The 144,179-nt window shown below is 36.1% G+C and overlaps 4 protein-coding genes and 5 long non-coding RNA genes across 15 annotated transcripts; 2 read left to right on the forward strand and 7 right to left on the reverse strand.

The window, feature by feature from the left end:
• Positions 1–8,762: 8,762 nt before the first annotated feature.
• Positions 8,763–93,508, reverse strand: LOC120331618 (uncharacterized). 3 transcript variants are annotated; one of them, XM_078114002.1, is made up of 4 exons: positions 93,379–93,508; positions 93,049–93,175; positions 92,002–92,234; positions 8,763–9,130 (listed from the first exon to the last, which is right to left on the reverse strand). In XM_078114002.1, exons 2-4 carry the CDS (start codon positions 93,101–93,103, stop codon positions 8,933–8,935), a joined length of 486 nt encoding a protein of 161 aa, XP_077970128.1. In that variant the 5' UTR covers positions 93,104–93,175; positions 93,379–93,508; the 3' UTR covers positions 8,763–8,932. The 3 variants fall into 3 exon arrangements, with proteins under 3 accessions (XP_077970128.1, XP_077970129.1, XP_039254650.2); XM_039398716.2 differs by lacking the exon at positions 8,763–9,130 and adding an exon at positions 91,294–91,721; XM_078114003.1 differs by lacking the exons at positions 92,002–92,234; positions 93,049–93,175; positions 93,379–93,508 and adding exons at positions 9,407–9,522; positions 9,936–10,024.
• On the reverse strand, positions 25,341–26,694 carry LOC120331385 (uncharacterized). The gene is made up of 4 exons (XR_005567958.2): positions 26,630–26,694; positions 26,362–26,556; positions 25,647–25,861; positions 25,341–25,373 (listed from the first exon to the last, which is right to left on the reverse strand). It is a non-coding gene; the product is annotated as an uncharacterized LOC120331385 (long non-coding RNA).
• LOC120331384 (uncharacterized) lies at positions 30,267–50,692 on the reverse strand. Of its 3 annotated transcripts, XR_013476862.1 has the most exons (5): positions 50,554–50,692; positions 50,382–50,438; positions 50,184–50,263; positions 30,480–30,653; positions 30,267–30,403 (listed from the first exon to the last, which is right to left on the reverse strand). It is a non-coding gene; the product is annotated as an uncharacterized LOC120331384 (long non-coding RNA). The 3 variants fall into 3 exon arrangements; XR_013476863.1 differs by lacking the exons at positions 30,267–30,403; positions 30,480–30,653 and adding an exon at positions 33,864–34,088; XR_005567957.2 differs by lacking the exons at positions 30,267–30,403; positions 30,480–30,653 and having other exon boundaries at positions 49,946–50,263.
• Positions 89,346–89,913, reverse strand: LOC120330855 (uncharacterized). The gene is made up of 3 exons (XR_005567897.2): positions 89,815–89,913; positions 89,636–89,698; positions 89,346–89,514 (listed from the first exon to the last, which is right to left on the reverse strand). It is a non-coding gene; the product is annotated as an uncharacterized LOC120330855 (long non-coding RNA).
• A 22,209-nt stretch (positions 93,509–115,717) lies between the features above and the next one.
• Positions 115,718–119,932, forward strand: LOC120331522 (uncharacterized). Its single transcript, XR_005567973.2, has 3 exons — positions 115,718–115,788; positions 115,904–115,966; positions 116,089–119,932. It is a non-coding gene; the product is annotated as an uncharacterized LOC120331522 (long non-coding RNA).
• Positions 119,933–120,062: 130 nt separating this feature from the next.
• On the reverse strand, positions 120,063–123,276 carry LOC120335214 (uncharacterized). Of its 3 annotated transcripts, none has more exons than XM_078114059.1 (2): positions 120,951–123,276; positions 120,063–120,515 (listed from the first exon to the last, which is right to left on the reverse strand). In XM_078114059.1, the coding sequence occupies exon 1, from the start codon at positions 123,073–123,075 to the stop codon at positions 121,792–121,794; it is 1,284 nt and encodes a 427-aa protein (XP_077970185.1). In that variant the 5' UTR covers positions 123,076–123,276; the 3' UTR covers positions 120,063–120,515; positions 120,951–121,791. The 3 variants fall into 3 exon arrangements, with proteins under 3 accessions (XP_077970185.1, XP_077970184.1, XP_077970183.1); XM_078114058.1 differs by having other exon boundaries at positions 120,063–120,735; XM_078114057.1 differs by having other exon boundaries at positions 120,592–123,276.
• Positions 123,277–129,093: 5,817 nt separating this feature from the next.
• On the reverse strand, positions 129,094–129,705 carry LOC144424565 (uncharacterized). Its single transcript, XR_013476783.1, has 2 exons — positions 129,600–129,705; positions 129,094–129,523 (listed from the first exon to the last, which is right to left on the reverse strand). It is a non-coding gene; the product is annotated as an uncharacterized LOC144424565 (long non-coding RNA).
• Positions 129,706–129,900: 195 nt separating this feature from the next.
• Positions 129,901–130,988, reverse strand: LOC144424266 (uncharacterized). Its single transcript, XM_078113394.1, has 2 exons — positions 130,782–130,988; positions 129,901–130,737 (listed from the first exon to the last, which is right to left on the reverse strand). Exons 1-2 carry the CDS (start codon positions 130,986–130,988, stop codon positions 130,174–130,176), a joined length of 771 nt encoding a protein of 256 aa, XP_077969520.1. The 3' UTR covers positions 129,901–130,173.
• A 9,801-nt stretch (positions 130,989–140,789) lies between these two features.
• LOC144424267 (zinc finger MYM-type protein 1-like) lies at positions 140,790–142,505 on the forward strand. Its single transcript, XM_078113395.1, has one exon. It carries the CDS (start codon positions 140,790–140,792, stop codon positions 142,503–142,505), a length of 1,716 nt encoding a protein of 571 aa, XP_077969521.1.
• The last annotated feature ends 1,674 nt before the right edge of the window (positions 142,506–144,179 follow it).

Here is a 144,179-nt window from a genome sequence, read left to right on the forward strand (position 1 = left end):
TCAACTAGAGACCATGGCCCACAGACATTATCGGGTGGGTGGGTAACGAACCTATTTAATATACACTAGTAACTAGTACATCTGGCGGTCAACTCTGAAATTATTGTTCAATTCATCAGAAAAATCCGAAATATATTGTAACAGTGTACAATGTGTCATAAGTGTTTGTTATTAGGGTATATATTGGGCAAAATAAAGTGATCGTTATACGCATCTACGCTGTAGAAACTCATCAAGAATATAAGAATGTCATCAACGATTTAACGAGAAAAAATGCCAAAGCTTGGTTTCAGCCAGCACACTCCTAAGCAATCAGGCAAAGAAATATACATGGAAAGCTTTTTTCTGATGGCAAATCGAAAGTTGCTCAATTCGGCGGAGCAGGATATGGCAAAATCGAAATGACAAAAACATACCCCGTTGATGTGTTCGATCAAAAGATACCAGAACTTGGGGGGTTGAAATTGTTCGTCATACGACCTCGAAGGTCGGTGGAGTCAGATATGGCAAAATCGAAATGGCGGAAACTTACTTCCTTGATGTGCTCATTTTTTCCTTAATGTGCTTGATAATAAGTAATCAAAGCTTAGCGGGGTTGAAATTGTTCGTCATACGACATAGAAAAAAATCGACCGTGGGAAATTATTGGGTACGGATTAGCCCTAATCCAAGAAAGTGTATATTCGGAGTCGATAACTTAATATTTTTAGGTTCCCATGTTAATTGAGATGGTACAAAACCAGGACTTTACGACAACTCCCTCAGCCCAAATGGCAGTTATAATCATGTTCGGGCGCCTTCGCTTACTATCAACGTTTTTACTCCACCATGCTTCGATTCTATCTCCATTACACAAACTGGAAGCACAAGAATCAATCTGTTGATTGGACTACAAAAACCAAATTTGAGTGATTTCATATGGCCTATTTATCTGAAACCTGATGCTTAACTTTAAAATATATCATATATACAATTTCATACCGGTAAAAAAACGCTTAGCCGGAAATGGGCCAAGCTAGCAGGGTAACGAGTGAATCACCTGATAACTCCCATTTGAGTATCAGAAATATCATTTGTATGTAAACAATTTTAATTTGATCCAGAGCTGTTCACTACAATTTGAATCGTAAGTCAAAAGCGTGGTATAGACGTGTATTTTTGTACTTTCTAAAAATATGTATGCACAATGCAGGAGTTGTGTGTGAATCCACATCTGGTCGGAAATGGAACGGGTAGAATTTAGGCAATTACTTAGTAGTGAACGATCTAGGTCGAAATGTCAGAGCAAAGATAAAACCATCACGAAGATTCCGCGGGGACCCCGGCAAAACTTGCTTCGAGGACTATCACAAGGAAGTTGAATATTGGCGATAAACGCTCTGGTATACTGTTATGTATATATGTCTGTTTGCTTACGTCTAGTTATTGATGTTATTCTAGCTTCTCATATCAGAACTATGCAGATTGAAGGTGAGAAAAAATACACCAAAAACAAATCTACAATACACATAAATATTCATACAGATTTGAATAATCTGGGGTTTTGGACCACCTTGACTTACAGTCTCCGTAATATTCCTTCGATGCTACTGCCCAATCAGAAAATATTGTTTTCTGTGTCTGATGAAATTTGAGGTGAAGATAGAAACGGCATACTACTACGAAGAATGCCATACATGCCCTGCTTCCGAATTTGCCACACAGAAAACTATCTATACCACTGGTTCTCAACTAGAGACCATGGCCCACAGACATTATCGGGTGGGTGGGTAACGAACCTATTTAATATACACTAGTAACTAGTCCATCTGGCGGTCAACTCTGAAATTATTGTTCAATTCATCAGAAAAATCCGAAATATATTATAACAGTGTACAATGTGTCATAAGTGTTTGTTATTAGGGTATATATTGGACGAAATAAAGTGATCGTTATACGCATCTACGCTGTAGAAACTCATCAAGAATATAAGAATGTCATCAACGATTTAACGAGAAAAAATGCCAAAGCTTGGTTTCAGCCAGCACACTCCTAAGCAATCAGGCAAAGAAATATACATGGAAAGCTTTTTTCTGATGGCAAATCGAGAGTTGCTCAATTCGGCGGAGCAGGATATGGCAAAATCGAAATGACAAAAACATACCCCGTTGACGTGTTCGATCAAAAGATACCAGAACTTGGGGGGTTGAAATTGTTCGTCATACGATCTCGAAGGTCGGTGGAGTCAGATATGGCAAAATCGAAATGGCAGCCAAATTGTTATTCAACTCGGACCAAATTGTAAAGGCGATTCCAAAAAAAAAAGCCAACGACAACATACAAAACGAAGAAGGAACGATCACAATTGGATGTGTGTCGAATCGTGACCCTAGGATCGCCAGTAAAATGGCCAGAAGGACTGCTGATCAGGCGAACAAGCTAAGTGCAGAGGGTAAAAGGAAAGAAAATAATAAAATATTGAGTCCAACGTATTCTCCACTATACAATGATTCTCCACAATCGATAGGAGGTAACGAAGAACTGTCGAATGAACTGACAGTGGAGAAAAACTAAACGACAGTGAAATTGACGATGTATGACGTAGAATCTGTGGAAACGATAATTAATGCTGACGATGCACGAAGGCAATTCCCCAATGACGACTCTGGTGACAAAAAAAGGAAACAGGCGAAATGACAATGGAAGGCGAATTTAGTTGTCGAGATGCTATCTCCCCAGTCAATCTTATAACAATTGAATCGACCAAACATGACAAGGACAAAGAAAACTCGCTGTTAGAACCTTTTGTGAAAGACCCATTCGTACATAGCCTACCCAAAGCAAGGCAGCGCGCACCCAACCTGAAAAACGAATTATACTTAGAAAATGGACTTATAGTGCCTAACAACAATCCTGCTCCGGCGACCGTTACAGGCAACCCGATGCCACGGAAAATCGACGGGGAAAACCGCCTAAAGAAATTAAAAAAGAAGATATATGGCTACATAGTGGCTGGTAATTGCAACGAGAAACTGCGAAATTTATGGTAAGGTCGAATAAAATCCAATGGACTTGTTCGCTTCAACATGGAGTTCAGCAGTAAAACAAGTGGGCGATCCTGCGAATCGACAAACGTGAGACTATTTTTTGATGAAAATGAAGACCAGGAAAGTGTGTTGAAATATTTGAAACAATGTATCGAGTCGTTTACCCAGCAAGATGGAGCCCATCTTGCATGGTCTTTTGAACTTCGTCCCACGCAAGGCCGACGAAAATCATCGCAAAGATATCGCCCGTACTTGCAAGGTTATACCCAAACGTTGTCGGAACGAACAAGCAATCCCATGTGGTCGCTTATAAATTACGCGGTGGAAACAGATGTATTACTCCCGGAAAGCATGTTATATGCTCTACAAAACATACAATTAAACCCCATCGAGGCTGAAGAGTTATACGTACAGCCGCTCGAGGCCAGCTCCTATTGAAAGTTGTTGAAGCTAGATATGGTGTAACAATAATAAAAAGACACCAAGTGGTGAATAATTAAGAATTTTTGAACTTTGTTTTATCGTCTATTGTTAAGTAAAAGAGAATAAAATAAAAACAATAATTAAGACACAAATGCCATGAACAAATCAAGTTCCGATTCCGCCCGAATGGTGTACATTTTTAATTCTAATAATAAGCGTAGTTGGGTTAGTTTTGCACAGGGCCTATGTTTTGTGTTGGCTTTGCAAGAAAAGAAAGTCGCTGGAGCCGTGGGAGATCTAATCTCATTGTATATATATATATATATATATACATTTTTCGATGCAATTTTTCCGACACTGTTTTAGTCTATTTGTATATACTGTTTTGACGGATAAAACTGTTTTCCAAAAGCACCCTTTTTATTTTATGCATTGTATATGTATATATACTCTCACTGTTTAGTTAATTTCTTTCATTTGAGTTGGTTGCTTTTCAAACGAGACGACAAAAAAATCATAATTTCTGTTGCAAGTAATTCAGTACAATAATGCGCGAAATAACGATCAAAATTTCACAGGTGTCCTCTGGCGAGAAAGCATATACTGACCGAACGTTTACTTTTAGAATCAGTATACTGTAATCCGATCAGTGAACTATACTCCGTGCACTAGCAAATGCCAGCTTCAATTTGAGCTATGCATGAACCAATGAACTTTGAACGTTGAATTGTCAACGCTACTTCACGATGAAAATCGCGGAAATGAGAATATTGTGCTTCTTTCAGTGTCGCACACAAACCTGATTAAAAGAACGTTTTACTAATGATTTTCGATTCCACTCTTGGTACTCGGGAAGCGAGTCTGTTATCAACCTGACCGGTGAACGGAGATAGGTGAAGAGGAGTCGATGGGTCGATTGCTGATATACAACTCGCAAAAAGGACTACAAACCACGGGGCCAGCATAGTATGTTTAACGATAAAAGATGGATATACATATAATCCAATTTCCATTTGAATCTATTCAGGTGATGAGGATTTCAAATCAAACCTCTTCACAATGTGAACATGTGAGAAAAGAGAAAAACTCAGACATTTGCTCTGTCATCTACTCCATCTAGCGATCAACTAAGAAATTATTGGTTGATTCATCAGATAAATCTGAAATATATTGTAGCAGTGTAAAATGTGTTTGTTATTATTAGAGTATATAATAGGCAGTTTACAAAATGAAGCGACCGTGAAATTAATTTTTTGTTTGTTATCTACGTCGCAGAATTCAAGAAAGCCATCAACGATTTAAGGAGAAGAAATGCACAGCTGCATTTATCGGATGTCTTACAAATCCGAATATCAAGATTCATCTCCATACAATACATGTCGATTTATGAGGAAGCAACCAAGGATGCTGAGTATAAGCCAGAATTCGGTTGTAAACTCTATTTAATACTGGAAAACAGTTGTAAAGATAAGGGTGTAAAAAACATAAGAGATTAGTAATCTTGACAAACGTTTTTGTAAGCTTAGAAAAAATAAGAATGTTATTAAGAAAATTTTTCAGTTGGCAACTAAAAATGCTTGGATCGATGAAAATCCAGACAGTAAATAATATTTTAAACCCAAATTAATAAAGATAATGGAATCGATAGCACTATTTTAATTAATGGTTTCTAGATTGAAACCGTATACAATCCTTTAAAAATTGATTGAAAATATGAGGATTTGTTTAGGACAGATGCATCAAAACCGTATAATTACCTCGAATAGGCAGTGTTAATAAATTTTGCATTTAGCGAAAATGAAATGCTTCCAGCGTTTCTAATCTCCAGTAATATAGGAGATCCTACTCCGTGCGATTTATTGAAAAATGAAAAAATACTGTTTAGAAACAAATTCTTGATACAATTTGAGGACAAAAAATTTAGCTATGATACCTATCAATATTCGGCAACAATAAATCAATAATTCATACAAATCTTCATCATTTTATTGCCTTATTAGATACAGAAGTGAAAGGTTACTCCGAAAGATTTCTCATAAACCCAGAACTCTTTTTTCATTTCAGTTGTTCCACCTACAAATGAAAACAGCTGCCTCAGACGTAGCCAGCGAACACGCGTGAATCAGCTGAAATCTGGCGAGAACAATATACTTGGTATGTTCTTGTTCTACAAAGTATTGATTATACATTGATGATCTACATATTCATCCCGAAGAAGAGGCCGTAACGTAGAAATGCTTTTAGTCAAAATATTTTGTTATATTAAAAACTAGTGAATCGATTTATTTGAACTACGCATCGGAAACTAGAATTGATTCATTTGGGTCTATTGAAACAGTGGCATTAGAATAACGAAAGGATTCAGTGACGAAATTGCTAGGGAATTTCAGGACCGTGCGTGTGCCACCACGGCGCTCTAGAGACTTCAAAATGTAGAGGTGCATTTACCATTATTCACTAATGACGTGGGAGACTGTAAGGTTTGCTCTGTGAAATAATCGCATAAAAAGAAGCGGCCCTGAATAAGTTACAAGAACGCGTATAATTTTAGCGAATGTAGCGTAAATCGTTGCGCAGCTCAAGATAATAATTGCTTCACGCAATGGCATACAAAGAAAGAATTGTATAGATTGATTGACATCATCGCTCTTTCATTCCTATACGTGTGTGTATGTTGTTATGTATGTGTTGTGATGTTTCTACTATTGATCAATTGAATACAAACTATGAAAAACCTGCCCAAGACAAAATACCTTAAAAATCGGACCGATTTACGAATCTATTTAGAACTGAAAAGCTAGAGAATTGTATAATAGGACAGTAAAATAAAGATCGTACAAATCAATTCAAATATCCTAGACGATTACCGGTAAATTAAAGAAAAATTATGATAGAAATTGGAAATAGTTCTGAGCAATAGTTTAATTTAACAAGACTACGCTAACCCGAAAATAAAAAGATGCTTTATCTAAGAAATATTAGATGTAGTTTATCTGCAATAGAAAAGAGAACACAGCCATAAGCCGATTAAATCTTTCTTGCGCGTAAATCTATCAATACTATCATTCATACAACACACTTGTTACACAAAATAATAGTTCACATCTGTAATACGCGACATATTCGTGAAACTAAGACCACGATACAAGCGGTGGGTGGATGCTGAGACTTACTAAACTACAGTCAATAAAAAAAAACAATGCTAGAATTATAATTTTGCTTACAGCAAACAAATACCTGTTTCCTTCTCTCTGTATAATCTTGACAAAAGACGCGCGGTTAATAAGCAACGAGGTCGGTCGAAACTGATTAAGCATCCATAGCTAATCAGTACTAAAAGATTTCTAGGTTAAATTACTAATTCTTAAAATCTGATCTAATTCAAACGTGTACTTATCTTGTATGTACAATCTTCAAGATCCATTGTTGTATCTGAAATTCAGCCGTTGGTTATTCTCTCTATCATTTCCAATTCCTCCTAAAGTGGAAAACAAAGGCTATATTTTGTTATATTGCTATGTCAAATTCAACAGCAAAACGGAGTAGTTGAGCAAAAATAACATAGGATAGTCAGTATGAAGTAATAGACATAATTATAATTACCTTTGCATCCTGTATGCCAAATATTGTAAAGCACAAGAATATCTGCATAATTTCCATTTCTTTCTGAAATAGAGAAACGAGTCGAATATGATATTACAATGTGAAATTGGACGGCCAATCGCAAAGAAAATTAGTGAAAATATTATATACATCACACATAAATCGGCAATAGACATAACTACCTTTGAATGTTGCACGCAAACGACCAGGAAAAGCTGATAAAAAGTATTGAAGCTACAAACGACCGAAGCGAGGGTCCACCCAATCCAACTGAATGTGGGCGGCAAGGTCGAAGCTGAAACAGACACGACACGTGTAACGGTGGCATTGTGGGTAATGGTAGCCGGAGTCTATGAAGGAGGATTGATATATTCTGGACGCAAAAATGAATCTTTATATATTCCCAATATCCAAATGATGAGCAATATCAAATATTTTAAAAATAGTATAGCATAGGTTTAATATTATCTGAGTAGGATTATCCAAACTTACCAATTTCGCAAGTCAAGTCAATTATCACGAAAGGAATTGATTACTTTTACACGGGACATATAAATTTAAGCTGTGCGTTATTGTCACAAGCAACATCTTTTTGTTTGCAAGCTTAAATTTATCAGTAAAAGTATAGCCTACCCTAGACAGATTACGTAAGCTGTATTGAAGCCGGGTAGCATCTGTCCATCTTTTTATTTCAGAACTTAATCTTCGATTGCTGTCACTGTCCGAATGACGGCCATACTTCCCTGAATGATAAAGAAGACATCAAGAACAAGTTGCCAAATTTATAAATAATTATTCAGTTATAGTATAATTACAATCTCAATTAAAGTGCGTCGTTTCATCCTATTTTTCACCAAATACTGGATGATCCATTTAGTGAGATTTGTGTTTTTGGTTATGTTTATCGCTACAAAATGTCTGATAGATTGGCGACCAGAATCTCAATTTTGATGATATTATGAGTCAACCAATATCCTCTTACTCAGTTTAGTCAATTGTGAGGTATTAACTTACCAACGATTATGTCACAATATTTCAATTCCCTACTGTTGTATCACATTTCCACACCGAAATACGTCAGCCCGGGATGAATGGTTAATAATCTATTCTGATAAATGGTGATAAGAATATCGAACATATGAACCAGAGTGCCAGCGTCACTACTATGTTTCCAATGGATTGGAAAATCATCATTACCAGCCCTCATCTTTGGTAGAATCTAAATTTGACCTTCAATGGAGACTCTTCAGTCGCAGATCAATGACCATGACCAGCGACCTTAGATCCAATGCCAGCTACTACTGCAAATGACGATCATCACCACATACATTTTCATTTGTTCATGATTAAAACTTAAGGGTTAGCCCGATCCGTCTTTGATCATTAGTTACGACACTTGTTTAGTGGAAAAGCTATAGCATTAGGTTCAAAAATGCCAAAGCTGAAAATGTTTTTTCAATAATAATATTAAAATTCGGACTCCGTGGTAATCGGTCGAAACGAGCGAAAAGACATATATATGGTGTTAACTCGAGCTCTAAACTTCTACAGTTTTGCTGAATTCAAAATTTCGATAATCGAATCAAACACAATCTGTATTTTGAATAAACTATTCACCTGACCAAAAATTGCACAAGTAGCAAATCAGTGACTTCAATTTGTTTTTTTGTAATTTTTTTATTACTGTTTTAAAGATTGATGATACAAATAGAAAAATTATTCAAAATCTCGTATATTCTCTATGTTAAAACGTAAAATATTGTAGACACATTTTTCCAAAACTGCCCTGATTACTATTGAATTCCTGGAAGCATTTTATCAAACTAATTGAAAGGATTTTAACATTGAAATGGCGATTAAAATACAATACTGCGAGCGCTTTAGTTCAACTTCATCTCACAAAGAACTCCATAAGTCTGAGCTATCGGTTCCCCGTTACTCATCCCTTGGGCAGCAGCATCGGGATCGTTGAAAACAGTGAGCCAAACGTTTGTAAAATCTTCAAACAGATATTTTCCTGTGAGCAGATAGCCTGGAAACCATTCTGCAAATGAACCCGGAGATGTAATTCGAACATTCTAAAGAAAACATATTGAGAAGTATTAAATAAAAGTATGCGAACAAAAAGAAAATATTCTATTCCGAATTTTGGTTAGCAAAAGAGTCAATTTATTTAGTATATTTTTTTCTAACCATGTTGCATTATAAATGAATTTTCTGTTATGCATAGTGAAATGGCTACAACTCGCTATACAAGGCCGTAAAAAAGATTTAAAATTCGGTTTGAAACAACTGACTACCGACGTTGCTTTACTTTGTAATAAAAATAACAAAGTCGTATATTTAATACTCACAACTGGGTCAATATCCTCGTTGCGATCTTTGCAAATGTTGACTGCTTTGTTGTAATTGATGTCACTGGTAGTATGTACCACAGAAGTATAGCATATATCTCTTATCCTCCTGCAATCTATCAAGTAACAAAAGTTGGAACGATATATTGAAAACCGTGCGAGATTGACCAGTTCCAATGGAAAAACAATTCAGTTCGTAGTAATTTTTAAATGTTAAGCAACAAATTTCTGTTGGATGAGTATTTTAGGGACCAAAAGGCACACAGTCAATAAATTGCGTAGATTGGGTTTTATTCATACACAAGACGCATCACGTTATAAGGCGCGAAACCGGTATTGGTTTTGAGTGTAGGCAATATAAAGGCTACGCCGTCTTATAAAGCGCACAATCGATTTTTGATAAAAATGAAAAATGAAGTTTTTGAATTTCTTCCTATGGTCCGTCAAATACGACAACTTTTCCAATTATAAATCATTAATCTAATAATTATCTTGTTAGAAAGAACCTCAAAGCCTAGTTCACGTTCACCTTCACAGAAGGATGGAGCAACGAGGTAGATAACAAGAATGAGTAGAACTTTCATTTTGTTGATTCCGTGTATAGAAGATGTGCTAGTGAAACAATAACATACGATATCGAAAAGCAATGCTTTTGGTTGCCAAAAAGTTCTTTAATATGTGTTTGTATTGATTTCTTCAATATTTCTTACATGGAATACATCTCTGAAACAACAAAAACATCCAAATATTACAACTATTTTTCTATGTTATAATAAAGTATATGTTATGATAAAAGTTTTATACAGTAGGGAGCAACTGGAGTGTTGTGCGTTACTTGACAACTAAAAAAAGGTCACTTTACAAATAGTCCCTTCGTTCCGCACGGATAAAATTTAACTATCTTTTAAATATAAGACGAATATGTAACGCAATTTGTATGTCTTACATTTGTTGATACATTGCTTCTATCGTCTATGGGGCTTCACTTACACTACAATTGTAAATGGGTTTATTTTCATCTGAGTAAGCTTGTAGCAAAATGTGATTAAATTTTTTTTTGAAAAAATGAAAAAAATACTAAATGACTACAATTGCATTCTCGCAACATTTTTGGACCCTAGACATAACAATTTCGACGATTGTCATATTGTTGGATGCACTCGAGAAACGCGAAGTGGATGCCACAATGTATACAGGCGAAAGAGAAAGTTAATGCCCCAGTGGAAAGTCGATTTTAGTGATTTAGTTTAATATCATGGTAGTCTTGTGATAGAAACTGAACCAACCGTGGTTGAAGATCGTGCTACGAATAGAAGGTTGAATGTTCGTGAAGTTTTTCACCAGCATGAATTCGCACATGATAAAGTTAAATGAATCGTGAGGTTTTTCACCAGTATGAATTCGCATATGATCGAGTTAAATGAATCGTGAGGTTTTTCACCAATATGAATTCGCACATGATAAGGTTAAATGAATCATGAGGTTTTTCACCAGTATGAAATCAATCGCACATGATAAGGTTAAATGAATCGTGAGGTTTTTCATCAGTATGAATTCGCACATGATAAGGGTAAATGAATCGTGAGGTTTTTCATCAGTATGAATTCGCACATGATAAGGTTAAATGAATCGTGAGGTTTTTCATCAGTATGAATTCGCATATGATAAGGTTAAATGAATCGTGAGGTTTTTCACCAGTATGAATTCGCATATGATAAGGTTAAATGAATCGTGAGGTTTTTCACCGGTATGAATTCGCACATGATAAGGTTAAATGAATCGTGAGGTTTTTCACCAATATGAATTCGCATATGATAAGGCTAAATGAATCGTGCGGTTTTCCACCAGTATGAATTCACTAATGATAAGCTTAAATTATGAGAGTATGTCATGTATAAAAAGGATTTTGAAAAATAATACAAGCAGAACCTTGTTTGTTTTGAACATTTCAAATTGGCTTCACAGTTCTCAATATTACAATTATATTCGCGGCCAACACATCCAGTACGAAAGCAGCAATATATGCTTAAGCAGATAGAAAATTTCTTCCTGCGCGGAATTATGCGCAGTTGAAGTTAATCATGATGATCCCCAAAGAGAGCTCAAGAGCTCACGAAAGAAAGATGTTGAAACAAAAAACCATAAAACCCTTACCAGAAGTAAGTCATAAATACTTTTATTTATTAATATATTGGTTGGTATTGAGTTCAGTCATGCAATACATGCTAGATTAACGGAATTTAATTGTGCTTTATTTTCAAGTGCTATGTTTAGGTGATTCAAAATCGTCCCCGTCTTTAGTTTTACATAATATGATGTCTTTTTAGACTTGTTCTAGGAAACATATTTTTGTTTTATATTAGGAAAGCAATACCTCATAAAAAATGTCAATTCTGTATCTGTATTTTCGAGAATTTGCTTTGAACGGAGAAATTGCTTGCCCACGCAAATAGTAGAGGAGCATATTCCCAAAATTATAAGTACAAAGGGTCAAGATAATTATTCCAGTTGTAAACAAATATGATTACAAAAATAACAAGTCAGTAGTGCCCTATACACTTTGGCTAGAAGTTGTTTCGAAAGACTGCAGAATCGTGGTGAGGTCAGTAAGAATATTCTGTCCATGTAAAGAGGTCAGTAGACCCGCATAGTTATATTTTGTGGATTGAATTAACGCTGCGGACTGAACATTCAGACACTTAGAACAACTTTTGCACCGTGGGTCATATTTAACCAGATAATTATAAAATCATGTTTCGGAGAATATTTTGCTTGCGTGAAAATGTTTGTGTACGGGATGCTGAGTCACACTTAAATGAATACAATTTGAAACAACCTTTGCATATTGCTCATATCAAGCAATTAGAAAAATATCGATGGATTTATATTTCGTGAATTGAACAATAAATCGCAATCTCAGCATCCAGACCTGGAACAACATTTGCATTGTTGCTCATGTGACGTAATTAGAAAAAAATTAATGTTATGTTATGGAACGTTATGGAGAGATCAACATTGTAAACAGCTGCCTAGCAAGTTTAAGACGACCCGTGACAACTACGTACGCTACATGTACAAGAGATGTGCTCTTACAGAAGTACCAGTACGAATGTGAGCAGGGATTGGGGGCGATCATTCACGGTTGCAACAAATGGAACGTTAATTGACAGAAATGTCAGTTGATTCAATCCCAAGGCGACAAAATGGACATGGCCGCCTGATAAGATTTGTGCATCAAAAAACTTTCAGCATTTGCGGAATTACGACAATGCGATTAAACGTTCGAGAAAAAAGATGGGGTGCCGAACAATAACAAGAAAATAAAGAACCTGGTGAAGCTGAAGAAACAAGTAATGATTGGTTTTTAGGCACACAAATACTAAGGAAACATTAAATATTATAAAAGTAGCAGAAGTTTTTCGAAGACTACCTATTATTTGCTGCGCCAGTAGCGAGGCAAGGACATTCAGATCAGACCTCACTACTGACTAGAAGGCACTACTAACCACATAATATTAAACACGACATCATTTATCATCTGGCCATTCTGCACACTACAATTTCATAAAGATTCTGGTCTGACAACAAGCACCTGGAAATAATGTATTGCAAAAATTTGCCAGGAAAATTAGAAACTGCGAAACTCGGCAATTTTGGGGATTTGATTTCGACTACCTTTGCTGTCAGGGTTCTGTAAATCTTCCAGCATTTATCGGTATAATTTCGCTGTCAATGGTTTACTATGAAACTATCAATGTAGAACAATCTAATGCACATTTTCAACACAGGCTGTAGGTTTGTTCATTTCAAGAGATCAAAAAGGTAGTTTAACCTCAAATCGGAGTTTAACTTTGGATCGGCGGTTTAAGTCCGGATCAAAAAGGTGGTTCAACTTTCTGTGACGTAAATCTCGACTTGAAATCGGCGCATTTTTAAACCTGGCCTGGAGGTGGTTTAACTCGATTTGTCGAGTGCATTTGGATTGCGGCGCATGTCGTGTTGGATGTTATCGCTTACCGTACAATATATTTTGTATTGAGACGACCACGTCTATAACTCTGTTTTATTCTGTATGCCCATATTTATTCTCACCACTTATTTATTCGCTATTTGATTAAGATGTTATTGTAATCTTTGATTAGACTGAAAGTACGATAGCCTACTACCTACTGTACTATTATTGTACGTGGATCTTACTGGATATACCATCTGCATACCTACCTAATTCCACCTTGCAATCAATCAATCACACTACTGCACTAACGTTACTTCAAGATGAACAAGGAAGTCCAAACCCAGATTCTTGCAGCTATCTCATCTCTCCAGGCCAAGCAAGAAGAGCTAATGTCACATGCAACTCTATTGTCTGCCTCTAAAGACCATGGCAACCAGTCCCAGGACATCATTAGGTTCCAGAATGACGTGGCTCAAATCTCCTTCAAGATCCAGGAGATTATTAGCAGGCTGGAGACTTGTGAAAAGCAACAGGACGATTTAGAACAATACAGCCGAAGAAACTGTGTGATTCTCCATGGCTGTAGTTCTGTGCCAGAAACTGAATACCATAAGTTCGAAGACTTCGTAGTGAAAACTCTCAACGACAGCCTTAAACCCAACCATCCTATTGTGAACACTGACATTGATATTACTCACAAATTAAAATCAAGATCTCCGAAGAACCCCATCATCATCAAACTCGTCAGAAGATCAACGAAGAATATGGTGTATGGTAGAAAAAAAGAACTCAAAGGCAGCGGATTGTCCATCACCGAGTCCTTGACCCGTAGCAGGCTCAAGCTACTCAACGCTGCCAAGGAAGCCTTCGGAAAACAAAAAGTGAGCACGCTTACCTAGATAAAAGGCAAGTAATATCTTCTTTAAATGATATCACTACTCTCTCTCGTCCCCTCTACTCCAAGGCTGCTGCCCGTTCAGTGGGACCAACCTCAAGACGTAGCGGTCGCCTATGATCAGAGGGGAACGATTAACTCATTTCTAATCTCCATTTTTCTTCTGTAAATAGGCTAGTGCTGTCTAATCAATGGTTCTCCATCTTTTAAACATCTGGAAACCTATACAGCCAGACTAGATATTTGACCTATTTTCTTCATTTTTATTTTTTACTTTTATTTTGTTGTGCCACTGCCATGAAAACTAATTTAAAATACCCATGTAGATATTGCCACAAATCAGTTCGAATCAATCAAAAAGCTCTTTATTGTGACATTTGTTCTTCTTGGATACATTTAAAATGTACCAATATTTCTGGACAACAATATGAAAATCTTGAATCTGAAGCTGATGAAATACTTTGGTGCTGTTTCCTTTGTGAAATAGACTGCATGCCATTCTCTTGTCTCTCTGATTCTGAAATATCTGACTTATTTGTTCCCCTTCATACAGAAAAAGCTGAAGCCCAGGCACTTGCCAAAATTCTTGATCCTGAATACCTCAAGAAAATGTTTCTTGAATCAGTCAATACTGATACTGATGAATTCAACAACATTGACAGTGTTTTCTTGTACAATTGCTCAAATCAATATATCTGCTCCAGTGATGTCAATGCCCTTAAATTCAACGATAGCCTTAAACTAAGTGATTTCATGACTCTTTCCATCAATATCAGATCTTTAGCCTCTTTCAAAAACTCCACAAAATTTGAAGCACTAGTTAATTCACTGAATTGTAAGCTTGCTGTAAATGAAACATGGATTGTATCTGGTACAAATGGCCATTTCAATGCACTGGATGGCTATGTTTTTATCTCTAATAGTAGATCTCATCACCGAGGTGGTGGTGTTGGTCTCTACATTCGAAGTGATTTGAAATACATTGTCCGCAAAGATATTACTATAATGTGCTAAAAGGTTTTTGAATCTATATTTATTGACATATCATTGGAAAATAAAACAATAACCTGCGGTACTATTTATAGATCACCACTAACTGATGAATTGAACAATGCTAATTTTCGGAATCTCTTGTCCCAAGTTCTCTCAAAGATGAACAGGTTGAATTACAATTATATAATGGGCGACTTCAACTATAATCTTATTGATGAGTCCAATATGAATACCAGCCTATTTGTTGATACTATGCGCAACCTGGCCTATTATTCTCTGATAAACTGCTCCATCAGGATAACTTCAAGTTCTGCTACCAGACCACATCTGGACAAACGTATATGATAAAAAAATTAACAGTGCTGTTTTAGCAGAATGTGTTTCTGATTATCTGCCGATTGTACAATGCTCCCTTCTAGAAAAGCAAATTCAGACCAGAATTGAAACGCTTTATCGCCAGTTTACTTCGTCCAACTTGAATACTTTTATGAATGAACTGAATTCTATTGGTATTGATGACTTCAGCAGCATTCAGGATCCCAACACTTGCTTTGAAAATTTTTTTAAAATTCTCCACTGCTTACTCTCAATCTTTTCCTTACAAAAAACAGACAAACAGATCCAACAAACCTTGATATGATACTGAGTTACGCAAACTCAACAAAGTCAAACAAAAACTTTATTAGAAATTAATAAACAATAAAAACATAAATGACAAGCACAAATTACAGTTCAATGAATGCAGGAACCTTCATACTCAGTTGCTCCACAATAAGAAATCAAATTATTACAAATCTAAATTTGCTTCTCACAAAGGCAACATCAAGGCGGTGTGGAAAACAATAAATGAACTTATTGGTAAAAATAAAACACATTCTTGTCCTTTGATTGGAATTGATTGCAGTAATACACAAACTGCAAATAAATTTAATGAACACTTTTTCCAAGTGGCACAAAGCCTGCTCGACTGTATGCCACAACCAGCTGGCTGTGACAAAAATTACATTTCATATCTTGGGAAGCAAGAATCCTCATCCATGTTCTTGAGGCCAACTACATCATTAGAAATAAAAAATATTATACGCGATATAGAGCCGAAGTCAAGTTTTGGAATCGATGGTATTCCATTCAAAATATTGAAATATGTTCCAGAACATATTAATTCATATCCTGACATATATATTTAATCTTTCACTATCTAGTGGATTATTCATTGAAAGCTTCAAGACATCCAAAGTTCATCCTCTCTTTAAAAAGGGTAGTGTTTCAGATTTTGGAAACTATAGACCTATTAGTCTTTTACCATCATTTTCTAAGATTCTTGAAAAAATAATGTATACTAGAATGTCAAACTACTTTGAAACTAACAATGTTTTCCACTCTCAACAATTTGGTTTCCGCAACCATCACTCCACTGCTATGGCTGCTAATGTTTTGGTACACAAACTGACCAATGCGTTTGAATGCAAACAACATGCAATTGGAATATTTCTTGATATCTCAAAAGCTTTTGACACCATTGACCATTCCATCCTCTTAAGTAAGCTCTATCACTATGGAATTAAGAGGCGTTCCATTCATTTGGATCAAGAGCTACCTTCAAGACAGGAAGCAAATTGTGCAATATGACAACTCATTCTCTACAAATATTTGTGTCATGAAGCACGGAGTTCCACAAGGATCTTTACTTGGCCCATTATTTTTTCTAGCTTACATTAATGACATGTCCAGGTGTCTGAAATCCTCTGAGTCGATCATGTTTGCTGATGACACTAACTTGATTCTTCATGGGGAAAACCTTGAAGATCTATTCACAGTTGCAAACCAAGAACTAACCAACACTCATAGCTGGATGTTAGTTAATAAATTATCTCTGAATGCTAACAAAACTAAATTTGTATTATTCCATCCAAGCAAGCATAAAAGTGTGAGTTGTTCAAAAAAACTACTGCTCAATGGCAATGAAATTGAAAGAGTGAAAGAAATGAAATTTCTAGGAGTTATCTCTAGGAGAAAATCTGTCATGAAAATCACAAATAATGCATGTTATTGGTAAAACAAAAAGAAACCCAGCAGTTTCTGCCAAAGTATCCCAGTGTGTTGATCAATCAGCTCTACTAGTAATGTTTCAATCATTACTACTCAGCCATATTCGATATTGTTGTTCAGTCTGGTTTCATGGTAATAAAACACTTGTCTCAAAACTGCATGAGTATTTGTAATAATTTTTTAAGAATAGTTTTTGGTAAAAGAAAACGTGAAAGTGTAGACTTTTACTTCAAATCACTAAATATACTTAAGGTTGAAGATATGATGAAATTTGAAATATTATCTCTAGCTCACAACTCACAATTGCTTCAATGACATACTTGTCAAAAATACCTCCAACCGAAAAAGTAGTTCTGATTTATTCGTACCTTTCATGAGTAAATCCGTGAGTCAGCATTCCTTGTCTTTTACTGGACCCAAACTTTGGAATTCTTTTCCCTCAAATTTGAAGACATTAAAGTCCAAAAAATCTTTTCAAAAACAAGTCAAGTCTCATTTAGTTTCCAAATATTAAAAATTACTACTGGTGGTATTCGATGACAAAAACTTGGGACACTCCACACTTGCACATTATTGTTTTAATGAAAATGTTGAACAGCTATAATAATATTGTTATGCCAGAACTAGTCCAGCACCAAAGAAATGGTGTTGTAACATGCATGAGTATATTTTTTTAAATATATAGGTAGCTAATGTAACCGGATGATATTTTCTTTAAATACCTGCACACATTCTATCACTTCACGCTCGTGTTTTTATCGTTTTCTAGCTGTGATGTCCTTATCATACACGCTTGGTCTTATGTTTGAGTGGTGGTATAAGGGTTGTAGATAGTACAATATTGTTCCTGCAAGGTTACTAATTATTGCAACTAGGCAAGCAGTAGAGCTATGTTGGATTCTCCCCTTCAGATTTTAATTTGCTGTGGGTCATTGTAATTGGATGTGGTTTTTATATCATTTATGTATGCATGCATTTTATGTTAAGGCATGGTGTTTGAGTTGACTTGTTGGCCAAGGTATAGATAGTAGTTATTTTTTTGCCTGTAATAAATAGTTCAGAGCGTTCCCCTTCACCCAATCATTGAAACACCTACTCGCGGTTTTATTTTTTGTTTTTCAGGTTACTTCAAAGTGATTAAATGAAGTAAAACACATAAGGAAAAAATCAAAAAAAGACTCCATATCCTGTGAAATAACAACCTTATTCCTATATCTTTGTCTAAAATCAATACCCAAGAATGAAAAACCTCACACCCTTTGTAACCAATTTATTTCCATATCCTACTTTACTTAATTATAGTAATTTTACTGTTACCGGTAACTTTAATTACTTATTACAATCTGGACTATAATTTGGCAATAATAGGCTCTAATTTGGGGAATGAAATGGTCTGGCCCACCTCTTCATGCACCCAATTCTGGCAACTTTGGTTGGGCAACTTGGCATTTGACTCCAACTATAATCAGCTTGGCAATATGTTTTCAATAGAATCTTCCTTTTATATTTTAATTAACGATTAGAAGATCGATCAATTTGGCAATGGCAACAATTACAAAAATATCAATGTGGTGTGGCAAATAATTTTTTTTCTTTTTTAGTATTTATTTATTTATTTTCTTGTTTACTGTATAGTATACCCTAAATTTATCGCGTTTTATTTTTACTTAAATAACTTCTCAGTGGTTGTGTGTGTGTGTGGCTGGTGGGTGCGTGTTAGCGTGTGTGAAATAACTTAATAATTTGAGGTGAGTAAACACGTACCACTTCCTCTTGGCAAAACCTTCCATCTTATATTTTGTACGTTGTAAACCTTATCATCTAAGGTCTTGTTTGCTCCCCTGATTTCATAATCAGTTTTTATTTATTTGTTTTTATCTGTCAAATGTATTGTTATGTTGATTATGGAGTCGAAATAAACTTATACTTATATACTTGAGTCACTAGTGAGCAGATGTGTAACTTTCTCTTTCAGCTGGTTTGTCAGACTGCCGGCAGTGTAGATATTTCCTCTGTTTATTAGGTTATTATTATAGTGTTTTAATGCCGTAAATCTATGTAATTCTTGTTGTAAAATGATATTAGTAGTACAGGTTTACTATTTCTCCAGTTTGGCATAGCTCTGTTCACTAGTTAGCTTGTATTTAACACTTCCGTAACTAGTTTATTTCCTGTGTGATTTCCGTATTTCCATGTATATTACGTGTTTGTCGATAAGATAGGATTTGTGTTGTATCTTTAGTGTCATACTAGTTATTCTTATGTATATCTAGGTATGTTTTATCCGGTTTTTAGTATCCCATTATAAGTAAATAGTTCGTGACTGTGACGTCATAGACCAATTCCGTATCTTGTGTTACGTATGTATCCTACGGTATTTGTACTGTGTTTTTCATGTTTTTATTTGTTCATTGTATTTCTTATTGGAGTAGTTGGTTGTATTAAGGTGTATAATTAATCTAATTAGTTAACTTAGTTACTCTGCTGTATTTGGAACCGCAAGCAGATTATTTTGTGATCGACATTTATAGCAATTACAGCGTGCAAGAAGCTGGCAGAAAGAACCCGAGTGGTGATATCAATTTTGGTACGCCACAGTATTCTGGAGCGACAGAAGAAGTACCAAGAAGCTCTGTGCAAGCGTCACAACGGATAAATATTTGTATACCTGTACCACGAGGCTGCGATATGTAGCATTCGCGGTGTTACCGGTATCTGTACCTATCTACGTCCAAACAAAATTATTTACAACGTGAAATTGGGCTATACCGGTAATATAATAAATCCAGTAAGGTACATACGTATCTGGCGTATTGATATATTTCTGTTTTTGCGTTTTTTTCAATTTTATTAGCAGTTTTTGTGAAGATTTATTTTGGCTTAGATTGTAGACTACAGTTGTACCAGTATTGCTATATGGGTTTTTGTCATAAACAGACATGGGGCCCAGTATTTTACTATGGTTTTGTTGGTAAGCAGTTGCGCAGTGGTACCGTCGAACAGATACTCTACTCCTAATAGTCTACAGTAAAATAAATTTCAAAATGTTTTAACAAAAATGATATATTTAGATCTACCAGAGACTTTGATATATTTAGATCTAACTGAGATTTACATACGATATCCATTTATCACTGCTGCACTGTGCCCCGGTGTATGTATCTTGTCATCAGCTAATTCACAAGTTCCCTAAGTTGGATCAAAATAATAGGCAAGGAGCGAATATATAGCAGAAGGAAGGTTGGATGGATATTTTTGATATACACCAATGCAAAATCGTATTAAATGTTATTGGTATGCACAGATGTACGATATTTATGGTATCAATGTGTTACGGTAGCCAAAGTCCAACTTAGTTCAATAGCCCCGCAAATAGTCTATGACTGCAATGCATTTATACGCGCTCCCAAAACCTGTCTTGCTGTCTATGATACACTGGAAATATGCAGCTCTGATATTGTTGTTTGAAATGATATTTTAATCCAAGTAAATCCACAGTTCAACAGAGTATTCAGTTATTAAATGTAATCCAATAAAGCAACTATACAGGAATTGATTGCGGTAAATGACAATTGTGTCTATCCAACCAATAGTTCTACGATAGACAGATAAAGTAGATAAGCAAATTTACTATGTGCGCTCCCGGTTTCAGGTTCTTGCCGAAGAGGCCTTGCGGTAACTAAGTATACACATCAGTGAACCACTGCCCACTAGCGGTAATACACAGGAGCTAACTTTGAAAGGGGGTACACACAATACAAAAACTAACTATTGGCCCCAGTAACACAATGATTCTGACTAGTGTTATATAAAATGAAACTAGAATATTGTAGTACCATGCCCATGAATTTCACCAAGTGCTAGAATGAGTATATTGATAACTATAAATTGCCAATAACTCATCCTGAATGCAATGGTTCATGCTATCATAACTATTTTTTTAATGTAACATAAACTGTCTGAGGGAGTGCCATGATGATGATGATCAATTTCATCAGCTCTATTGGAAGAGCAAATTTGTGAGTTTGTCAATATTTGAATGCTATATTATTTGTATGTAAACTGTCCTAAATTTATGTTCACAGTTTTCAGTCAAAATAGAAATATCAGTTTCTCTAGTATCAGCTGTTAAATGAAAGTTATTTGTAGTTTGTGTGTATAATCTGTATTATTCGTATAATGTGAGGATACTTTTACGAACCAAATGCCTAAGGTAAATTTCTTATTGGTATTGTCACAGATCTGTTCAAGAAACCAAGATGTGAAAAACAATTCCCATTAGTCATTTCTTGTTACATGCAGGCAAAACTAGTGTCACATGATTTTAGAGTAGAGCAAAGTTGTTCGACATGCAATCACAATCGAGGTTTTGCAGTATAGTCAAAAGAGCCTTCAATATCTGAAAGCTAAAAATACTCTACTGTTTTACTTTTCCAAATTCAAATAATTAAATATACATTGGATTTCATGTAATTCAAAAATATCATTTTAGAATACAGAAAAATTTGTACAAATTCGAATACAACTTATTCGGTTTTAGTCATTGCTTAGGTCGATATTGCTTTTTCAATATCTAGCGCACTTCATCAATATGCTATCTTTAACCTGTATTTTTATTTATATTGTTCAGGTCATGAAGACAAACAACTGTTATGGATATGATTATAGTAAAAGTTTTGTCAAGTCAAGGTTGCAGCAGCGCTTTATTCTACGCCTTTGTATCCAACAAATATGTAGAACCCAGTTAACTTAAGCTTAACAAACAAATAATACTTGCATGCTAAAACATTTGAGGGAAACGTAGTAATGTCACTTTTTTGTCACTTGGCGAGTCTTCCGCAGAAGAAATAAATAAAACTTTCAAATAGCAACGAAAGCAACGACTATGATTGCACCTGTGTCTGTGTGCATTACGTTGACACATTCCTGTCTCAAAGCTGTAGAGCCAGGATAAAATTTAGCACCTCTTCCGAATTAATTCTATATCTTTTCCATTTCTTGAATGTCAATACATTTTAGCAGTCATTTGAACAAATGAATATTTGTTATTTCTGCAATACGAATTTTCAAAATAATAAAATGTTAAATATGTAGGAGAAGCCTGTGGCCCAGGCCTTGTTGCCAGGAACAGGTTTCCAACTGAAGTGTGTTCATTTCGTCTGTTTTCACTCCAAGTAGGATGTGGGTCCTATGAATTAAGTCTTTTTGTTGTTACGCTGAGGTTTTAGCAGAAAAATATTAGATTCAATTGGTCTTGTGGACTAGTGGGAAGAATTCTATGATATTTAATAATATGTGGGTTCTGTAGTTCATGTCCGTTTGTTGTTACCGCTGTGGTTTTAGGAGAGAAATATTAGATTAAACTGGTCTTGTAGAGTAGACTGTACCAGTAGTGGGGAGAATTCTATTTATGATAAATTGTTATTATTTTGATATTTCGGGTAATGCGCGTCAGCTCTTCGTAGTTCTACTGCCCAGCTTGTTTTCGGGAAATTCAACGAAATAGGCTACATCAAAAACCCACTTTGCAAAGATAGCAAATTACAATAAAATTGTGTTCGCGTTGTCATCGCCATGGGAATACGGGGTCAAAGAGCAACATGCCACACCGTTTTGATTAAATGCCTCATGGCGTCGGACTTCAACCAGAATTAGGCCGTAGGTTAGTTCATTCGCATATGTAACAGATTCTCATGTGTTAACTAATGTTTATAATTATAATATAAAAATAATAATGTTAATAATTAACGGCTTATGTTGAAAATGAGCATTGGATTGCTCTACATTGCTAGTTTCATGGCAAACCATTGACAGCGAGAGCGACAAATTTACCGCGTTGTTGTGTTGGTCTAATAACACGATAGATGGTGGAAGTTTTATTTATAGTTTTTCAGAAGTCTGACAGAAATGGTAGTCGAAATCAAATTCCCAAGATCGCAGAGTTTTGTAGTTGATTCTTCTGGCATACTTTGGCATTACATCATTTCCAGGTGCTTGTTATCAGATCAGAATTTTTATGAAATATTGGTGTCACGTAGAATGGTGTCGTGGTCGATATGATAGTATAGTAAGATGATGTATTGGAAATGAAGAAATATTATATAAAAGTAAAAGTGTAGCCTATGTTAAAATAAGTTTTCGAGTTGTTTTACATTGTTCCATTGCATACTACTCACCTTTCATGTGTTGTGCTGGCCAAAGCCTAGGTCGGTGGAAGTCTTATCATTTTTCAAAAGTTTGACTGATATGGTATGTCAAAAAAAATTTCGAATTTTCTCCAGGTTCGCAGCGTCTACTTTTTTCAATACTTTTGCATTAGCCTACATCATTCCCAACTATTTTTGAAATGTTGGTGTCACGTATAGGCCGCGAGCCGAGGCCCTGAAAAACGCCTGGAAATTGAGTTTCGTAGCGTATATCAGGTAACTACCTAAAAATGATTTTATGTTCCTTAAAAATTCAGTAACAAATATTGCCTTGTTCCCACTTCCAAACGTTGCACGTTTTACGGACAAGACGCTTTTACTACAAGAAATATGTGCTACGATCTGTCCTATATTCTCTACATTTCCGGCAATGAACAATGACATCTGCATGACGTAACAATTGAATCGAATTAGCTGTTAGCGAGCGGATGAATCTTAGTTATTACTGCTCGATCTTGCGTTGAGTTGTGTAAGCCCTGTTTGGTTATTATTAGTTAAGTTATGCTAAGACGTTGTTAAAAAGTATAAGTAAGTTATTAAACACTTGTAGATCCTTACCACGGATATGGGCCGTGAGACGAAGCCTTGAAAACGCCCAGAAAATGAGTTTCGTAGCGCACATCCGGTAACTAAATAAATTCTTTCGTTTTGTGTGAAAATGAACATACTGAACGCATTACAGCTCGTTCCACAATCCTGATGCGAAATTGAATATAAGAGGTTCCCGGAAATTCAATAACCATAAGTTTACAACACATACATAATAACTATGCAATTCGAGAGCCCTACAGCACACTAACACAAATGTATTCCTGTAACGTTTTGCCTGACCAAAATCAGACTTCCTCAGTCAATCATAATTTATTAGGTAGATTACGAAAAATATGGCATACATGTAACCAACAACAAAAATACTTTAATTGTGTGACAGGAGTCGCGAGTGACCTCGAAAAGGCGAATAAATTTTATGTAATAACCACAAGCAGTTTACAAAAAGAACAGCATAAAAATCTACATCCATTTTATTGAAGCTATCAAATGTATTCATTTTTAAGCTATGAAGTAACAAATTAACATCGTGAGCACAAAAACACAAATAAATCAGTTATTTCTCAGTTCTCACTTAGAAATTTACCGGAAAAGTCAAGAACATCAAATGAATGTACAGTATGTACATAACATATTGAACAGAAATGTTACAGTTAGTCTTTTTTTAGTTTATGTGGTTATCTATTATATGTAGAAACAGGACTACGACACTAACAATGCCCGAAAAAACAAACAAATAAATGATACTTATTAAATCAACTGCAATATCTAATTCACTTTCTTCTGAATTGTTTTCGAAATCCACTATCTCGAAAATAGACTTTTCCTCTATAAGTGTACTGTGATTTTTGCAGTCAATACAAAAACAAAAATCTGTGCAATTTAAGTTGATTTTGCCACATGTTTCTTCAGTGAATCATTGTTGGGTGGAGAGTTTAATCCTTGTTTGCCAGTGTTAAATAGACGTGCCCTGGTATCATTTACATTCTTCATATACTCATACAGTGAACAAACAAATTCCTCAGCTTTATTTATTAATGCCTCGTTAACCTCAAAAGATCTTCATAGTCGAGAAAAAAAATGAATTGAAAACCTCAATGAAGTCTCTACCATGAGTTTGATGGGCAGTTCCAATTGCAGAAAAGTGCTAAAGTATTTCAGTATGAAAACCCCTCTAAGCTGTTTGCAACTATTAGGATTCTCATATACCTTTACGCTTCAAGACTTCTTGTTTAATCCATTTTATAGCACTGATAGCAGCAGGGATTAGAGCCTGCGTTAGGTCGGATTGGTGGAACATTGCCGTTTGTAGTACAGTATCTAAAATGAGAAAAATCCTATTTTGAACAGAATGAGTGTAAAAATACCACTAAATACTAACTAATACCTTGAATACATAATGCATTTTATTTGATGTACTCAATGAGGGTATGTACTACAGTCCAGCAGTGTTTGCATACCATTACTAGATTATATCTACACTAAATTTTGATATTTCACAGTCTGAAATGCCCTATGACAGTATGAGTATGGACTATAGGCCTAGACTATATTTTAAAACATCAACTGTCTGTCTACAACTTGATTTCTCACCTCCCAATCGTTTCCAATGCTACTTTCTTTCCACTCCGGCATAACTTATCGTATCATTGCTTCCCAGGTTCTTGTCAACTATGAATTCAGATTTAGACCAACCGACATTGGTAAAATTGATTATTTTCTTCTCTTTCACACAACCGTGCATTACAGAAACAGCCATTAATTTCTATTTCCAAATATGCTGTGGCCTATATAGTAGTATAGGTCTGCTGAATAGTCAAGAAGAGTCATTAAATTAATCATAAACATTTCATGCAAGCCAGAAAATATCGTTGTGACATATTATTCTAGTTCTAGCCTTTCTTGGAGTTACCGCACCGTACCTATTTAACAACGTCTTATGAGCTAGTGCTCAATTTAAGGATATACAAGTGTTTATTATCTTACTTATACTTTTCAACACCTCCTTAGAATAACTGAAAAACTATGAAAAGGCTACTCAACGCAAAAGCGAGCAGTAGTAGTACATCTGATATTCATCAGACTACTGGGGATTCACCTACAGCTGACTAATTTGATTGTTCCGTCATGCACATGCCGTCTGCGTTCATTGGCCCATGATACCGAAAAAGCAGAGAAAATGGTAACACATATTCATTGTAGTAAAAGTGTATTTTCTGTAAAACCTGCAACTTTTGTAAGTGGGAACAAGGCAATATTTGTTACTGAATTTCTAAGGAACATTTTAAAATCATTTTCAGGTAGTTACCTTATGTGCGCTACGAAACTGAAAGATAAATGGCCTCGACTCGCGGCCTATAATGATCTCGAAAGACGTTCCTCGTCAATAACATTTGAAGTTGAACCGTATATAGCCAGTTGCCACGAAAAAAGCTGTGGAATAATATCATACTTTCGTACCAGTTTGTTATCGACAATCCACCAATGCATTGTGTGATTCCACCTAAAATAGTAATAAAGCATTTAGGTATAAAGAATTAAACTTAAAAAAAGTAATATATAGCTCATCATCCCACCTAAAAGCGTGACCGTGCCTGGAAGACAATAACATTAGAAGGTGCCTTCCAATGAAATGGAGAGGTGTATCATTTTGTCATCTTCTAATTGTACAGAAGGTGAATGACCAAAATCGTCTGTGACGCAGATCACGCAATTGTTAACAATTAGTGACAAAATGTTGATTATTGTTTTCAACGTATCGCATGAATGCTAAATGAATATATGCCTGCAGTGAATAATTACGAATAATATTAATCCTGATGGTGATCACGTATTTCCACTGCTATTATGCATTGATAAGTTTATTCATTTATTGAAATTAATGACGATGTACATCATATGCAAGCAGGTACGGTTCCGCATCTCTACGTCTATTTAGATCTTTGAAAAGTCTTTTTCTGATATCGTTTTGTTGACCTACTATTAAAGTATTTAGCATATGCTGGTCAGGCGAAATGGTTATTTTCGAAGGATTAGGATTTAGTGAACATGATGACATTCCAAAGTGTCCGCCACGTACGTCTATAACGTGCCCCGATGAATTCCATTTTTTTATTTGGCCCAAGCGTTTCACATGGGGAACAAGAATGCATGAAGCTAAAATATTCCATCCTTGTTCAGCATTTGGTCGAAGAACGGAATTCGTGGGTGGGTGAAGTGTTGGACGTTTGAGAGAATCATGTTTGTTTTTGCACCATAAGATACTAAGTCCATGTTGATTCGTAACTGCTATTCCAGCAGCACACAAGTAGCTTTCCAAATACTTTGTTGGTAAAGGCGGCCAGTCGGGTCGTTCCACGGAATGTGTCGGGATCAGCTCCCGATAAGTTCAGATCCGTTATACCTGTTAAATAATGCAGAAATGGAATGTAGTCGCAATCTTCCAAAAATTGCCAGCAACCTAAAAGACAAATGACGTCAGCAACTGAAAATGTATTGAAAGCCTCTTTAATGTACCCTATGCCATAGGTTCTCAAAGTGCTCCGTACGGAGCCCCAGGGCTCCGCGAGAGAAACCCAGGGGCTCCGCGAGCTATTCGATGACTTTTCACAATAATGACTTGACTAATTTTGTAACTGCTCAAAGAAGCAATAACAGCTTTGATAAAATTTGACAACAATATAGCCTCGAAAAATGGCAAAGATGCGGAATTAAAAAATGACGTTATTTATAAGCTGGAGCGCAGCCAGGATTTTTAAGAGGTGGGGATTTGAATCGGAAATTTCCGCGCAACATTCTTTGCGATTATAAAAAAACGGATAACCAGATTTCTGTTGCGTAAAATATTCAATGCATGGCCGTTAAAGTGTCTTGTCGTAATATTTCAATTGTACTCATAGTTACTAACGTTTCATTCGAGATTACTATCAGGATTACTGAAATGAAAGAATACTATTCTAAAATAACATAAAATACGTGATAAACTGCCAACTATAAATAAATTGGAGTCGTGTTTTTGCGATATTGGAATTTGTCAAACTTGATTTGTTCTTTCGCACTTGAGATTATAATTAAGCAAGATATCGCCGTTCAAAAACTCACAAGATCTGGGCAAAATACGAACGAATAAAATTTATTTTAATGCATGCGGCTCCGTCGGTAGAATAAAAATAGATAAATCGCGCACACAATTGACTGTGTTTCGATTTCGCAGTAACTATACGATGAATAACCGAAGAAAACATAACATAACACCAAATTTTGTGATTTACAATGCCTATAAAAGCGTTTTTAATCTGACGTGAGTCTGCTAAAACCAAACATATAGTGTGATCTTTTATTTTAAGTTTTAATATTTTAGAATGCCGTTTTTCAATCAAGAAATTTGGGTTGCGGATTTACCTCTTTATTATTAATTATTATTTTTAGCACTTCGTCGCCGTTGACTATATGGTAACATGTTTTTCACATAAAACTCATAATTCCCCACGAGAACAAAAAAGCAATTATCGTCGTCATTGTGGAACAATACATGTACATGCCAAAGAAAATTTTTGATTTAGGGAGAGTAAAGATGTTTAAAAACATGCCATGCTGACGAAAACTATCGGTGATTGTGACAAAATGCAATCGCGCACGTTATTAGCGGCCTTCCGAAAATGTCAAAAGGGAAAAGATTCGACCCCTAGTTTAATATGTTTGTCAAGTGTCAAATTTACAGCTTTAGTAAGAGTATATATAATTTATCTTTGAAATTGAGATTTATTTATGACTTGCATTAACCCTATTAAAAAAGGTTCAGCATTTAAATTGGGTAAAGTACTTTTAACTTGCTCAGGAATATTAATCTGAAAGTAACAATTTTAACATTTATTTTGGGGCTCCGTGAATAATAGTCAACCTTTTCAAGGGCTCCGCAACACCAAAAGTTTGAGAACCCCTGCCCTATGCCATAGATTTCCACGAGAGAGTTGAAGTTATGAATATCATGAGTACGATCTAGGAATCTGCATGCTGTGTGAATGAACTCTATTACGCGCCACATATCCCTAATTGGAGTTGGCAAGACTGACCAAACTTTATGAGAAATGTTACGATCGTGGCCGGTAATGACAAGATAGACCAAACAACACTTGGCCAAGAACAAAACCAGGAGTTACGTGGTAAATTAAATTGTGATGTTAAACACTTATAACAAAGATCGCACAGTAATACCTGTGGTGGAGTTGAGTCACAACGTTTAATAAATCCATATTTTTTAAATGATACCAGAGGCCTCGTACGTAAATTAATATTATACTTAGCTGTACTGTTTCTGCAGCAGTTGGCACATTTCCCTGTGTCATATATATTTCCTTGAAGATTCAAAGGATATTGCGGTTTATCTGGTCGTTGCGTTCGCTTTGGTATACGTTTGGTCGATGTCATTTGCAAAGTAGAAGTTTGTAGAATATCGGTGGCCGCTTTAATGTTCGACTCTGCTTCTAACGGTGCTAATGAACTGAAACTGAAATTTTTTCGCGGAATTGTTTGCTCCATTCCTAAACAACAACTTGGTGTATCATTAGCCGGTGCATTGTCAGCAGATCTTTAAGACGGGAGAAGAGCTACGTAATGTAAGTCATTAGATAAGTAACCAATATTAACCACTTGAGAAAAAGTGCCGAACGAACCAAAATGTTTCGTCCTGTCATCCCACAAACAAATTGTTATTGGATACAATGAAGCTATAGCATAAAAACAACACGTTTGAGCCCATTCACGAGCATTTCGTGTTAAAGAAACAAAGGTGGTAAATTCCGAATCGCGATCATCAGAATCGGTTTCTAATAAATCTCTATAAATATGTGGACGACTACCTAGTTCATCTGCTACGATTGACCTAAATTGCTCGATATTATTTGGTATATTAGATAAGCCCAAAGATCGCATACCATCTAGAATTTAAATGTAGGCACAGTGGCCTTCTCCAGTATTGTTTGATAAATGAAAATTGTTTAAACGACAGACCTGTTGAAGCCATACCATACCACCTGGATTATGAATTGGCCAATCGCGAAGTCCGTCAGTGCAAGGCGAATGAGCGGTTGTCGGCAACAAATCCCAAACTGTTTCTCCAAAAACTGGATAACGAGTCGATACTCGATATCGTTCTGTAAAAGTCCCAGTTTCCTCTACGTTCTCGTAAGTCGGTTCGGTGGAATTGTCTTCATTGCCAGTTGCCAACCATTGAAGCAATTTCCTTTCACCATTGCCTTCAACCAATGCTTTTACTCCACATGTTCTCACGTTGTGATTACGAGCGTTGCAGTAAGAGCATGGACGTCTAACGCGTTTACGTCCAACAATACCTGATAAATGTTGTATGTTAATAAATATTGAGGCAATATTGCAAAGTCTAACGCGAATGATATTGTATTTACATACCTTAAATCGTAGATTATCTTCAAAATATATAAAACACCCGAATGAATGCACTGCAATGCCGGCTAACTGCTTGAACTTCGTGATGCATTGTCAGTTATAAATGTATAACATAAAGGGGAAGTTTGAATAATAGCTCAAGGAGATCAATAGATTTAATGATATTAAGATATCACTCTGTAAAATGATGATATTGTAATGAGTACAAATTGGTAACAATATGAGCATTATTAAGGTATCGGTCAGATCGAATATGTCATTTAGCAAGATTACCGAACCGCCAAGGCACGAACGATGCTAGTTTCGGAAATGTTTGTCATTGTCCGGGTAAAGTACTTAACGCAATCTGTGGTTACCATATACAACTACATAAATGAAATGTTGTGGGCACCAGGGAAAAGTGATCTATCAGCAAGTTCGGATAAATAAAAGAAAAATCAAGTTGAAATAGAAAACATTACGAAATAATATATAGTTCAAAATTCTAATTATGATTTAAGATGCAATAAAATCAACATTTGACGCTATTTCTCAATACATCTGCATTGCCTATTGAAATATATGTAAACGGTCCGTTATTAGACAAAGAGAAATTTTTAAAAACTCCAGTAACAATGAAGTGAGAAATTCATTCACAAAACAATGAATATGGCAAACTTGAATCATAAAAATGCTGACTGACTATGAGATATTAAAAAATAAAAATTAAATCTAATAATTAAACAAATGATGTGGAGCTAAAACGATTTGATACAGCACGAATTTTATACCTTCAGAAACATGATAGCAACATTTGTTAACTGGTACGACGCTAGCATTACAAGTGTCCAAAATGTTTTCCAAAAGTATTTCTGAAAAAACCTGTAATTCCAACTTTTGTACCTCGCGTATACAAGTAAAATACTCTAATGCTACATGAATACTAAATGTAAATATTATTTTAATTTAAGTTAAAGCACACGCTTGCAAAATATCAAGTTAGATTTTGCTCGAAAGAATTAAAATATCAGCAAACACTTACCACATCATAATGGGTAACGCAAAAATAGCGATTTAAAACTCGATCACCTCGATCGTGAGAACATCAATAAAAACTTCAATTTGCACTAAGTTGAATTTAATCTTTAAAATGTAACTAAATACAGAATAAATTTTCAGTAGTAAAATTCACTGATTCATGTACGCAAAGAAATGTAATGTAAGCTAACTACAATCGCAATAAATAAAAATTTCAATTTGCACTAAGTTGAATTTAATCTTTAAAAGATAACTAAATACAGAAACAATTTTCAGTAGTAAAATTCACTGAATCATGTACGCAAAAAAATGTAATGAAGTACACCTATTAAATGATCCCATTATGTTCTACTATGCATACACATACTATGGCAAAATGTACTTGTATAAAAGATTGGTAACTCGAAATATTGACCGATATTACGCTTTTAAATAAGTCGGTTCTAAGTTATAATAACAATTTTTATCTAAGTATTGCTATGATCTGATCTGAGCACCTGTTTTCAATATAACAACTACAATCGCACAAACGTAAAATGAAACAGAAGATTAAAAAAATGCTATACGATTGAGCTATGCAAAAGCTATGTAACTGCAAAAGCCTAACGAATATATAATGTTACAGAGTGATGGAAATACATACTACATAATGATCAAAAAGCTAACAACTGAATTGCAAATACCTATATTCCGTTTGCGAATTTAGATATCTATATCCCTATTGATGGATCACACCTTCATTGCCTGACTAATATGTAATTCGTAAATTTTGAAGGTTGTCTATGTCTTGTCACATATGAAATATATAAGACTGTCGGATAGCGTTAAGAAGAATGATAGAACAATGAAAAACTTGGTAAAATATCGCGCGCGCACAAAAGAATTATTTAAAATAAACACATTGCGGGTGAAATGACGCCACGGAGATAAATTGAAGTAATCTGTAACCATGTATACAGGATTAACTGATTGTTAGACCATAGGTTCTCAAAGTGCTCCGTACGGAGCCCCAGGGCTCCGCGAGATAAACCCAGGGGCTCCGCGAGCTATTCTATTACTTTTTAAAATACCGACTTGGCTAATTTAAAACTATTCCTAGAAGCAGTAACAGCTTTAATAAAATTTGACAACAATATAGCCTAGAAATATGGCAAAGTTGCGAAATTAAAAAATGACATTATTTATAAGCAGGAGCGCAGCCAGGATTCTTAAGAGGGAGGAGGTTAAAAATTGGAATCGGAAATTTACGCGTAACATTCTTGGCGATTCAAAAAAAACGGATAACGAGATTTCTGTTGCGTAAAATATTCAATTCATGTCCGATGCGAGTATTTGAAGTATCTTATCGTAATAATTTAATTGTGCTCATCGTTATTCACGTTCGATTCGAGATTACTGTTAGTGTTAAGATTACTAAAATGAAAAAATACTATTCTAAAATAACATAAACTGCCAACTACAATTAAATTGGAGTCGTATTTTTGTGATCTTGGGATTTGTTAAACTTGATTTTTTCTTTCGCACTCGATATTATTTTTAAGCAACATATCGCCGTTTGAAAAATCACAAGGTCTTGGAAAAATACGAACGATTGAAATTTATTTTAGCGCATGCGGCTCCGTCGGTAGTTTCAGAATGGAAAAATGGTACATCGCGCGCATAATTAATTGACTGTGTTTCAATTTCGCAGTTACTACGATGCATAACCGAAGAAAACCTAACATAACACCAAATTTTGTGATTTACAATGTCTATAAGAGCGTTTTTTTCTCACGTGAGTCTGCTGAAACAAAACTTATAGTGCTATCTTCCATTTTGAGTTTGGTTCTAATATTTTAGAATGCCGCTTTTGAATCAAGAAATTTGAATTGCCGATTTACCTCTTTATTAACTATTATTTTTAGCATTTGGTCGGCGATGATTATAATATGGTTACATGTTTTTCACATTGAACTCATAATTCCCCACGAGAACGAAAATGCAATTATCGTCGTCATTGTGGAACAATACATGTATATGACGAAGGAAATTTTGATTCAGGGAGAATAAACACCTGCGTAAAGATGTTTGAGGTTTAAGTCTTTTGAGTCTTCCAAAAATGTCAAGAGGGGAAAAGATTCAACCCCTAATTTATTAATATGTTTGTCATGTGCCAAATTTACAGCTTCAGTATATTGAAATTTAGATTTATTTATGACTTGTATAACCTTATTAAAGGGTTTAGTATATAAATTGAGTAAAGTACGTTTAACTTACTCAGGAATATTAATCGGAAAGTAACAATTTTAACATTATTCTGGGGCTCCGTGAATAATAGTCAACCTTTTTAAGGGCTCCGCAACACCAAAAGTTTGGGAACCCCTGTGTTAGACAACTTTAGCGGAAAAGGTAACATCGACTTAGCGTAGTCTTTGCAACCCACTATGAATTTAATTCAACTTACAATGTGAATGACATATTACGTCATTGTCATGTAATATTGCTTGTAATATTTCAGTTAACCAGTCTTACCAAGGAATCTGAATGCAACGTCCTACAGTTCTAAATTAATATTACAGCGGTTCAAAGTGTGTTTTCATCTCAGAAAATGACGACCTGTAAAAAATTCATTATCTTTAAACTTGCCTGTTGTAGTTAGTGATTCAGTGTAATAATTCTATTTTTTAATTTAATTTTAAAATTGGTTTCGAATGCAATATGCACATATACAAAATAAAATGTCATTAAAAATTTTCACCAAAACGCCATAAAACGACTTCAATTGACGTTCTTATCAAATGATGTAGATAACTGCATATACTCCTTATTGTAATGGGTTATACCATGCGAGTATCAAATATTATTGTTTGTTGCATTCCATTGATATGGACCATTAATTTATATCACGGAGTTGAGATTAAAAATCGTATAAAACAATCGTATAATAACTTAGACGGCTAGAAAATGTACCCAATTTGTATACTAGCGTAACTATATACAACTGAATGAAAGCATTGTTCATTCATTTTAAGTAACATAAAATATAATACCGTTAAAAGGGAGTGAACATAACATATAATTAACGTCATACATATTTAGGTACACTGCGCAAATTTTCATAAAACCGAACGTGAATAAATACCTAATAATAAATACCTAATTCCTACCTAATTCAAAATATAAAACAGCATTCAAACATGCGAGTATTATTAGACTGTGAAATCTGTTGAAGCGTTCTCAAATAAGTTTTGTATCTCATGAAAGCTACTGAGAAGTTGTCTTTCAGATTAAAGAATCTATTCTGGAAGCGTGCAGGCTTTTATTTAAATATTAATGCGTTTTGTGTAATATATTGCCAGTCTGAGAGGTTGTTTTATTAAATTTTGCGGTTGAAAGTTCGAGGGAAATAACATTGAATTTAATAGAAATAATTGACTGTTAATTTTTTTACATACGCGGAACAATATTCGTATGAATCAATTGAAGAATGTCAGATACAAGAAGCATTGCTTCATTGACTGTTCAAATTATGTTCGTGAAACTCTTCAAGTTTCAGAATAACGACAGCTTTGCCATGAGCTGCTATGTTGTACAATGGTCTGGAATAGGCCGTATACGGGGTAAACGGAGCTCACGAATAAGCCGGTGTGATTTTAGGTTTCCGATTATTTCAGTAAGTAATAGATCCAAACTACTTGAGATTATATTAGAGAGAGATGAAGGACGCGACACGAACGCGTTTATACATTGTACTAAAACAGAGCTATAAAGTGTTGTAATTCATATACTTTAATTGAATAAAAATAATTAACTAACTGGCAATTATTTAGGCGAACAAATGTAAATAACAACTTGTGCTTGAGTACTATTATTTATCAATTTGGATCACACTTGGAATTCAGCTCGTACAAAGCTGTAATTGTCGTAAAACTGAAACAACTTCAAGTACGGTAAGCTTCCTAAATGTAGTTGAGTTACGACGTAAATATGTAAAGTAAAGTATATTAGAAAATCATTCCGTGATTATTACGTTGAGGTTTTTAGGGAAGTCATGTTGAAAAGTTTTAATAAAAGACATTTTCTAATAGCTTCTGATCGAAGCAACATGCGTATGAATCGATTGGAGAATTACAGTTTTAAATTCTGTAAGACTTTTCCTAACATATAAAATTATGTTTATAGATTGTTTGTAACACTCCAAATACTTACCTAGCTACGTCTGTTTTAATTATGGAGATGGATTTTCACGGCTATGAGCATTTGCAGAATGTGGTTGATTCTGAGTTCAAAGAAAAATCGATTGAGGAAATCGATAAGTTTCAAAAGCCAATGGAAGAGGGTTTCAAGATGGTAGGACAAATTCTCCATGCCAAGAAGCCAAATAAAGCGTTACTAGCAACGACCGTTCAATCGAAGAATCATTCCAAGAGATATAGCCACTCTAATTAACGGTAAACTAATATCGAATGCTTTATCTCAGATTCGGAATAAAAATGGCCGTTATGATGGTTAAAGCAAATTTGGAATCTATAGTCCTACGCTTAGAAGAAAAGCTCCAAATAGGTCAACATATCATTGTAATTGACCCGACATGTGATAGCGAATGGAGAGGTTTGCCAGTCATCAAAACCGCACACCCCCTTCTTCCTGCAACAACTCCACGGGTTCCAATCCTTGTGAAACTGCCAGTCGGGCTATTAGACACGACAAGCATGAAATCGTATTGTTTTGAAGTTGAACATATCAGAATAATTAAAGCCACTTTTGTGGAAAGCTGCGCCCACACTTACTGCGATGGTCGTTGTGGGACTGATTGTCCAGACAGTTTTGTTGAAAAACGAATGCTCGTTGCCAAAATTTGGATTGATATTCCGGGAATAGATGTTGATTGGCAACTATATAGTAGCAGGGCAATGACTATGAATTTTTTTGATCTGTCGTTGCTATCAGTGTCCGCTGCAGGAAAATATAAATATCGCACAATGCTGCGTTTTCTTAAAACTGCATTGAAAAGCCACAAAAGCTTCCGCATACTTGGTTGGTTCAGGCCGGAACAAAGTTCTTCTGATACGGTAACCAGCAAATTCAAATTGCACATCATTGATTTAAAGATACTGGGTGAGAAATTACCACAGTTTCAAAATGAGGCACCTGTGTCGGAAATTGTAAATATGTGTTTGTAGTCTTTTTTTGTGAAATAAAAATAGTTATCATGCTTTAATGGTTATTTCAATTAAGAATGAAAGTATATTAATTTAGTTGGGGTTACGGGGAGCTAAGCAAGACTTTTGAATTGAATGGAATGTTCGCAAATAAAGAGCGGTTTTTCCATATCACACCATACCATATGTTTTGAAGTGCGTGTTATATATACCTTTGCGAAAAGTTGGGGGTCATCAATAATAACAATAAGATCGGCACCGCATAAGCTTTGCGGATAACAACAAGATTTTAAGTTTCCTCAATTTTGATAAAAACAAATAACATCCCTAAATATCCTAAAGTACAGGGTGTTCGCTACAAAAATAACAAAAATTTGACACCCAGAACTGCAAATGGGTATTGTGAACGTCCATACCTTTTTATCAATTATTGATAGCGTGCTGACGGACGATTCAAACGAAAGCAATTTAAATCGTGGAGTTCATGAAATTGTTTGAAATATAATTTTGTCGGAAAGTGCAAAATTGATCTTAATTTGACTATTTTTTTTCTGCATCTAGGCGAGTTATGATTAACTCATGAAACACCGACGACTGGGAGCGAAGTTACTCTCGCGCCCTGAAGGTTCGCGGTGCCTAATCGATAGAACAAAAATGAAAAAAAAAAGTTATGGGTTTAACGTCTATAATTTTTAAACAACTATGGGTGGCCAATCGACAGAGATTTAAAACGGAAGCAGATGAAATCGTGAATTTATAAAAAATGTTTGAAATATGTTGTCAAAAAGTTCAAAATTTAATTCAATCTAATGATTTTTAATGTTTTTGTCTGCCTTGAAATGAGTTACAAACTTGAATTTTTTATTTTTTAGGGAATAATATATTTCCGATATTTATTGTTACCGAAGATATCCTTATGTTTTTTGATGAGACTTGAGATAATTGTAGTGGATATTTCATAGCCAAAGTTACAACTTCGTATTCCTGAGTTTAGTGATCGGATTTGGTAAGCGGCAATGACGTATTGATTAAGTAGCCTCGCAAATAGCGATCACATGACTGACGTTGCTAATCTGTTGTTACGCACAGCCGGTACTTATTGCGTGGCCATGTGCGTAAAATAACAAATACGGAAACGCGAGTGATCACTTTCTCAGCAGTAAGTAAGTCGAGAAGATAAGGTACTGCGAAAACTGTTGTAACGCAAGACGGGACTTTTAATTCACAAACTTGATTTGCAAAATTTATAATCATTAAACAAGTTGTTAATGTGAATAATAGGAATCTTATATAAAACACATCGACATAGAAAGCAACTAACCCGCAATGTCTTTGTTTTACGTCAAGTTATATTGTTTATTTTAGAACGACTTAATGGGCACCTTCGACAATGGGTCCAAATCACACTTATTTTTTCCACAAATTCACTAGTATATACCGCGGATTCTCAGTTTCACATTGTAGCATATGAGAAGTGCGCTCTATAACTACCTTTACATGAAGATGAAGGCTCGCAATCATATTTGTTTAGATCAGAACTATAGTAAATGTTAGGTAAAAAGTAAAATACGCTCTACTGGCACGAGTTGTAGTATTTCGTCACTCTAATAACCGAATTGCGTAAGTCATTTTTGGGCGATTTTGAGTTTTTTATAAAATAGGTGTTTATGTAATGCTGCGCACCTGTCTGTTCCGAAGTATGCGAACCAAGATGGCGGACATCGGGACGTAACATTGGTAACAGGTTAGGGTTAGGCGATAATTTTTTTTCAATTTTCCTTATTTTAGTCCTATTATCAGTTCGAAGACTAGCCAAGAGCCTCCCGTAGTATTTATACCTAAAATTATGGCCTAACCCTAACCTAGTACACATATTACATTCCGATGTCCGCCATCTTGGTTCGCATACTTAGGGAGCCCCGAGATTTTATTTTAAGAATTCCGAAACTCATAAAAATGGAGATTTAGTATGACATGTACATTTGTGCAATTGTTTCGTCATAATCAATTATCATTGTTACCGCAGGACTATTGTGACGTCACAAAGGCAAAATAACCTAAGCGAAGTACGGGTTCTAGCTTAGCGCGTATTATTTTGAATTTATACTACAGTATAGGCAGACATGCGCTTGTGATATTAACTGTCCGAGTCCAATTCACCTTGGCTGGTTTTTATATTTGGTGCATTGCTGCTTTATTCTTTATATTTAATCTTAGTCTTATTTCGGTGGATGTGCAGAACGTGTTATATCAATGAAATATATATTATAAAAAATAATGTAATTGAAACTGATTAGCTATTTTGGGGATTAGACATTGTAGATACTGAGAATTACATTCGTTTTTGGAATGTTTAATTTTCAAAGATCCAACGACATTCCGATGTCCGCCATCTTGGTTCGCATAATTCGGGAGCCCCGAGATTTTATTTTAAGAATTCCGAAACTCATTAAAATGGAGATTTAGTATGACATGTACATTTGTGCAATTGTTTCGTCATAATCAATTATCATTGTTACCTCAGGACTATTGTGACGTCACAAAGGCAAAATAGCCTAGGCGAAGTATTTTCCAGGTTTTGCATCTCGGATTCTAGCTTAGCGCGTATTATTTTGAATTTATACTACAGTATAGGAAGACATGCGCTTGTGATATTCACTGTCCGAGTCCAATTCACCTTGGCTGGTTTTTATATTTGGTGCATTGCTGCTTTATTCTTTATATTTAATCTTAGTCTTATTTCGGTGGGTGTGCAAAACGTGTTATATTAATGAAATATATATTATAAAAAATAATGTAATTGAAACTGATTGGCTATTTTGGGGATTAGACATTGTAGATACTGAGAATTACATTCGGTTTTGGAATGTTTAATTTTCAGGACTGGTACATATGGCAAAGTTGCAAAATTGCGTATTGCGTATTGCCAAGTCATAGACACATTTCTGCGTAAGTCACAGTGCGCCATTATGACGTCACTTAACTGCGTCATACAAATTAACTTGAATCCGGCTACGATCAAAAAATTGAACCATGGCAAATTATTGACTCTCAATGGCATAACAATATCATCAGGAAGTTTTTTACGTTTTTCTCAGAACTGCTAAAAATGACTTACGCAATTCGGTTATTAGCGTGACGATTTTTAATAGTCAGTGCTCATTAGTTTCATGTCGGCACCCTCAGTTGTCTGAAGGTTGTTGCCTGATGAAGTTAGCTATCACCATTAACGAAATACATTTACGTTATGTATCATCGCGAACACACGCCCTACATAGGCGTCGGAAAGTAGTAAAATTGCAATTTTTATCAGGAAGGTACTCAAATAATAAAAACATCACATGAACACAATATTTTAAATTTTACAGGGACTAATAAAAGATGTCCGTAATATTGAATGATTTGAATCGAAAAGGTTTAGCACACGTTAAAAGTATAGTACGCGATGGCTACGCAGAGGTTAGTTTGGACGACATCAAATTGTTAGATGAAGAAGACAAGAAACTCAATATCAAAATTATCGGTGATATTCTGCATGTTTCAGTTCCTGCGCAAAGTTTAAAGTCGGAAAGCCAACGGAAATTTGGGGGATCAGCGAACATCAAATGGGATGATGAAGACTATCATCGTTTAAATTACATCAAATTTGGTCATGACATCGCATGTGTCGTCGCGCAAACTTCGATGAAGTCTGTTGTTACCTTACGACTTGAAGAAACGCTTTCAATTGGGAAGGCATGTATTGTTCTTGAACCAATTTGTGTACGGTTTTGGGGTTATGTTCCCGTTCTTCGAACAAGACATCCAATTCTACCAGCACCAGTAGAATCAAACAGTTCTATATGTGTGAACTTACCAGTTGGCAGATTGCTGCGAGGAGCGATGAAACCTTTTTGCATATACCAGGAACGTCTCAAAGTTCTGAGTGTTTGGTTAGTTGAGATTTGTTTACACGAGTTATGCGATGGCCGTTACGGCAAAAACTGTCCAAGCAGCAATTCTGGTTGTGAGCTTGCTCCCGCGGTTACACTAACATTGGGTGGCACGTACAACACCGTTACTGCTTATATAAGTGGTCAGTTAGGACTGCTAGTATTCGACAGAGAATATTTATTAAATAGTTCTTATCGAAATTACTTTGCCATGGGTAAATTTCTGAAGTTGGTTTTGACGCAGCATTGTGGTTATGAATTAATTGGATGGATCAAAGCCGAAGACTTAAAAAATTCCGGAATGCTTTGCCAGGTTACTATTAGTCTACTTTCTGTCATCGGCTGCGACCTTCCTCGTTATAATATACAAGAAGAGGCAACTTAATATTGCGCACACACGGGATCGATATGATCTTTTAAATTTACGAACCAAGTAACGGGTCCTAGATTTTAAAAAACATAGCTGCAGAAGGTTGTTTTGATAACAGGTCATTACCGCATTATAATCAAAATGAGAATATTATGTAGCTATTTGTTAATATGTGAAGTTTTTCTTAGAACTGCTAAAAATGACTTACGAAATTCGGTTATTAGCGTGACGATTTTTAATAGTCAGTGCTCATTAGTTTCACGTCGGCACCCTCAGTTGTCTGAAGGTTGTTGCCTGATGAAGTTCGCCATCAACATTAACGAAATACATTTACGCTATGTATCATCGCGAACACACACCCTACATAGGCGTCGGAAAGTAGTAAAATTGCAATTTTCATCAGGAAGGTACTCAAATAATAAAAACGTCACATGAACACAATATTTTAAATAGATGTCCGTAATATTGAATGATTTGAATCGAAAAGGTTTAGCACACGTTAAAAGTATAGTACGCGATGGCTACGCAGAGGTTAGTTTGGACGACATCAAGTTGTTAGATGAAGAAGACAAGACACTCAACATCAAAATTATCGGTGATATTCTGCATGTGGCAGTTCCTGCGCAAAGTTGCTAAAAGTATAGTACGCGATGGCTACGCAGAGGTTAGTTTGGACGACATCAAGTTGTTAGATGAAGAAGACAAAGAAACTCAATATCAAAATTATCGGTGATATTCTGCATGTGGCAGTTCCTGCGCAAAGTTTAAAGTCGGAAAGCCAACGGAAATTTGGGGGATCAGCGAACATCAATTAGGATGATGAAGACTGTCACCGTTTAATTTACATCAAATTTGGTCATGACATCGCATGTGTCGTCGCGCAAACTTCGATGAAGTCTGTTACCTTACGACTTGAAGAAACGCTTTCAATTGGGAAGGCATGTATTGTTCTTGAACCAATTTGTGTACGGTTTTGGGGTTATGTTCCCGTTCTTCGAACAAGACATCCAATTCTACCAGCACCAGTAGAATCAAACAGTTCTATATGTGTGAACTTACCAGTTGGCAGATTGCTGCGAGGAGCGATGAAATCTTTTTGGATATACCAGGAACGTCTCAAAGTTTTCCGAGTGTTTGGTTAGTTGAGATTTGTTTACACGAGTTATGCGATGGCCGTTACGGCAAAAACTGTCCAAGCAGCAATTCTGGTTGTGAGCTTGCTCCCGCGGTTACACTAACATTGGGTGGCACGTACAACACCGTTACGGATTATATAAGTGGACAGTTAGGACTGCTAGTATTCGACAGAGAATATTTATTAAATAGTTCTTATCTAAATTACTTTGCCATGGGTAAATTTCTGAAGTCGGTTTTGACGCAGCATTGTGGTTATGAATTAATTGGATGGATCAAAGCCGAAGGCGATGACTTAAACAATTCCGGAATGCTGTGTCAGGTTACTATTAGTCGACTAGCTTTTTTGCTCCGTAACGGCGCAGTCTATTCCGCCGGCGAATCAGTTGATGATCAGTTAATCGCTACGATGACAAACAAACGAATCGAAGATTTTATGCGATCAGAGGTGTTTATTCGGCCCATGTACTATTGTGATAACTAGGCACTGGGCGAACGATTGTGCCATTGGGCGATTTGAATTTCAATCTCGCAAATTCGGCCGCATTTAAATAATTACATCATAGTCGAAAATCACATGTTCACTTTTGATCCAAATATTAACTTCCAGTAGAATTATATATCACTGTAATATTTGTTTCTAGACGAGGTGCATGCTCTGGCGCCTTTGTTTGATACCCCAACAAAAAGATGTTCTCCAACATAGTCATCCACCCCGCGCCGTTTCAGAAGTTTGCTTGGAAGGGCCTCCTCAAAAAAGCTCTACATGGAAAACGTGCCACGGAGAAATCACAAGGCGTTATATCGAAGTGTATTATCTATGACATCATCTTCAACAGTAAAGAGGATGAAGTATATGCGAGAGAAAATGGTGCAAGGCCAACCACTTGGGTGGGTTGCGATAGGAACGGGTGCGACATTTTCGTTTGGTTATTAACGTCTTTGCTACCGACGTTTCTCCGTGCCATTCTCCTCAACGCCAATTTTTTAGGTAATATTAATTTGAATCAAAATATTTACATTGAATGCTTAACGAGGACACCAAAAACGTAATTATCCAAAACGTATCTATATTTGAAAAATGCTTAAAAAAGTGCTACAAATTTTTATTACCTATCGATATTTATTTCCATATTAATATATTTAGGTGAAGAGTATTCCAAATCAAATCTTTTTACAATGGCAACATGTGAGAAAAACTCTTAAATTGATCTTCAATGATAAAAATTTTTTGAAAAAAAAAATTAGGAGAAATTGATTTTGCGTATCTTGTTATTTTTTTTTATTTTTTAAGCAGAGATTTGCTCTGTCACCAACTCCATCTAGCGATCAACCTATAAAATAGTGGTTGATTCATCAGATAAATCTGATTGGTAATAGTGTAAAACATGTCATAAGTGTTTATTAGGGTATATATCAGGCCAGGGTGGTCCAAGGTTGTGGGCTCCGCTCCGCAATAGTATCAACAGTGCAGTACAGAACAAGCACTTCTATTGTGTAAACACATAGTTATCAGGCATTGTCAACCTAGGCTAATGGAATCCGCATTTGATTTAGTTTTCTATCATGCCTATATTGTTAGCATATATTCCCAACCAAAACAATAGAAATCCAGGTAAGAATTTAGACTGCCAAGCACATCATTCAACTCTGCTAGATGCTTCAGCTAGCCATCGTACTAGTCAATTCGGTCACAGTAGCGATATACCAACAATTTTTCTGATTTATTTTATGAGATGCAATTTAAAATACGATATTTTGATTACTCTCCGAATGCGACGCGGGCCACAGATAATGAAGCGGCGGGCCACATGTGGCCTACTGGCCTGGGTTCGGACCACCCTGTATTAGGCAGTATACAAAATTTATTTTTTTGTTATCGACGTCGTAGAATTCAAGAAAGCCATTAACGATTTAACGCGAAAAAATGCACAGCCAGATTCAACTATCGGATGTCTTACAACTCCAAATATCAATGATCTATTTTTTATCTACTGTCGTACAACATTCAACCCTTGTATATCGTTTATAAGTATAAGAAAGTAGTCTTATCTGGTAGGGAAGCAAGCTGGTAAGAAAGAGCCCGTTCCCTGACTTAAGCTCTATTTAGTTCAAGACATCATCCTCAATAAATAAGTGACGATTCGACTATTGAATGCAGCCTTCTTTATTAGAGTCAGACCATCGAGCAACTCAACCGACACAATCAAACAATCGAATCCGAGCGATCAAAGACGACAAAGAGAACGCATAAACTAACGATCAAATTTCATATCCTATAAAGTCGCAGAAGAGATTCATACTAGTCTAACATTACTCCTACCCCTCAGGTACATACATCAAACACGTCCAACCTGTACATTGGAAAATAGACCTGCTACAAAAGCTATCCACAAATCCGTCCAATCATTTAAGACCACTGCGCCAACATTGTTTAGTAAAAAGCTGCATTAGATAAATCAGTGATTGAAAATATGAGAGATTTGATTAATACAGATGCATTATAACCGTATTATTACCTCGAATAGGCAGTGTTATTAAATTTTGCATCTAGCGAAAATGAAATGCTTTCAGCGTCAAGGATATTCTTGATCGTTAGGTCATATGATAGGATTTACATATTTATCCCAGAGGAGCGGATATAACATAGAAATGCTTTTAGTCAAAATATTTTATAGTTAAATTGAAGACTAGTGAATTTATTTGAACTATGCATCAAAAGCTAGAATTCAATAATTTGGGTCTATTAGAACAGTGCCATTAGAATGGCAAAAGGATTTAGTGACAAAATCGCTGGGGGATTTCAGGACTGTGCGTTTGCCACCACGGCGCTCGAGAGAAATCTCAAAATGTAGAGGTGTGTTTATCATTATTCAGTAATGACGTACGAAACTGCAAGGTTTGCTTTGTGAAATAATTGCATGAAAAAGGGGCTCTGAATAAGTCACAAAAACGCGTATATTTTGCCAAGAATGTATTGTAAATCTTTGTGCAACTCGAGATAAAAATTTCCACACGCAATTGCATATAAAGGAAGAATTTGAGTTTAACATATTCGCTCTTTCATTTTTAAGCATGTATGTGTCGTAATGTTTTTACTATCAATTAATTGAGTACAAATTGAAGGGGCCCTGAATAAGTTACAAAAACGCATATAATTTGCCAAGAATGTAGCGTAAATCTTTGTGCAACTCGAGATAAAAATTGCCACACGCAATGGCATATAAAAGAAGAATTTGAGTTTGATTAATATAATCGCTTTTTCATTTTAGAACAAAAAAGACTTTCTCTTTATAACAAGCGAATTTTTGTGTCCATATCATTATTTCACTTCTCTGTGGATCACGAAAAGTTATGGCAGGAAGGCGACAATGTACCGAATTTGATGCTGATGAAGCTTTGTTTCGTATTTTGGAAGAGTCGGACGTGGACGACGATAATTATGAAGACAGTGATATGTCATCATCAGAAGAGGAAATGATAGATCGAGACTCAGGTTTGAAAGCTTTTTTTTGTACATACACATTTGTGACTATTTATTTAACCTAAATTTGACATGTCGTTTTTCAATTTTCAGACTCTGAATCAGATCAAACTACACCGATGGCCGATATTCCATCGACTTCAACGAGCGTGCCACTACCAAAGCGTGCAAGAAAACGTGGGAGACCTGTTGTTGTTTCTCCTCCACAACCAGAGTTCAACTGGGGGAAAACCCCACCCAAAACAACAATACCCCAATTCGGAGAAGCAGCCGGTATTCGAAGTCGGGGTATTTCTCCCACCTCCTCTCCTTTAGATTGCTTCATGCAGTTTTTTACTGTCCAAGTAATCAACCTCATCGTGGATATGACAAACCTGAACGCCGAAAAAAAGCTTCAAGGTATGTAAAATTTTCAAGCAATAAAGTATTTGTTCCTGACTAGTATTCACCTCTAATATTTAATTTACGTTTTCAGACATCAACGCTCTTCGTGTAGCCAGACAACTTTCTCCTCAACAATTCAATCCGACATCGTTTGAGGAGATGAAAGCATTTTTGGGTCTCACTATAGCGATGGGAATCGTGAAGCTGCCGCGTCTTTCTATGTATTGGCAGCAGAAACACTGGATTTTCAGTGTCCCGTCGTTTGCCAGGATCATGTCGAGAGATCGATTTTTGTCTATTTCACGATTTTTGCATTTCTGTAACGAAATTGATGCCCCATCGCGCGATGATCCTGCCCCAGAGACAAACTCTACAAATTGAGACCTCTTTTGAGTATTATTGAACCAAGACTGCTTTCTGTTTACACACCTCGCCGAGAAATTTTTATCGATGAATCCCTTATTTCATTCAAAGGGAGAATCGGCTTTCGCCAATTCATAAAATCAAAGAGGGCGCGATTTGGAATGAAAGTTTGGGTCCTGGCCGAATCCAAAACCGGATACGTCTCCCGTATACAATTGTATACTGGGAAAGACCCCAACGCTCCGGCGGAGGTGGGCCAAGCTAGCAGAGTCGTGAATCACCTCATCGCTCCATTTGAGCATCAAAATTATCACCTATACGTAAACAATTTTTACTCTAGTCCCGAGCTGTTTACTTCATTATTAGAGCGGGGGGTATTCGCTTGCGGGACAATACGGTCCAACCGGAAAAGTTTTCCAAAAGAGCTCATAATCAAACGCATTACCAAACAAATTCCTAGAGGCTTCACTGAATGGAAAAGCATTAGGCCAATTACTCGCCCAATCGATAATAAAGCGGTTTATTTCCTCTCAACAATACATAGTCCAGATTATCCGTCATCTTACGACGGTTCAAAATCTGTCAAAAGAAGAGGTGGAAGAGCCGGTTCTTCCGCGGGGTTAGATGTTCTATGTCCACCTCTTCTGAACGACTACAATTCTCATATGGGTGGGGTAGACCTATCTGATCAGATGCGGAAATACCACAATTTGACTCGAAAGTCAAAAGCGTGGTATAGGAGGGTATTTTCGTACCTGTTGGAGATATCCATGCATAACGCAAGAGTTGTGTGTGAATCCGCATCTGGTCAGAGATGGCAGGGCTTGGAATTTAGGCAAATACTAGTAAATGAACTAGTTGGAAATGTTCGGACAAAAATGAAACCAGCACGTAGATCTGAAGAATCCGCGGGGACCCCCCGACTACAGCTAGGCCATCACTTACCTAGGAGTACTGGTACGCGATGAATTTGCTTTGTCTGCAGTAAGCGCAACCAGAAAGCCCCAAGCGACCAAAAGTAGAAAATGTAACCCGAACAATAGTAATCTGTTCAGAATGTGATGTGTATCCAACGGCAAAACCTGTTTTGAGGATTATCACAAAAAGGTCGAATATTGGCGGTAAACTCTCCACGTTTTATTGCTCTGTAAATATATGTGTACATATGTGTGTGTGTTTGTGTTATCCTACTATTGTGATATTTTGTGAATGTAAATGTGTAAATAAATGTCTACTATATACAACGAATTTGTGTTTACCTGGCAAGAAAAAAATTTGAGAGAGCAAATCAATCATTATCACAGAAAACACAAAGAAACAAGCCAAGACGGTTTAGTACTACAGATGAGTAATCGACAAGCGATGCGATTTACTTCAATATATCGCGTCTGGAATGTGTCATGTGGTTCAGTCATGTCTCATTTGAATACTGACGTAATGCGCTTTACGATAAAAAAGAGATATTGATAGTTTCTTCTTTGAGGTTACTATAGGTCGCAGACTTAGAAAACTTCTTCGACAAAAATTTTTGAATTTCTCTCTTTTTCATGTCACGCGCCGAAAGCATGATAGGCAAGACGTAGCGAGCGTTGTTATTCAAATGGCCATGATAAAGCCGCTTTCAAGGACACATTAAATGATGTTTTTGGCATTTTTGGTTAGTGAAATATTGAAAAAATTATAGAAGGGTGTCAAAATGACCCAGGAACACCCGAGATCATTAGGTTAAGCGTGTATGTGTCGTGATGTTTTTACTATCAATTAATTGAGCACAAATTAATAAATACCTTCCCGTCTTTTTCATTAGAAGCGTGAATATATTTCAGAATAACGAGTTAATTACAGTTACTGCATGTTGGATGTTTTGTCACATTTAATCGGGTTTAAACAAACTTTAAATAATTGTGAAGCATTTTGTGCATTCATCTGGGTATTATTTTGAACATGGGTTTGGTTCCACAACCCGGCATTCCAGATTATTCGACGGAACTATACAACCGTAAGGAACTATACAACCGTAAGACGGGCTATTACTCCCAAACTATGACTCGGGGTCGATTCCAGATGACATATCACACCATGCTCCATGTTTGAGATGTCGACGAGAATTACCGGTTCAATGGTGACAAGATAGAGCCGATAATACAAAATCTTGTGTGGTCTTTCCAAAGGCATTCGCTCCATATCAAGAGCTTTCATCCGACGAATCGATGATGGGTTTTAAGAGAGAGTGTCTTTCAGACAATATGTGCCCCAGAAGCCAACAAAATGGGAATTATTAGCGAGAACATTGGCTGATCCATATACAGGGTATATGTTGAATGTAGCACATTATTATGGACGAGATGAAAAGAATGAACCGATAGCGCATCTTACTAAGACTGCAACTACTGTTGTAAATTTGCTCCAGCCGTATTTGGACGAAGGTCATCACATGTTTTGTGATAGATTCTATACATCACTACCACATGCGGAAAACTTATTCCGTAGAGAAATCTGCATCACCGCGACATTGCATGCAAACAGAAAAGGTATTCCACCAACAATGAGAGCCAAGCAAGAGAATTTCAGAGCCATGAAGTCGGGCAAAATAGTACTTCACATCTGGACTGACAAACATCTCTTTCAACATTTCACAGAGGTGACAGTATGATTAGCAAGAGAGTTCGAGGTCGGAATGAAGTGATAGAAAAGCCTCTTTAGATCGAATCTTACAACAGACACATGGCAGGCGTTGACCTTGCTGATCAGTTTGCTTCATATTATATCTTCACCCGTAAATCAAATTGGGGAAAAAGATGTTTTTCTGGATTTTAGATGTAGTATGATCAGTGGTGCAAAACTTTTAAGTGGTCCGACACCACTTGAGTGGTGCCAAGTGATGAATCTATCACTCACACCAGGCAACTGTATCAGTGTAGGCAATATTAATCATTTGGACGACATTTTTTACAATAAAGTTCTGAATAATTGAAAGGAACGCAACATCGATAAACAACCAAATTTGCCTTCAGGCAAGATTAGTTTTAAAATAGTTTTAATGGTCGTCAGATGACGATTTTAATAATATAATTTGGCCTTCTGGCGTTCACATATATAACCGGAATAATTAGCTTATGTCTTATGGAATTTTTTATAAACATATCCCCATGAAACTATTCCGCAGGGCATAATTTACCTTTCACAAAATGTATATAAGCCTGTGAAACATCTACTTAAAAAAAACCAACGGTGTTCTTCCATTGTTTGGTTCAACAACTGAACTGAACCAGAATAAACAAATATACACCCACAGTAGTATTGTATTGTATCCTACAATACTAAGATAAAAATCAGGCCGACTTGGGAATCTAACTATAACTGGAAGCTAAACAAATGTAAAAAAGGCAGTGAAAAAATCGTACAAATCACTTCAAATATCTAAGTCAGCCGAATTTTTCCAATGAAGGAATTGGAAATACGCAAGTCGTGGACTCGTAGTCAACCGAACCACGCTACCCAGAAAGAGTACACAGCCATACGCCGATTGAATTTTCTCACGCGGAAGACTAACATACTGTCTGTCATTCATGCAACATGCTGGTTACATAGAAGAATAGTAAACTTCATTTATAAGTGACATAGCCGTGAAACTACGGCCACAATACAGGCGGTGCGTAGATTTTGAGATTTACTAAACTACAGTCAAACAATTACTGCCTACAGCAAACAAATACCAGTTTTTTCATGACATAATCTTGAAAAAAGACGCGCAATAAGCAAAGAGCGGGATCGAAACTGAATAGGCATCCATCGCTAAGCAGTGCAAAAACATTTTCTGAGTTAAACTACTTGTGCTTGAAATCTGATCTATTAAACAACGTATACTTATCTTGTACGTACAATCTTCCAGATTCATTGTATCTCGCTGAAATCCAGTCATTTACCATTCTGTAGCACGAAAGATATCCTTGCCATTCCTCCTGAAATCGATAACGAAGGCATTTATGTTACATTGCAATGTTAAATTCATCAGCAAAGTGGAGAAATTTAAGCAAAAATACTAAAGACTACTCATTATGAAAAAATGCAAATAATTACCTATCACATGCGAAATACTGTAAATCACAAGAATGGCTTTATATTTTCCATTTCTTCCTGAAAAAAGACGCCAGAATTATGTTATATTACAATATGAAATTGGGCGGCAAATCTCAAGAAATTGAACCAAGGTATTATATATTACTTAGAAACAGATAATAGACATAATTACCTTTGCATCTTGCAGGTAAACTATCGACAAAAGCTGATAAGAATGCCGAAGCTACAAGCGTCCAAGGCGAGACTCCACCTGATCTAACTGGATGTGAACGCAAGGTCGAAGCTGAACAGAACACGTGTAACGATTGCATTATGGGTAATTGCGCTTGGAGTCTTATGGATGACTGATATATTCGGAACGCAAATATTCAAGGATTTAACACGGGGTTTCTCTACAAACATTCAAATTTTGCTTTGGTAACTAGACAGAATCAACCTTCAATTGCACAATTTTTGATCCATGTTTTGTCCAATCTACCCCTATCTTTCTACTTTTCCGAAGCTTCTTAAAGTATTCCAACCACACGACTAGATTCGGAGGTAGAACAAGAACTTGTTCTCAAGATTTCTAAGAAGTGTTTTCCACCCGCGACCGATCAAAAATACACCCAGTCGGTAGTTCTGGGATCAAATACTCTTGCATCGAAGAGGCGGTTGCAATACACTAATGCAAGCACCTGATCTGTGTCTGCCAGTGGTCTCCAAAATTAGGACCTAGCCTGAAAATAAGACTCCCTCCCCTTAGAATAAGACCTAGTCGAAAGTGAATAACGTGTTATATAAAAGTAAACAGATATCGATTCTCATATTCTGTATCTTTGAAAATCTCGTATTTCTCTACTTTGTAATTTTGTTTCAGATAAATGATGAAGAAATATAAATAACGTAGTGTTATTTTTCGAAAGAAAATTGAAATAGGATCCTGTCCTTTTTTCAGGGAATCAATTAGCCATTACCGAGCTATATTGTATTTCAATAAAGAAAGCTACTTTCTGTTATATTCAATTCGTTAGCATTGTATAAATCTACTTCGAAATCTTCATTTAATGAGTGGCATAAACTGTATGAATATACCATTGATTTACATGAATTTTCACAATATTGGATCCTTTTTTAATAAAGTTAATGAATCAGACACTTACAGTATTTGACTTCGCAGTAATTTGAGTTGTTTGTCGCTATCAAATTTGGGTTTTACTGTTAACAAGGAAACTGTGATGAACAGAAGAATCTGCCTTACCCATCAGTCGGACATGCCGACACGTTATTTTCCATATTTGCCTGAAATAGCTACGATCAGAAAGAAGTGAAATACCATGAGTGTCCAATGATATAAATTCTATTAAATAATGTGCAAATCTAGTAAAATGAATGTAAAAAAAAAACGAGTAAATTAAATGTTTTAATGAAGATTACGCATCGGATCAATGCAAATTTACAATCTATTATAAATGTTGCAAACCACATCTGACCGAAAACATAAAAATAATGGCTTTTTATTTTTTTAGAATATCGATACTTTTGCGCTATCAAATCGCAATTATATAAGTAAATTTATTTACAAATTAAAAAAGACGATTTTGTTTCAATAAAAAAAAAATTGATTTATTCTGATTCATGCCATAAAACATTATTACGTAATTTTCAGGTTCGTGTCTTGGTCTGTCAGACTTGTCTAAGTTCAAATCCTTATCTAAAGGCATGTCACCATTTAGTTTTATCTGGAATGCAAAGCCTGAAGACGCGTTGATTGCGCAGTAAGTGAAAAAGAGATTCGGTAAAAATACGTAACCTATTTTTAAATATTACAATTAGTTAATTATGCTTGTTGTCAATGTCTCAAAATTCATATATTTGAAGCAAGTTTGTGACGAGAACAATTTTCGGTACTTCTGATGTATGCGTACCAACATGAACCCTAACCTGGTACACAACCGGAGTTCGGGTTGTGCGCCATCTTGGTGCGTATACTACAGGAGGTCCCAATTTTCTCATTCTGCATTGTCATCAGGGCGATGTTTATAAGTGCATGCTGATGTGATACGCAAACGTAAATCATGATCGCAAGCTTTTGTAAAGACATTGGTTTCCACGTTGTACATTTCAATTTGTCTATAAAATCACTTACGAGCTATTACGTATACTCGGTTGCCAACAACACATGCAATGCAGTTGTACAAATTCTCCATCGACGTTGTTGTAAAGTCTGTCCATGAATTGTATTTTGGGTCGTACCGTGAAACTACATTACAATGCTGTATGCTAGATGTTCCAAGCGCGTAAAATTTGTTTTCAAACGCCGTATATACTCCTACAACATCCAATAGAGATAAGGATTCCCACGTTCCATTATCTGGGTCGTACTTCGTCGCTGGGCTATTCGTTCGATATTCAATAGCATAAATGTATTTATCGGTTGCCGCCGTACAAAGTTCCCAACCCACATCCAGGCAAACTTTTTTGCAAAATATTTTTCTGATGCCATAACGAACCATTCCGTGAGACTCAATGATGTAGACTTGATTCAGAAAATTCAACACTTGAGCAGCTGAGCCTGGCTCTGTTTTCATTTCCGCAATTTCAATCCAGTCTTTACCTTCTTGGTATCGAAAGATCTTTATATCTCTCACCATGAACAATTCACCATCAACAATCTGAATATTAATTCCTTTCTCCCACTCTCGCTTTGTTTAATCCAATCCATCGCAAATTCAATTCTTTATTCCTCACTGCAAAATTTTGTTTCGGGATGTTCAAAAAACACAAAGTTTACTTCAAAAAGCAACTGTCCAAAGTCTAAAGCAGGGGTTCCTAATTTTTTTTAGTGGCGCCCCCCTTGAAAGTTTAATGAAAACTCACGCCCCCTCCTAAAAAAAGTCAAGAAATGTTAAATGAACGTTTAATTTCCTGTTGTCATCAATGGGAAGGATGTAGCCGTTTTTCGGAAACCAGGAGTTTGATTCTGGGTTTCGTTGTGGACAATGCACATCGAAGGTCGGCTTCACAGTCGAGTTTGTTACGAGCTTTTGTTTTGACACTCACGTGTGCAGAGAAGCCACTTTCACATATATGAGAGGCAGAAGTGGTGTTAGAGTACGCAACGTCATATTACCAACATTTTTATACACGCCCACGTATTTCACCCAAAAATCGTTGAAAGGCATTAGCTCGAAGTCATCTTTTGTAGTGGAGTTGCACTTCCTACCCTCGACGCATTCTGTCCGACGCTTTGCAGCCAAAGCCACAGCTCAAGTTTCGCTATGAACGTGTATGCATGGCATCGTAGTGATCTATGCGGCTCGTATTATCCGCTTTGGTGGTGGTGTCATGGGGTCTTAGCTTTTTACTTATTGATTTTAATCGGTAAGTATGTTGATGGTATTTGTCTGTCTGTATGTATATCTGTATGTCTGTTAGATGCACGCGATATCTCACAAAAGCGAGATTGAATCTGCTCCAGATTTTGCATGTGCATTCATCTTATCTCGGACCAGAAGCCTATTGATTTTGCGCAAATGTCGTATAATTAGCGAGTAATTAATTAATTAGTGATGGGACACAAAGTGTCACTATGGAGTAAGAGCGCTGTTTTGGGGATCCCCTAACTTTCGATCGATAAGTCTTCGGTCTCTGACCGATATTCTCGTTTTTCATTTGACGGTCCACGTTTAAGAATCACTGTTCTAAAGTATCCGAGACTTGATTAAAATGTTTCCTGATATATTTATCTGCTGCTTCATTTATCTCTGCCATGTTAGTTGGAGAATACTCTCGGACAAGATCCTTTATAGAAATGCAATTCTGCGTAGAGATGAGTTTTGAAAGTTTTTTGGCATCTTTAAAAACGGCGTCAGCCACCATCTTGTGCACCTGTTTACAAGACTGTACCAGGGAATCCTTTAACACCTTATCCAAGAGAAAACCCACTGGGTACTGAGACACATCCATGAGATCTTTCAAGTGAGTTTGAATTGTTTCTTCATTTTCAGCGTTTCCTTTAATCCACAGTTTGACTACTTTCCACTTCCTGTAATAATATATCTTTGATGCTTCTAAATATCGCTTTAAGTCCGACTTACTAATAATCCGCAATTTCCCGGGGTAACGGTATAACACATTGTCGAGTTCTTTAACTATAAATTCTTGGATATACTTGTCAAATTCGCAATCGTACTTTTGGGTGATTGCACGGAATTGAATGCAGTTTTCAACATTCACATTTTCTCGCAAAAATATGGAACAGAGCGATCTTAGTCGAGTAAGTTCCATCAAGGTCGCTTCATGTAGAATGCTTTCCACATTTTCCAACGTTATATTAGCTTCGCCAGTGTACATGAAGTCAATGCATTGCTTTACCGCATCGGGATCTGATTCTTTCATATCAATATATTCTTTTCGCGTTTCAATCATTTCGCTTTTGAACAAGGCCTTGAAATAGTTGGAACAGGAAACTAAAACGTTACGATGAACAGGGAAAGCTTCATCGGAAACGTTGATTTTGAAATCGCTGGCAAATTGTTCTTCGCGAGTTAATTTAAGTCCGGACATGAGGTCATGCGCATGCTCGGACTTTGTTCTTTCGATAGCTGACTTCATTGCAAAATCCTTACTATTCTTTCACTATCGCGGGATTTTCTCGAATGCCACTTGGCGCTTGTGCACCTGATACTATTTGAGTAATTGCACCTGTTGCGTATTTTGTTATTAACACAATATTTGAATCCAAATATGATTTGTATGTCGACTGTTCATACCGTCATACTTTCATACATGACTGAGAAATATTCTATGTCTATGTAACTGTATTATATGCCTATTTTTTTGCTAAAACATCAGAAATTGGTTTTAGTTTGGTCTGTAGAAATTGTCAAAACATATTTAAGAGGAGTATCTGTCAATTGAGATCTGTGTTTAGATTCGCTGAAATTCATCAGACTGAAGATCTGTTCACCCACTCATGTAGAAAAAGTTAGTCTTCAATAATTTACCTATAAATCTTCAGGAATTAAGAATGCAGAAAAGGGAAGGCGGGATGAACACGAGTAGTAGATCATGTATCGAAGACGGTCCTACGTACCACACCTTTCGCCGCAAAACTAAAGTGGTCCTCTGTCACCCCATGTGGTGACGGTCCTCATAACTGATTTTTGCGTCACTGGTCATACTCCTCAGAAAAGTTTTTATTTGACACTGTTACGTGAAGAGTTTGTTAAAAACGAAAGAAACTGCTCGGGGTACGCTCGATCAGTGTTCTCTTTCAATAACAATCAGCCTGACTGAGTGAAGATTTCGATATACTGAAATATCGTTACGTTCACAAAATGAATATGAACGGGTTTGTTGTATTTTATTGCGATTGCAAATTTATAAAATTATTAATATAAACAGTTATATTACAAATGTCTGAAATAAGTATTGATAATAAATAAATTGAAACACACAATCCAAAAAGATGGTGAAAAATATGTCCTTTTACAAGCTTGGCAAAAACTAGACCATGGGATACGCGTTTGCATAGAACAATCGACCAAGGTCTGTTTTCACAGTACCCTTCTTGTTCCGCTGCCTGCGATGAAAAATGATAATAATTTCACAACAATAACCCTCGTTATTAAATTAGGCACATTTGCTGCACACTTCGTGGTGCTAGTAAAGTTTTGCTACAAAATTTCGCGTCTTTTGAGTTACATAGATAGTTTGATCCAGCATGATGGCGAGACAACAACATCCAAATATTTATGAATGTATAAAATGAATTTTTGTGAAGGATGTGTAACTGGGATTGTTTCACTCTTCTGCATAGTCCGCGGATCGCAAATGATATGGACACGAAATGATCCCGCAATCGTATCGCAATCGTACCCGCAGTCCGTCGGTCAATTCGTAAAACTGCAACGCCTGTAGAAAAGAACATTGATTGAAAGAAATTGTAAATTAAGTTTTATATCTATATATACATATTTATTATAAATAAAACTTACTTTCAGTATGTATTTCAGTGTATGTGGGAATTTGTGACTAGTAGTTATTTCTTATTGGGGTGATTTAAAAAACTAAATGTTAATATATGGCCCGTAAAAATAACAGAACATGTGTTTAGAAGAAAATACATTATTACGTAAATGTAATAAAAAAGATAACACACTGAAACAGTAAATTCAATAGGAATGAAAATGCTGGGTTAAGGAAAACGTAATTCAAATATAAAGCAGAAAACAAATTTAAAAAAATAGGCAGAAAAAGAATAACGCGTGGTATATACTTTAACGTGCCGGTAGAAACTCGAATTTAAAGGTACATCCCCCTGACAATAAATGTGTTTTTGCACTAAGTCCCACGGACGTGTCTCCAGAAAACTAAACTTTGAGGTTTATTGAACTTAATCGTTTTGTACAACATTCACGTGTATCGTTGAGTGTTTTTGTTTACGTAATGGGAATTATAGTGCGAGACAAACTCAGAGTTGTCACGGCAAGGCAACTACGGTATACTAAAGGGCATTCATTGTGTGCATATTATTGTCAATAGTACTCATATCAAAGCAGCAAAAAATATACCAATTGTAAGGTAACAAAATAATGATACTTTTATGGCAGGAAAAAACTTGTAGTGTTAAAAACATGTTACCCTGTACTCACAAGTGATTTGATGCTGGAGTCAAGAATTTACATACAGGAATTGTATAACCGTGAGATATATATGTAGGAATATTCAACAAAATTCATACAACAAAAACAAAGGTAGTATTAAATATCATTCTAAATTAGCCACTTTATGTAAAACATAGAGTAGACTAAGGTAAATTTGAGCAAAAATTTGATTAGCAAAATAATAAAAAAGTAGGCATTATTGCCTGGTTCGAAAAAAAAAGGAAGATTCCAATGAATTGCTACTAAGTTAAGTTTGGAACCAAGATTTTAGCGGGGCAGGGTCAAATATTATATCATGATACATAATGCGAGTTGGGACTTGTATTACATGTGAAAACTATATAAATGGGACAAGTATGTAGAAATCGGGTGAATGCAGTTAGGACGTGTCACAATGACATGGTGACAATGAAATGTATACACTGAACTTTAAGCATGTATCGGAAGTTAACAGAATACATATTGAGTAAATGTGAACTAAATAAATAAGTGACCAAGACCATTGTGGAGCGGGCTAGGTGATTGCTACATAGCACCTGATTTTTAATTATTCCAATGGGTAGCTTAACCTCAACGCATTATGTGTTGGAGAAGCCATTATAACAGAAGTACTTGAATGACTTGTGCCCATCGGTATGAAATACACAAGTAAAATTAGGGGCTAAAATACAATAACGATATTTACACAAAACATTATTTTATTACAGGTAATGTGGATGTAGACAACTGAAGAGCTGGCAATGTCATAAGATGGTGCTTGCTGGACAACATCAACTGAATGTAGAGACGGCGAAAAGGTAAAGGGAAAACATGAATTTATTTCCGTTCTAACATGCGTAATTTCATGTTTCGGTACACGACGAATCCAATTTGATTGGGTAATTTCCATGAAATCTGTTCTGGTATATTAAATAAATCATTGAGCTGAGTTTAACCAATAAACGTTCGTTGCTTAAGCCGAGTGATTCATTACTATCACAGTATGGTATTGCCCGGTAGTCGGCGACATTTCATGACGTTTTCATACGATGAGTTCTCTGGAGAAAGAATATCAAGTAACATTTACATTATGATTTATAAGTTATCATTAAAATTGTGATGAATAAATGAAATTTACCGAGTAACTTGTATGTATCAGCTAGTATTAATTTTTCTAGCCATGGAAAATCAAACTGTGCAAATCAAGCTTTAGGGAAAAAAGACAAAAGTATACGAGGCCAGTAAGTGGCATAACAAAACATCTATTCATAATAAAGTGTATATCATACTCGATGGTCCGGCATCTGTTTGCACTTTAGTGCGTGAAACCGCCTCGCATTTGTTTCACACTTGACTGATTTTGTGATTTGCGTATTCTGCGATTGCAACATAACCTCACACATTGATGTTGCCATGTTTCTAGTATTGTTTTGTAATTATTTCTAGGTTTGTATTGGGCATATTTAATGCTGCTCAAGTAGGGTTTAGTACTAGAGTAATTTATGATATTTTTCTGATGACAACCTACCCCGATTTGCAGACTGTTAACAAATTAGAACATAGAATTATGCTAATTTGTCCTGTGTTGCTAGGCCAGCTCTCTTTGTGTTGTTGCTTATTTCTGGCAACGCTCGTTCTTTCGCTCGCTGCTTTCCTGGCGGGAATGTTGGCAGTGATTATCTGCTCTCCAGTTTTGTTAGATTTTTAGTTGTTTAAGGTCTCAAGGAACCGGGTTTTTAAGTCATATATTTAGTAAAAGTTACCTTTGAATCTTTCCCAGCTCTATTCGCGTTTAGATGTTCGTTATTCTCAGTAGGCTAGGAAAACAGTTGAAAGTAGTTATTTCATGATATTTTGTGTGTTTATTTGTTAGATCTGATCAAATATAGAGCTAGGTAAAATAATAGCTTCCAGTCAAATAATTGGTTGTTCGTTGAGTTGAAGGCTACATCGTCAAGTAAGTTTTTGATTTATCGTATTTTATGCTTTATTTAGTGATATGAAACTGCAATTTTAAGGTAAACAATTGTGCTGTATTTTTGGCTTTTTCAATTAATTTGTAATTCTAAATTGATAAATATTGTGCTTTTTAAGTGCTAATTAGTTAGATGTTTGGTGTTTTGTTTGGTTTTATTGTGTGACATATTTTGAGACTGTTTTTCATTTCTGTTTAGAAAACCGTACTACGTACTTGGTACTATCGTGCTACATTCAATCGTACGTACACTGCATTTTAAACGTACCTTTTTCGTGACAACAAGAAATTTCAAAAGGCAATTTGTACGCGTATTTTTATTGTGGAGTCTCGAAACGATTCAGAGAGCAACCGTCCGTTAACGCGTGTTGGCGCTAGATAGCGACTCCGATTTGGCGCCTTCATAAGTTTTTTGACGTTTGCACAAAAGCTGAAAGGAAAATTGGACATTAATTCTGAAGTTGCCTGGTTGAAGTTAAATAAAAATGGCAACGGCTGATGCTCACTTAAAGGTCGAGGACAATGAAGATGATTCAACAACAAATGACGGTTCTGCAAAATCAGACGTTCATGAAACAACAATAATTGCAATGTCAGTTGAAACACAACCTAAATCAAGTCTTGCATTGGCAAGTGAAAATGTTGTGAGTGATCATTCTAGTGGTGTGAGTAAAGACTTGTTCCTAAGAATACCTGATGTGGATTCAGTTTCTCACCTAAGTTCGCGAAAGAGCACTAATAAAGAGAAGTCTATAGCATCTTGTGTTGCTGAAGAAATGTCAACAAACACACATGTAATGACCACAAGATCAAAAGTGAAACAAAAGAAATCAACTGTTTTAACTCGGGATTGTTTGTCAAGAAATTCAAAAAGAAGAAGCTTGAAAACGTTTCGTAGTGCAAGTTATCGATCAACATCTGTTGTCCAGTCACAAAAATCAGCTTTTAGTGAGTCGCAAATAGAAAACATCTATGAAGCACGAAAAATAAGTCAGCAAAGAAAAACTGAGCTAGAGAAACAACAGCTCGGTAACCGGTTGCAACAAGAAAAAGAAATTTGGGAAGAAAATAACCAAATTGAAGACTTGACACTGGAAAAGGAGTGGCAAGAACTCCTGCAACAACAACAAGTTGAGGAGGAAGAATTAAGAAAAGAAAAACAACGTCAAGAAGAAGAGTTAAAAAAAGAAAAACAACGTTAAGAAGAAGAATTGAGGCACGAAAAGCAACGTCAAGAGGAAGAAATTAGAATTGGAAACCAACGTAAGCGAGAAGCATTTATGCGTCGTCGCCAGGAAATACAACAAAAAAGAAAGATCGAAAACGTTACATTCGATCGACGTAAACAAAGAACCCTTCAAGAAATCGAAGACAGAAGTCGACGAGAACTGCTGGGATTGGACATGTACTTTAATGAAACTTTAGCAGAAAGTGGGATAATTGTTAATATATCCCCATCTGCTGTTATTGCTTATGATACTACTAATCAACAATCGACACAAAATTCTGTAACTACACCATCAGAACCTGAACCCGATGTACAAAATGCACATGTAATATTACCTGTAACAACTGCACAATTTTCACAACCGCAGATCACACAAGTCACCAGAACGAATATGTTGAATACCATGAGTAGAAGGAGGACAATCGCCGGGGAAAATGGTGATTCGGTTTTTCCTGCCTCTGAAATTGAAATTTGCAATCCACAAAATGTTAGTGTGTTGAATGGTGATTTGTGGTTGAGAATGTGTCTGATATGCCTGAACAAATAATTTGTACTACTGGGTCATTGAATCCCAGAAATGTTTTGAATGTTAGTTCAGGAGTGGCTACTACCTGTTCTTATATGCTGAATGATAGTACCGTAGCTCCCCGGGTGAGTGTGAGTGCGTGTACTATGAACAATGTGACTCGAATACCTGAAATGAGTGTGAGTTTACCATTCACCTCACCTATTTCAAATGCTAGTCAGATTCCAATCTATACTGCTCCTAAAGCAAGTTCTGTACCGGTAGTGACTATGTCAAATAATGTCCCTTTGGCAGGTGTGACCCAAATGCCTGTTGTGCCTAATCAAGTTTTGTCATACCCTCAAATAATTTATGTACCCCAACCTCAGTTTGGTTTACCACCTCCGGAACCCCCTACTTTTTCTGGAGATGCTGCGGACTGCGGAGTACAGATATTTTTTGAATATATTTGACACTGTAATTGGAAGTAGAGTTCAAAGCCCTAAAGAAAAAATGGTGTATTTGCTTAAATATACAAAGGGTCCTGCTCATGCACTGGTCAAAGGTTGCCAGCATCGTGGATCTGAATGTTATAATGAAGCAATTCAGTTGCTTGATGAAACATATGGACGAAAATATCAAATAGGGGAAGCTTGTATAAATTCAGTTTCCTGTGGTCCTAATTTAAAATTGGCTGATAAAGATGCCCTAACAATGTTTGCCGCAGAGCTGATGTCCTGTATGAATACATTGATAGGAATTGAATATAATAATGTATCTATTATGACAATTGATAAGATGGCCACGAGAATGCCTCATTCTTGGAGGGCAGGGTGGCTGTCTGTAGTTGATGACGTTTTAAATGAAAAGAAGGTGAATTTAACAGTTGAACATTTGGCGAATTATGCTCGAAAACGAACTCGTGAAAACACGAATCTGCCTTCTAATGATTCGAACTCGCCTCCAAAGCAATCGAACCCTGTGAAAGGTCTGAAACCCTATAGATCAACATTTGCTACATCAGTTGTTGATAGGCCTGTACGAAAATGTGTTAAATGCAATAAAGATCATTTTTTTGAATCAGTGTGTTAAATTTCGTGAATTGAGCTATGAAGATAAAATTGGGTTTGTCAAGAACCAAAAGCTTTGTTTTTCATGCCTCGAACCTGGTCACTGGAGCAAAGACTGTAAGCGAACAAAGCCTTGTAAGGTTGAAGGATGCAAGAGAAGACATACAACGGTTCTTCATCCTCCAGACAAAATCCAAATTAATCATTCTGGGACAAAAGGTGATGAATCTCCTGTTTTGAAAAATTTTGGCTCTCAAACACCTGAAACTGAAACCAAATTCAATGCTTTTGTTAATACATCTAAAAATGAAAAGGTTTTGCTCAATTTGATTCCTGTTAAAGTACGTGTTAATGGTGACAAAAATGCTATTGTGACAAACGCATTTTTTGATAATGGTTCCACTTGCTCATTCATAAGTGAGTCTCTTATGCACAAGTTAAATGTTGATGGTCTCAAGATAAATTTGAATGTTCGTACAATAAATAATGAAACTGAAAGTAAACAAAGTATCATTGTGAAAGGTCTTGAAATTTCGGACTTTGATGAATCTGAATATGTGCCATTGACGCCATTATTTTCAAACGATAAAATTGGTGTTGAGCAATCTGATATTCCCTCTCAAAAGGACGTGGATCAATTTTTTGAATTTAAGAATGTTGACGTTGTTATACCAAATATTAAATCTGAAGTGGGTCTTTTGATTGGCAAGGATAATCCTAAATTGCACAAACCATTGGAAGTTGCCTATGGCCCTCATGACTATTTTGCATCTAAGACTGTTGCTGGATGGATGATTAGTTGTCCACCTAAGAAGAATGACAATCAAGGTAATCCATGTAATTATTTTGTGAAAAATGAAGTGCATCCATTGTGTCAAATGTGCACGGATGTCATTGATTCGGCTAATAATGAAAAGGAAGAAATCTCCCCTCGACAACAAATGTTCCTTGATAGGGTGAGCGAATCTATTAAGTTGAAAGATGACGGACACTATGAAATTGATTTTCCATTTATAAATCCAAATTCGAAATTACCTTCAAATTATTTGCAAGTGAAACAGCGAACCGAATCGCTCAAGCGTCGATTTATTAGGGATCCAAATTTTTATTCCGAATATAAAGATTTTGTAGAAAATATGTTAACTATGAGCTATGCAGAAGAAGTTTCTGATTCTACTGAAAGTGAAGGTCAAATTTGGTATATTAATCATCATGGCGTTTATCACCCGGAAAAGAAGAAAATTCGTGTAGTATTTGACTGCTCATCTAAATTTCAAGGAATCTGCCTTAACGACGTTCTGTTGAAGGGGCCGGACCTGGCCAATAACTTGGTTGGTGTTCTGTCAAGGTTTCGCAAAACTGTGGTTGCTGTACAGGGAGATATTCGCTCAATGTTTTTACAAGTGAAGGTACCCGCAAAACACAGAAATTATCTTAGATTTTTCTGGTGGGAAGACAGCGACATAAATAAACCCATGAAAGAATTTCGCATGACAGCTTATCCATTTGGAACGGTTTGCAGCCCAAGTTGCTGTAATTATGCATTGAGACAATCTGCCGAAGACAATAAACATGATTTTGATATAAGTGTCATAAATGCAATTAACGATTCATTCTATGTGGATGATTTTTTCGATTCAAGACCAAATGCCGAAAGTGCCGTTTCTCTAGTGAAAAATATTTCTGCTGTCTGCGCAAAAGGCGGATTTGAAGTTTTAAAATGGATCAGTAATTATCGCAATGTTATTGCCGAAATTCCTGAAGATATGAGATCAAAGAATTTGGAAAATTTAAATTTAGCTGTTGACGCTTTACCTCTTGAACATGCTCTAGGTATGATTTGGAGTGTTGATGAAGACATCTTGTGTTTCTCTGTTAATCCTAAAGAGAGACCTTGTAATAGACGTGGCATGTTAAGTGTCGTGAATTCTATTTTTGACCCAATGGGCCTGGTACAGCCAGTGCTTCAGCCTGTGAAGGTTCTAATGCAAATGCTTTGCAGACAGAAGTTCAGTTGGGATGACCCAATACCGCCGGGAGTTGAACAAGAATGGCTAAAATGGCTTTCTGAGTTGCCTAAACTGAAGGAATTTATTGTACCAAGATGTTTTGTACCCGTGGATTACGGTGAAGTTGTAGAAACTCAAATTCATCATTTTTCGGATGCGTCTGAAAAATCATATGGCGCTGTGTCTTATCTCAGGATGTTGAATTCAACTGGACAAATACACTGTGTGTTACTTTGTGGAAAATCTAGGCTAGTACCATTGAAAGGCTCGACAATACCTAGACTCGAACTGTGTGCAGCAACTATTTCTGCGCGCAATGATAAATTTTTCAGAAATGAGCTTAAAATTGAAATTTCTGCATCCTATTTTTGGACAGATAGTACGACGGTTTTACGCTATTTGGCTAATGAGGATAAAGTATTTAAAACTTTTGTTGCTAACAGAGTAAATCTAATCAAGGAAGTTTCTGAAATTAACCAATGGTATTATGTGCCATCTAAATTGAATCCGGCTGATGTTGCCTCCAGAGGTATGTCAGTGGATGCTTTCCTGAATTATCCGAAATGGAAATCTGGTCCAAGTTTTTTATGGAAATGTCATGATGAGTGGCCTGAACAACCTGATTTCTTACATTCTGTGTCTGATGGAAATTAAGAAAGAATTGCCTGAAAAATGTTTTGCTGCTGTGAAAGATCAACAATGTGTTCTTGATGATGTCGTTGCTAAATATTCAAATTGGCATCACTTGAAGAAAATAATTGCTTGGATGTTACGTTACATAAACAAATTAAAGTCAATTGTTGGATCAAACTGCAATTTGAAATCTGGACCTGTTGAATCTTTAACTGTAGAAGAAATGATTCTGGCTGAGGTGGAAATTATAAAGCATGAACAAAGAAAATACTTTTCAAAAGAAATTGATGTTTTGTTCAAAGGAAAACAAATTCCAAAATCAAGCTCTTTATGTAATTTACAACCATTCTTGGAAAACGGACTACTTCGTGTAGGAGGTAGGATCAGAGCAGCAAATGTTGAGTTTAATGCAAAGCATCCAATTATTATCCCAAAAGAAAGTAAAATTGCTTCTTTGATAATAGATTATGTCCACAGAACAACTGGTCATAACGGTCGTGAATATGTGTTAGCTGAAATAAATCAAAAGTATTGGATCGTAAAAGGTAATGCTTTGGTGCGAAGTGTTTTGAGAGGATGTGTTCCTTGCAGGAAGAGACAACGTCCTCCTGAATCTCAATTAATGGCGGACTTACCTGAGAATCGCTTGATACCGGATAAACCTCCTTTCACATATGTTGCAGTGGATTGTTTCGGTCCATTCTTGATCAAGCAAGGAAGGAGCGAGGTTAAACGTTATGGTGTGCTTTTTACTTGTTTAGTGTCGCGCGCTGTACATGTGAAAATAGCAAACAGTCTGGACACTAGTGCTTTCATTATGTCTCTTAGAAGATTCATAGCAAGGAGAGGTCAAGTTATTGAGATGCGATCTGATAATGGCACTAACTTCGTCTCTGGTGAACGAGAACTCAGAGATGCGATTAAATCTTGGAACAAAAACCAAATTCATGATTATTTGTTACAGAAAAACATCAAATGGATATTTCAAACGCCTGCTTCATCTCATCATGGTGGTGTGTTTGAGAGACAGATTAGAACTATAAGGGAAATCTTTAATGCTATTTGCTGTGAAACAAGTGTTGACAGATGAGAGTTTAAGAACTCTTATGTGCGAATGCGAAAATATTGTGAATGGACGACCGATAACTACGGTATCGAACGACCCTAAAGATTTAACTCCATTAAGTCCAAACAATTTATTACTGATGAAAGAGGAACCAATGCTTCCTCCAGGTGTGTTTGACCCCAAGGACATGTATGCTCGAAAGCGTTGGAAGCAAGTCCAATATCTTGCGGATGTTTTCTGGAAACGTTGGAGAAAGGAATTCCTTCCGCTTCTTCAATGTCAACAAAAATGGAACAAAGTGCAACGAGATCTTCAAAAGGAAGACATTGTACTTGTTGTGAATGAGAATCAACCACGAAACACTTGGTTGCTGGGACGAGTCATTGAAACTTACCAGGACAGCAAGGGTAGGGTTCGTTCCGTGGGTGTTCAAACCAAACATTCCATATTCCAACGCCCTGTGACAAAAATTGTACTTCTGCGTGAGTGTGATGAAGCATGATTTGATAACTTTTCAATTTCGTTTTAAAGAATTTCTTTCTGGCATGATTGTTGAGTGTGTGGAAATCTTGTAAGTTTGTGGATGCAAATTTTAAATTTCCAAGGGGCCGGGATGAAACCGCCTCGCATTTGTTTCACACTTGACTGATTTTGTGATTTGCGTATTCTGCGATTGCAACATAACCTCACACATTGATGTTGCCATGTTTCTAGTATTGTTTTGTAATTATTTCTAGGTTTGTATTGGGCATATTTAATGCTGCTCAAGTAGGGTTTAGTACTAGTGTAATTTATGATATTTTTCTGATGACAACCTACCCCGATTTGCAGACTGTTAACAAATTAGAACATAGAATTATGCTAATTTGTCCTGTGTTGCTAGGCCAGCTCTCTTTGTGTTGTTGCTTATTTCTGGCAACGCTCGTTCTTTCGCTCGCTGCTTTCCTGGCGGGAATGTTGGCAGTGATTATCTGCTCTCCAGTTTTGTTAGATTTTTAGTTGTTTAAGGTCTCAAGGAACCGGGTTTTTAAGTCATATATTTAGTAAAAGTTACCTTTGAATCTTTCCCAGCTCTATTCGCGTTTAGATGTTCGTTATTCTCAGTAGGCTAGGAAAGTTATTTCATGATATTTTGTGTGTTTATTTGTTAGATCTGATCAAATATAGAGCTAGTTAAAATAATAGCTTCCAGTCAAATAATTGGTTGTTCTTTGAGTTGAAGGCTACATCGTCAAGTAAGTTTTTGATTTATCGTATTTTATGCTTTATTTAGTGATATGAAACTACAATTTTAAGGTAAACAATTGTGCTGTATTTTTGGCTTTTTCAATTAATTTGCAATTCTAAATTGATAAATATTGTGCTTTTTAAGTGCTAATTAGTTAGATGTTTGGTAAGTTTTATTGTGTGACATATTTTGAGACTGTTTTTCATTTCTGTTTAGAAAACCGTACTACGTACTCCGTACTATCGTGCTACATTCAATCGTACGTACACTGCATTTCAATCGTACCTTTTTCGTGACAACAAGAAATTTCAAAAGGCAATTTGTACGCGTATTTTAATTGTGGAGTCTCGAAACGATTCAGAGAGCAACCGTCCGTTAACGCGTGTTGGCGCTAGATAGCGACTCCGATTTGGCGCCTTCAGTGCGTATGAAACAGTCAAGAGTCCAAAATCGTTACGTTATGTATATTTGAATGTCTTGGCACGAACTTTCGTACATTGGGGTAACTTGTATCGTTTGCGCCTTCATGAATGTTGTAAGATGATATGGCCCTATTTTACGTTTCCAGATTCTTAAATCAATCTCAGTGAAAATATTGAGCTGCTGTTTTTATCTAAACTACGACATTAGTTTTTTCTAGATTGGAAATCTGCAACCAATGAAACAAGACCAAGTAGCTGTATCATCAATTCCCAAATTTACCCCAATTTGCGGTAAAATTATAAAAAAAAAGTAATTTCCTCAAAATTCTAATAATGATTTTTTAGGAATCAAGTTATACAACTTTAACCTTTCAGGAACATGTTTCGTCCCGTCATGATCAAATAAAAATAAATCTTCCCAGCTTATGTTGTAGAATAAAATGTACATGTAAGTTCCTGTACGACGTATGTAATCACCCGTGATATATAGCCTATTTGTATTTTGCGTGTTGTGAAAAACTACGAATAAACTCAAGAATATATATATTTTTTTTAAGGTCTCTTCATTTTGAGTCGGGGTAACCTACAGATTGTATTCGTTGGTACAAGTAAGTTCACGAACTCGGGACAAAACTTATGTCAGGCTAATCAACATTTATTATGTAGTCCGATCTAATCAATCGAGTATACTCTTTTTTTCAGGGTGGTCCAAGGTTGTCAGCACCGCGGGCCACAAAATTATTTTTGCATTGCTCGCGGGCCACAATAGTGCCAAGAATAGGTAAACAGTGCAATATAAAACAAACGCTTTTATTGTGCAAACACATAGTTTTCAGGCATAGTCATCCAAGGCTAACAGAATCCACATTAGATTTTTAGTTTTCTATTGTTAGCATATATTCCCGACCAAAAAGATAGAAAGCCAGATAATAATTTGACTGTCGAGCACATCATTCAACTTCGCTGGTTGCCTCAACTAGCCATAACACTAGTCAATTCAGTGACATTAGTGGTGTAACAATATATTAAAAAGATTTTTTTCTGATTAATTTTATTACAAAACAACGCTAAATGTTATTTTTTGATTACTCTCCGAATGTGACGCGGGCCACAGATAATGAAGCGGCGAGCCACATGTGGCCGCTGGCTTGGGTTTGGACCACCCTGCTCTTTTTTATACAGTTTAATGGTCAGTTGAGATATATAAATTTGAGAAACGAATCCTTGCTTTGGTGCTAATGCCTTCATATTTAATAACATAAGATTAAATTTTTAGGTTCCGTGCATAATGGTTGGACGCAAACGCGCTATACGTTCATGCTTGCACTGCAACGCTACTGATCACAACGTGCGAACATGTTCCGTGAAAGGTGGAGTCAATGTTGAAAAGCAATTGCTTCGAAGTGTGGCAATGACGCCACTTCTACTAAAACTAATGACAAGAACGTTGTGGTAACTGAGACTTTAACGCAGGATATGCCAAAGTCGATTGACCAGGGGCCAAAATTACAAATGGAAGATATTCGCAGGCCAGAAGAGGGGAGAGAGAGAGGATTTTTTATTTTCGCCAACCAGAAAAAAAACAGTCATAACAATAAATAATGGTAACAAAAAATACACTTTTTCGGTATAGACTGGAAGGAGCGATACGACCATGCGGTCATCGGAGTCAGCTCCCTCCAAGTTTACGCTGATAAGTTTACAGTAAAATATGACTATTAGAAGTGGTTAAAATTCATGAAACAAAATTTGTAAAAAAACAAAAACGAACAAACAAAAAAAAAATGAACTAAGCAATTATTGTTGTTAACATCTATATATACAAACACACAATTTGAATAAACATAGTAATACAGAAAAGTTATAAAACTAACAAAATAAATGCGGTATGATGCAACTAAGAAGCCCATTATTATTTTTCATTTGAAGAATTATTGCATTCATTTTGGACTGGGATAATAATTCATGAAGGGGTCAGGTAAGGATATTACAAGCATTCGTCATGGATACATATTTGGAAAATGTATGTAAGCGGGATCGGGATGCTATTTATCGTTTTGATATTACATGTGATGTTGTTATCTAATTTACCTAAACTGCCTGCAATTGGGCTACAGATTTCATAGCCATCAACATGTGATGATTAAAAACAAAATGAGAAAACAAGAGATGGGCTGAGGCGCGTTATACAAATTGAACAAAATAAATAAAATTATTTTAGCAGAGTCAATTTTTAAAAGATAAGATTTGTCTTTGAGAAATGAAACAGTTTGAACGAATAATCAACTATTACACAGACTATTATTTGAAAGCGCGGTCTAAGTCCCATGAATAAAAAATAAATTTGGTTATTGGACTACTATACTCAAATGTAAAATTGGACACATAACAATTGTTTGTTTGAGTCAGCAAGCGGTAAGCCTCACATGTAAAAATAAGTTTCAGGAGATAAACAAAATGGTACTCATAGTCATGTGAATATAATATTGGGAAACAATTGTATAAAGGGTGGAATCAGCCTTATAACAAGAAAGAATCTAGACAGATGGGTGACTGATACCCACAAATACATATATAAGTACCAATTTATAAACTATTATATGCCCCAAATGTGAAACAATTTTGGTAATCTCAATATCAATAATCATAGATAAGTGGAAATTTGGATAAATAAACATTATTTGAAATAGAGAGGGTCAGCCTCTCAAATGCACAAAATAGACCTCAATATAAAGATTATGGCAAGGGTTCAGCCTCAAAATTAGACGGCAGTTATTGCAAATACACCAAGGGTTCTCATAATATAAATATGGATAAATATACTATTATTTGAATCAGCAAGGGTTTGCCTTAAAATAAGATGGCAGTTATTGCAAATACACAAATAGTATTCAATATATAAATATGGATAAATTAACTATTATTTGACTTAGCAAGGGTTTGCCCCAAAGCTCTGCAAGTCACCGGTATAATTGAACTGTTACAAACCGTGATAATGGCAAAGAAAAAAAAAAGTGTACAACTATTTCACTCAAAGTTGATGGGCCATATTAAATCATTACGCATGCCATGGAACCACTTCAATGGAAGATAACTCAACACAATAATTATCGACTCGCCTTTTTATTAGACAAACGGTTGCTCTTTCGCTGTGTAGGCCTACTGAGACAAACGGTTGCTCTTTCGCTGTGTAGGCCTACTGACGGGCTTCGAGTAGGTTCCTTCAAAGTCCAGGTGATATGTTATGGCTTTTTACATGTATGTCGAATAAACAATTTTCATTTAGTAAACAATGCTGGGGATGGTACCTGCGCCTACATTTCAATTCTAGATGTTATGCGATCTTTGGGCTTACCCAATATACCGGACAATGTCCAGCAAATGTAGGTCAATCGTAGCAGATGAACTAAGTAGTTGTCCGAATATTTATGATTTAATAGAAACTGATGCTGATGATCGTGATGCTATTGCCTCACTGCATCCGATAACAGTTCGTTTGTGGGACGACAGTTTCCACTTCCCCGTGGCACTCTTTTTTCGTATATTGGAAGAGTCTGACATAGATGACGACATTTGATACTTGATAAAAATTTATATTTGATTCGATATAGAAATCGAACATAGGTTTATCAAGTTTCAGATTTTGAAGCAGAGGCAGATTTATCATTGGCCGACGTTCCTTCTAACGTCAACAAGCGTTTCACAACGGAATCGCGCAATAACAGGTCACATTGAGTTGGCTTACATACATTCACCTGGCGAGTCCGCAATGCCACCAGCAGGGAAAGATCTCGTTAACGAACAAGAAAAGCTCCGCAATCAGACTACGAGTGAAAAAAAGTACTATTTAAATGAACTATACGTCAGTTCGGTGGAGCCTCGGGTGTCAAAAGTCGGGAGTATTTGTGCTTCTTCATCTCCCTCAGACTGCTTCATGCAGTTTTTTACTGTTTAACTGATCAATTTCATAGTGGAAACGACGAACTTGAATGCCCAAAAAAGCTCCAGGGTATGTACAATTGCAAATAATAGCTATAAGTTGATTTCAACTATATATCCGCATAAAAAGCGATAACATAATTGATAGAAAAAAAATGAATGTAAACCGATTCCAGCGCTGTTTTCCACTCTAATCTTAGTTTTATTTTTTCAGTCACCAACGACCACCGTGCCAGCCGCCAGCTTCTTCCAGTCAAATTTGAGCCAACGACGTTCGAAGAGCTGAAGGCATTTTTAGGTCTAACAATCGCAATGGGAATAGTGAGAATGCCGATAATTGCCATGTATTGGCAAAAGAAACATTGGATATTCAGTGTCTTATCATTCAGTGAGATTTTGGTTCTGATTACTCCATCCTGCTGTGCTAAAGCACTACCAGATTGGTCATAGCTGGATAGTTGAAAAAGGTAGCTTATTACTCGCTGTTTAGTAATATTATTGCTGTTTAGTAATATTACTTCTTGAAAATAAAATTATCTTGTAAATGCCGGTGAACAACTAGCAATATACACGGCGCAATTCCAAATTTGCGGGACGAGAGAAGTCTTTCAATATAATTGGACGACACACAATGTTTCAACTGTGGACGTTCACCACATGACTTTCTCGACATAACGGAATCTTGTTACAGTAATAAGCAAAGCTTCAAAAGAATCTATATCAATGTGAACCTTCTTTCGACAGCGAAGGGTCTGTCGGAAGATGCCATGCAACCAGAGAGTAACCCACGTATATCAAGCAATGGTGTCCATTGCGTCTAGTGACCCGACGCTTCCCAATACTGAAAGATAAGATTATCAGATGGTATCACGATGTTGTATTAGTTAGCAATCGCCCATGTTGAGGAAGAGTTATGGTGTCATCCTTACCCACTTGCTCAACGACATTCTTGAGTCAAATCGTGTCAGTGAAGCTGATCGCGCCAATCTGCACAAAGTTTTTTGGGCATATCGACCTCAAAAGCAAGGACAATTGATTTCGAATATTGATTATTTAGAAGCTAACAAAGAAGCGAAAACGTTTTTATTGCTGCTATAGTGTGTCATCTACCATCATATTTCACATATCAATGCACATTTTGAGATTAGGATACAAATTGAGTGTTCACCGCTAAATTTAATAAAAAGAACTTAGTGATAGCGACGCTAAACTACACACTATAGTACTACACCCTAAGACAGTGTTTCTTAGCCTGGGGTTCGGCGAAGCTGTACCAGCGAAATCTGCGCAGTCGATGAATACAGACTTTTCCAAATGTACTGATATGTTAGTAGCGTTGATGAGAGAGGTGCCTGAAAAGATATTTGAATGGAATCACACAATTACAATTTTTCAACTATCAACATGCGTAAAAACAGATATAAAGAAATGGTCTGTTTCCACTATGTCGGCACAAACGGCTTTCCGGATATTAGCGGTGATTACTCCATTATGTCAACTAAATATTTAAATTACAAATTTACAGTTTCTTTATGAATGTAGCCAATTTGTTCATGCCGGAGTAATCAGATGTCTTCAGTTTTCGAAATAAAAACGCTGTTACAAAGAAAGCATGGATACAAAAAAGTATTGCCTAATTATACAACGACTACTTCTGCGTTACGACTACTATTCTGAAACAATATACTGGTAACACTCAGAATTAGAGTGACTTGAATATTATAATCAGCTTTTCCGATAAATCTTGAAGTAATAATTTCGAATATAAAATTTGTTCAAAAATTACTACTTTATCAAACGTCACCACAACTTATTACTTAAATCGAATTGTGAGGTTTTTCACATTAAACTATATAATACCCTTAATTAGAGCTAACTATACTGACAGCGACTATTTCGAATCGGAATTTTATGACGATATGATGGAAGATGTTTTCACGCTAACGTCTGTGAACGTGCGGTCTTATGAACCGACCAATAATATTCCAGAATGGGTCTATGCAAACATGTCATCAGGACGCATTGAACCGGCATGGGACTTTCAGACAGTCGATTGAACAAATGATACTTCCGGATTTACTGATAGACTGTTTTCTCCAACAGATATCCCTGGACCGAACTTACCAACATCAATAAACGCCGACTCGACTCCAGTTAAATATTAGGATCTATCATGGGACGCGAATCTTTGGGAGTCGTTGGCCAAGAATACTAATGTACTAATAGGTACTGAGAAAAATCAGCGACCTTAAAAGCTGTAAATTCAATTGCAAAGAAAATTAAAACCTTGGATGATATGAAATCTTTTTTTTGTTCTGCGGGCCACCATGGAAATGCTTCTGTATGAACAATACTGGAAAACAAAGGATGCTAGGATGATCTATACACCGGGATTTGCAGAAATCATGCAGAGCAAAACGGTGTCTGAATGCACATATTGCGACGTCCTGTGTATAGGAAAAAGAAAAATCATTGGTCTGCCTGGCACAATAAAGTCCAGTATTGGCGCTAAACAATGCATCCAGTGATATGTTCATCGTGTGTAGATATCTGCATATATATATGTTCCGTGCATAATGGTTGCACGCAAACGCGCTAGCCGGCTAGAAGATCATGCTCTTACAACGCTACTAATCACAACGTGTGAACATGTGCAGTGAGAGCTTTTGTGGAAGTCAGGGTTGAAGGACAGTTCCGTGCATAATGTTTGGACACAAATGCAATAGACGTTCATGCTCATACTGCAACGCTACTGGTCACAATATGCGAACATGCACCGTGAAAAGCTGTTGTTGAAGGAAGGTTCCTTGCATAATGTTTGAAAGCAAACGTGCTAGACGTTTGTGCTCGTACTGCAACGCTACTGATCACAACGTGCAATGAAAGTTTTTGTTAAACTCAGGGTTGAAGAAAGGTTTCGTGCATGATGGTTGGACGCAAACGCGCTAGACGTTCACGCTCATACTGCAACGCTACTGATCACAATGTGCGAAATGTGCCTTGAAAAGTTTTTGTTGAAGGAAGGTTCTGACTGGGCCCAAACGCGTTGTGTTTTTATTTATTATCAATGTTATTCAGTTCTTTTTTTCCTTTTTCACCCACTAAAATGCATTTTTTAATTTAATTTTTTACTAAGAATATTCATTCCCCGGAATCATGTTTCACTTTCAATAATAGATTTTTTGTTTTCCACTGTATGATTTGTTTTGATGTGTTCTCAATGCCTTTGTCATGCTTTTTGTTACTAGATGTGATTTTCAGTTCCTTTTTGCTTATTTCACCCACTTTCTTACACCAATCTGCCAATACAAAAAAATGCATTTCCAAATTTTATGTCTAACAAAGAAAATTCATTCCCCGGAATCATGTTTCACTTTCGGAAAAAGATTTTTTGTTTTCCACTGTATGATTAGTTTTGATGTGCTCTCAATGCCTTTGTCATGCTTTCTGTGTTCCTTTACTACTGTGATTTTATTATCTATGTTGTTCAGTTAATTTACCCAGGCTAACTCATTTCACCTTTTTTGCAGTGCCTAAAAAAGTGACTATTATTATTATTATTTACCCAGGCTGATCATGGTGAGTAATATTTTTATTTATCGGTCTTTTACTGGTTGAACATAGCCATTTTCTTCTCTTTTCGAAGTGCCTAAATATATGCCTAGTATATGTGGTGAGCGAGCGCGTGCGACTCTCTTTAATACTACGTTTTAAATATTGTTATTGGATTTTCCTGTAGAACTTTGCATGTCATTCAATTTAACTATTTTCAACTAATTCATTATCTTTTATAACTTATTACACCCATTTCACTTTTTTTTCGAAGTGCCTAAATTGCAATTGCCTACTTTTAGTCTGTCCCCTTTTAAATATTGATATTTCCTGTTTTTAGGCTTCAATTACCCACTTCAGACTTCGTGATGAATTTCTCGAAATTCTAAGAACAACATGAGCGAGTGAAAAATGTTTCACAGTTGAAAAGGTAAGTATTTTTTATTATGTTTTGGTTTTGTACAGCCTGACAGACAAGGAATACTTAAGTATGGTGATTTGTAAATTGGTATGTTTCTGTGTTCAGGTATTTCTATACCTCAGTAAATACGTGGAAAAAAATAGATTATATACAACGCGAGCAACCTTAATCGTATAATCATGAAAGGTGACAGTCTGTCTACAGTATTTAAGGTCAATGAAATTGTGTTCTACCGTTTCTGGTAAGTTTGTGCATGCATGTATATTTTATTGTTATCTTTCGTTTTGGAAAGAAAGCCATAGAGACGTTCTAACAATTATTGAAACCTGAATCATGTTTTACTTTTATAGGGATGTATGGAAGTTTATTAAACCACATATAATTCGTGTGACAACTGATGAAATAGTTCAATACGATGCAAAATTGAAGATTTTTTATCCTAATTCACAGGTACTATTGGGATAAAATGAAATAGTGTTTAAATGTTCATTTTAGTTGTTTCTAATCATTAATGTTTAGTCTGTCCCCTTTTAAATATTGATATTTTGGCTTCAATTACGCAGTTCAGAGTTAGTGATAAATTGCTCGAATTTGTTTTGTACAGCCTGACAGACAAGGAATACTTAAGTATGGTGATTTGTAAATTGGAATGTTTCTGTGTTCAGGTACTTTTCTACATCGAAAACTACGTGGAAAAAAATAAATTAGCCGACCCAAATAACAAGCGTCGTATACGCACGAGGTGTGACCCTCTGTCTAAAGTATTTTCGGGCCCCCAAGAATTTGTGATCAACCGTTTCGGGTAATTTTGTGCATGCATTTATTTTTTATTGTTATCTTTTGTTTTGGATAGAAAGCCATAGACGTTCTAACAATTATCGAAACCTGAATTATTTTTATAGGGATATATGGCAGTTTTTGAGGCCACATTTGATTCATGTAAAAAAGGAACAATATGATGAGAAGATGAAGAAATATTCATTCATTTTCGTTGTTTCTAATCATTAATGTAGCTGCAGGCGGATTAAATTAGATTTCTACTAAATGAATACAAATTTATTGGCAAATTTTATATATGGAGCTTATGAAAAAACCTCAGTTGTGACAAATTTACATTTAAAAACCGAGATAACAGAGGATGCTAGGATGACCTATACACCGGGATTTGCAGAAATCATGAAGAGCACAACGGTGTTTGAATGCACTTATTGCGACGTCCTGTGTATAGGAAATGAAGAAAAAAATCATTGGTCTGACTGGCACAATAAAGTCCAGTATTGGCGCTAAACAATGCATCCAGTGATATGTTCCATTATTCCGTTTTAAGAAATCCGTATTTTTGCTATTCCTATTTTTCATATCTTTGTGCAATAAAACGGCAATAACACTGCATATTGTGTGCTGTTAGTCAGACAATTTTGATATTTTTGCCGTTACTGTACTGTTTTTCATATTTTTATGCAATTAAACGGCAATTACACTGCATATTACCGTTGATGACTTAATCAGCGGTATGGCCCAAGCTAGACGATTTCAGTTACCAGTTCGATTCTACTAAGCAAATACAATTCATCGAGTCGTGGAAGGAATTTGTCGCCTCGTTGCAACCGAAATAAACAATGAAGAGCATAGTGAGCGACATTCAAATTTTGAGAAATATCTCGACGACTAAAAATTGAGCCAACGACGTTCAAAAAGCTGAAGGCATTTCTGGGTCTAACAATTGCAACGGGAATTGTGACAATGCCAGTTATGGTCACGTCTAGGTAAGATAAAACAATGGAATTCATTGGGGCACGTACAAGACGACGTGTGTGGCGGACACTTTGGAACGTCGTCATTCCCATTATATCCAAAATCCTTGTAAAATGTGCATTCCTTCCCTTATTGTAGGGCAACATAACGATATTAAACACTATTAAAAGAGTAGGCGGATTTCACTCACCTGCTCAAACAAAAGTTCCAAAATTAGCACACGGCGATGAACAGGTTGAAAATATCCGCTAATCGTTTATTTCATATGGCTTCACTTCGGAGTATACTTAAATTGGTACAAACTGTGATAATGGCAAACAAAAAAACAGTGTTCAACCATTCCATTCAAGTTCGGTGGGCTATATTAACGTTGCGCAGGCTATGGAACTACTGCTTCAACGGAAGACAACTCAACACAATAAATTATCGACTGTTATCCGGTTATTGGACAAACTGTTCGTGATCTGCTACTAACAACTGCTCCTTTGCCATGTACTGACGGAATTCGAGCAGGTTTCCTTCTGAATCCAGGTGGTATGTTATGCTTTTTACAGGTATGTGAGTTAAGAGACTTAATTATCAAACGTCGTATTCAGAGCGTGCTCGATGCTGGCAATTACGTTGGATATTTTGCGCATCTCCCAAGATCACCACCACATGGATTTTACGAGGCGCTTGTCGATTCGTTGAAATGCTATTCAAACATTTGATACACCTTCAGATCGTTGCGCCGTCGCTGTTTCATGGAACTTTGAAGGAATGTTTGCGAGTATCAACGCAAACACAAATCTATTTGGATTTACCTGACTACGATGAAATGTCGCGTGGCACACTGACCAATTCCTCTTCAAGTTCCATACAACAATTGACAACCAGTTGACAGTTGACGCACTGAGAGACGGACGTATTTTCTCTTTTCACGCTTGTACAATGCCGCTAGTCTAGCCGACTTTGTTATCTTAATACTGCATCAACATATCGTTGCATATCGTCGATTTCGCCATTCAACGTTTTATAGCCAGTCAGTCTACACCTAATAAAATGGCAAAGGTACAAGGAATTAGTTCAGTTTCCATAGACGCCAGCATCCGGCAAGAGTTGGACATCATTCAAATGAAACAGAAATCTCTCGAAATTTTTGCAGAGGCAAGTCAATCTTTTAAATCAAAGAAAAGAAGCGGAGCATCTTCCACGTCATCCCTATCATTAATAGAAGAACTAAAGCAATTGGCATTCGAAATTAATGTAATAAAATCGATAGTTGAGGAAATTGATAAAATATCCAAAGAAAATGAGATAAAAATAGACAACCTCGAGCAATACGGTAGACGGAACTGCCTTATTCTCTACGGATGTAAGAACATTCCGCCGTCCAAATTGTATAAGAGATTTGAGATGTTTGTAGCGAGAACCCTGAATACAAGTCTGAAACTCAAATACCTGGTTCAGTTTGGGGATATTGATACAACACATATTCTACCCACGGACTCTAAAGCAAATGTATCGATCGTTGTTAAATTTGTTCGTCGAAGCGTAAAACACCAAATTTATGCTGCTAAAAAAGACTTTCCATCACCGAATCTCTAACCGAACGACGCCGCATCTGATTGACCGAAGCCTGGAAACGACTATCTTTCGACAATGTATGGACGATGAACAGCGAGATATATGGATTATACAATGGTGAAAGGCAAGTATTAAAATCAATTGATGATATAGTTAAATTTAATTCTTTAAAGTCTTGGTTGGTACAACGATATAGATGTTTAACATAGGAACATTGTCAGCTAGATATAATATGCGCATCTAGATATAATATGCGCATAACTAGCAATCTCATAAGCGTGCTTGCAATCCCATAAGCGTATTAGCAATACGATGCTATCTGAAAGTATTAATTAATGACTAGAAAAAATTATAATAATGCTTTATCATGGTTGTAGTAAAATTGGAAAAGATAATGAATACAGTATTTTTTGCAACAACTGTTCACATATGATTCATTTAAAATGCAGTGGGTTATCCCAAAGTGAATACAAGAGATTAGAAAAAGAACCCGACTGCGTTCCCTGGTGCTGTAGATACTGTCTTAATAGCAATCTTCCCTTCTGGCAGTTATCAAGATTAGAATTGATTAATTTATTTAAAATAATTCCTATTCCAAGAGGGGTAAGCACCCTAGACCAGCGTTTCCCAAACTGTGTTCCGCGAGCGTCTTCCGTGAAAAATAAATCAAAAATACGTCTAAATGGGTCGCCATGGCGATCTAGGGATCGTGAAGTTGTCGCCCAACTGACCGTTCAATATCGTGTCACCGTTGGCCTAAAGCGGACTAACTAAGGTAGGATAGGGGCATATTCGTTAACTGTCGGCCTAGCCTTGCGACTGTTAAGTTCATTATCAATCCTTCTGGTTTTGCTGTAGGCAAACAGGTAGGTCTTAAGAATAAAGGCAAATGGTTTACTTTGAAATGCTGAAAAATTTACTCATGTTCGCTAAACTCGATTCAGCAGATCAATAAACTGCAGCTCGCGAAGTTGCAGAAAGTACGTCTATCTTCATTAGACGTAACATTATAGAGGCAAACACTACGTAATGGAAAGTAAACGATATAGAGGGGTAAAATGAATTTGTTGATTCATATACACAGCATTTAAATTGAGAAACAATAAAACATTTATAATAAATGAAATATGTAAAATATTCAATCATATTTTAGGCATGTTCAACATAATTATGTTAGTTTTTGCGGCGCATTTGGCAACTCGCCACGACGAACCCATTGGTAACCGCTACATTACACCGTTTTTCTTTATCAATTTTACCCTTTCATTTTTTAGTGTTCCGCGAGGCGAGATAAAAAGTGTAAGTGTTCCGTGGCCGAAAAAGTTTGGGAAACGCTGTCCTAGACCCATTAGCTTTAAATGACCTTTTTTTATCTCTGATAATATCGCCGACGACCAGGACGAAATAGCCCCAGGTCTATGCAATTGTCAATATATAAGTACAAACGATATTGAAGAGATTTGTTCAAGCTCAAAGCCAAATGGTTATCTTTTGACAATGTGCGTAAATATGCGTTCATTTGCAAACCCAAAAATTCTTGCCAAACTGGAAGTTTTGTTAGAATCAATGACTAGTCGACCCGATATAATTGCGGTTAACGAAACTTGGCTTAGACACGACCAAGTTGGCGCACATATAAAATTAAGTGATTACAGATTCATTTTAAATGCAAGAAGAAACCATAAATGTGGTGGAGTAGGGTTGTATATTAGAGATGGCATTAGATAAGCAACTTCGAGGTCTCGCCCAGCTTACAACTGAGGGAAAACTTTCACCGGGAGGACACTGCGACCTTTCGGTGGACAACGGTCAGTTTCTAATCGGCAACTGAATAGCTGTTTTAGTTCGCTTGGCTGCTTCAAGCAATTTTTCAACGAAAACGTTTTTGGACTTTTGTACAGATGACTAATCTAAAGGCTACGTGAACTCTACATGGTTAGTATCACATCAGATTGTAATTTTAGAAGTATAATTATTATTGCTGTATCGAAATCTGCATGGATAACTTACTTTTGAAAGTACTTCATTTATTCATACTTTTATTTATTTCACAAAAGAATCGGTCAGAAGCAATACAGAGGAAAAGGATTGGAAGGCGGTTGACGCGAAGGAAGTTTATGCTTTCTTTGGACTTATAATGATTATGGAAATTATTCACCTTCCGACGCTTGATAAATGTTTGCAGACCAAAAACTGGATTTTAGTAGAGTATCAACAAAATAACGCCATGAAAAGAGTTATTTTGCGATATCTGCATTTTTCCAACAATTATTTTGTTGGCAATGAAAGCAGATTTTTCAAAATTCGTGGACTTTTATTACTCATACTACCTTTGTTTCAATCTTGTTATAACCCAGGAAGAGAAATCTCCATAGATGAAACCTTGATTTCGTTCAAGGGTCGGATTGGTTTTCGTCAATTTATAAAATCGAAGAGGGCTCGTTTCGAAATCAAGGTGAGGGTTTTAGCAACCGGGTACGTTTCAAGACTTTAATTTTACACAGATAAGGACTAAATCCCGGAATTAGGTCTATCGCCTAAACAAATGAGATAATTAAAAAAACGGTTAAAACATCATGTGAGATCAGCAAACGACGAGAATCTTTATAAAGTCATGTGCTTCGACCGACCTTTTTTGTGAGAATGTGATGTGATCAGTTTTCGTGATCTTATTCATGTATTCAAGTGTATTCATCATGTTTATTTCTACATCTTTCAATACCACGAATACAGTAATATAAGAACAGTTTATATACACACATCAATAGATTATCTAAATTGGGGCTTGTTACCATAATTATAGAGTTATGATAAACCTATTTATATAGGCTTTTTGCTTGGTAAGGTACATTCAGTGCCATTACCGCATTGGCATTCGATGTTTCCAGTAGAGTTTGTGTTAGGTAACCAAGGCCAATATGCCATATTGTTTACGCAACATAATACAAAAACAAATCCCCATTTCGTCCACTTGTGTATATCTTTCAAGAATATAAGGAGATTGTGACAATCTTCTCTGGTTTCTTAGTATTGACAAAAAGAAAAATTATGAAACACAAATAACTTCAGAAAGAAACGTCCGCAAATGAACCAGAACGACTCGCGCAAATATTGCGATGTATATTGTATTTTTAATATTTTCATGGTTATTTATGTCCGTTTCCCCAAGGGTTTTCATATGGAGCTCAATAATTCACTGAATATTTGCCATGAAATAAGGATCGAGAGAAGATATGCTACAACTCGAACAAGTATTCAATGCAGGATTGATTTTCAAGATTCAGTAAGTAGGTGACAGAAGAGCAAAACTGTTTGGATAATTATTTTCCTCATAAGACTAATGAGATTAGAAGGACCCGAGAAGTAAGTACTTTAAATGAAAAAAAAAAAAATTAAAATCTTGTTGTCACTGCAACACAATTTAAGTTTCTTCAAAATCCATTTTTTCAAGCGCCTGGTACAATTAGTTATTGCTGATGATGACACTTCAATTCATTTAAGATTTTGAAAGCATAAAGGTAATGAGAGGTTGTCTTCAAGAGGCCGTCCAGACGCGGATTCATATTGTCCTCACAAACACTGCTATCTTCAAAGAGAAACTCCGAGGCACATCAGCCAGCAGTGTCTAAGTATGCAGGGACTTGGTATCCGACGGGACGACCGGCTCCTGAGGTTCGTTGCCGGCAGACTCAAACAGAAGCCTAGGTAATCTCCGCAGCAGGGACGCTATCGACAAGTCATAGACGCAAAATAGAATATTCTGACACCACATCTATTAAAGAAAGTTTGTGGCCCGTGAAATGGTGGTCCAATAGATTAGGCAATTCTTCTCCATAACCACCAAAAATTAGCGGGGATGCTGGTGCCCATGGGCCGCATACGACCTGGAAAAGGTGGGCATCAGATGGGAGGACTTTTTGCTGATGTCTGTACTGTTCTGGAGGACACTTCGTACCTCTGCAACATCAGGAGAATGTCGTCAGGAAAAACTGCGGAGTCGCTAATAGGACGTCGACAAGCCCGGTTACAATTGGCCCAAGGTCGGGCCAAACTCACATTGGAGCTAACAATGGAGGCGGCCAAAATTGCTTGACCGCAAAAAAGACCTAACCAAATGTCCCGTCACCTAATTAGCGACGTGCATAAATGAATTAAAAAGATTCGCTCAGCCCTCTGTCTGCATTCCGGCGAAACCACAGCCACGAGAACGGGCTAAAATTAGCGGGGAAAACAGACCCTGTTGAACTTTACTACCCCAACGCTGCAAAGAGACATGAGGGCGTAGGATAAGTAGGAGGCCCTGGGCCAACAGAGAAATACCATTACTACTATCGTTTCTTCAACATCGGCGAGTGCGTCACAACCAACCAAAGCGCGCAATTGACGTTCAGAAGCTCGATTAGTCTTCATTAACATAAACGAGCATAAGATCACGTCTGAAGACAATATAACATTCTCACAACCTGGGCCTGGCATCCGCAATCATGGCATTTAGAGCTTGATTGCTTTATTCAATGTTTTACTGTTTTAGGTAATCAATAGGCCTGATTACATGTCCGCTGGAACCGGTCTAGCAGACCACATATTCACGCTTCAGTGGTTCGCCTGCGATTCAAATCCGTGCTATCGATCCAGAACATCAGACCTCCTATTTAGAATTCCAGACCTCATATTTAGGAGGTCTGGAAGTGAGCTAACCGGTCTTGCTCAGTTGCTTCGCCGTGCTACTCGAGAAATCGTGAATCACCGTGATCTAAGGAGGTACGGAAGTTGTTTTCTTTTTCATCTCTGGTAAGCGAGTTGCTTTTTTAAACTAATAAAAATTCAGCTAGATAGGGCAAGTTTAATTTAAACATCTTCCGCATCTATTGTGTCGCTGCTGAACACAAATTTGAAATACCGGTACCGATGGGATCCCGGTGCAGCATATTGGTATGATTGGTTGTTGTTTTGAAACAGAGAAATAAATCTTGATGTCCAAAGATTTATTGGTATAAACTGAGCGCAGTACGACTTCAGTTTGCATTGAGAATTCCTTTGGAATTGTACCATACAGCATCCTAGCTAGTACCGGTACCCTTAATGTACATACCGGTACCAGCATAAATACAAAGCTTCAGTGTCGGTAACGTCGCAGTAGTAGGGCGATATTAAATAATAAAAGTGCTTCTGTTTATATGATGTGCCCACTTTACACAAGTGTTTAGTTATAACATGTAATTGTGTTAATTTGGTTGCCAGTAGACTACTGGTAACTGTAAGCCTACTGTGATTTTTGAATGGATCGTGTGGCGTAAGGTGCCAGTAGTCCGCAGCGTTGAACGCTGGATGGTCGGCCAAAATAGTCTCAATCGTCTATCTTATATGCCCCCAATAAATTTGTCGTTTTGTTCATAGATTGTGAGCAAATTTCAACAGGATAGCAACCCCTCATCATATTCTGCAAATAACCTAAATCAAGAACGTGCATTTAATTTTAATACGTTGATTAACATTTGTATTGAATTTATTGAAAATAAAATGTATGCAGTGTTTGCAAATCATGACTTATTTGATTTAATCCGGCAACTCTAAAACTGTTCTCAGCTTGTTGGTTTGGACATGTAATCGAGGGCGCTAAGTAGTCTCCGAGACCACTTTGACCGAACCGGTTCGCTGGACTGGTTTTGATGGACATGTAATCAGGCCTATTGATTGTCATCGTGGATATAGGTTAAAAATAATTCTTTTCTATTCATACTCTCCCTCTTTTCTACTACAAGTTTTATGTTTTAGTTTGTTTCCAGATATAAACTCACGACGTGCCAGCGCTCTGACTTCTTTACAATTCAAGCCAATATCAGCCGAGGAAATAAAAGCGTTTTTGGGTCCCGTAATAGCGATGTGTGTCGTGTATATGTCAAGAAAATATTGGATATATTGGAAAATATTGGAGAACATATTGGATTTGCATGTACCGGGAGAGGAAATATTGCATTTTCACCTTCCCATTGTTCGGCAAAATTATGCCGAGAAAAAAATCACAACAACCCATCGTTCGGCAAAATTATGCCAAAAAACAAAATTCATTTTATATCTAATTTTTTTCACTTTTGCACTTAAGTCGATGCCCGATCACGAGATGATTCCACAAGAAACAAACTTTTACGAATTTATTGAATATTCTTAAACCGAGGCTATTATCTGTTTATAAGCCCGGCGTAAAATTTTAATCGACGAATCTCTATTCTCGTTCAAAGGCAGAATAGGCTCGCGCCAATTTACTAAGTCTGAAGGAGCCCGTCCCGAAAACCGGCTACGTTTCACGCACCCAACTGTATATGAAAAAAACTCCTAGCAACTGCAGAATTTGTATCCTATTGGGACATGTTTCATACTTAAATCCTTCCTTATCACTTTGGCGTTTTTAAATTCGGTTTCATTTTTACGAATTCATTGAGAATAGCGTAATTTGGATGTTTATTTAAGTCGTAACCAATCGTTTCGACCAATACTGTAAAGTGAAAAGGCCAAGTCTCCAGTCATCTATTATTTTCATTCAATTAAAAAATGTTAATAATTTAAAGCGTTTTTACCATTGCCAGCAAACATAGTAATAATTGCCCAACAAGAGTAAGTGTTTAAAATTGAAGATCAGGGTCAAAGAGAACCTCTTTTCTTATTTAATAAATTTTAAGATCACTTAAACACGTTTGAAAAGATGATTCCGAGCGAGTCAAGATGATGGCGCAAAGGTATTCGTCAAATACGCGTACATTGAGACAAATATATCAAGCAAAGCTACTTTTTTTTCGAAGCTCGCAGATGGAAAAATCTTTTAAGTAAACAAGTTTCAAGAACTCTGTATCTGTTTATAATAAGACTCTATAAACCAATATAAAAACGACTGCGCGGATTCTTCTCTCGCATTGCCTTTATCTTTCGCGCCGTGGTCTTATCGATCAAGAGAGCGAAAAAACCCAATTGAGCGCACCCCCGTTTTAACCTGAAAAGCCAGTCATGTTAGACTAGTAACTGCGGACTGCCGCATTAGTTTGTGGGCAAATATCTGTGACGTCACATAGACATACTGTATAGATACTGTATAAGATTAGACCACTTCAACGCTACTTTTCGTTTTTATTTTCAGACAAATATATATCAAATGAGGAATCCATTCAAGGAAGAAGCTCTTGGTAATTTATACCGTCAAAACGTGTTAAATTCGGATTAAAAAACTGGGTTTTGCCAAAAACAGGGTACGTTTCTAAATTCCAGATTTATACTGGCTAGAATGCACGGGTTCAAGAAGTGGGATTGACATCTAGGGGGTGTATGATCTTATTGATCTATTTCTGGGTAGTGGTACCACCTATATGTGGATAACTTTTATACTTCCACAGAACTTTTTAGAAAGTTGTATGAAGGCAATGTTTATGTCTGTGGTACAATGCAGGCCACGGGTTTAGAGGTACTAGTGAATGGACAATGGCCCACGGACTTCTTGTCAATCATGGCTTGACAACAGACCCGTATATTTTTATCGACAATTCAAAAGCCAGATTACGAACTCAATGTATCAATGGAACTGAGAACCGTGATAAGAATGGGTGGACGTGGCATGCCATCGCAAGACATTCCATGTCCACCTCATATGCATGATTATAATAAGTATATGGGCGGGGTGGACTTCAATGACGCTATGCGTAAGCACTATAACATTGAAAGACGTTCCAAAACATGGTACCGACGTATTTTATTTACATTATTGAAGTGGCGTTACATAACTGTGCCGTGGTAGCAAAGAGCTATTCTACCGGAATTGAAAAAAAATATTACTGTCATTAGAATGGCGAAAGGGTTCAGTCAGGGTTGTCCAAAACGAATCGAATATTCGAAATTATTCGAATATCAAAGTATTCGAATACCTTTTCGGCTCATTTCCGAATAATTACGAATAGTAGTCACTTTTCGCCGTAAACACGGTGTTTCGTTTTACCGGAATCTTCAAACGACTTTTTACGCTTTCTCGCGTATTGTAATGACGATGAAATAGAGTCGGCATTTTGATTGTTTATATTCAGCGCGAATGTACGTGGCATAGTGTTGCGACACATTTGCACGTTTGCGTTGGTGGACATTGCCGACATTCGTCTTTTAATTCACAAAATCATTTCCATTAGTCGAAAAATCGACAATCACCATATTTCCCCGGCTAATAAGTCGCTTTTGCTTTTCTAGACCCAATTTTGGCTTGATTTTTTTTGGGGGGGGGGGGGGGGGCGCCTTATTGAGAAAGCATGTTTATTTTATTTCTAGGTGGCCTGCTTATTTTTCGCATTAGTCTTCTCAAGCATAATTTGTGTTAACCTTATATTTGGTTCTTATGGGTCTGCCAATCATGATATTTAATCGTAGGCCGGTTATCGTTACTTAAAAGGGAAAACACGGCCACCGCCACCGAGATAAAGTAAGTGATTTATGACCCTTTGGTTTTGCCGATTCAGCAGAAAATGACAGGGACATGAAACACAGCTGTGAAATAACCCGTGGACGTACCGTGTGGAACTTATCACATTCCAAAATTATTTCAACATTCGGGTTGATAGGTTGTCCAAAATGATTGCCGCTTTATGATTTAAATTTACCGCTTCGTTGTTGAGAATAGTTAATTCCGTGAGTATGGTTCTACCAAACAAACATGATCTGGTTCTTTTCTGACCCTATAAAATTATAGATTGTTCAAAATGATTGTGATTTTTAACTTAAAATTACCGCTTTAATGTTAAAAATAGTTAATTCTGTGAGTATGATTCTACTAAACAAACGTGATCTGGTTCTAAACATTATTATTAGCGCATATTAGCATAACTGAACAACAGGGAACACTTTTTCTACCCGTCTTCTTGGAGGCCTATATGGAAACCCCCCTTTTTTTGAGTGCTAAAAATATACATCGTCCTATTTGCCATGTAGACTTATTAGCCGGGAAATACGGTATTTATAGCCGTAATTGTTACGATATCCAATAAATTGTCACAAGTTGGGAAACAAGTTGATTTATTAGAAAAATACTTTCACCCGCTTTCTTGCAAATAATTTTGATAATGATGGTCAAAAGTATCGATAATGAAAGTATTAATACCAAATACCACGGGTATTTGTGGGCATGAAATGTGTGGTAAACTGCCCAATTATAATTAATTTCGGATTCGTATTTACAAAATATTGAAACTATTATAACTCAAAAATACAACGGCGATTTGTGGACTTGAATGTGTAATAAAGTATAAATTATTTTTCCGACTTGTGACAATTTTTTCGTGAGTACGAAAATAAGAATCAAAAATGAATTATATTTGGGCACAATATCACGGCATTCTGTGGACATAAATTGTGAGGCAAACTCGCGATTGATATTAATTTTTGATTCTTATTTTCGTATTTACAAAATACAACGGTGATCTATGGACATTGAATGTGTGGTAGACTACCCGATTATAAATAGTTTTCGTATTTATAAAATAATAAAAGTATTATTACACAAACATACAACGGCGATCTGCGGACTAAAATGTGTGGTAAAGTTCCCGAATATAATTACTTTTTGATTCGTATTTTTGTACTCACGAAAAAATTGTCACAAGTCTGAAAAAGAACTCATACTTCATCCCGCTTTTTGACAAATAATTTGGATAATGGTTGGTATTTAAAAGTATGGGCGTTTTACTAGGATGATTTTGTGTTGCATTCAAATCCATCACCGATACCACTATTTAAAATGCCTTGTCGTATTATTTTAATTCTGTTAATTAACACAACTCATGTTATATAAAATATATATCGCAATAATCTGCAAACTTGAAATGCCTGGTAATATAGCCAGGTTGTAAATAGAAGTTTTCATATTGTTTATTGTATGAAAATTCCTTCATACACTTAGATTCTATTACTGGACTTTAATTTCGAAGTATTCGAAATTTCATATTCGAAAATAATAATTTCGAATGTATTCGAAATAGTGAACTATTCGGTATTGGCCATCCCTGGGTTCAGTGACAAAATTGCTCGGGGATTTCAGGACTGTGCGTGTGCCACACAACGGCGCTGTATAGACTTCAAAATGTTGGGGTCCCTTCACATTATTCATTAATTAGTTGCGAAACTGCAAGGTTTGCTTTGTGGAAAAAGCTCATAAAGGGGCATCCCTGAATAAGTTACAAGAACGCGTATAATTTGTGCGAATGTAGCGTAAATCGTTGCGCAGCTCGAGATAAAAATTGCTTTACGCAATGGCACACGAAGAAAGAATTTTGCAGATTGATTAACAGTATCTTCCTTCATTTTTATGCGTTTGTGTGTTGTGATGTTTACAAACTATCAAATAACTGCCTAGCTCAAAATACCTTGAAATCAGACCGATTTACGAATCTATCTAGGACTGTAAAGCTATGGAATTGTTTAAAATAACAGCCAAATAAACCGTACATTAATTCGAAACCGAAATTAATTCAAATATCATAGGCCACTCATCATCCGGAATATTGAAATATATTTTCAATGATAAAAATTGGAAATAGGAAATTAGTTGTAAGCAACAGTTCAATTTAACCATACAACGATAACCAGAAAATATAAATATTCTTTATCGAAGCAATAGGCAATTCGTTTGCAATAGAAAAGGACATATAGCCATGAGTCGATTGAATTTCTCTCGCGTGAAAGACCCACATACTGTCATTCACACAACATGTTTGTTACACAAAAGAATAGTAAACTTCTGTAATACGCGACATATTCGTGAAACTACGACCACTATACAAGCGGTGGGTAGATGCTGAAGACTTACTGAACTACACGACAACAAAAAGATAACGATGCTAAAATCATAATTTTGCTTACAGCAAACAAATACCCGTTTTCTCATAATATAATCTTGACAAAAGAGGCGCGATTAACAATAAGCAAATGGCTTGGTCGAAACTGATTAAGCATCTATCGCTAATCAGACTAAAAACATTTTCCAGATTAAAATACTTATACTTGAAATCCGATCTAATTCAAACAACGTGTACTTATCTTGTACAATCTTCCAGATTCATTGTTGTATCTGAAATTCAGCAGTTCACTATTCTCTTTATCATTTCCAATTCTAACTAAAGTGCAAACAAACGCTTTATTTTGTTATATTGCTATGTCAAATTCAACAGCAAAATGGAGTTGAGCAAAAATAACATAGACTAGTCAGTATGAAGTAATAGACATAATTATAATTACCTTCGCATCTTGTATGCCAAATATTGTAGAGCATAATAATATCTGCATAATTTCCATTTCATTCTGAAATAGAAAATCGCGACGATTATATTATAATGAGAAACTGGACAGCAAATCACAAAGAAAATAAGTGAAAATATTATAAATATTACATAGAAATGGGCAATAGACCTAATTACCTTTGAATGTCGCACGCCAACGACCAGGAAAAGTCGATAGAAAGTATTGAAGCTACAAACGACCGAAGCGAGGGTCCGCCCAATCCAACTGAATGTGAGCGGCAAGGTCGAAGCTGAAAAAGACACAACACGTGTAACGGTTGCATTGTGGGTAATTGTAGCCGGAGTCTATAAATGAGGACTGATATATCCGGGACGCAAATACTGAATCTTTGTATAATTACAATATCAACTTGGACAAATTTTTATATATTCCCAATATCCGACTGATGAGCAATATCAAATATTTTTTATCTTAGTAGAAATATCCAAACTTACCAATTTTGCAAGTCAAGTCTGTCACGAAAGGAATTGAATACTTTTACACGGGACATATAAATTCAAGCTGTGCGTTATTGTCACAATGAACACCTTTTTGTTTGCAAGCTTAAATTTATCAGTAAAAGTATAGCCTACCCTAGACAGATTACGTAAGCTGTATTGAAGCCGGGTAGCATCTGTCCATCTTTTTATTTCAGAACTTAATCTTCGATTGCCGTCACTGTCCGAATGACAGCCATACTTCCCGTAAATGATAAAGCAGACAACAAGAACAAGTTGCCGAATTTATAAATAATTATTCAGTTATAATATAACTATAATCTCAATTAAAGTGCGTCGTTTCATCTTATTTTTCACCAAATACTGGATGATCCATTTAGTGAGCTTTGTGCTTTTGGGTATGTTTATCGCTATAAAATGTCTGATAGATTGGCGACCAGAATCTCAATTTCTGGTATTGATATTATGAGTCAATCAATATCCTCGCACTCAGTTTAGTCAATTATGAGGTATTAACTTACCAACGATTATATCACTAATATTCAATTCCCTAGTGTTGACTGTTGTATCACATTTCCACACCAAAATACGTAAGCCCGGGATGAATGGTTAATAATCTATTCTGATAAATGGTGATAAGAATATCGAACGTATGAACCCGAGTACCAGCGTCACTACTATGTTTCCAATAGATTGGAAAATCATCATTACCGACCCTCATCTTTGGTAGAATCTAAATTTGAACTTCAATGGAGACTCTTCAGTCGCAGATCAATGACCATTACCAGCGACCTTGGATCATATGCCAGCGTTGATGAAACTAAAGAAGATCATCAATCACCACAGTGATTTCCATTTGTTTATAATTAAATGTTGGCTTGATCAGTATTAGATTATTTGTTGTGACACTCGTTAAGTGGAAAAACTATAGTATTAGGGTTCAAAAATGCCAAAGCTGCAAATCTTTTTTCAATAATAATATTAAAATTAACCCCGTGGTGATCGGTCGAAACGAGCGAAAAGACATATGGTGTTAACTGAAGCTCTAAACTTCTCTGGTTTTGCTGAATTCCAAATTTCGATATTCAAATCAAACACGATCTGTATTTTGAATAAACTATTCATCTGACCAAAAACTACACAAGTAGCAAATCGGTGACTTCAATTTATTTTTTTGTAATTTTTAATTACTGCTATGAGGATTGATAGTTCAAATAGAAAAATTATTCAAATTTTCGTATATTCTCTCTGTTAAAACGTAAAATGTTGTAGACACATTTTTCCAAAACTGCTCTGATTACTAATAAATTCCTAGGAAGCATTTTATCAAACTAATTGAAAGGATTTTAAAATTGAAATGGCGATTAAAATACAATACTGCGAGCGCTTTAGTTCAACTTCATCTCACAAAGAACTCCATAAGTCTGAGCTATTGGTTCTCCGTTTCTCATCCCTTGGGCAGCAGCATCGGGATCGTTGAAAACAGTGAGCCAAACGTTTGTGAAATCTTTAAACAGATATTTTCCTGTGAGCGGATAGCCTGGAAACCATTTTGCAAATGAACCCAGAGATGTAATTCGAACATTCTAAAGAAAAAATATTGAGAGGTATTAAATAAAAATATGCGAACAAAAGGAAAAGATTCTATCCCGAAGTTTGGATAGCAAAAGAGTCATTTTATTTAGTATATTTTTATCTAACCATGTTGCATTATAAATGAATTTTCTGTTATGCATAGTGAATTGTCTACAACTCGCTATACAGGCCGTAATAAAAAAATAAAATAAAATTCGGTGTAAAACAACTGACTACCGACGTTGCTTTACTTTGTAATAAAAATAACAAAGTTGTATATTTAATACTCACAACTGGGTCAAAACTGATCCCGGTCCATATGGAAGTCAGATACCATTTCTCTTTGTTTGTTTTAGTAATTTCATGTCTCAAAAACTCCATGACTTCTTTGTATGAATTTTCATCACGTATCAAGCCAATATCTTTGTTGCGATCTTTGCAAATGTCGACTGCTTTGTTGTAACTAATGTCACTGGTAGTATGCACCACAGCAGTATAGCATGTATCTCCAATCCTCCTGCAATCTATCAAGTAACAAAAGTTGGAACGAAATATTGAAAACCGTGCGAGATTGACCAGTTCCAATGAAAAAACAATTCAGGCCATAGTAATTTTTAAATGTTAAGCAACAAATTTCTCTTGGATGAGTATTTTAGGGACCAAAAGGCGCACAGTCAATAAATTGCGTAGATTGGGTTTTATTCATACATAAGACGCATCAGGTTATAAGGCGGTTTTGAGGCAATATATAGGCTACGTCGTCCTCTAGAGCAGGGGTGTGCAACCTTTTTTATTGGCGGGCCAAATACAAGTAACTGGGTGAAGCCGCGGGCCGCACCTTTATTTAATTTAGGCTTTCTGGTAGTTGCAAGCACAAAAATTGCCTATATTTGCTATGGATCTTACGGCATTATTGGGGGTTCTTGCAGAAATAGTAGATTTAAAACGCATAGACTTCCGAAGAAACTTCTATTTAAATTTTTTGTCACACCGACTTCAATACGTTTTTGTAATATAAATCGTGTATTTTGCAACAGAATTTTGCTAGCTTGTTTTGCTAATATGACTGGTATGGGCTTTGCGACGAAAAAGAATAAATACTCGTTTTGCGGGTACACCATTCGAAATTGTTATTTCTCCGCGGGCCGCACAACTTCTTCTTGCGGGCCGCAGTTTGCACACCCCTGCTCTAGAGCGCACGATCGATTTTTGATAAAAATAAAAAAGTTTTGAATCTCTCCCTATGGTCCGTAAAATACGACAACATTTCCTAATTATAAATGAATAATCTAATATCAATCTTGTTGGAAAGAACTTTAAAACCAATTTCACATTCACCTTCACAGCAGGATAGAGCAACGAGGTAGATAACGAGAATGAGTAAGATATTCATTTGGTTGATTCCGTGTATAGAAGATGTGCTAGTGAAACAAATCTGCCTTGAAATATTTATTTATTGCGTTCACTGTAAAATAAATGCAGCACAATATAAATAAATGACTTGTCTTCTAAACAATTGTAGTGATTAGTACGAAGCAATAACATACGATATTCCACGCTACATTACCGTTTTGTAATGGTTAGGAATCAAGATTTTTGAAGCCGTTTTTCGAAATTTGCCTATACTAAACTTAGCCAAAAATCCATATATACAGCGATTTCACAAACCTTCATTTTTTCTGGTACGTTGTTCGTAATATATGCACGAGTACACAGCGTTATGCGCCCTGCACAGTAATACCTAACTTGCTACATCTGTTAACAAAGCCGTCTAAACTGTACCACGACTTCTGAATAATGTAATGTAAACCGATTCACTGTAAGAGCATCAATTAAAATGGCAAAGGGTTTTGCCAAAAGAGCGTGAATAAATGTTGCCCATACTCAATTCGACGTAAAAATTTCCATTTCCGCTTGAATTCAACGAGGTTTAGCGAAGACGCGTTAGCTGCGTTTTAATTATGCTCATTTCCTGTATAACGCGCCATTTGGTAAAATATTACTACCTAATTCCAATTCGGAATTTTAGCATGTTTAGTTAATTTCAGGGTTAGAAACGTACGAGGCAAAGCTTATATTTATATTATTAAATATAAACAGATTCAATTGTTGTTTTATGTTTAAGTTTTCAGCCCGCCTTTTCCAACTTTCAGCTGAAAACTCTAACCACAGAATTTCAAAGACTGCACTTGACCACAGAATGTCTTTCCCGACACATTTGATCCTCACAGCCGTATTAGAAGTTTGGTTTATTCCGTTCTCGCGCTATTTCCCAATACTAAAGCATCCGTCTTCAATTCTTCACCTTATACTGTTTCAGAGACTACTTTTTGGGAATAAGAGCAATTCTTATGAAAACGTCTCTGCTCTGATACGTATTTACTGAGAATATCGCCAAATATGTTTTGTAAAACCTGTTCATAGCATATACGGCAAATATTTGACGTGATTTACCGATTCCAAAATAGAGGCAATGAGTTGTAAAAGAATTAGTTGCTTAGATTTCGGCATAAAACGAAATATGATACCGAAAAGCAATGCTTTTGGTTGCCAAAAAGTTGTTTAATATGTGTTTGTATTAATTTCTTCAATATTTCTTATATGGAATACATCTCTGGAACAACAAAAACATTCGAATATTACAACTATTATTCTATGTTATAATAAAGTATGTTATGATGAAAGTTTCATACTGTAGGGAGCAACTGGAGTGTTGTGCGTTAACTAAAAAACTAGCTAAAAAAAAGTGCCAATTAAAAATAGTGCCTTCGTTCTGCGCTCGAGAAACGCAAAGTAGATGCCACAATGTATACAGGCGAAAGTAAAACTTAATGTCCCACCCCAAGGGAGTCGCGTGAAGACGATTTTAGTGATTTAGTTTAATGTTATGGTCGTCTTGTGATAGAAATTGAACCAACGGTGGGTGAGGATCGTGCTATTTATAAGAAATCATTCAAAAACGAATCATTACCAATATCTAGAAGATTGAGAGTTATGTTTCATGATATCGCATTGACAAGGATCCCATATAATGGTGGAAACAAAATATCGACCATTCTCAGTTTAAGTACTCGAACATTTTTTTTTGAACGTTATCTTCGAGTAAAATGACTATTCAGCATTGGCGATAATACTTACACACCTTGCCGAAATCTTATACTGGTGATGAGCTAATGTTTTTGAACCATAACATGCGATATTTCGAATTTCAATATTGAACAATTTTGAATTACAGTTGTCAATTCGTGTTACGTTGTGGTATTATGCGTGGAAATGCAGTTGGTGAGGTTTTTCACCAGTATGAGTTCGCATGTGATAAAGTTAAATGAATCATGAGGTTTTTCACCAGTATGAGTTCGCATGTGATAAAGTTAAATGAATCATGAGGTTTTTCACCAGTATGAGTTCGCATGCGATAAAGTTAAATGAACCATGAGGTTTTTCACCAGTATGAATTCGCATATGATAAGGTTAAATGAATCGTGAGGTTTTTTACCAGTATGAATTCGCATATGATAAGGTTAAATGAATCGTGAGGTTTTTCACCAGTATGAATTCTCATGTGATAAGGGTAAATGAATCATGAAGTTTTTCCCCCGTAGGAATTCGCATATGATAAGTTGAATGAATCGAGAGGTTATTCACCAGTATGAATTCGCATGTGATAAGGTTAAATGGATCGTGAGACTTTTCACCAGTATGAATTCGCGTGTGATAAGGTCAAATAAATCGAAAGCAACAATATCTGCTCAAGCAAAAACGAAATATCTTCCCGCACAGAACTATATGCAGTTGAAGTTAATTATGATGATGAGATGATATTTTACCAGAAAGTTGTAAAATCGTGTTAGGGAAAATATTCTGCTTGGGCAAAAATGTTTGTGTATTGGAAGCTGAATTACATATACGCCAAGGACTGAACATCCAGGCATGGAACAACTTTTGCATGTTGCTCATGTGACGCGATTAGAGAAAAAAAATCAAGTAAAAAGTCATTCATCGTGAAGCAGTAATGTATATATAGTTCGGTATGAATGCAGAAAATGAATAAATCGATAGGTAAGTTACGAGGATGATCAACTGCAACCCGAGTTCGGTAAACATTATATCGATTCAAAACATGACGATGTTGCACATAACGTTATGAGCAAAAAATTATTTCAATAGCGATAAAAACACAAGGATGAAATATTATTGAATTGAAGTCAATTTCCATAGCTAGAGCTGCATTTAGCCTGTCCCGCTAATATATATAGAATAGATGTCTGGACAAAATTGTCGGTAGATTCTCTGAAAAATGTTTTGTGAATTAACAGTCGGTCGTGAATTGACCATTCGAATACTCTGTAACAATCTCTGTTGCGTATGAAGTTAACTCATGTTTTGAAAAATTGAGAGCAAATGGTGATCGATTTCCGCCATGAAAACAAAAATAAAATGCTATTTCCATATCGACAACAGACAAATATTGTTGAAATTCCTTTGCCAAGGACACTTTTTCCTATCTTGCGCAGTTTCCATAAAATAAATAACTGTGCATTTCGAATCTGAACAGTTCGAAATCGGGAGGAGAATTTGTGAATCAGTAGCGTCCTATACACTTTGGCTGGAAGTTGTTTCAAAAGACTGCAGAATCGTGACGGTAGAAAGAATATTTTGACCGGGTAAAAATTTCAGTAGGTCGCAGAGTCATATTATGTTGAATTGTAGATCATATAATCGATTGCCGCTACGGACTGAATATTTGGACAATTGAAACAACTTTTGCATGTCGCTCATGTGACGTAATTGAATATTCAAACTACAAGACATTTACCGTGAGACATATTTTACTAGAAACTTGTAAAACCATGTCAGCGAGAATATTTTGCTTGGGCAAGAATGCTTGTGTACGGGAAAGGTCGATGGATTTATATTTTGCGAGTTGAACAATGACATCCATGCATGGAACAGCTTTTGTATGTTTCTCATGTGACGCGATTAGAAAAAAATCAAGGAACAAGTCATTCATCATGAAGCAGTAAGGTATATATAGTTCGTTATGAATGCTAAAAATGAATAAATCGACAGGTGTAATACGAGGATGATCAACTACAACCCGAGTTTGGTAAACATTATATCGATTCAAAACAACGTTAGGAACAAAAGATTATTTCAATAGCGATAAAAAAAACAAGAATAAAGTATTATTGAAATGAAGTCAATTTCTATAGCCAGAGATGTTGTTAGCCTGTCCGCATATTGTCACAGGTTGTTTTCCGCCAATTTTGGCGTGATTGAAATTGTCACAAATAGTTTATTTTGCTTCTGTGGTTTTTAGATCAGAAGACGCAATATTCCGGATTGATTATTTATTGATACGACAACTCTACACTTGAAACAAAAAAGCCACAGACATAACCAAAAAAATAGCCAACTTCCAGGCCGTTCTCTCGCAAAATGGGTGGTCGTAGTCTAATAATACAAATTCGGATGTTACAACAATACTCACCCGACAAAACAGCACTGACTAAGGGTCAAGCATATAAACACGAAAAATATATACACAACATAAACACGGACATTACGGCCCGTGACAATATAGTAAAAAAAGGATAACTGTGGGTTTAATATATATTTCATAGGTTTCTGGGCAAAAATGTCGGTCTGAATTATGTTTTGTGATTTTAACAGTCGGTCGTGGACTGTACATTGGGATACTCTGTAACAATCTCGGTTGCTTATGAAGTTAACTCATGCTTTAAAAATATTGAGAGCAAAAGATGATTAATTTCCGCCATAAAAACACAAAAATAAAATGCTATTTCCATATCGACACTGTTGGCCTATCCTGCGCAGTTTCCTTAAAATAAATAACTGTGTATTTCGAATCTGTACAGTTCGGAATCGGAAGGAGAATTCAATAAATCAGTAGCGTCCTATACACGTTGACTAGAAGTTGTTTCAAACGACTGCAGAATCGTGACGTTAGAGAGAATATTTTGACTGGGTAAAAATGTCAGTATACCCACCGAGTTGTATTTTGTAGATCAAATAATCGATTGCCGCTACGGACATTCAGACACTTGAAACAACTTTTGCATGTTGCTCATGTGACGTAATTGGAAAATCAAGGTACAAGTCATCTACCGTGGGTTATATTTTACCACAAAGTTGTAATATTATGTTTGAGAGAATATTTTGCTTGGGCGAAAATGTTTGTGTACGGGATACTGGGTGACATTCATATAAATCACTCACACTAAATGTTATACATATAATTTGAAACAACCTTTCATATTGCTCATATGAAGTAATCAGGAAAATCGGACAAAAACGACGGTACATTTATATTTTGCAAGTTGAGCAATAGGTCACGGATTGAACATCCAGACTTTTGCATGTTGCTATGACGATCGATTCCTACCAAAACGCGATAATAGAAGCCACAGCATATCGCATCTTCGTGGGGCCATAAGGCGAAAACGGAGGGTGGAGCGTAGCCCACGATTCACATGCTACAACGCTGAAATTTTCGCAGTAACTTTCAATGGTTTGCTGGGAAACACGCAATGTAGAGCAATTTCAACATAGGCCTCCAAGTTTATCTACATATGTAACAGCTTTTTTTGTATCAAAGCTCAAACACATATAAAATTGCTATACTAACCGTATTATTTAAAATTTTAACCAAGACACTATACTACCAGCATACAAGACACCAACATTTCAAAAATATTCTGATCTAAATAAACACTTCCACCGATCTAATCTTGGACCGGCACAACACAAAAACGATTTTTGCTGTAAATGGTATGCTATGAAACAATGTGGAACAGATCAGAAACTTATTTTTAACATAAGCTAGAATTTTATCTCCATAAGAGGCTCCTTCATCTCAAATACATCAGCTTACTATACTACAATATCATATCGACTACTACACCATATAACCAACCATTCCACGTGTCGCCAATATTCCATAAAGGTTCTGACCTGACAATAAGCACTTGGAAATGATGTAATGCAAAAGTATGCCAGAAGAATTAGAGACTGCAAAATTCTGCAATTCTGGGAATTTGATTTCTACGACCATTTCTGTCAGACTTCTGGAAAACTATAAATTACCTTCCAACATTTGTCTGGTTGGACCAACTTCGCTGTCAATGGTTTGCTATGAAGTATGCCAGCAGAATTAGATACTGCAAACCTTGAGAAAACATTCGAGTTTTGTTTTAAACATACCATATCAGTCAGACTTTGAGATACAATAGGACTTTCACCAATCTAATCTGGGACCGGCAGAACGGCCTATATCACAGTCTAGTCACAGTCAGGCCTTTATTACATACCGTATGACAGTATGAGTATGGGCTATAGACTATATTTTAAAACATCAACTGTCTGTCTACAACTTGATTTCTCACCTCGCAATCGTTTCCAATGCTACTTCCTTTCCACTCTGGCATAACTTATCATTGCTTCCCAGGTTCTTGTCGACTCTATGAATTTAGATTTAGACCAACCGACATTAGTAAAGTTGATTATTTTCTTCTCTTTCACACAACCGTGCATTACAGAAACAGCCATTAATTTATATTTCCAAATATGCAGTGGCCTATATAGTAGTATAAGTCTGCTGAACAGTCAAGAAGAGTCATTAAATTAATCATAAACATTTCATGCAAGCAAAAAATATCGTTGTTTGTGACATATTATTCTAGGTTTAGTCTTCCTTGGAGTTACGTACCGCATCGTACCTATTTAACAACGTCTTATGAGCTAGTGCTCAACTAAAATTGCTATTTATGGTAAAGATATACAAGTGTTTAATATTTTACTTATACTTTTCAACACCTCCTTAGAATAACTGAACTGAAACTATGGAAAGGCTACTCCCAAACCCCTGATCGGCAAAGAAAGCTCTTCTGCGGAAATTTCAGCACTGGATGAAAAAGGATTTCGGATCCAATCATATTGTTGTGTGTTGATTGTAAAAAAGTAACAGTCATATTTCTGCTGCAACAAAGACAAGTGTCCTGTTGTTCTGTTAAATCCAGTCAACTTGTCAGAACACGATAGTATATTTTCTTTCCTGCCTTGCATTTTGATGTTGAGTTCATTTAAGTGTTCACATATGTTCGCCATGTATGTAAGTTTTGCAACCCAATAATTATCTTCAAGGTGCTTACGCAAATCGTGGTTGTTCTGACTTAATAAAAACTAGCTCACTTCATGCCGAAGTTCAAAGAGTCTTGCGAGAACTTTTCCCCGAGAAAGCCAACAACGTACATGCGTATAGTACAATAGTGACTGATGCTCTGAACCCGTTTCTTCGCATAATGACGAAAAAATACGTGAATTCAAAGCTCACCCTTTAATGAAGTTCACAATGTCAATGCAGTGTTTCATCGCTTCGGACAGTTCCTCTGGCAACACTTTGATCATCAAAGCTTCTCTATGTATGCAGCAATGCGTAACTTGAATGGCAGGATTTTGCTGTTTCGCCAACGTAGCAAAACTTTACCTTTGCCCAACATTGCTGAAGCACCATCTGTGCAAAGGTTGATGCAATCACTCCAGTAGATACCGTGGGCAGTAAAAAACTCGTTTGTCACGAGAAAATGTCCTGCCCAGTTGTTCGCTCTGGAAGTTCCTTGCAAAACAAATACTCTTCTGCAATAGCATTGCCGTCGACAAATCGTACAACAGCCAATAGCTGTGCTTGCTTTTAGATGTCCGCTGTTTCGTCGATTTGAAGGGGAAATTTTCCAGATGTTTTTAGTTTATTAAGTAGCGTTTCAAGTATGACCTTCAGACATATCGCCAATGCGCCTTTTAATAGTCTCGGCGGACAACGACACTTTCCTGACTTCTTCAGCTTCCTTCTGTCCAAGCATTATGAACACACTTCAGATAAAAACCTATCCCTGGCAAGTTCTGGCCACATGCTTCTACATATTTAACATTTTATTATTTTGAAAATTTGTATTGCAAAAATAACTAATATTCATTTGTTCAAATGACTGCTAAAATGTACTGACATTCAAGAAATGGAAAAAGTATAGAATCAATTCAGAAGAGGTGCTAAATTTTATCCTGGCTCTACAGCTTTGGGACAGGGATGTGTCAACGTAATGCACACAGACACAGGTGCAATCATAGTTGTTGCTTTCGTTGCTATTTAAAAGTTTTATTTATTTCTTCTGCGAAAGACTCGCCAAGTGACGAACAATTGACATAACTACGTTTCCTGCAAATGTTTTAGCATACAGAAATTATTTGTTTGTTAAGCTTAAGTTAACCGGGTTCCACATATTTGTTGGACACAAAGGCGGGTTCCACATATTTGTTGGATACGAAGGCGTAGAATAAGGCACTGCTGCAACCTTGACTTAACAACACTTTTACTATAATCCTATCCATGACAGTTGTTTGTCTTTATGACCTGAACAATATAAATAAAAATACAGGGTTAAAGATAGTATATTGATGAAGTGCGCTAGATATTAAAGAAGCAAATTCGACCTAGGCAATGACTAAAACCGAATAATTTGTATTCGAATTTGTACAGATTTTTTTGTATTCTAAAATGATATTTTTAAATTACATAAAATCCAATGTATATTTAATTATATGAATTTGGAAAAGTAAAACAGTAGAGTATTATAGTTTTCAGATATTAAATGAAGGCTCTTTCGTCTTCGATTGTGATTGCATGTCGAATAACTTTGCTCTACTCCAAAATCATGTGACACTAGTTTTGCCTGCATGTAACAAGAAATGACTAATGGGAATGATTTTGAAAAATTTGTCACATCTCGGTTGCTTGAACAGATCTGTGACAATACCAAAAAGAAATTTACCTTGATAAAAGTATCCTCACATTATACGAATAATACAGATTATACACACAAACTAAAAATACTTTTCATTTAACAGCTGATATTAAAGAGGCTCCTATTTTTACTGAAAATTGCGAACATAAATTTAGGACAGTTTACATACAAATAATATGGCATTTAAATAGTGACAAACTCACAAATTTGCTCTTCTAATAGAGCTGATGAAATTGATAATCATCATGGCAATCAGACAGTTTACCTGACCTAAAACAGCTGTAGAAATAAATGAAAAATCAGAAAACAATGTTACATTAACTAAAGAAATAGTTATGATAGCATGAACCATTGCATTCATGATAAGTTATTGGCAACATATAGTTATCAATATACTCATTCCTGCATTCTAGCATTTGGTGAAATTCACGGGCATGGTACTACAATATTCTAGTTTCATTTTATATAGCAAGAGTCAAAATCATTAATACCATAAATATCGTACATCTGTGCATACAGCATGCATACCAATAACATGCAATATGATTTGCAATATTTTCTGCTATCTATTCGCTTCTTGCCTATTTTTTTGATCAAACTTCGGGAACTTGCAGACTTGTGAATTAGTCGATGACAAGATACATACACCGGGGCACAGTGCAGTAGTGACTAGTGATACATGGATATCGTAGGTAAATCTCAGCTCTGCCCTTACACAAAATAAAACCAAAAGGAATCTTTTTGGCACTGGTAGATATGAATATCTTGAAATATATCACTTTTGTAAAAAACATTTTGAAGTTTATATTACTGTATCAGGACTAGGAATATCTGTTCAACGGTACCACTGCTTACCAACGAAACTATACTGGGCCCTATGTCTGTTTATGACAAGAACCCATATAGCAATAGACTACTGGTACTACTGTAGTCTACAATCTAAGCTAAAATAAATCTTCACAAAATCTGCTAAGAAAATTAATAAAACGCAAATACAGAAATATATCAATACGCCAGGTATGTATTTACCTTACTAGATTTATTATAGTATAGCCCAATTCCACGTTGTAAATAATTTTGTTCGGGAGTAGTACGGTTGGTACCACCGCAAATGCTACATATTGCAGCCTCGTGGTACAACAGGGATGGCCATTTCCGAATACTAAACTATTCCGAATACATTCTAAAATAATGTTTTCGAATCTGGAATTCCGAATACATTCTAAAATCGAAAATAACATTTTTGTTTTAGTTGATTAAAACCAAGTAAATTAGGAAATAAGCTTCAATAGAAATATCAGAATGAAGCCACAGACCAACAGTATATGTACACAGAGTAATTGATAGTTTATAGCTATTAATAAAAAATAAAAGCAACTTGTGACACAGTCAGTTTATTAAAATTATTCACTTTGTACAAATGACCATATGAAAAGATAGCCAAGGAGTTGTCTGACGCTTTCTATCATTGGTACCATGATATTACGATAATAGTCGAGTCTATTGACAAAAATACTACTTGTATTCAGATAATTGTGTGTATTTTCTGAGAGTAATAAAATTTATTGGCAATACAGGCAACAACAATCGAAAATCCATTATGCCTTTAAAAATTCTAATATTTAAGCCTAGAGTATTCTACTACCTACCAGTATATTTGTATATAAATTTATGTGAACCATATTGTTATTATGTGTAACATATTGTTGTGTTTGGAGTTAGAAATAAATTAGTAGAGAATAGATGACCACCACTGACAGCGCGCAGTCAGGATTTTCAAAATCGGAAATTCTCATTGCCGCCTGTAACACCCACCGCGACTCCGCGCTCGTTAAAAGAGCCGTCTTGTCAGAGTATAATGATCATTCTGTTACGTAAAATATTCAATCCATGACAACCACGAGATTCTAAAATATCTTTATATATTAATTTAATGTGTCCAACATAACTCGCGGTTGCTTCTTCTTACGTCAAAAAAAAACATTACTATTCGGTCCACGGCAATCTGTGACCTAAAATTACGAGATAAACTGCTTGATGTATTTAATTTTAATATGTATTTTTGCAATCTTGCCAACTCGTTATCGCCGTTAGAAAAATCTCAAATAATTATATAAAATCCTGTTAAGTGTAGAGAATAATTCATTTCATACAATGAATATACATATAAAGTATAGCAGTAAATTAAAAATACATATTCATCGCCGCGATTATGCCACCTGTTAAAAGAGTCGACTTTTACAACAAATAATATAACAACGAATATATATTTTTCTGTTGTGCAAAGTGATGAATTCGTGACCGACACGGACATATTTAAAATGTCTTGCTCTTATTAATTTAATTGTCTTCAATTTAACCTGCGGTTGCGTCGACAAAATAAAATCCTCACCACTCTTATATACCATTGCAATCCGCGGCCATAAAAATAAAAACGTGAGGTAAACTGTCCGATTAAATATTGTTTTTATCCGTATTTCGCGAATTCGGCAAATATTTAGATGTACTTGTTAACAGTGACTCCGCTCGATCGAAATGCTTTGAGTAAAATATCTCGGAGTAAAATTTATTTCATCACAATAAAATTGATTGAATATACTTTAGATTAATTATATTATATACATCCTCACCAGGGAAACCAGGAAAAAAGTCGCGTTTCAAACCTTGTATGGTGTTAACCCGAAAATATTCGACGGCAATTTAAAGTAATGGATAATCAGGCAAATCCCGCCCTCAATTAGTAACGATATGTTTCTAAACGCCGACCAAACATAATGTGTGCCAGAGGCACACGAAATTTTGCGATTTTCACTGCCTAGAAAAGCGTTTTTTAAATTTTCGCGGGCCTCAATAAAACTTATGTTGTTTACGGTTTTATTTTCAGTATTTTAAATTGCCGCTTTTCAATCAAAAAGTTGCGTTGTCTTTAGAAACTCGCCGCCGATAAACGTATTTACCAGATTCACAATTCCGTGCGCGTACAAAAATAAAATAAATTTTATCGTTATCGTGGAACAAATTTGTGGAAAATTTTCGTTTTAGACAAAATAACACAATCATAAAGGCGTTTACGGGCCTAAATAACACGTTACGTTGATGAGTGATAAAAACGATCACGCGCAAGTTTCTATCGAGAATGTTTTCATTCAGCGGAAACGTCTTGAAAGCGGCGTCGAAAATGTGTGACGTCACACAAATATCCGATATTCTTATGAACGTGAATTCCGATATTCGAATGACGAGATATTCGAATACATTATTCGAATTGGCCATCCCTGGGTACAGGTATACAAATATTTATTCGTCGTGACGCTTGTACAGATCCCCCTGCTACTCCCTTTGTCGGCCCAGAATACAATATAGATTGTACGGTAAGCCATAACATCCAACACGGAAAGCGCCGCAATCCAAATGCACTCGACAAACCGAGTTAAACCACCTCTAGACCAGGTTTAAAAAATCGCCGATTTCTACGTCACAGAAAGTTAAACCACCTTTTTGATCCGGACTTAAACCTCCGATCCAAAGTTAAACTCCGAGTCGAGGTTAAACTACCTTTTTGATCTCCACCCTTACTGTATAATTTTAATTACGACACTGCATTACAAGCATACGTGACACCACATTTGATACCAAGCACTTGGAAATAATGTAATGCAAAAGTATGCCAGAAGAATTAGAGACTGCAAAACTCTGCAATTTTGGGGATTTGATTTCGACTACCAATTCGGTCAGACTTTTAGAAAACTATAAATAAAACTCCCACCATTTATTGGGTTGGAGCAACACAACAACGCTGTAAATTTTCGTTGTCAATGGTTTGCTATGAAACTAGTGATGTAGAGCAATCCAACGCTCATTTTTAAAATAGGCTGTAGGTTTGTTCATTTACTTATGTAACAGATTTTTTGTGTCAAGACTCAGACACATGTAAACTTCTTATATCGTATCATTTTAATCACGATAATATATTACTAGCCTATTATTACCAACATTTCAAAAAAGTTCTGATCCGACAATAAACAATTGGAAATGATGTCATGCAAAAGTATGCAAAAAAAGAAGACGTTGCGAACCTGGAGGAAACTTCGAAAGTTTACAGGTTTTTTTGACATGCCATATCAGTCAAACTTACGAAAAATGATAAGACTTCCACCGACCTAGAATTTAGCCAGCACAACACATAAAAGGTAAACAACTCGTAAACAACACATAAACAACTCGGGAACTTATTTTAAACATGGGCTACACTTTTACTTTTATATATAAGATTTCTTCATTTCAATCACCTTATTATACCAACATATTATATCGACCACGACACCATATAACCATTCTACGTGACACCAATTTTTCATAAAAATTCTGATCTGATAACAAGCATCTGGAAATGATGTAATGCCAAAGTATGCCAGAAGAATCAGAGACTACAAAACTCTGCGATCTTGGGAATTTGATTTCGACTACCATTTCTGTCAGACTTCTGAAAAACTATAAATAAAACTTTCACCATCTATCGTGTTTGACCAACATTCGTAAATTTTTCGCTCTCACTGTCAATGGTTTGCTATGAAACTAGCAATGTAGAGCAATCTAATGCTCATTTTCAACATAGGCCGTAGGTTAGTATTCGCATATGTATTCATGTGTTAAAACGCATATAAACTTCTTAAACTATCGCATCATTTCAATGACGACGCTATATTACCAGCATACGTGACACCAGCATTTCAATAATATTCTGACCTGACAATAGGCACTTAGTACAGGGTGGTCCAAGTTGTCGGTCTCGAGGGCCACATTATTATTTTTGAATTGTTCGCGGGCCACAACCACAACAGTGCCAAGAATAGATAAACAGTGCAATACAAAAGAAAAAAAAAACTTTCATTGTCCAAACACATTGATCACTATTTGTCATTTATCAAGCTAAAACACGCAAAAACCTGCACAAGTCGTACTATATCTACATTTAGTTCAAGATTTCCAACTCTGCCATAAGGAGGAAATGCCGCTTTAGATTGTCACCGACACAACTTGCAGACATATCAAGCGAGCAATGTGATATTTTCCCTCTTAGGCCGCGAGCCGAGGCCATTTATCTTTCAGTTTCGTAGCGCACATCAGGTAACTACCTGAAAATGATTTCAAAATGTTCCTTAGAAATTTAGTAACAAATATTGCCTTGTTCCCACTTCCAAAAGTTGCACGTTTCACAGAAAAGACGCTTTTACTACAATAAATATGTGTTACCATCTGTCCTATTTTCTCTGCTTTTCCGGTATCATGGGCCAATGAACGCAGACTTCTGCACGACGTAACAGTCAAGTTAGTCAGCTGTAGGTGGATCCCCAGTGGTCGGATGAATATCAGATGTACTGCTACTGCTCGCTTTTGCGTTGAGTAGCCTTTCCATAGTTTTTTTCAGTTACCGGTAATATTTGTTCAGTTATTCTAAGGAGGTGTTGAAAAGTATAAGTACGGTACGATATTAAACAATTGTATATACTTACCATAAATAGCAATTTTAGTTGAGCACTAGCTCATAAGACGTTGTTAAATACGGTAGGTACCGGTACGGTGCGGTAACTTCAAGGAAGGCTAGACCTAGAATAATATGTCGCAAACAACAATATTTTCTGGCTTGCATGAAATGTTTATGATTAATTTAATGACTCTTCTTGACTATTCAGCAGACCTATACTACTATATAGGACACAGCATATTTGGAAAAAGAAATTATTGGCTGTTTCTGTAATGCACCGTTGTGTGAAAGAGAAGAAAATAATCAATTTTACTAATGTCGGTTGGTCTAAATCTGAATTCATAAGGTCGACAAGAACCTGGGAAGCAATGATAAGTTATGCCAGAGTGGAAAGAAAGTAGCATTGGAAACGATTGAGAGGTGAGAAATCAAGTTGTAGACAGACAGTTGATGTTTTAAAATATAGTCTATAGTCTATACCGTACATCCACTGTCATAGGGCATTCCGGACTGTGATATATCAAAATTTAGTGTAGATATAGTATAGTAATGGTATGCAAACACTTGTAGTACATGCAATGAGCATATATACGCTCATTGAGTACATCAGATAAAATTTAGTGGTATTTTTACACTCATGCTGTTCCAAATATAATTTTCTTCCTCATTTTAGATACTGTACTACAAAAGAAAACGGCAATGTTCCACCAATCCGACCTAACGCAGGCTTTAATCCCTGCTGCTATCAGTGCTATAAAATGGATTAAACAAGAAGTCTTGAAGCGTAAAGGTATATGAGAATCATAATAGTTGCAAACAGCTTAGATGGGCTATTCATATTGAAATACTTTAGCACTTTTCTGCAATTGGAACTGCCCATCAAATTCATGTTGGAGACTTTATTGAGGTTTTCAATTCATTTTTTTCCCTCAACTATGAAGATCTTTTGAGGTTAACGAGGCATTAATAAATAAAGCTGAGGAATTTGGAGAGAATATGAAGAATGTAAATGATACCAGGGCACGTCTATTTAACACTGTCAAACATAAGGATTATACTCTCCACCCAACAATGATTCACTGAAGAAGCATGTGTAAGATCTCTGCCACGCTGCTCTTTCTGAATAGTTGTCTGGACTCCTGGGGGGAGCCCTTTGTAGCAGGTAAACCATGGGCTACGCTCCGCCCTCCATATTCTGCGTATGGCGCTATGAGGATGCAATATTCCGGTGGTTCTGTCGTCGCGTTTTGACAGGAGGAATCGTTCAAAAAGCACCCGGTTCTCGAACGTGCTTGTAAAGCATCTGTCATCTTGCTAAAGCTCATTCTTTTTTGCTTGTTCATTGATTTCATTCCAATTACGTCACATGAGCAACATGCAAAAGTTGTTTCAGGTCTGGATGTTCAGACTGTGACCTATTGCTCAACTTACAATCTTTCGTCATTTTTATCCAATTTTTTGCCATTTGCATCTAACTATACCTCACTGTTGTACGATGAACAGCTAGTACCTTGATATTTTTTCTAATTACTGTTTGTCCTCACGTATAAGCCGACTTCCTTAAACGGTGAATAAATATAAATGCGCATACAAGGCGATCCCACAAATCGTAACACGCCGTACGCCAGAGACTCAAAAGCTTAATCAACAAAACGTGTTGATGCTCTTCATGCAAAATCAGGAATTGAAAGAAAAAGAAAAACAAATTCACTGTAACACAAACAATCCTCCCGTTTATCGTTTCTGTCTGTTAGCGAGAGCCGTAGGTGAATTTTTACTCATACTAAATTTATGTTAATTAAGTCTATATTGCTTTTATATGATGCGTCGTGATTTGTATTATAAATATTGGAAGAAATTGTGTCGAGAGTTTAAAAGAAAGTCCCTGAATCAGCATAGAATAATTCTTTTTGATCGCCCATAACGGCATTTGATTTCGTTCCATCCCAAGTATGTTTCAAGGAAAGAAAAGACGCCTTAAGATATTGTTATAAATCGCGAATTCGAAAATTGCTTTGAGGATTTTCAAACGTCGAAGAATGAATTCCTTCTGTGATATATTTACAAGCTACATTCTTTCGATGCTGCTACATTTGGCAATTTTTTGCTAATGCGATAATTTTATTTATCACTCGATTTTGAATATTGTGTCATAACATATCGTAAAGGTAATTAAAAGTCGGGCGGCCCTATTTGCGTTACGGCTATAGTGCACCGAATAATAACGTTTTGGCCACAAAACGGCTGGCCTGAAAACGACGCTGTTGCTCTTACGTATAAGATAAAATGAAATTTTTTTTCATTGTTATTATTTTACTTTTATTTACAACAGTAAGATTAAGAATGACGGCAATTAATAACGGCAAGAAGTGTCCCCAAATCATCTCCACTATCACACTTTCCAAAACAATCATTTCATGCAGTCAACATCCAACTTTTCTTTATGAGTATCACTGACACAAATGTAGGCAAAAGAGGGCGCTTGAAGTTCCCTTTGGTACATTCAGTCATGCCATCCTCTGGTTTAGCATGTGTGGCTTAAAGGGTCTGTTCAGACTGACATCTAAGGGTTGTAGTATTCCAGTCAAACCCACCTGGTATGACTGCCGAGACAGTGTTTGACTCCTTCAGAGACAGCTTTATCTTTTTGTTAAGGTGAGCTCTGAATTGGTCCCAGACTAACATGGAGCGTTTTTTGAGAAGATCTTCATTTCTGATCAACCACATATTATGTATCCATTTGATTACGCTTTTTTGTTCATCCATTCCTTTGGGTGCTGATGGATCAATACACCACAGGGAAATTTATCCTCTGAGGGTGTTTTTCGTTTGAAGATTACCATTGGGGGCAACTTAGCTCCATCTGCAGTGCAATTGAGCACTACTGTAAAAAAAAAAAAAATTCGTGCCCTGATGTATTGATGAGGACTATTTTTTTACCTTTTGGGTTTAATGTTTAATTGCTTGGCATGACAAAACACATTGGGGTCTCGTTCATATTGCCTATTCTATTGAAGAAAAAATCATTCTTTAGTTTATTTATCACGCAACGTTGAAAGTTCACCATCTTTTCTGACATCCTGATGGCAGCTTTTGGGCTATTTTTGTTCTTAGTTTCACCTGTTGAGTTTAATGTTTAATTGCTTGGCATGACAAAACACATTGGGGTCTCGTTCATATTGCCTATTCTATTGAAGAAATCATCATTCTTTTGTTTATTTATCACGCAACGTTGAAAGTTCACCATCTTTTCTGACATCCTGATGGCAGCTTTTGGGCTATTTTTGTTCTTAGTCGTAGTGATATCCCATTTCTCTTCAAAACCTTGTACACCAACTCTTGGAGGCAGTGAAGGTTGAGGTGACTTGAGGTATTTTCCAGATTTGGCCAACTGCAATGCTTACAACTAACTGCACTGCAAATTTAGACACACTGTAGCCATTCTGCCTTTGACCATCAAACCACTCAAGAATGTCCTTTTCCATTTCAGGATATTGTGCAGTTTTGGGCCTTCTTTTCAAGCGTTTTGAATTGGGGATGGAATCCAATGATCTATCCTTTTTCCACCTTTGAATAGTGCTCTCGTCCACTCCACTTTCTGCAGCCGTTGCTTCTTTCAGTTCAAAAGAACCAGCGTAAGACATTCTTTTATCGCATATAAGACCCATCAGTTGGGCATTTTGCAGTTGCCTAACTTACAAAATATAAATGTAATGTCGTTCTTGTTCGATCTCTCTGATCACTTCATATGAGCAATATGCAAACGTTGTTTCGAATTATATGTCATTCGGTGTGAGTGATTTATATAAATGTAACCCAGCGTCCCGTACATAAACATTTTCGACGAAGCAAAATAATCTCTCTGACATAATTTTACAACTTTCTGTAAAATGTGATCCAATCAAAACGTATAGGACACTAATGATTTATTACTTTCGTCGTTTTATTCGTTTACGACTGGAATAATTATCTCGACACTTAGTACTTATCATTTCGAGAATATGCTTCCCGACTAGTTTTACCGACAGGCAATTTTTTAATTCAAAGAAAATGCTCAAACATGCAGATACAAAAATTGATATTTTTAGACAGTTATTCCTTCCCTAATACAGAAACATGTTTTTGCTGGAAAAACTCCAAAAAGACATCAAATTATGTAAAACTAAAGACAGGGGCGATTTTGGTTTTATTCACTTAAGCAAGACATCGAAATATACTCTGTCGTCATAAGGTCCATATTTATACCGACAAGTTTTCAAAATTAAACCATTCTTAGTTTTTTCGAGTACTTAAAGCTGAGAATAGTCGATATTTTGTTTCCACCATTATATATATATATAGGATCCGCGTCATTGTCGATGCGATCATTAAACATCACTCTCAATATCTTAGATATTGGTAATGATTTGTTTCTGGATGCTTTCTTATTAGTGGCACGATCCTCACCCACGGTTGGTTCAGTTTTCTATTACAAGACTACCATAATATTGAACTAAATCACTAAAATCGTCTTCACGAGACTTTCCACTGGGGCATTAAGTTTCACTTTTGCCTGAATACGTTGTGGCATCTACTTTGCGTTTCTCGAGTGCATTCAATAATATGACAATCGTCGACGTTTTTATGTCTTGGGTCCAAAAATGTTGCGAGAATGCAATTGTCATTTAGTATTTTTTTCATTTCTCAGATTTGTTTTAACCACATATTGCTACAAGTGTACTCAGATGAATATAAACCCATTTACATTTGTAGTGTAAGTGTAGCCCCATAAGCGATAGAGCGAGAGAAGCAATGTCTCATCCAATGTAAAGCATGCAAATTGCGTTACATATTCGTCTTATATTTAAAAGATTGTTAAATTTTATTCGTGCAGAATGAAGGAACTATTTTTAATGGGTATTTAGTTACCAAATAACGTACAACACACTCCAGTTGCTGCCTACAGTATAAAATTTTTATCATTACATAATTTATTATAACATAGAAAACTAGTGATCAAAAATAATCTTCGTCGATTATCGAAGTTTCGAATACAGCAAAACGTAGTCAGTTTCAGAATAACATTAGAAGTTCAAACTCCAGTTAACTCCATTTGTCCCAACCAACTGTCACAGAATTAATTTTATTATTGGAATAAAAAACATTCGCAGCTCTAGCATTTGAACCCTAATACTTTACCTTTCCCACTAAACGAGTTTCATAACTAATGATCTAAGACTTAAGTTTTATTATAAACAAATGCAAATGTCTGTAATGGTGATCGTCTATAATGGCCCATCGTTGTCACGCGTAAAATTTAAAAAATTGTGAAAAAAAAAATGAAAAGAAAAAAAAATTAAAAAAAAATATTAAAAATAAAAACGAAAATAAAATAAAAACGTAATAAAAAAAAAGCAAAAAAAAAAATTGAAAAAAAAACGTGAATAAAAAAAAATAAAAGGGTTGACAACGATGGGCCGCCTCGCATCGTTGTCACGCGTTTTTATTTTGAGAAAATTTGCTTCTGCTTGGGACCAACGTTGTCATGCATATTTCTACGCGCACAAACGGTGTTCCCTGGGTTTCTGGCTCACTACTGATTTTCTTAGATTCTGGATTACTCTAGAACAGTGGTTCCCAACCGCCGGTCCGTGAACTGTCAACGGTCCGCAAAGGATTTTTACCGGATCGCGGGAAATCCCATCCTATTGCTGTTTCTCTGACGTCTCAATCGCTTTACCGATGCCGAAAAGACGAAGTTGCGTTGGTTCATTACGCAATTTCTCTTCCGTCGTCATATTGCTGTTTGATAAGCGCGACATTAATTATCACGGTGACGTTTTGGCAAGAGGGTGCTCCCGAAGTATGAGAACCAAGATGGCGGACATCGGAACGTAACAGGTTAGGGTTAGGCGATAATTTTTTTCCAATTTTCCTTATTTTAGTCATATTATCAGTTCGAAGACTAGCCAAGAGCCTCCCGTAGTATTTATACCTAAAATTATGGCCTAACCCTAACCTAGTACACATATTACATTCCGATGTCCGCCATCTTGGTTCGCATACTTCGGGAGCCACGGCAAGAGAGAGAAAAGTGAGAAAAACGGCTGCAAACACCGAAGCTCTAACTCAGTGTTTCCCAACCCAAGTCCGCGGTCTCAAATGAGTCCGCGGAGCGTTTGAATGAGTCCGCAACGAGTCAGAAATTCACTGCGAAACTTAACCATCAGCCATGTAACGATTTACGTTAGAATTTACATAAAACATAAAAAGCAAGGTCATTCACATGTCATCAATCGAGTCAATGATTACTGGATACTGAGCAGGGCTGCGCATATATTCGAATATCCAACTACTAGAATAGCAATTTTCTATTCGAAAATTTGGTAACAGTTGACTTGCGCGTCGCTTTAATCAAACGATTGGATTTCACAACTCACTTTCGGATTTCCGACGAGATCACGAGTCGATACTTGATAGATACCCGAGTAATGTTTCTCGGAGCTCGAACAACGAGAAAAGTTTTTTTTGGAGGTGTCAATGGTGGCAATTAAAATTTTCTAAATTGAAAAGCGGCAATACAAAATACTGAAAATAAAACAGAGAACACCATGAGTTTTGTTTTATGATGGTCCGAGACCGATTAAAATCGCTTTTTTATACATTGCAAATCGCAAAATTTTCCTTAGGATTTTTTGCTTTACTGCCTCAACATTTGTATGTACAGTACTGGAGCGCCGTAAGTGTTGTACGAATAGCTCAGATTTGTCGAATTCACAAAAATAAAAATCGAAATATCGAGCACTTTACCACGCATTTTTGTGTCCACGGATTGTCATGATATTTTCTGAGTAGTATTGCTTTTATTTCGTCAACACAACCGCAGTATAAAATGATCATCAAGGCGATTAATATTTTTTTGATTTACTAATATACTTTAATTATGTTTTTAATAAGTACTAAATCAAGTTGTACGTTCTAGAAATTTATAGAACAGGGATGGCGAACCTTTTTCAATGAATGGGTCAAAAAATATATTTTTATCGCGGAACAGAATAGAGTGGGTCACAGATATATAATCAATGTTTATATCTATAGGAAACTTCCGAAACAAATCTTATCTTCTCTTGGTGTAGTTTCGGGCTTTATTTATGCAGCACTTCTATCAGGGACTTTTTATGGCTCTCGATTTTATGAAATTAGAGTACGAAAACACGCATATGAGTTAACGAAAACGTTTAGGATGATGCGGCAAATTATTTTACGGTTCCAAAGGGTTTGGAGGAAATCCCATTCTGATAGTGTTATATTTTTCGATCAGCTTTTTCATCATATTTTTCGATCAACCACATCAGGGCATTTGTACCGCCCCATTGTTATTTCATATTTCTAGGTTTTTATTTCAAGTCTGAAAGATATTTTTTTCTCAACCGCATTGTGGGCGAGAAACTAATAAACTGCATAGTAGCATCTGGTTTTCGTATAACCCCTAAAACAGTCTGCAAATGAACCTCCGAAAGAAACGAGATGTTGCGAGAAATAAACAGATCAATTGCATTGTTATGTCATAAACGATCTCAGAGCCAATGAATAGCCGAATAACGTTACACAGCGATGCAGAGTGCAGACACGGCATTCAGATTAGGAGTTTTGAAAATTACCATACCGGCCCGAAAATTAACAATTTGAGTATGAGCGATCGCAGCCCTGGCTACCAAACTGACGGTACATTATAATAGTTCAGTTATTGTTAGATTAATTTAAGGCCGGTTTGATCAATTTTTATCACTGTAATATTAGCATTTTATTTTATTCGTGCCTTGGGAACCGGGTCAGTGGTTTGCCATCCCTGTTATAGAAGATAGTAGGATTTTTACTAACGGCGATAACGAATTCGCAAGATTGCAAAAAATGTGTAACAAAACTAAATATAATCAGGCAACATATTCTCACATTATTATGTTCGCAGATTGCCGTGGTATTTTAAAGAGGTAATGCTTTTATCTTGTCATATGTTGACGCGACCGCGAGTGACCATGAACACAAATAAATCAAAAATATATTTTAAATTCTCGTCGTTGTCATGGATTGAATATTGTGCGACAGGAAAGACCATTTATCCACTAAAAAAGTCGGCTCTTTTAACAAAAGCGTAATTTCGGCGAATTTCCGATTTTGAAATTCGTTGAAATTCTGTTGCGTTTGGTTTTTTTACTTCTTGCAATAAACGCACGTTGAGTCCGCAAAGGTTGTCGCCGGTGAGAAAATAGTCCGCGACAAAAAAAGGTTGGGAAACGCTGCTCTAACTTCTACTTTTTAAACTTTCACTTTTTACAATCGACGGAATTGACTGCTTTGAATAGAGCTCGTTTCAATCGCGAAAGCGCTCGACCAATAATTACGACTTTACGTAATTCGTAACTTCCCTTCCGTAACTCGAAATAATTCCGTAAATCTGTAAATTACGTGCAAGCCTAAATTGCAATACTGTTTTTGATGATTATCTCTTCTTTTTTAAATTCCCAAAGATGTTTGATATTGCTCAAAATAATTTTATTTGTGGATAAACAAGTTGTTCCAGTTGGATAATATAAAAATTCATTTATGTTCCATATATATCAACCACTGATATAGACTCCGACCACAATTACCCATAATGCAATAGTTACACGTGTTCTGTTCAGCTTCGACCTTGCGTTCACATTCAGTTGGATCAAGGGAGGTCCGGCTTTGGAAGTTCTTAGCTACGGCATTCTCGTTCAACTTTTCCCGATCGTTCGCCTGTTAGATGCAAAGGTAATCATGTCTATTACCTATTTTTAAGTAATATACAATACTTTGGCTAAATTTCTTGTGATTTGCTGCCAAATTTCATATTGTAATACAACATAATCCTGGCATATTTTTCCAGGAAGAAATGGAAATTATGAAGATGTTCTTGTGCTTTACAATACTTCGCATGTGATATGCAAAGGTAATTATTTGTATTCTATCACAATGAGTAAGTCTACATTATTCTTGCTTAACCTCCTCCATTTTGCTGTTGAAGTTAACATAGCAATATAACGACCTAAATTCCATTGTTTTCCACTTTAGGAGGAATCGGAAATGATAAAGAGAATAGTGAACGGCTGAATTTCAGACACAACAATGAATCTGGAAGTTTGTACATACAAGATAAGTACACGTTGTTTGAATTAGATCAGATTCCAAGAATAAGTAATTTAACCTAGAAAAATTTTAGTACTGATTGGCGATAGATGCTTAATGAGTTTCGATCGAGCTCTTTGCTTATTAACCGCGCGTCTTTTGTCAAGATTATGTTAAGAAAAAACAGGTATTTGTTTGCTGTAAGCAAAATTCTAATTTAAACATGGCTATTTTTTGACGTCGTTCTGTAAGTCTCAACATTCACTCACCGCTAGTCCCGTGGTCGTAGTTTCACGGATATGTCGAGTATTACAGACGTTTACTTTTATTTTGTGTCACAAGCATGTTGCATTAATAGCAGTATTGTTTGCCTTCCGCGCGAGAAAAATTCAATCGGTTTATGACTGTATACTCTTTTCTATTGCAAACTAATTGCGTCACAACTATTGCGCAGAACTAATTTCCATCATTGGAGATATATTTCGGATGTTGAGTAGCTTATGATATTTGAATTGATTTGTACAATTATTTATTTTACTGTCATTTATACAATTCTTTAGCTTTCCAGTCATAGTTAGTTCCGTAAATTGGTCTGATTTTAGGCAATTTCGTCTTGGGCAGGTTTTGGATAGTTTGTATTCAATTGAATAATAGTAGAAATATCACAACACACGCACATAAGAATGAAAGGACGATAATGTTAATCAATCTCCAAAATTCGTTCTTTGTGTGTCATTGAATAAAGCAATTCTATATCGAGCTGCATAAAGATTTACGCTGTATTTTCGCGCGTCATTAGTTAAGTTAATGATTTTGTTTCTGCGTGACTAGCTAATCCTATGCTTTTGAGCCGATGGATCCGTATGCAATGATGCTGTAGCAAGGGTAAAGATACCTAACCTAAGTGATTCAGGAGTCTTACTGCACACTAACACATATATATTTCTGTGACGTTCCGTCTGTCAGACTTCTTTAGACATACATAGTTCAACTATAAGAAGAAAAGCAGTTACATGCATATTTAAACAATCAGTGTAAATGTATGGGAGTTACGCATGTTAAATATTTAATAAAATAAGTATATTCTTGATTGAATAACAGCGGGCGACTGAAATGAAAAGTCATTGATGAGATCTCTTTTTGTTTTATGTTTAACAATTGAAGTCCAAATTAAACAATGGTGTTTTCTGTTTTGTGTTTCTCATCATTGGATGATGCCGACCAGAAAAGTCATCTGTGAGTCAATTATAATATATTGATTGTTTGTCTGTTAACAACATATCTGGACATGTATGCGAATAACAGCTCTTTGAACCCAAAAAGCCACATTTGCCACTTCCCTGAGAAGCTATTCTGACCCTGAAAGCCGCTTTTGCGACTTCGGCTTCACGTACGAGGAGTGCAACTTTGAAACCTTGTATCTCACGAACCCTAACTTATATTAAGACAAGTTACATCGTGTGAAAGTTAATCTTAAAGACTAATTGTTATTTTAAAATTAGCATGTTGCGGTTATCATACGCAAATTGGCAAAATTAAGAAAATTTATGATCAATTTATAAGTTCCGTTACCGATTTAACCTATTTGATTATCGGCAACGTTTGTAGAGATTATAGATACCTTTCTAGCGGTACTGTTGGATTGAATTTATGATGCACCACTCGCATTTTATTATAAGCATTTAATTCAATATGTACCTCGACGTCAAAAAACCATTGCGTGAACTTGACCTAAACAACGATGTTACGCAATTACGCGTTACCCAGTGACGTTACGCAATTACGTCGTCACGTAGCGAATTCCATGCCGCTGTACGTTCCCGGCGCCAAACACGCTTGAAATCCACAAGCTCTCGAAGCGGCGAACACTTGTAAAGAATATGAAAAAAAAACACTCCCCTTTAGATTTGAAATGCTTTCTATTACATATAAGCTATTTTGGAATTCCTGTTCCATTGGGCCGTATCGTCCCTCAGGTAAATGATAGGGAAGTGAACAGCTCGGGCTCAATTAAAATTGTTCGCATACAAATGATAACTCTGATGATCAATAGAGCCATCCGAAAAAAAAAAACTTTCCATGAATATTTCTTTGCCAGGTTGCTTCTGAGTGTGCTGGCTGAAACCAAGCTCTGGCTTATATTTAGTCCATTGTGTAGGGATGAATAATGATATCGGAGCTGTAAGCATCTGATATTTGTAGCTTTCTACGCATTTCTTTTTGTTAAATCGTTGCTGACTTTCTTAAATCTTTTTTATAATGGGATGATGAAATATCTCCATTGGTATGATGAGCCCGAGAAAGCAATGGATTTCCGCCCCAGTGACCTATTCCTTTTGCCTTGGTTCAGTCCCAATTGCAACAGTCAGTCGCCGTAAAATTACCATATGGCTTTTGATGTGGTAGTAACTTCTTGGAATGATTTGACAAACTAAATTTAATCCTAAATCGTAAGTTTTCTAACGGCGTTGAAGTTTTTTATTTCAACGAGAAATTGAGAAAGAAAAGTTTTGGGACTCGACCTCTCGTTCAACTGAAGATTACGTAGCCAGAAAAGAATTGTACAATGGAGAATATCACGCGATCTCGGGTCGGTGAGCGACAATCCCTTTTCCTTGAACCAGCTCTTGCAGTACGATGTTTTTTTTACAATTCCGCCATCTCTGATGTTTGTTACGTCACTTGCACAAGATTCTGTCGTTTCACAATTCATGATTTTCATAATTGTTTCGACAGTAATAGCTCCACTGCCAACCCTGTTTATGGGGTCATTCTCGAAGGATTGATGTCATGGAATTGAAAGACGGTGTTGTCTTTTCATATAATGCAAGTTGTTTATTTATCCTCAATACCATACAAAAAAATAATACTATGTTTGTTGGCAATGGTAAAAACGCTTTAAATTATTAACATTTTCTGCTTTGATGAAAATAATAGATGACTGAAGAGTGAAGACTAAGGATTTGGCCTTACCACTTTACAGTAATTGGTCGAAACGATTTGTTGCGACTTGAATAAACATCCAAATTGCACTATTCTCAATGAATTCCTAAACATCGACGCCGAATTTGAAAACGCCAAAGTGATGGGGAAGGATTTTACGTTAGGACTAGTAGTCTTAAGCATGTTCCATTAAGTTGAAAAGTCTTCAGTTGAAGCGCTGAAATATTTTCCTGTATACGGTTGAATGCTTGAAACGTAGCCAGTTTTCGAAACGGTATCTTTCAGACCTAAAAAATTGGCGAAAGCCCATTCTGCCCTTGAACGAGATTAGAGACTTGTCGATTGAAATTTCGCGACGTAACTTATATACAGATAGTAGCCTCGGTTGAAGAATATTTTATAAAGGATTTTGTAATGTTTGTCTCTACTTGAATCATCTCTTGATGGGGCATCTTCTAATTGCAAAAGTGGAGAAAATGAGATATAAAATGAAATTTGTTTCTTGGCATCATTTTGCCGAACGATTTTAAGTTGAAAATCCAATTTTCCCCCCCAGTACCGTGCAACAGTTGGCATCTTCAGTAGTGGATGATGTGCTCCAGAGGCAAAGGGTCCAGTCCCATATGGGTCCAGCCCGATGGGTCCTAACTCGGCAGTGGTTAATTAGTTTTTTTTTTTTTATTGCTGTCTTGGCCGATAAGCTTTCAGGGTAATGGAGTTTGAAATGAACGTAAGAGAAAAGTTTGTTAGCTTATCCTTTAATCTTTGAAACCGGTAAAGGGGGAGATTTGTGATTGTCTTGTACTTCGGGGCGTCGCCGGTAATTAATTAGATGGCTGATATAGAGCTTGTAATCATTCGGCGTATGAAAGATTTTTGATTGTACTGACGGAATGGGTTACTTTTGGTAAACTATAGGTAGCATTTCACATTATTTTAGTGAGAATGTTTTAGAATCCGTCGTTTTTTAAAAAAGAAAAAAAGTTACTAAAGTTGATCTTTTTACATTTATTATCACACCGTTATAACACACACCCACACACAAAATAAAAAGCAAATGTGAATGAGTAAAAAATAACAAAACAAAAAAAATTAAAACACTGTAAATTTAAAATGAGTAAACATGAAATGTAAAATGTGAACTCGTGAAAAAAATTTGCGTCAAAAATGCCCATTTCTCAGTTTTAAATATTCCTTGGACCAGAATACTGGCGGTACCACAGCTTTTATCTAAAAAGTCCTATTTTGTAAACATTAAATGTAGCATGAAATCCTTAATGTAAAGAATCATTGTTTGTTTTTTGAATGGATCCTTTATTTCTTTGAGTTCGTGTAAATTTATAGATGTATACTCGGTCTCTTATGAAATACTTCTTGAATTGTGGAATTGTATAATTAAAGCCATCCACCCACCCGTACATTTCCAAGGCCTGTGAAAACAAAACCATTATTAAGCTATATTCAGTCGGTAATTGAAGTTTAATTAGTTAGTATTATCACACTTACTTTTAAAATCCCTTCCGAATATTTGGGAACGCAGCAGGTTGTATTTTGCATAATTTCTTTTGATTTTTTATAATAATGATAATGAGATAAACTAGTTTTAAGTATACTGAAGATTCTGTCGTTTCATAAAGATGGAGAATGCGCCTGCAAAATTTGGAGATTCGCTTTTGTGAGATATCGTCCGTATCTAACAGACAGACTATAGGATCTTGTTATCTTAAAGCAATCCTAAACAGAGCTTAGTTAAAAGCATAAACTCTCGGTTAAATAGAGTTTAAACCAGACTTCCAATTTCCCTCTGACTCAGTTAGGGCAGAGCTTAACCCAGCAGACAACGAATATAATACAAAGTCACCAACCTTATAATTCTTGTATTCGACGACACAGAGCAGAATATAGATACACGATCAAAACCAGTGAATGAATTTAAAGAATTATTGTCAGTTTATATAGAATAGTCGAGACGCCTGTTATGCCTTTAGGGGTTACCTTTTTCCGTGGATATAGTTTATAATAAATAAAGTAAAACTGCCGTAATTAAGTCTCGGCAATTCTTGTAAAACGATTTAGAAGGATGTCTGTAGCCAATTAAATAGTTAGCTATAAGTGGTCGAGTGATTAAAAACTGGCTTGTACTAGTTTGTCTTGCTCAAGGGCAAGATAACGTGTTTTTAATTAACGGGTTATTCCTATGAAAGCCAGATAAGTATTTAACGTAAATTTCATTTTTTCTACCTTTTTCAAATTAAGAAGAAATCTTGTCCTAACTGGAATTACTTTTTTTTCTTACTGTTAAAAATATGGTCTAATTAACTAATAATAATCCCTACATAATAATTCGGCCCTAAAGAACGGAGTTTGGGGTTTCGGCATAACAAACGTGTCTAAAATTGTATAGATCTCTAAAAAAAAACAAAGAGAAAAATATAAAATTGTAAGTGAAATTGAAAATATAACGTAAAATTGAAATTATAACGTCATAAATTGAGCGATTCAAAGTTGTCCTTGATGATGAAATATTAATTCAATTTTCAATAACGAAAAACATAATAAAATGATATCAATAAACCAATATATACTTTTTTTTTTTTTTTTTTTTTTTTTCTGAAATATTTATTCAAGTATATATTCACCAAGACAAAATATGTGATACAATACAATGTAAATAAGAAAAACATGTCACCAAGAGAGGTGAAAATTTCAAGAAGGAAGATTGGGGTATAGATTGGGTAGGTTATTGGAAGTATGGGGGGCATGTATAGGTACAGCAGTCTCAGTGTCTTCTCTATTTGTTCTATTTACGTTTGGCAAAGGTTCTACAAGATTAAGTTCCTGAGCGGGGTTTCTAAAATTTATCCAAAATTGTCTAGCTCTGTTATATACAGGCGTCGACGAGGTTTTGAGCATTGGTATCATACGCTTTATGACGAGTATGGTCAATACAATACCCCAAAACATTCCTAAATGCCATGCTAGCATGTAGAAAGCCGATAAAATTGGATGACTTATAAATGATAAAGCGTTTACAAAGTTGTCTTCAACTTTGTTTTTAGTTGTAGTAAATTGGTTGTTTGTATTTGTTTCGGAGGACGACTTGTGATCCAATAATATCTTTTCTTTGATCAAGTTCAGGTGATTGATCGAAATTAGAATATTATTGAGATCTTCGAAGCCTGAGTGTTCTCCGTGGGGCATATCTTGGAATATCTTTTGATATTCCAATGGTTTAAAGGTTTCGTTGATTTTGGTTAAAGAAGGCCTTAGAGATTGTATGTGGGCATTTGTATGAGTTAGCGTGTAATTGATATACGTATAGTATCGCCTATTGATTGCAAAAGTAAACGTTCGTCCGGAGACGAAGTTTTCAAAAAAATGTATACCTGCGTAGACATTCGTATCTGTAAATATCTGCGCAACTATGGTAACATTATTTTTGTTGAGAAACGTTACCAGTGGCCTTGTTGCATAAGTATTATTATAATATAGTGATCGTAATATAGTAACGTTTATTTGCTCACAGTGTATTTCTGTGAGGATATCCCCTACCGTTATAGCAGCATGTTTGCCTCCTAACACTTCATTTAAAATTTGACCTGGATATTGTTTACTTAGAGTTTTGTATATTCGGGTTAGAATACTTTCCAGTTGACACTCGAGGTAATTGATGTCTGATGATATATTAACAATTACCTCGGTTATCCTGTCAGTATTTTCCTGAATAAAGCCAGTCAGAGTGCTAGAAACAGAATCTACCACTACGGAACTATACCTTAGTTTTGGGTATTTAGAATTGATGAAACCAGCAGCTTTCAATGAAGAACATTTGTGAGTTTCAAATAAAAGTGCATTATTTGTACAAAATGTTTTTGTATTAAAACATCTTTGAACATAAGCACCACATGAACCCCATTGGTGGATGCTGGCTCCCAATTCCGGAAAGTCTAATCGGTAAATGTCACCCGACGCATTATAATGCAATGTCATTTTCGAATTGAAATTTTTAAAAGGGGGACAATCTATTAATGGGTAATTTTTCCAAATAATTGTTTGAGTACCTACAGTACAAGATCCGGAATTAATACTGCAAGTGGATAATCCTGAAAATGGGCCTAAAAGAATACCTTTTTCAAATTAAGAAGAAATCTTGTCCTAACTGGAATTACTTTTTTTTCTTACTGTTAAAAATATGGTCTAATTAACTAATAATAATCCCTACAAGACAAACAAACGACAAATATTACCATAAAGATCGATAAGTAGCGAGTCGATAATTGTGTTGAGTTATCCGGTGACAGCACATTTGAACCTACGTACATTTGAACCCGTAAATCTGAACCCGTAATTTGAACCCATTTAATTGCACCTGTATACTATTGCACCTATGGACATTTGCACCTACGGACATTTGAACCCATACATTTCCACCCATGGATTTTAGCACCCGCATATAGATTGAACCCGCGAACATTTGAACCCGTGTACGTTTGCACCCGCGTATATTTGAACCCATGTACATTTGCACCCGCGGACATTTGAACCCGTGTACGTTTGTACCCGCGTACATTTGAACCCATGTACATTTGCACCCGCGGACATTTGAACCCATGTACATTTGAACCCACGAACATTTGCACCCGCGGACATTTGAACCTACATACATTTACACCCGCGTACTTTTACACCCGCGTACAATTGTACCCACAGATATTTGCACCCATGAACATCTACACCCATGGGCATTTGCATTTACGGATATTAGCGTCTTTACATATACACCCTTATCCTTCCATGCTATATACTATAGTATATAGGATTGGAAGGTACACCTAGGATTCTTTCTCCAAATGCATACGTTTCGAAAACACCATGGAATTCTCGATTATATACTCGAAGGCTTTATTACAACTATTTTCTATATATTTAAATTATATTATATATTTATATTATACTCCGTCTGTCATTGTCATCGCAATTGTCGATATCATAAGACTCAATGGACAAAATGTTCCGCTGTAGAATGCGAGCCAAAATTGGGGAGTATGATTTGTGCTTTGAACGGTCGACGACTCTTGAAGAGCGCGATCAAGAATTTTAATTGATATGTTAGTTCGATCCCGCGCAAAGTTTTTCCTCGCATCAATGCCCTTTTTCCCTCGCAGATAGTTCGATCCCGCGCAAAGTTTTTCCTCGCATCAATGACCTTTTTCCCTCGCAGACAATTCCAAACTGTTTCTTCAGGACGTTGCAGCTGCGAAGATGACAAGTCCCTTTGCAAAAATAGGTTGGAAACTTGGCGCCTACATTTTCCAAGACCACAAGAGGAAACGACTTACTGATTTACAAAGGCCACGAATATTGTAAGCGAAATGATCGGGTTTCAGATGCTACTCATTGGCGCTGCCGTCAGTTTAGGAAATTTCGATGTAAATCGACTGTTGTTACGATCGGTGAAAATGTAATAAAAGAACTAGGATATCACAGTCATTCTGCGACAGCATTAAGACTGAAGTTGGGATCATCCGTGCAACATTAGAAGAAGCAGCATCAACACCATCAAATACATCGACAAGTTATATTTTAGGTGAAGTATTGAATAATAGATCAACAGATGTGCTAATGCGCTTGCCAGGCAAGTCGACTCTGGAGGCCAATATACGCAGAGTAAGGCGACAGAAAAAGTGTTCACGTAACAATCCTACAAGTGCTAGCTTTGATATTCCGAGCGAATATTTAGATATCATTTTGCATGACACTGGCCCGGAGGATCGTCATCGGATAATGGCCATCGGAGATCGATTACTACTTGCACATCTAGATAGTGACACATATCTTGGCGACGGTACATTTGATGTGGTGCCTGATATTTTCTTCCAGTTGTATACAATTCACTGTAAAGTGGGAGCATCCTATCCACCATGCGTATATTTCCTATTACGAGACAAGCGACAAGAAACATACGTTCAGATGTTGGAAGTGTTGAAAATCATTTTCCCAAATGCTAACCCCACCAAAATCATTGTTGATTTTGAAATAGCAGCTATCAATGCATTCCATGCACAATTTCCTCTGGCCGATATTAAAGGATGTTATTTTCACCTGTCACAAGCTCTAATTCGAAAAGTTGGTTCTATCGGATTAAAAGAGAAGTTTGATTGTTTACCCTCTTTCAATCTGAAAATTAGAAGTTTGGCAGCTCTGGCTTTTGTTCCCATTAACGAGGTTGCCGAAGTCTTCACCTTGCTTTGCGACACCTTCGAAGATTTGCCCGGATGCAATCAACTTTTTCAATATTTTGAATCTACCTACATTCGTGGACCTCAAGTGGGTTCACGTCCAAGAGAAGCAAGATTTCCCCCTCGGTTGTGGAACTATGCCAAAGAGATTGAAATGATGCCTTCGGCCCCAAGAACAACAAACGCTGTAGAAGGATTTCATCCGAGTATATGGGGTTTGCTGAATGGCCTACAAAAAGACATTGCGGTCCACAAACTGACTGTGGCAAATGCTCATGTAGGAGTTACGGCCCACCAAAGATCAAAGTATGTACAACTTGCTGTTAGGTTGTCAATTAAAGTTTTTTCATATGGAACTGAAACCGACAAGCTGAGGTATCTCCACTCAATAGCTCAAATGCAGTCTATTTGATTTTGACTTTGATCGTGATATAGTAAAATTTCGTTTATCGTCATTATTTTGATTTGTTGTTTAACTATTGTATCATAATTGATAAATTCCTATTTGTAAAACGTCCATAGCTACTCTATCTCAAAATTGATCGCCCATTCGACACAAATTTGTGAGTGATAACTTTATTGATATATTAAAATAAATGTAATCCGTAACCTATGACGTCGTTTGTAAATTGCAATATCATATTTAACAGACCCTATTTGCTGAATATGTTCGATTTACTCTAAATAGTGTAAACAGCAAAAACCATTTTTGGCCACGATAATGATTTTAAAACTTCTTCACTTTCGAATATTTAACATATTTACATGACTCACGATTTCTATGTATAGTTTTGTTCTGACATTCTAATGAAACAATACTTCAATAAAACTGGCATTTGGCTATGAACATGTTGTTACAAAAATGGCATAGTTTCATTATCTTAATTTCATATTTTCCTAGAAACGAAGAATCTGTGCGTTTATTTATTTATATACAGACAATAGTATTCAATTTATAGATTGATTTTAGAAAAAATGGCAAAACCTGATTTGAGACAACACTCATTTTCAACAGTAAAGCGTGGTCGTGTATGCATACATATAACAATTTTGTAATCATGCTAGCAAGAAAACATGAAGTGGCCACAGAGCTCCCAAATCTCATGCTGGGCGGGATATCATAGTAGGCGTTTTCGGTGAAATAATTTTAGAACAAATTTATAGGACTTGACCACTAAAAATATTACTGTAAAGCTAGTTTTAGTAAGACCCTCATTTAAGACTTCATTGGTCTGTGAGATATTTGTTCCGTATTAGCCCTGGTTTCAGGTATTTCAACGAAATACCGCTTTCTAGGTCATCGTCTGTTTTGGAGATCGCGGCTAACGAATGAGATAATGATTTACAAATGTCAATGTAAAAAGAAACAGCAAAAGAATAAAGACCTTGGCAGAACAATGTTTTTTATATCGTTAAGAGACGTTTATCTCTCGGACTACAATGACACTCAAAAATGCTTGCTTCGTAGAAGCGGGTAAATGCATATACACCAAAACTAACTACAAATGAAACAGTGTTGAAGTTTAGAATATTGAGCTTGAGCCTGTAGCATGAAAATTATTTGCGACTGGAAATTGCCGTTGGGGCAAACATTTTTTGTGAAAATGTGCGTGGGTTCAAATGCACGCGGGTTGAAATGTATGCGAGTTCAAATATAATATACGTTGGTTCAAATATACGCGGGTTCAAATGTCCGTGGTTCAAATGTACCCGGGTTCAAATATACGTGGGTTCAAATGTCCGCGGGTGCAAATGTTCGTGGGTTCAAATGTACATGGGTGCAAATGTCCAGGGTGCAAATGCACATGGGTTCAAATGTCCGCAGGTGCAAATGTACATGGGTTCAAATGTACGCGGGTGCAAACGTACACGGGTTCAAATGTCCGCGGGTGCAAATGTACATGGGTTCAAATGTACGCGGGTGCAAACGTACACGGGTTCAAATGTCCGCGGGTTCAATCTATATGCGGGTGCTAAAATCCATGGGTGGAAATGTATGGGTTCAAATGTCCGTAGGTGCAAATGTCCATAGGTGCAATAGTATACAGGTGCAATTGTTCTGGGTTCAAATTACGGGTTCAGATGTACGGGTTCAAATGTACGCGGGTTCAAAGATAATGGAACCGAGTTATCCATCTTCCATTGAAGCAGTGGTTCCATGGCTTGCGCAACGTTAATATGGCCCACCGAACTTTGATGAAATAGTTGAACAGATGTTATTTTTTCTTCGCCATTATCACAGTTCGTAGCAATTACTAAATTTAATCCTAAATCTTAAGTTTTCTAACAGCGTTGAGATTTTTCATTTCAACGATTAATTCAACCACTGTTGAATTGAAAAAGAAAAGTTTTGGGACTCGACCTCTTGTTCAACTGAAAATTACGTAGCCAGTAAAAGACTTTGTACGATGGAGAATATCACGCGATCTCGGGTCGGTGAGCGACAATCCCTTTTCCTTAAACCAGCTCTTGCAGTACGACCTTTTTTACAATTCCGCCATCTCTGGTGTTTGTTACGTCTATTGCACAAGATTCTGTCGTTTCACAATTCATGATTTTCATATTTGTTTCGACAGTAATAGCTCCACTGCCAACCCTGTTTATGGGGTCATTCTCGAAGGATTGATGTCATGGAATTGAAAGACGGTGTTGTCTTTTCATATAATGCAAGTTGTTTATTTATCCTCAATACCATACAAAAAAATAATACTATGTTTGTTGGCAATGGTAAAAACGCTTTAAATTATTAACATTTTCTACTTGGATGAAAATAATAGATGACTGAAGAGTGTAGACTAAGGATTTGGCCTTACCACTTTACAGTAATTGGTCGAAACGATTGGTTGCGACTTGAATAAACATCCAAATTGCACTATTTTCAATGAATTCCTAAACATCGACGCCGAATTTGAAAACGCCAAAGTGATGGGGAAGGATTTTACGTTAGGACTAGTAGTCTTAAGCATGTCCCAATAAGTTGAAAAGTCTTCAGTTGAAGCGCTGAAATCTTTTCCTGTATACGGTTGAATGCTTGAAACGTAGCCAGTTTTCGAAACGATATCTTTCAGACCTAATAAATTGGCGAAAGCCCATTCTGCCCTTGAACGAGATTAGAGACTTGTCGATTGAAATTTCGCGACGTAACTTATATACAGATAGTAGCCTCGATTGAAGAATATTTAATAAAGGATTTTGTAATGTTTGTCTCTACTTGAATCATCTCTTGATGGGGCATCTTCTAATTGCAAAAGTGGAGAAAATGAGATATAAAATGAAATTTGTTTCTTGGCATCATTTTGCCGAACGATATTAAGTTGAAAATCCTATTTTTCCCCCAGTACCGTGCAACAGTTGGCATCTTCAGTAGTGGATGATGTGCTCCAGAGGCAAAGGGTCCAGTCCCATATGGGTCCAGCCCGATGGGTCCTAACTCGGCAGTGGTTAATTAGTTTTATTTTTTTTATTGCCGTCTTGGCCGATAAGCTTTCAGGGTAATGGAGTTTGAAATGAACGTAAAAGAAAAAGTTTGTTTGCTTATCCTTTAATCTTTGAAACCGGTAAAGGGGGTGATTTGTGATTGTCTTGTACTTCGGCGTCGCCGGTAATTAATTGGATGGCTGATATAGAACTTGTAATCATTCGGCGTATAAAAGATTTTTGATTGTACTGACGGAATGGGTTACTTTTGGTAAACTATAGGTAGCATTTCACATTATTTTAGTGAGAATGTTTTAGAATCCGTCGTTTTTTAAAAAAGAAAAAAAGTTACTAAAGTTGATCTTTTTACATTTATTATCACACCGTTATAACACACACACACACAAAATAAAAAGCAAATGTGAATGAGTAAAAAATAACAAAAAAAAAAAATTAAAACACTGTAAATTTAAAATGAGTAAACATGAAATGTGAACTCGTGAAAAAAATTTGCGTTAAAAATGCCCATTTCTCAGTTTTAAATATTCCTTGGACCAGAATACTGGCGGTACCACAGCTTTTATCTAAAAAGTCCTATTTTGTAAACATTAAATGTAGCATGAAATCCCTAATGTAAAGAATCATTGTTTGTTTTTGAATGGATCCTTTATTTCTTTGAGTTCGTGTAAATTTATAGATGTATACTCGTCTCTTATGAAATACTTCTTGAATTGTGGAATTGTATAATTAAAGCCATCCACCCACTCGTACATTTCCAAGGCCTGTGAAAACAAAACCATTATTAAGCTATATTCAGTCGGTAATTGAAGTTTAATTAGTTAGTATTATCACACTTACTTTTAAAATCACTTCCGTATATTTGGGAACGCAGCAGGTTGTATTTTGCATAATTTCTTTTGATTTTTTATAATAATGATAACGGAATAAACTAGTTTTAAGTATACTGTAAATAGAAAGAAAAGTAATAATATTATTGCATAAAAAAAAGAAAAAACATGGTTCAAATGGTTAAGAATGCTAAAAGTTTAATAATTGTACATGTATTATCACATAATAAAACATACAGAAAAAAAATATAAAATAAGTTGTAACTTTGTTGGTATTATATGTCACAGAAAAAATTATTGTTATAAAGGAATTTGAACCCTCGCCAGAACGTAATAATACCTTGATAGTTAAATTAACAAGGGACTGGTCGAAATTCCATCATTATGAACTCTTCGTTTGCCATAGAAGTAAGGCATAGCATTTCGATACTGTTTATAGGTAAATATTTTGTTTTTATGTACTTTAAAGTTAATGTTAACTCCATCAGCAGGTTTTTTTAGAGAAGAGGACATTTTGCATCTTGCTAAACGTGATATTCTGGTGAATATTTTGAAGTCCTTTAGCGGCAAATTTGAATGTATCATCACCTTGACGAAAATGTTTTTGCACAAAGGCCCACAAAAGTATCTCCAGAAAATTCGACTTTAAAAAGCCCCGGTGTGCGATTATCGAACTTAAACAGTTTTATACAACATTCACGTGTATCGTCAAATGGTAATAGGTTTGTTTTATTAAAAATGAACTCGTGACGATGGGTTTCACTAGATTTGGAGGGAAACCACTTATGATAATTAATGTAAAATTGTTCTCGCATTTCTGGTTTCACCAAAACTTCTAAATTTTCATTGGAAATAGCGGAATAACAGCTATCGGTGTCCATTGACAAATATTGATAGTCGGAAAAATGAAAGTATTTATCAAAAAAGTCATATTTTAGTTCTAACATGCGTAATTTTGCGTTTTGGTACACGACGAATCCAATCTGGTTGGGTAATTTCCATACAATCTGTTTTCTTTTTGAAGTTACTTCAAATAAGTCGTCGCTAAGTTGAGTCGCGCCAACAAATGAAGGTTCATTGATCAGGTCGCGTGTTTCATTACCATCACAGTATGCTATGTTACGGTAGTTCGCAACAGTCTCTAAAGTCTTTCCGTAAAATGAAACTTACCGAGTAACTTATATGTATCAGCTTTTTCCGGTGACATGTCGCCGTTTCTGCGAGCCATTGAAACTTCATCACAAAACGGCACAAAACATGCTTTGGGTTCATACTCGATAAATTGGTATATGTGGGTAATATGGAGACCGTGATCAAGATACCATCGGACCAGGTCAGTGGCCAAAAGTATTTTATCACCAAAATAACTCCCTATAAGTGAACGTCTGGGCTGAGACATTATTTTGTTATCAATCGCGTACTGTCGCATATGTTCACCGATATCTTCTCGAGATACTAAAATATTTTTAAAAATTGGGGGCATTTCTGCATAATGTTCTTTGAGTTCGTTAGGGACTTGAATGTCACACTCGATAAGACCAAACAGGTCATCTTTCCGAATTGCGTTTATCATTTGTTGCTTTGACAGTACGTAACCATTATATAAATTCGGTCGCCTTGATTTAAGAAAGGATTTCACCGGTTCTATTTTAACAGTTTCATCCCACTCACATTCACGCATTATCACAACTTTATACCCGAGAGTTTGAAAGTAACGCGTGTTCATAGCAGTGTTTTGTTGTAATTCTTCAGAGTTTTTACCTGGGAAAGTTTCACTACTATCAATATGACAATTATGACCATGAAACAGACAACCGTGGAATTGATATATTGTAGCACCATTTGGTGTTATTGAAAACCCATCAACAGGTAAGTTTCACATACCAATTCTTTTTTCTGAAGCATTAAGACCGTGTCGAATTTTTATGTTTTTCGAAAAAAAAACTAATCCAGTCTAGCCATGAACAAGCTTTTGAAATATCAGGAGCCGTTTTTGATTTTTTAAATCAATTTTCACCGTTTAAATTCCATCTTATGGGAAAACCTGTCGGAAGATTTTCCCCGATAGCCATCAGGTACAAAACGTTCGCATCTAAACCTAACTGAGCCGATTCGTCTTCATCATCGGCGTATTTTTGCTACACCCGCCTCGTAATAACGTTGAAATATTTGAGCGGGTCCGCCTACCAAATTGGAACGTACAAGTTTATGTATATCAGAATTTTTGGTGTTTGGGACAGTAAAAACAGTGTCCAGGTTTCGAAACATAAATTGTAGGGTCAAACCAGGATAAGATACCGCGGATTTGAACATGTCAATTCCTGTTTTTTCTTTGTAAATATCAAATTGTTTTGCGACTGCATCAAGGAAAGGAGTTACATCCTGCGTATTATAATAAATAAGATAGTCTTTTAAAGATTTCATATCGCGTTCTTGCCAAACAGTTTTACATTGTTCATATTTAATATTTTTATTTTTTAAACGACTGGAAAAGGCTGAATGTATTCATAAGGAAAAAAGCCTTTAGAGACGTTCGATAAAAAGGCTTTAAGAAATTTATCATACGTGTAACCAGGGGCTAAATAGTTCATAACGTCTGAAAATCTAAATTTTTTAGTTTGTAAAGACATGAATTTATTTCCTCTTTTTAATGAAGATATTTTAGAGTTCTGTGATTTAAAAAACTCAATCAAATAACCTTTGATTACATTGATATCATATTTCTCAGAGTTATAGCCAAGAATGATAATTTGTCTCATAAATGTAGTTAACGATTCTTTTAAACCATTTAAACAATGGTTTGAAGCTGAAGTATCGGAATATCGAAAAGCGAAAGCCCTCTCGCGTCGCAGTAAATCTTGAAGTTTTTTATTAATTTGTACAACATAAGGTTCAAATTCAACGAGTAAAAGTTTATACGCGTTTTTTTTTTAATTCCATCAATATAGTTCATCATACGGAATACTAATTGTTTTGAATCACCCTCAGTTATAAAGCGACAATTACCGTAAATAACACAAATATTTGTGATAAGTAAATTAAATCCGGACTAAAAATTTTTTTTTAATTGGTAATGTGGGTCAGTTATATTTATAGCGTTTTATATCTTTCTTATTTACCCAAGAATTAAACTCTTCCGGATAACCTTGCCAAGATACAAAATACTGAATTTGTCGACCACGTGTTCGTTTTTTTAAAAAAATTTTAACGGCGTAAACGCTGTCTTTATTCTTTTTACTATTTGCAACTCTTGTTTATAAAACTGACCTTTGATAGGGTTTTTATGAAAATCGATAAGTTTATAAACTGGGGGGCAACCCCATTCAGTCTTTATAACTGTAAAAATTTCATTACTCCACCCTGTTGTGTTAGTGTACCCCTTTTTAAAAACACCTCTGTTGGTGCTTACGCGAACTAATGTGTTTATTGCTATTTTAGGTTTTTCAGGCACACGTGACTTTCTGTACAGAGTCTGCCAAACAATTTTCTGATTATCAATATTAACGGAGGCTGGTGTTTGTTTAATAGAGGTATAAAATGTGTGATTATAAGTGTCAATTAATGTCGGTAATATATCAATGTATCGGCATGTGACGTTGCCGGTGAAATAACGCCAAATGTTAGTCTTTATTGTGCGTATAAAACGTTCAGCGATGCTCTCCTTTAAATCACTATTTGTTGTATAAAAGTGAATTCCTTTGTTACGTAAGAATGTTTGGAATTTCTGATTTAAAAATTCAGTCCCTTTATCAGTTTGGAGTTTTGAAGGGGTTTGCTTGTCAGTGATGTGAGTAAACGCTTACTAATGATTTTCCTAATTTGTTTTTTAATGGTACCGCCCATGCATACTTTGAGAATACATCAATGCAAATAAGAATGTATTTATAACCGTCATTAAAACGCACGAGTTTCTGTAAGTCAATTAAATCACTTTGAAATAACTGATTCATCCCATTGACTATCACCCTCCGCCTCGGGTACCGTTTACGCACAGGTGTGTGTAATGTATACGTGTCTTGAGTTAACAAAAACTCCCTGACTTTTTTTAAATCTTTACCTCTTTTAAACGAGGCTAAACCTCGGTAACTCCCAGGGTGCTTTGCGTTATAATAGGATGTATACATGTTTAAAATGCTTCCCACTTTGGTATGAAAGGTTCAGTGTTTAGGTAACGCCGTTTGTTTGCGATAAAAATACTGGGCACGTTAAAATTTTTTATGGTCTCGGCAAATTCAGCGTGACCTGAAGGCTTTTTTCGCTTATTACGCGTGACGTCGTCAAGTAAATCTACTATATTTGTGTTTGGTATGAATTGCCCGCGGTGTATAAATTGACCTTTGTCGTCCCAAATTACAGTGTTTGACCGTTTTAATATATTTAAAGTCGGTTTAACTTTTTCTCGATGGGAGAGTGGAAAGGCGTTTAAGATATCCTCTTGATTTAACTGAAACTTTTAAAGGTTTCTTCATAAAACTGGAGACGTTCTGATAACGGTGTAATGCTTGCTGATATAACAATATTTTTTCGTTTTCATCTAAACCAGAACGTTGTAAAACTGACTGCATTTCATTATCCAATTTGGATAAAAACTTCCTTTCTGACGGTAATTTTTGTTGCATGTTTAAGGATTCCACAACATGTGGTTCTACCAAGATCATTTTTTTTGCTTGGTTCATTTTTTTTTCTTTATTTTTTATTGAATAAAGGACCCAATAAATTAGTTACTATAGGTAGTAACGCGCTAAGCAGAAAATTTATAAAGCCACCCTGCTGAATGACTTTTTTCTATTTTATAAGTGAAGTTGACTTATTACTAAGTAGTCGAATTGCTTTCTTATGTCTTCGTAACTTATTCTTCTGTGAATTGGACACGTGGATATTCCCTCGAAGTAAATTTTGCGCGCACTCGCAAATGGCAAGTATTAAGTCTTTATCTGCTGCTTTGATAACAGATTTTAATTCACGTGGCTTAGCTTTAGCTAAAAAATTAAGTGTGTGAGCGTGTCGTCGAATACGAGTTGACATAACGATAAGATAAAAAAACATTAAATAAATTACTTTAATTTTCACCCCTTATTTATACTTAGGCAAGTAAATGTAATGTTGTTCGCCCGGGAAAATTTTTGATTTCACTCGGTACGTATCGTCAGTTTGTTGAGTAAGATCAAGGAATAAATAACCATGAGGTTCCTTAAACGCGTCTGTGTATGCCTCGGTCAAAAGTTTACTATTTTTCGGGAACATTTGCCTGCTTAGAAATGAAATTTGACTCATATCACGAGGTGACCCAAACAAAACAATATAATTCCCGTTTAAATTTATCATTCGACTTTTTGAACCCCTGTAAAACAGATTTTGAGTGATATAAATAAAAGATAAGTTTCGGTCATGTGAATGTTTCGTGAATACATCACTGGTTTCTTTTTCAGAGTCATTCATCATATCATCGGCAATAACAAGTACGCGTTCATTACCCGTTAAATCTTTTAAGCCAGATAAACCTTCCTGAAATTCAACTCTCTGGATATTTTTATAAAGAGGTTGCCAAACCGTATAACAATAAATTACTCTTTCCGGGTAAGGTTTAATCATTTCAATTCGGTGACGTAACAGTTTTTCTGTAAAATATGATTTTCCTGATTTCGACGGCCCGGCTACAATCGCGGTAAAAGGGTGTCTTAACTCGGCAACCATATCTTTTTTTCTTTAATTCCTCACTTTAATACGAAGTAATAACACTGAACACCCTTATATACAATTTTCATATATTTACAAAAAAAAAATAATGTGCATAAAACAGATTATTTTCCGACGTTAGATACAGATGAATGAGGCGTGAATTGAAGAAATTTAGAGTCTTTGTAAGATTTTATTTGTAGATTTGTAATTTCCAGATTCCGATCCAGAGGTAATGTATTCACTTCTTTGCCCCAGAGAGAGAAAGGTATTTCTCCCGTCCCGTCAAATACATAGGCAGTTTGTTGGTCCACGATTTTGTCGCGTAATGGGATTTGTTTGGCAGCATCAATGATGTCAAGAGGTTTATTAGTAACTCGGTGAATCTTTACCTCTTTTAAACGAGGCCAAACCTCGGTAACTCCCAGGGTGCTTTGCGTTATAATAGGATGTATACATGTTTAAAATGCTCCCCACTTTGGTATGAAAGGTTCAGTGTTTAGGTAACGACGTTTGTTTGCGATAAAAATACTGAGCACGTTAAAAAATTTTATGGTCTCGGCAAATTCAGCGTGACCTAAAGGCTTTTTTCGCTTATTACGCGTGACGTCATCAAGTAAATCTACTATATTTGTGTTTGGTATGACTTGCCCGCGGTGTATAAATTGACCTTTGTCGTCCCAAATTACAGTGTTTGACCGTTTTAATATATTCAAAATCGGTTATTCTTATCAAAACTTATTCTCGATGGGAGAGTGGAAAGGCGTTTAAGATATCCTCTTGATTTAACTGGTGAGAAGTTTTTCCAACTGAAACTTTCAAAGGTTTCTTCATCAAACTGGAGACGTTCTGATAACGATGTAATGCTTGCTGATATAACAATATTTTTTCGTTTTCATCTAAACCAGAACGTTGTAAAACTGACTGCATTTCATTATCCAATTTGGATAAAAAATTCCTTTCTGACAATAATTTTTGTTGCATGTTTAAGGATTCCACAACATGTGGTTCTACCAAGATTATTTTTTTTTCTTTATTTTTTATTGAATAAAGGACCCAATAAATTAGTTACTATAGGTAGTAACGCGCTAAGCAGAAAATTTATAAAGCCACCCTGCTGAATGACTTTTTTCTTTTTTATAAGTAGTCGAATAGCTTTCTTATGTCTTCGTAACTTATTCTTCTGTGAATTGGACACGTGGATGTTCCCTCGAAGTAAATTTCGCGCGCACTCGCAAATGGCAAGTATTAAGTCTTATCTGCTGCGTTGATAACAGATTTTGATTCACGTGGCCTAGCTTTAGCTAAAAATTTAAGTGTGTGAGCGTGTCGTCGAATACGAGTTGACATAACGATAAGATAAAAAAACATTAAATAAATTACTTTAATTTTCACCCCTTATTTATACTTAGGCAAGTAAATGTAATGTTGTTCGCCCGGGAAATTTTTTGATTTTATTCGGTACTTATCGTCAGTTTGAGTAAGATCAAGGAATAAATAACCATGAGGTTCCTTACACGCGTCTGTGTATGCCTCGGTCAAAAATTTACTATTTTTCGGGAACATTTGCCTGCTTAGAAATGAAATTTGACTCATATCACGAGATGACTTAAACAAAACAATATAATTCGCGTTTAAATTTATCATTCGACTTTTTGAACCCATGTAAAACAGATTTTGAGTGATATAAATAAAAGATAAGTTTCGGTGATGTGAATGTTTCGTGAATACATCACTGATTTCTTTTTCAGAGTCATTCATCATATCATCGGCAATAACAAGTACGCGTTCATTACCCGTTAAATCTTTTAAGCCAGATAAACCTTCCTGAAATTCGACTCCCTGGATATTTTTATAAAGAGGTTGCCAAACCGTATAACAATAAATTACTCTTTCCGGGTTTAATCATTTCAAATCGGTGACGTAACAGTTTATCTGTAAAATATGATTTTCCTGATTTCGACGGCCGGGCTACAATCGCGGTAAAAGGGTGTCTTAACTCGGCAACCATATCTTTTTTTTTTTTATTCCTCACTTTAATACGAAGTAATAACACTGAACACCCTTATATACAATTTTCATATATTTACAAGAAAAATAAGGTGCATAAAACAGATTATTTTCCGACGTTAGATACAGATGAATGAGGCGTGAATTGAAGAAATTTAGAGTATTTGTAAGATTTTATTCGTAGATTTGTAATTTCCAGATTCCGATCCAGAGGTAATGTATTCACTTCTTTGCCCCAGAGAGAGAAAGGTATTTCCCCCGTCCCGTCAAATACATAGGCAGTTTGTTGGTCCACGATTTTGTCGCGTAATGGGATCTGTTGGCAGCATCAAGCGATTTGACTCTAATTTTAACACTGCTTCTGTGATATGGGTTTTCAGGATCTTGTAAAAACTAGCTTCTTTTGTTCCCACTATCATTTGCATTGTTGATTCCACGACCTCTGATTTTCGCGTTAGAGTTATTTCGAGTTTATCATTGTACTTCCCCATGTTCACGTTAACGTGCAAAAGCAATATCGGTGATGAAATCCCTTTGAAATGTTCAATTATTCGGTAATGCCTTTCAGTGAAACATACAAATTTCATGGATTTTATTCCATCAGAAATTTCACCAAAGAAGTATTTCGTGTTGGTGCTCGTTTTAACCGGTGTTAATTTGGTGATTACGCCTCTGAGAGTAACAACACTTTCTTCAAAAAAATAAGAGATATTAAGAGCACATTCAGCCATTTTGCAAAGTCTGTTTATGAGAATATTGCACGTTTTTGAAAGTTTATATACTATTTTTCAGATTTTTTTTTCTCTTGTTTGAAAAAAAATTGTCAAAGTATTAGTTTCTGTGAAGATTTAAATAAACTTAATACCGTGGCACCATTTCGAAAGTAGTTTAACAATTGCATGTAGATCGTGTAATATATATATATATAATTGACCTATTTTGATGTCAAGAGGTTTATTGGTAACTCGGTTGAATTAATATTACGAATGAACATGTCTGAACCTGCCCAAATCCGATTTAAGTAGGTTTATGTATCACGACCTACAAATTTGCCTTTTTCTTTTTATTTTTGTTCCTAAAATTAGTACTGAAAACCACGAGGTAAGCGAAGTGCAACAAAAAACAATAAATACTAAGTATGGCGCGTATTGAAATAAAGTAAAATATCCGTGGCCCAGATTTTCCGGATAAAAGGTCGTGCTTTCATTTATTATTTCAGTATCGAGGACTTCGCCGCTTAATTCTTCACAGTCAATGTCATCACAAGGTATATTATTGAGTGAGGGTTCATTGTTCACGATGAAACAGTGAGCGGTAAATATAATTGACGCGCTCATAAAAACCTGTAAAAGCTGCATATTCAAAGCTGTTAATTACCACTAAATGAAAGTTTTTCATTTAGTAATTGGTTAATATACTTTTTTTCTTTAGTTCACTGATCTGAAAATATGTTTTCTGATGATGAAGAAGAACTTGATAATATCATTCGTGCAGTAATACTGGAAGGTCGTCACGAGTGAGTAAAATTTTTAACTCATTCATTCGGTGTGAGCAAGGTTGTTTATTATGTTTATTATACACTCTCGATTCAGAGCTGGAACTGTGACACAAGATTCAATCGAAGACAAAAAGGAGAGAAAGGAGATAGAAGCTCCATGTTGCAGCAAAACATTGACTCGATATAAGAAAGTTGAAGCAAAGAAAGCTGCTCAAGGTTTTGCACAAATAACGGGGAAAGACCCGAGTGAGGGTGTTTCAATTTTGGACTTGGAAAAAATAGAAGACTGTTTTCATGTTCGTGTCAACGTATTGCCGTTAATAAATCCTGATACTGCTATCGATATTCGGAGAAGTCCATCTACAAACTCATATGATACGCTCAACGTCAACTTTTACCAAAATCATTTCAGCTACATCACAGATATTAGAGGGTAAGTTTACTTATTTTCTTTTCCCCCATTTTCCCGCGTCAACTCATGTATTATGTTTAAATGAATAAATTTTCTATTTCAGGTACGCAAAGAATTACCAATGTGAATCCTGCTAAAACTTATGGCATCGTCTGTGGGGCCTAAATAGACATCTAAATCATTGTTCAAGTAATCGGAAAGAAAAATATTCCGGTGGTGTGTATGAGAAGCAGACCACTGTCTTCGAAAGACTTAAAGATTTCAATATTAATATCCCCTTAAAGCACCAATTTTATCCTTACCGAGTTAATTTCGATTTTGAATGATATTTCCCTTCAACAATTCAAATTGAAGATACTAAACGCACCAAATATCTCAAAGAGCATGTACCCCTTAGTGTTGCGATAAACTCTAATGTTCCCGGGTTCACTGACGCTAAATGTTTTATAACTGAGGGTGATTCAAAACAATTAGTATTCCGTATGATGAACTATATCGATGAAATTCAAAAAACGCGTATAAACTTTTACTCGTTGAATTTGAACCTTATGTTGTACAAATCAATAAAAAACTTAAGATTTACTGCGACGCGAGAGGGCTTTCGCTTTTCGATATTCCGATACTTACGAAATTTCAGCTTCAAAACATCGTTTAAATGGTTTAAAAGAATCGTTAACTACATTTATGAGACAAATTATCATTCTTGGCTATAACTCTGGGAAATATGATATCAATGTAACCAATGTAATCAAAGGTTATTTGATTGAGTTTTTTAAATCACAGAACTCTAAAATATCTTCATTAAAAAGAGGAAATAAATTCATGTCTTTACAAACTAAAAAATTTAGATTTTTAGACGTTATGAACTATTTAGCCCCTGGTTACACGTATGATAAATTTCTTAAAGCCTTTTTATCGAACGTCTCTAAAGGCCTTTTTCCTTATTAATACATCGATAACTTAACTAAATTAGAGGATAATCAATTACCTCCCCATTCAGCCTTTTCCAGTCGTTTAAAAAATAAAAATATTAAATATGAACAATGTAAAACTGTTTGGCAAGAACGCGATATGAAATCTTTAAAAGACTATCTTATTTATTATAATACGCATGATGTAACTCCCTTCCTTGATGCAGTCGCAAAACAATTTGATATTTACAAAGAAAAAACAGGAATTGACATGTTTAAATCCGCGGTATCTGTTCCTGGTTTGACCCTACAATTTATGTTTCGAAACCTGGACACTGTTTTTACTGTCCCAAACACCAAAACTTCTGATATACATAAACTTATACGTTCCAATTTGGTAGGCGGACCCGCTCAAATATTTCATCGTTATCACGAGGCGGGTGTAACAAAAATACGGGCCGATGATGAAGACGAATCGGCTCAGACGTGTGCGTCGGTGTTAGGGGTTTAGATGCGAACGCTTTGTACATAGGCGTAGCCAGGGGGGGGGGGGGCAGAGGGGCCATGGCCCCCCCCCAAAATTTTCAATAATTCCATTCCTAATCCACCAGTTTTGTGGCATCTTGTCTCGTCACGCTCGCTGATTGTCATTGTTACGTCACAAAGACTTGACCGTTTGCTCTTATGAGCCGTATGGGAAAGACTGTTTCGCAAGCTTTCGGTCAGTTACTCGGTCTTGATCTGTTCTCGCCGGATTTTTATTCGAAACGCTTGGATTTTGAAAGAAAGAAGAAACATACACAGCTTACCGATGCGGAGAGATACAGGCTTCTAACTTCGGATGGTCCGAAAAACGTGACTATTCTGGATACTGTTAGACAAAGTCGTCGTAAATTTCTCAAAAAATGGCTTGACGATAACAGATTTTGCAGTTGGTTAGTTTACACCCAACTCTCTGATGGGGGTGGTTTGTGTAAGATATGCATAGTCATGCAAGCACGTTTGAAGCATGGAACTCTCAGGGACACTGCCTTTGTTACAAGACCATGCATTGACTACAAAAAAATTATGGAAAAGGCTGTAGCCCATCGAGACACAAATTACTACCGAGAATCAAATATAGCTGCGAAAAATTTTGTCAAAAGCATGGAAACTGGTCAAAATGTGCGTGCAAACATGGAGGCCCAATATGCTACGCAAACAAAAGAAAACAGACGAATAATGACTTCCATTGTCAAGACTGTCATGTTCTGTGCTTCGGGTAACATACCCTTGCACGGGCATTCCGGGAATAGTGGAAATTTTGTGAGGCTTCTTCTATTTCGTATCGAAGCAGGGGATGAAGATTTGAAAAGGCATTTCGCTCGAATGGCCGGAAACGCTAAGTATACAAGCCCGATGATACAAAATGAAATTCTCAAGGTAGCAAGCAACATGATAGTGCAAGATATCGTTATGGAGGCTAATAAATCGTTTGTGTCCGTAATAGCCGACGAATCATGTGATATTTCTGAGAAAGAACAACTAAGCATCGTTTTGAGGTATGTGAAAGGTGGTGAAGTGTGCGAGCGCTTCACAGGATTAGTGGAAATGGATTCTGTTTTTGCCGAATCAATTTCCTCAAATATTTTGACCCACCTCTCTGGTATAGGAGTGGATTTGCAAAAACTTGTGGGGCAAGGCCATGATGGTGCAACGACAATGGCAGGTCACGTCAGCGGTGTGCAAAAACGCATTCGTGATAAATACCCGCGCGCAATATTTGTGCACTGCTCTTCTCATTGTTTGAATTTGGTCATAAATGACCAAAGTAAAGTTGCAATCATCAGAAGCACCTGTGATATCATTCGTGAGACTATTCGTTTTTTCATGGAGAGCCCTAAAAGGCGCGCGGGTTTAGGAATTAACATCCCCTTGTTCTGCCCCACCAGATGGTCTGAGAAGTACAAGAGCATCCGAATCTTCAAATGCAACTTTAAACGAGTACTTGAGGCTCTTGATTCTTTTGCGAGAGATGCTAACAGTGAAACGCGGGCGAAGGCTTTTTCTCTGAAATCTGCTCTAGAAAAGTCGTCGGTTATCTACGCCGTATGTTTGATTGGTCGATATTCGGCACTAATGGAGCCACTAGCGCGCGCACTTCAGGCGGTCGGAGTCAGTGTGCCGTCCGTAAAGAACCTCACATCCTCTCTTCAGAGCGTTATCGCTGAAGAACGCAATGACTCTGAAATCGCATTGAATATTTACAAAGAAGCTTGTGAAATAGCTGGCTTGAAAGAGTTGACAATACCCAGAGTAGTCGAAGTACAAGTGTATCGCGACAATGTCTGTGCTGATTCAGCATCCCAGTATTTCAAACGTTCCGTATATCTCCCATACGTCGACGGCTTGAGCTGCTCTATTCGGTAACGCTTCATTGACAACCCATCATTTTTTTCATTGCTATCAATTCTTATACCGAACAAACCAGTTCACGTGGATGAGGTAGAGCGTCTGTATTTATTGGATAACCTCCAGAATGAAGTGAGACTGTGGAGAACTTCTTTAAGTTCCAACGTTAACGACTAATGTTTGGAGGGGCTTCTTCTGAGCGCTCGAGATCGTTATGACGCTACCAGCAACCACCGTTGAGGCTGAGCGGTCTTTCTCCTGCATGAAATGGGTAAAATCATGGCTGCGCTCATCAATGACGTCCGATCGCCTTTCTGATTTGTGTGTGCTTCACTGTCACCGTGAAATGGTCACCGAGGAGAAAATTAATCGAGTTGTGTCGAGCATAGTTAGCGGGAAGCGGAGGATGGACTTTTAATCGGAGCGATGTATTTTACTTATTCAAATTGCGTTGTTAATATTTGTTGTTTCAAATAAAAAATTGTTTATTAATGGATTTTGTATTCACAAAAATCCAGCTGAGTAATTGAATCAGTTTGCTTGTTGACCAACTGTTGTTGTTTTGCGTTTGAAGAACGGGTGTTTTAAACCCAATATAATTTCTAAAATTTTCAAATTTGGCCCCCCCCCCCCAAATTTTGGGCTGGCTACGCCACTGGCTTTGTACCTGATGGCTATCGGGAAAAATCTTCCGACAGGTTTTTCCATAAGATGGAATTTAAACGGTGAAAATCGATTTAAAAAATCAAAAACGGCTCCTAATATTTCAAAAGCTTGTTCATGGCTAGACTGGATTAGTTTTTCGAAAAAACATAATTCGACACGGTCTTAACCCTAACACCAGATGGTGCTACAATATATCAATTCCACGGTTGTCTGTTTCATGGTCATAATTGTCATATTGGTTGTAGTGAAACTTTCCCAGGTAAAAACTCTGAAGAATTACAATGAAACACTGCTATGAACACGCGTTACTTTCAAACTCTCGGGTATAAAGTTGTGATAATGCGTGAATGTGAGTGGGATGAAACTGTTAAAATAGAACCGGTGAAATCCTTTCTTAAATCAAGGCGACCGAATTTATATATTGGTTAGGTACTGTCAAAGCAACAAATGATAAACGCAATTCGGAAAGGTAAACTGTTTGGTCTTATCGAGTGTGATATTCAAGTCCCTAACGAACTCAAAGAACATTATGCAGAAATGCCCCCAATTTTTAAAAATATTTTAGTATCTCGAGAAGATATCGGTGAACATATGCGACAGTACGCGATTGATAACAAAATAATGTCTCAGCCCAGACGTTCACTTATAGGGAGTTATTTCGGTGATAAAATTCTTTTGGCCACTGACCTGGTCCGATGGTATCTTGATCACGGTCTCCATATTACCCACATATACCAATTTATCGAGTATGAACCAAAGCATGTTTTGTGATGAAGTTTCAATGGCTCGCAGAAATGGCGACATGTCACCGGAAAAAGCAATTTTAGCTGATACATATAAGTTACTCGGTAAGTTTCATTTTATTAATAACAAATTTAGTAACACATTCCAAATAAAATTATAATTTAAAAAAAAATTAATTAATAAGTTTTGTTTCATACTCCGTCAATATTAAGATATCCTTTATTTATTCTACCCGTCTATCTACAGGAAACTCTTCGTACGGAAAGACTTTAGAGAATGTTG

Source organism: Styela clava, chromosome 6, assembly GCF_964204865.1.
Source record: "Styela clava chromosome 6, kaStyClav1.hap1.2, whole genome shotgun sequence".
NCBI classification, from domain to species: Eukaryota; Metazoa; Chordata; class Ascidiacea; order Stolidobranchia; family Styelidae; genus Styela; species Styela clava.

Excerpts from the sequence above, each read along its gene's own strand:
- LOC144424267 (XM_078113395.1), top strand. The coding sequence starts at position 140,790 with ATGGGAAAGACTGTTTCGCAAGCTTTCGGTCAGTTACTCGGTCTTGAT.
- LOC144424266 (XM_078113394.1), bottom strand. The coding sequence starts at position 130,988 with ATGTCTCAGCCCAGACGTTCACTTATAGGGAGTTATTTTGGTGATAAA. Across the intron at positions 130,738-130,781 it reads GCGACATGTCACCGGAAAAA|ACTTTAGAGACTGTTGCGAA; the intron begins GCTGATACATAT and ends TTTTACGGAAAG.
- LOC120335214 (XM_078114059.1), bottom strand. The coding sequence starts at position 123,075 with ATGACATTGCATTATAATGCGTCGGGTGACATTTACCGATTAGACTTT.
- LOC120331618 (XM_078114002.1), bottom strand. The coding sequence starts at position 93,103 with ATGAATATCTTACTCATTCTCGTTATCTACCTCGTTGCTCTATCCTGC. Across the intron at positions 92,235-93,048 it reads TGCTCTATCCTGCTGTGAAG|ATTGCAGGAGGATTGGAGAT; the intron begins GTGAATGTGAAA and ends GTTACTTGATAG. Across the intron at positions 9,131-92,001 it reads GGATCAGTTTTGACCCAGTT|AATGTTCGAATTACATCTCC; the intron begins GTGAGTATTAAA and ends TGTTTTCTTTAG.